Source organism: Myripristis murdjan, chromosome 14, assembly GCF_902150065.1.
Source record: "Myripristis murdjan chromosome 14, fMyrMur1.1, whole genome shotgun sequence".
Classification (NCBI taxonomy): Eukaryota; Metazoa; Chordata; class Actinopteri; order Holocentriformes; family Holocentridae; genus Myripristis; species Myripristis murdjan.
Window position 1 is genome coordinate 32884028 of NC_043993.1, and position 144179 is coordinate 33028206.

A 144179-nucleotide genomic window follows, 5' to 3' on the forward strand; every position below is an offset into this window, starting at 1 on the left:
GGGCACCGGTAGCGGCCGTTATCGCTTGGAAGTTCTTGCTGCGCGCGCGCGCGCGCGCGGCTAGAACAGAAGGGCGCAAGGCAGTAATTTCGCCCAGGGCGGCAACATGGGCAGAACCGCCACTGACTGACACACTGTATATTACTCCCTTGCTACCAGTCCTGTTTGTTGGGGGATATCCTTCTACTGCTTTACCTATTAATTTCTTTACTTTTAAAGCTTTTGCTTGCTGCTCTGATGATTTGCACACTATCATTAGTGCTCCATTATTTAATGTACTAGCATGAAGTCTACATTCCCCATTTCTTGTTTAAGTGCTTTTGATAACTTCAAAGGGCTAATTCCTCCAAAGCTACCACCCTCTTTTAGTTTGAAGACCACTTCGTTAATTTTATCTCCTTTCCTTTCCACTTTTCTGGTCTTCACTTGTTGGTTATCCATGTCACTATCCTGTGAAATATCCTTTCACCTTCTCCCTTTCCTTCCTTTTCATTGTAGCACTTACAGTCTGTCACTCTTCTTCCTCCCCAGCCTCCATGATCCTGTCAGTGCTTTCCTTAAACCTGATTATATAGTTTACAATTGTCTAAATAAGTCAGCAGACAGCAAGAAATGGTTCAAGAGTATCGTGATGTGATAGGCCGATGACCTATACATGTCATCGGCCGACACTCTCTCTTCCACTCCCCACTAATCCACTAGCTACTTTCTCTACTGTCCGCAATCCGAAATCCACAACCAGTTCTTTCGTTTTAAGTGATCGATTAATCCTACCAGCTCCTCTTTGCTCTTTGTCAATGTTGTTTATCGGCAGCTGGCGAACAAAGAAAAGTGATTTACCGCCCCCTACTGGAGTATCGACTAAGACAATACAGCAAAGAAATAAAATAAAATAAAATAAATATAAAAAGTAAACTTAATATAAAATTCTAAAAGAAAAAAAAAATATAACCATAAAATAAAATGAAATGAAATAAAATATTAAGATCAACTACTGTTTCCTGCAAGCTCTTCTTCAGCATTTCTCTTTCTGAGGCCTACTGTGGTCATTAAAATGAGAAACAGTTTCTTCTACTCCACATGAATCAGATCTACCAGATTCATGTTTAATAATGATGTGCAATGTGTAATTTAACCCTGCGTTCCTCTTTCCTGTTTCCCCCTGAGACTTTGTGCTGCTAAAAAGAAGATTATTTCCTCCTCCTTTCTTTCTCTCTTTTCACAGATACTTTGGTGACCTCTGTGTGCAAGTCAACCGTGTCAAAATGTAGGCTGCATATAAAATACAAACATATGTAAGTGGCATATGTTTGCTGTTTTTTGTTCTTTGTCTGTTTTGTTCTGTTTGATGTCTTTGTCTCTATGTTAGTCTTTATGTCACCTGCCTAGGCACTACAGATGAAAAGTAGTTGTTTTTACTAATTCTGGCATATTTACATGGGTGTATCTCTCACAATAATGTTCATGAATATGTCCCTATTAAATAAACCAATAAAATAAAAAAATCAAATAAATAAAACCATAAAAGCAATAAAATAGATTACGAACACATGTGGTGCCATGTCTACACCTGTGTTGCTGGCCTGATACTCTTTAAGGAGCTGGTATTTCAGTAGAAACAACATTTACAAACCTAACTAGGCAGTGATACCAGCTCACCTGTAAGACAGGTTTGAGGGCAAAACGCCCCAAGAGCAACAAGCCCCACCCACCGGAACCGGAAGTATATCAGAGGCTTGGCAAGAGTTTCCCCGGGAAAACAGTTTCTCGGCAGCAGCGAAGCATCGAAGGTGAGTCAAGTTGTAATAGTCTTGTTACTAAAAGAATAAGTGAATGAATAAATACTTAAAAAGCTAACTTAGATAAAGCATGAGTTGAACAAAAGGAAAACACTAGATATGCGATGTTTTAAGGGAGTGTTAGTTAAATTTGATCGTGGTAAACTACGCATAACCGGGTGCGTCCAACAGCATGGCTAACCTCAACATGCAGCCATGTCGCTGCTCTTTATGAGAAAAACCATCAACAAGAGGGAATTAATCCGGGATTTGGTGTTGTTTCCCGTAATGATAGCTAATATTGTGTATCTTTGGAGATTTATAAGTATGGCAGTGTCGTTTGGCCGCCGACTTTAGATGAGGAAGTCCAGTCGGAGTGTCTGTAGCTTCTGGTTTAAAGTTGCTCTGGCTGCACAGTTTCTTTATTTGCAGCCAGTTTAATTTGAGATTCTTGTGTTTGAGGGTGTTTTTTTTTCTTTCGACAGTGTTTGCAGAGAAATGCACAAAGTTTCCCTTTGTCCTCGCCAGACAATAGAAAAAACCAAAGCCTCTAAACATCATGTCTTTCCCAGTGTTAGTAGCAGCTGTTTGTTTTCAGAATAGAATAACGTACACCCTACTCAGTTACATCTATATTTTTTATTCAGATAGATAGATAGATAGATAGATACTTTATTCATCCCGCAGGAAATTCGCAGTTTTTCAGCAGTATCCACAGATTACAGATTAAATAAAATAAAAAAAAGATAAAATAAATAAATAAAATAAAATAAAGAATAAGATCTAAGTACAACAGAATAGGATCTGAGTACCCAACCCAGTGTGCAAAAAGCAATGTGCAAAAAAAAAAAAAAAAAACAACAACAGAAAAAAACGTGCATGGGTGTATAAAATGTGCATAGAGGTAGGTCACTGTGCAAATTTAGAAGAAATATACAGTATACACATGATAAATAGCAGTAAACAATATAAACACTATAGACAAGTATTATAAAAAAAATAGAGATATGAACAATTTAAACAGAAGTATTAACAATTTAAACAGCAGCAACAGATGTGATTATCAGTGTATTTGAAGCTTTTATTTTTATGCGACTAAGTGGTAAACATCATCTGAAAGCTGTTAGTGTGTAATGGCTAGAACATTACAATGCAAGCTTATGATTGCCATTTTCATGTTCTGTTATGTGTCATGAGTTGTTTCAGCTGTTTTTACACTGATACCATTTGTTACACAGATTCGCTGCAAAGTTAACCATTTTTACCACTCCAGAATGAATAAAAATGGTCAAAAATACAACATAAGGACACCAAGACCTTAAAGAACACCGTGGAAAAATTCATGCTTTGATTTGGTGTCACAAACTTTGGACATTTGGAGATTTCTGTGAGAATTTCATTGAATTTCATTTTTCAGTGAATGGATTGCAAGCACTCTGTTCTGGAAATTGCTCAGAAACTGGCCCTTATTGTCTTATTGCTACCTGGAAACCCAGACATCCTCTGAACGGCCTCTGTCTCTCTAGTTTGTGATTGTAAAGTTTCATGAAGCTGTTATTACCCTAGAGGTCACTATAGGTCATTTTATACAGGGGCGTCAAGTTGGATAGGAGCTAAATGCACAAACTCAATCAAATGTGTTGCAGTCTACAATTTAATGAACTGTGGCTACATTTGAGGGTTTGGATTAAAGTACAGCCTTATTTTTTTTTCCACTAATGTGTTTTTTCCCCTTTCCTATAGCAAAGCAATGGTGAAAATAACTGAAGAACTTCTTCTGGAGAAAGGCTCTCCAAAGACCAGCAAACTGGAGCAAATCACAACGCTGAAGTAAGTACATACTTCTCTTCCTCTGGGAAAATTATTGATCTTACAGTGACAAATAACATCTTTATCACCTTGAGCTCAGCAGCAGCAGTGGGCCACTTAAAGGTGCACTACACAGTTTTTGCACATTGCCGCCCCTAATAGAGGTGACTGTTTTGAAAGTTGAGGACTTAAAAACCAAGAAATCATGATATCAGTAAAGTTGACACATTACAGGTTTACTGATGTGCCTAGTCTGTGTTTTATAGTACCAAAGGATATCCAAAAGTCAAGACCAGCAAACCATTTTTTACATGAAAATCTTTGCGGCATTAACATTACTTTTCATTTTCTTGAAGCCGCTCACCCTCCACCGTTTCTGTGCATTGTGAACGTGTGGAAACATTTTTACCACAAGGTCTGTAAAACCCTCTGAAGCTCCATGAAACCTCTTGAGGAGAGTAAACCCTCTGCACTTAGTTTTTCCCATCTTTTCATTTGAAGAAACATGGTTTATCCACCCTTTTAGTTTGACAAATTATTGGACATACATAAACGAAATCCTGGAAGTCTTGCTTGATATTAATCTTAAGGTGATGTAGACAACCATGGAAAAAAACTGAAGGCACACCGTGACAAAGAAGCAAAATAATTTATTCTTTGGGCAAGGCATCTAAGCAGATTAATGCATATTGAATATTGAAGTCTGACAAACACATAATTAAAAACTTTTACCTGCCTCACTCAAGAGCACCTGCCATATGAGCCATGCAGCGCTTCATTCTCCCTTTGGAAAAAAAAAAATATTGGACATAATTTTTTAGTATACATAGTAAAAAAAAATCCAACTCTTTCAATAATAGAAATAAGGCAAAGTTGTTGCTTTTATGAAAATAGTTGTTTGTTTTATGTTGCTAGAGGAAAATGGCTGAAGAATCCCAGTGTTTACTTCAGTGTTAAATGCAACTGTTTTGAAACAGAAGACACATCTTTTTAACTTTTTCACGACTGATTCCAATTCATTCTTTGTGGGGGGAAAAGTGATCCTGAGTTCCCTCCCTTCTCTGCAGTTTGTCCAAGCTCGGGCTGAAGGCTCAGGACTTGCCGGTGCGGCTGCTTTCTCGCCTCCAGTCCCTGGAGCGATGGGATTTATCCGGGAACGGCCTGCAGGAGCTTCCCCGCGGCCTGGAGCTGCCCGAGCTTCGATTCCTCGACCTCTCAGACAACCAGATGGAGGATGTGACCACTCTGGACTCTCTGACCGGTCTGGAGGAGCTCAAGATGGAGGACAACATTTACATCACTGTGAGGAGCTGCTAACCATGGTTTATTGCCTATGTTAGGTTCCTCTAGTTAAGTTTAGGTCCCCCCCCCCCCATCCTCATCCCCAACCACATATCATATAATCCATGTTAATAGTGGTGATGTAACTTTATAGTCACATTTGCATCTCAATCCTAGTGGGTGCATTGGCAGCAGACTTTTTTTCACAGACATTAAATAACAGGTAAACACAGGTGTTACTCATGACATTAATTATGGTTCTGTTGCATGTAAGTGTGCCACAGCTTCTCCAGGCCGCCAGCTCTGCTAGACCTAACTGGAACAGAAGCTTAATTAATGTCATTAGTAACACCTGTGCTTACCTGCTATTTCATGTCAGAAATGGCTGCTGTGATAAAGCTGCTGTTGTTGCTGTTGCAATATTGCTCACAAGAAAATGTAGCCAGTGTTGGTAGCTTTATACTTGTGTCAGAGGTTAATGCACAGTGCACATATACTCTTTTAAAATCTAAATAACAGATGTGAACAGATTTTGAATCTCAATGAGTTTTTTACCTGGTTAAATAAAGGACATTATTATTATTATTATTATTATTATAGTTATTGGCAGCTGTTTAATACAGGCAATAGTAATCTTGTGGTTGTTGCATCTGGTACAGGACTGACACAGTAGCTGGATTTCCACTGTCGTGCCAAATGCAGGTGTGCTAGTGCGTGCCAAGGCCAGCTGCATTTCAAATGTCACTTCCGGTCTCTGATGGATCCTCGAGATTCAAGATTCAAGATGCTTTATTGTCAATTCTGCAGTTATGTGCCAGACATAGAGAGAATTGAAAAAAAAAAACAAACGTTTCACTCTGACCCTATCCATGGTGCAAAAAAAGTTAAGGAAAAAAACACAATTAAATAGTGCAAAAGAAAAAATGCTTTAAAAGCAATATAAAAACAATATTAAATAATAGTATGCAACAAAACACAAAAACAAAACAACAACTCATTCCACAGTGATTGTGTGGAATGCACAGTGCACATGGGGCTAGGGAGCCAGACAGGGCTAACCGAGGTCTGAGGTGGGGTTAAAGGGTGTTAAGTGGGGAGTCCAGGGCTGCGTTCCAAATTTCATACTTCTACTTTTTACTTTTAGTATGTTCTGCAGCTGCCCTTACAAAGTATGCAGTGTAGTATGCAGTATGCATGCGTATGCATACTATTGGGACACACTACATACATCATCCCTGAACTCCGACCCTCTTGCACACTTCCGCCTCCGTCCGTAGCGCCACATCTGAATGTTGTATATGTGGGTGTGGCTTGTAAACGCAGCTCAGTCAGTGCGACGTAACTGCCGCTGCGCAAAGCATTGTGGGTCAGAATGGCCAGAGCAGCATGCTGCCATGCATACTGCGAAATCTGACCGGGTGTAGTCGAACATCCTGCTACTCTTGGCATACTGCATCTGACGTACTATATATTGGGACATACTAATTCCTTTTCTTGCATACTAAATAGTATGGTAGCATGGGTGTTGGAACGCAGGGTAGATATCAGCGCAGCAGCTCGCTTTTGGAGCAGGAACATAACAGAGAAAAGAAAAATGGAGAACTGGCGGGAGTAAAGGGGAACGTTAGGGTGTCCAACGTCAAAACAATAGTGTTTGCTGAAATGAGGGCATTGTGCGATGTATAGTGAGAGAGCTGCCAGCGGTGGGGATCCAACACACAACGGGGCGGCTCTGCAAAAACACTGAGATCTCAATACAAGGCAGTTAACGCAAACAATGGTGTGCCAGCGGGTGTGCAGACTTTCACCACTCGCTTCCTACTTCTCACTCGCGTGCACGGATGGGACGAGACTGTAGGGCCGTTAACGCCGTCTGGCTCGATGATAGCCCCAGCTCGCTTTGGCACGACAGCGAGAAAGACGGCTATTGTTGCACAGTCGTTCACACGTGTTGGTCACTCCTCCCTAATCATTATCATAATGTGTTCTTCAGGTGAGTGACAACTACAAGCTGATGGTGCTGTTGCCCAAGCTGAGGATTTACAACGGCAAAGATATCAGCATCACTGCCAACAACATGCGCTTCACCTACAGCAGCAACTTACAGCACAGGGTAAGGAAAAGACCTGGTACCCACAGCGGGTATCAGGTCTTTGTTTTGACAGAAACTGGTTTTCCTCAGGGACGTTACTGCATAATGAGGTTTAAACATGGGATCAAAAACCCAAACACAGAGGAACACGGTGAACATCTGTCACAGTAAATACAGCTGTATGTTAAAAAAAATGCAAGCAGCACAAACTTCAGAATGATTATATCACCGTAGAGTCAGGAGATCCATATATAGTCCAGTCATTTTATGAAGAAAACCAGGACAAATTGCAAGAGAAGCAAACTCAACTGATCTTGTATCCTCAGTTTGTCCTGAGTGAGGGAAAAAAAGTCCCAAGGAATCCCATTGGTGGAAAGTTTTGAAAATCACCTCTATATGACCATATATTACCAAAAAATGCCCTTTTTAACACACAGGGGAAAGGGGTTCAAAATTTTACTTTCAGATATCACTATAAAAATTCACAAGTTGATTACACACACAAAGACAAGAAAAAAAGTCAGTTACAGGTTCTTTGAATTATTCTGTTTACACATGCATATCACACATTATCTGATTTGATATGCGCTAATAAGGAATAAATGCCAGAACAGATCGAAAAATGTCAGAGTCAAGTTAAAATGTATTTTTTTCTTGAGATTTCAGAGCCAAAACTTGATGTTAAGGCTCTGTGGGGCAAGGTGGTCCATGGGGATAGAGGATCTGTGGGGATAGGGGGTCCATGGGGCTCACCTGTGTGGAAAAGGGCGATTTTCGGTATGGTCATATATAGGTGATTTTCAAAACTTTCCACCAATGGGATTTCTTGGGACTTTTTTTTCCCTCACTCAGGACAAACTGAGGATAAAAAATCAGATGAGTTTGCTACTCTTGCAGTTTGTCCTAGGTTGACTCCAATATTGGCCTAAAATGACTGGACTAATAGAGCTCCCTAGAACATGACTATCACTTGTAAAAGGCTTTTGCATCAAATACAGCGATACTAGTAACACAACAGTATTTTGATTCCTGACCAATAAACATAGTGGTTAGTTTGAACACTACTCACCATACTGACATACGCGTGAATCTTCACATGAAGCAGAAAGTTAACAAACTAATGAGAAGTGTCAGGAACATCCGCCAGAACTCACCGCCTCATTAGCTGTGCGTTTGGCCCAATACAACTGGCTATACTGGTCCAAATATGGTACCCTAAAAAGTAACCCTGTGTTCCTCCTAATTCTTTAGATTGATTCGATCCTGTAATGTTTTCAGCGGGGAATCTGTGACGTGATAAACATCATTTCTGACGCTGTCAAGATGAATCATTTCACATGAAAGACAGAATAAGCCCCCTCGCCTAAACGTTTTTTTATCATTTGGTTTGTTGTCTGTGTACCTTCATTTGTGATATTCTGACTGTTTGCATTTTATAGTTGAGTATATTTTTTTAACTTTTTGTCTTGGCTTCATGTATACACAGCATTTAGTTTTCAGCCCAGCTGTTGTGCAGACCAGACTGTTCACTCTTTAGGAAAACAACAACAAACCTGCAATGACAGAAAATCTTTTCAGATCATGGAAGCTCTCTGATTTAATATCAAATTAAAAAAAACGTAGTGTCATATCCTAAACTAGTTTATAAAAAGTGTAACTTCATTTCTGATATTTAAACTGTTGCATAACGTTACGTGAAGAGGACAGTTTGACTGCTCATGTTGTGTTTTGTTGACAGATGATTGCGGTGTGGGAGAAGAGCTTCTGCCTCCCGGATCCCATCACGCCGGGGAAAATGTCCGCCTTGGAGAAAGAGTTTGTAAACACCGTCCGCGATCAGGTTAAATTTGGACCCAATTCAATCAGTGACTTCACCAAATGGAGGGTAAGTTTAAGACTTCTGAAAATGAGGGCCTTTTTTTCCCTTGTGCTCTCTTCTTAAATCTCTCTAACATTTTTCTAAAAGTCTAAAATTATCTAACTTTTAAGCCTCAAGCCTTTAAAACATTTTAAAATCTCTTAAATGCAACCGTGTAAGATTCCACCATCGTTACCTTAATTTTTAAAATTAAAATTGATGAAACAAACATATTTAGTCGAGACGTGGTGGGAAAGCAAGGCCAACAAAATGAGAAAGACACTGAACATTTATTTTCCTGGTATACTTTTCCCTGTGCTGCTTATTTATAGCTTCTGAACTTGATTTGGTTTGTTTTTTTTGTTTTTGTTTGTTTTTTTTTGCCCTGTGGTGTTTAGGTGGAGATGTTGGCTAAGGAGTATCTGCGTTCTCTGACAGAGCCCAAGGAGGAAAACGGAGAGAACCAAGAGCCCGCTGACACAAAGAGCTGTGTAAGATGTCGAGAGATGACATGTTTTAACCATCTCCAGTCCAAACAGATATATCCAAGAAAATCATGTTGTCATTGCAGAAAGTGCTTCTACATACTGTGGACTAGTAATTGGCTGATATCTCAGTTATCACAATTATCTCAATAATGCCAGATAAGTGCACTAAAACATTATTTTTCATTTTCTTTTTTTTTTTTTTTTAACAAAATTTAGGTTTTTGATTACCTGCCGACATTTATTTAGTTGATTAATTTTTATTATAAAATAAGTGTACTGCAGAGACTTGCAGTGCAGAAATACTTGAGCGGACACAGAACAGGCAATAACATTAGTGTTATGTAAATCTTCATTCAAGTTCAGCAGATTTTGTGCCTCATTTGTTGCTGTTATTAAATTGTTGTATTTTATAATTTACACATCACATCATCAACGTCACAATATCAGCATTATATATCAGCCAACAGACACCCTGCTGACTAAATATTGGCATTGGCCGAGCACTGACTCTTGGGGTCGAATACTTAAAATGTGCTATTTTGTTTTTAGTTGTCTTTCATAAATTTTCAAATGTTTTTATTCGGTCATTATGGGGTGTGTGCAGACTGTGAATGTCATCAGTTGGAGGTGCAACACTGCCAATAGCAGAAAAAAAACATGAAGAGGGTTTAATACTTTCTGAATGTGTTAGAAATTAAGGCTTGTAGGCAACTATGGCCGAGTTTATTTCCCATTCATGATGTGGTGGTATTTGCTCTGTTATTCAGAATGTCACCTCTCCAGTCAAGAGGAAGCAAAAAGCGTCCCTGGACCTTTCCAACATTCGCCTGACCCCCCTCAAAAAAAGCAGAGCTGACCTCCCAGCCTCCCCGGCTGAACTCACCCCTCGCAAATCCAGCCGCTTCCAGCTCACACCTCAGAAATCACAAATCACCACCAGCGCAAGCAGGAGTAGCCCACGCAAGACGGCCCAGCCCTCTTCTACCCCCGTTAAGGGACAGTCAGAGTTGGCAGAGAGACCCAGGAGGGGTTCGAGAGAGGACAGACAGGACAAACAGAGCATCGGCACCAGCAAAAAAGATGTGAAAGCCACCAAGCTGCAAAAAGAGATCGGCCTGGTGCCCAAAATAAAGAGCTACAAGACACAGGTGGGGTGTAAAGTCATACTTAACTGATTAATTTTTTATATTAAGTTCCTAAAAGACTCCCTAAAGACTGTGGAGTGTTACTTTTTTCCCACGGTAGGTTGTTTCAGAGCCTTTTAATTCACTGGCGAGAAAGGTCAGATTACAGTTTTTTTTTCTTCCTCGGTTAACGGTATCGGTCCGATCCCCTCTCACATTTCCTTTGTCCCTCGCTCCTCTCTCTGTCCCCCTCCGCCCTCCTCTTTGTCCTCCAGCAGCCGGTGTGTTTGAAGCCTCACCACGTCCTGCAGTGCCACAGCAAACAGGACAGTCCGGACGACTTCACCACGCAGCTCTGGGCCTGCGCGTTCCAGCCCCCGCTCGACCACCGCCACGGTACCGCCTCTCAATGAACACCTAACAGTCACGGTAACAACACATCTGGGCATCCACAGGCCCCTAAAAAGCCTAATCAGGCTCAAATAAATGGATAGTTCATCCATTTTTAAATATATAGCACCTTTGATATTCAAAGTGCTTTACATCTTGATTGACAAATAAGCATAAAATAAGAATTAAAAGGACTAGGAGACCGATGCACGCTCATAAAATATGGTTAATTAAAAAATAAAAGATCAAGAAATAAGAGTAATCAGACAAGAGAGTGAATAAAAAGATTTAAAACAATAACACAGCAATAATTAAAAAAAAACTCAAGATACTGAATAAAATATAAAAACAATATGAAAAGATTTAAAACAATAAAAACACAGCAGTAATAAAAAAATTCAAGAATAAGATACTGAATAAAATATAAAAATATGAAAAACAATAAAATAGAATGTAGAATATAATATATAGAAATATAATATATAGTTCATATTTCTATTTTTTTATATTCCTTGTTTATATTCCTTGTTTATAGTGTTTATATTGCTTACTGCTATTTATCATCTGTGTATACTGTATATTTCTTCTAAATTTGCACATTGACCTACATAACTGCACATTTTATACACCTATGCACACGTTTTTTTGCACATTGTTTTTTGCACACTGTTGCACTTAGATCTCTAGTGTGTTGTACTTAGATCTTATTCTTTATTTTTTATTTATTTAATCTTGTAATCTGTGGATACTGCTGAAAAACTGCGAATTTTCCTTCGGGATGAATAAAGCATCTATCTATTAGGGCTGTGACTTTCCTCCAAAATAAATTTCGAATTTCGATTGCCCTATAATGTCAAATATCGAATTATGTTCGAATTTTTAGGGTCAATTTTAGTCTATTGTTTAGCCTATTGATATGTACAATATGGGTGTCATTTACGGTCTGTCCGCCAGAGGGCGTTTCAACCATATTAACAAGCGCTTTCCTTCTGAAAGGCACAACATTAATAATGATAATCTGGATGTATTTACGATCGTATTTTAATAAGCACGCAAGATAACTAATGCACTTCAACTCTCACTCAATATGAAATTTCTTAGGAATGTCTAGAATATATAAAACAGACCACAAAAAGTACAGCAATGACGTTTAATAAAGCAGCCAAACGTATCCATTGCAACAGGTCAGGTCAGCGACAATACAACCATTTTTCAAAGCTGCCAGACAATGCTATTTTGTCACTGCCAAATACTAAAATAAATATCAAAATGAACATAAATATGCAGCAGTGGTGTCGCGCTGCACTGATGCATGCCCACACTTTTTTATCCCGCGCACGATCACGCGTAACGTTGATTTGCGTCATTACGCAACATAAACAAAGACACACACACACACACACACACACACACACACACACACACATTCGAACGTGAATTTCAGCAATCGAACGTTATATCCCTCCCTCCAGTTTGAATTAATATCGAATTTCGAAGTTCGTTGTCACAGCCCTACTATCTATCTATCTGTCTATCAGTAAAATAACAAAACACATACAGATAAAATAATAAATAGAGTACCTATTAAACTATAAAATTGTAATATTATTATGAGACACTACATAAAGGCCAGACCAAAGAGATGGGTTTTTAGTCTACATTTAAAAGTTTCAGTGTTTTTAGCTCCTCTCAGATCCTCCGGCAGGCCGTTTCCAGAGTTTTGGTGCATAGTGGTGTAGTGGTGGCGCTGTCCTCCTCTCATAGTTACTGAGTGCTGGATGCTCTAAATGCTAACTGTTAGCCTCCTGCCATTGAGGTGGACCCATTTTTTCACTACTTTCTCCTTGGTTGCCAAACGTCCTCGGTCGACGACAGTGGCAGCAGATTTAAACCACAAACACACACATTTGACACCTTCGGGAAACCTGGAGGGAATGCCACATATAAAAATGTGGTTTATCCAACTTTTTAATTGAACTTACCATAGCATAGGACAGCTATTTTAGGAGTTATGCATGACCTTTTTTTTTAATTCACATTTAAAAAAAAAAATCTCACACACCCCCTGCAGTACTCCAGAGCAACTCTGAGATTTTTTTAAAATGCCAACTCTGAGTCGACTCTTGCTGTTGTTGCCAGGTACAGAAACATACATACATATGTGCATACACAGAGGGTGAGAGAGAGAAATTACAGAATGCATCACACCGCACCTATATTCTGTGTTTTCCATATGTTCCTTTCTGAGTACAGCTGCTGAGATCCCTGACCCACAACTGACACATGCAATAAAAAAAGTTTATTATTAGGCTTATTTTTGACACCCCAACCTCCTGTTGACACTAGTAGTGAAAACCTCTCACCTGCTACTGATGCTGACTTCAACTGCCTATCATCGACTGCTGACACGAGCAGTAAATCGCTGACCTGGAGTTAACAGCCGCAGTAAAAGTCCCTCTCTCTCTCTCTCCTCCTGTATCAGACGGCGTGGGAGGAAGCCGGCTGGTCGCGACCTGCGGAGGAGACTCGCTCTGTCTGATCGACTGTGAGACAGGAATGGTGATGAAGAAGTACAAAGTCTCCGGCGAGGTCTGGTTCATCTTTATGTTTTTTACGTCTAGAATAACATCACCTTAGAGCGAAGACGTGTCTTTGTTTCGTAGGCTACACTCCCATCTTTCTGTAATCTTTTCGTTCATTTCACCACACATCGTCTGGCTGCTTGCCGGTGTGTTCTTTTTATTTTACATTGATGCTCCCTTTTTAGTGAGGCGTGCCACTGAAATGATGTAAATACTTTTTCATTTTATTCTTAAAGCATTGGCTGAGGTGGCTTTAAAACAGACTGACATAGGTGTGAGCTTACACTGCAAAAACTCAAAATCTTACCAAGATTATTTGTCTTATTTCAAGTCAAAATGTCTTATTTCTAGTCAAAATATCTCATTACACTTAAAATAAGACATGATCACCTCAGAAGTAACTTGTTTTTAGACAATTGTCTCTTGTTTCAAGTGAAAATTTGCTTGTTTCATTGGCAAAATTTGTTTCTTGTTTCTAGCTAATTTTCACTTATTTCAAGTGAATTTTCACTTTTTCCACTGGCAAATTTTGCCAATGAAACAAGCAAATTTTCACTTGTTTCAAGTGAATTTTCACTTGTTTCAAGTGAATTTTCACTTGAAACAAGTGAAAATTGTCTAAAAACAATTTACTTCTGAGGTGATCATGTCTTATTAAGTGTAATGAGATATTTTGACTAGAAATAAGACATTTTTGACTTGAAATAAGACAAATAATCTTGGTAAGATTTTGCATTTTTGCAGTGTAGATCGTTTTTATTTTCATCATTTTGTCTTGTCACATTTCAGAGTCAGTGTCAAGATGTTGAAGGGGGACATGACTGTGGTGTTTTGGAGTTGATTTGTTACTGTTTGCTGGCCGTATTACACCAAGTAAAACTTAAGAAGATTTATTTTGAAGGAGCTGGCCACATTTCAGAATCAAGCGGCATGAATGAAATGAAAATTAAAAGAAAGTATATCCAGGTTGCAAATGGCTAGAACTGCTTTAACCTAATGAGTCGTTCTAACGAGTCAGTGTTAGTACGGTTTCTGCTCAGCATAAACAGCCACAAGCAAGTCTGGTTGCTTGTAATTGTCCTTTTTATTTTTCCACACACACACACACACTTAGCAGACATAAATACACAATTTACTCCTCCTCCGCTCACGTGTCTGTTTTTCCCAGAGGGCTCACAGTTGTGTTTCTCCAACATTAACTGAGAAGCAGCATCAAACAGACGTCCTGCTCGGGCCTCCTCTGGCTGTTTGTCTAACGATGTGCTTGCGTCTGCTCCTCCCCACCAGGAGTTCTTCTCCCTGGCTTGGTCCACGGTGTTGATGTCGAGGGAAGGGGGCGCCTCGGCACGACTTTGCAGCATCCTCGCAGCCGGCGGGAAGAGGGGCCTGGTCAAACTGATCCACCCGAGAAATAACATCGCCTACGGGGAGTTCAGAGCCAGCCGCAAGGCGCTGTCCGTCCTCCACTTCAACCCACGCCAGGGAACCTTCCTGTTCAGTGAGTCATGGCTTCCCGTTTCAGACACATGGTTATAACAAGACTCTGGTGCATTCATGGTGACGCCTTAAGAGAGCTGAAGTAAGAAATGATGAGTTTGTTCATTGAGGATCAGTTTATTTGGGTATGATCTCAGTGTTTTGACTCTCTAATGGATCAGCTGCCTGGTGTGAATGTAACAGAGATTCAGTTTGATTCATAATTCACTAATTGGCAAGTTGATACTATGTCACCAGAATGTTACACATTTATTTATTTGAGAATTTTGAATGAAGGACTACAGAGAGAGGGGACCCTCCTCCTGGCCAGACAGGTGTGCAATAGGGTTAGGGCTCAAAGATTGCACTTTCTCCGCAGATTAAGATTGTTTGGTGTGAGTACTGAAATCTTGACCACTTTTTTATAATGTTGCACTGGTTAGTTTAATTAGATATGGGATGGCATCCTGGTTTGGCCTAGAGTTCTCATCGGGCCTGAAAATTAAGACCCGACCCGACCCGGGCGCAACTGGGCCAGCCCGAGGCCCGACCCGACCCGACTAATTAGCCGAACTTTAGGCCCGACAGCCCGATAAAGCCCGAAAAAAAAAAAAAAAAAAAAAAAAAAATCGCCAAATTCCCCATTATTTAGCAGAGCCGGTCGGCCGCGGCACCGGGGCACCATCAGTCGGTATCAGGCGGGCTATCAGGCGGGCCATCAGGCAGCTCACCTGTCAGATCCGGCAGACCTGACGGGTGGGCGCGGTATCGGACGGTGCCGCGGCCGGCCCGCCTGATACCGACTGATGGTGCCGCGGCATGTGCGGGTCAATACTGTAGTCTAGAAAACTGGAGATTTTTTTTTTCTCGTGCGCCCCCAAGTAGATTGCGCCTTGGGCAGTTGCACTGCCCATAGCAAAAACCGTCCCTGCTGCCGAGTCTGCTAGCACAGCGGGATACTGCTGCAACTCTCTCTCACTTGTTTGCGCTGCGCTCGCACAGCTGGTTGTCTGTCTGTCACTGAAAGTTTAGCCTCCAAATCCAATCCAGTCTCTCACTCTCTCCACCAGTCACATAAAAATGAAACGTCATAATCAATAACAGAACACATAATTCTATTTTTTTTTTTTTTTATTAAAAAAAAAAAAAAAAAAAAAAAAAAAATCCCCCACAGAACCCGAAGCCCGACCCGACCCGCCCAATTCACGTAAATTTTAGGCCCGACCCGACCCGAAAATGTCGGGTCGGGTCGGGTCGGGTTCGGGCAGAATATGAGAACTCTAGTTTGGCCCCCTCACTGTCCAGTGCAAAGCTACGCTTGAAAAGCAGGTGAAAGTTGCCCTGAAAGTGATTGGTAAAAAAAAGATTCAGCGTCCCTTAATCTGATCTTTGAGAACATTGTGGTAAATCAGGCAAAAAAAAAAAAACATCTGCAGGACCCTTCTCATATTCTGTATCCAGAATATGAAGTACTTCCTTCATGGAGATGTTATAGAGCAAGCAGATACAAATATAATCGATATAAGCTCTCCGTCCTCCCTACTTCCACAGCACTTTTGAACAAACAACCTGCTGTACGTTAGGTGTTCGCTCTTTCTTCTTTTTGTCCCTTTCTGGTGTGCAATTTCAATTGTTTTTATTACTTTTTATCTTATCTTTTACTCTGTTGTGTTTTACCATGTTTTACACTTGTTGGTGTTATTGCACTATTTTTATATGGTTTTATGGTTTTATCCTTTTCTGTCTTAGGAGAATGAGCTGCTCTCCTTTCTTGCATCATGTAATTTATTTCGTGCAATACTGTTTCAGCAAATGATATCAGTGTTATGGACTTATGCACTTTAGTGGGATGGTGCAGTATATGGTACATAGTGTTGAAGTCAGGCGCTGACTTGTGTTTATGTCTTGTGTTGCATTGAGAGTGATGTACTGTATTCGCAGCTTAGGCATTGGAGTCCACGACAAATTTCCCTCCCCTGATTCTGAGGTGCCATATTATCAGAGAAAACATATTGCCAAACAAAATAACTGCAGTGTCCAGGATTGCCTCCCGAACAGTCAAAAGACATTTCACTTTGCTCGAATTCACCTTAATAAATTTAGCTAATTTGTGCACAATTCAGTTCAGTGTGTGGTTCTCCTCCTCTATTCCTCTCCTGTAGCCGGATCATATGACAACAAGATCACCATGTGGGACATCGGAGGAGTGGACAGCCAGTACAACTTCAAAGTCAAGTGAGTATACTTGCTTGAACCTGCTTCCTCCAAACAGTGACTTTGTACCTACATCCAGCCTTCTTCCAATTCCAGTGGCTTCAGACACTCGGGCTGTGTGTATACAGTTTGTCATCGCTAATTGTTACACTCTCCAAGGCAAGCGACAGACAAAGCATCTGAAGACTTAAGAAGATTATAACCTCTTAGGAAGATGCTTTAGTTTGTAACGTTTTTCTGGAAAGCATCTTAACATAAAGTGCTTTTAAAAAAATGGCCTTGTACATCGCTGTGAAGGACAACACCAGGATGGTGATTGGAGAGAACTTGAGAATGGTGAAAATGAATTGGTGGTATAAGATTAATAAAAAAAGGGAAAAAAAGACAGTAGTCCAAAAATAGTAGTTTTTATTACAGAAACGTATTCACAAAGCTGAATTCAGAGAACATACCAATAGATTATTTACTTAGTCAGGGTTATTGAAACTTAATGAGATAAAAGAATTGCAGACATTATTAGTTATGTTTAAAAAAGAGTATTGCCAGAGAGCATGCAAAAAGTTTTTGTGTTTACCTCAAAGATGGAAATCACAGAAGGAGATTTGACTTTAAGCATCAAGTTGCTCAGACCACTTTAAAACAAATGTGTATTTCTGTTGCCGGTGTAAAACTTTGCTCTCAACAGAATGACTTAAAGGGTTGCACAGATATTGTGCAGTTTAAAAAACTATGCATCTGACATTTAACTGGATGCTTATATTTATTTGCTTTGAGATTGTACATTTTTACTTAATGGGTTATTTTTGCTTTAAGTTGTTGTAATCAAGGGTGCAGTCGATGGTAAAGGTAAATGATGAGCAAAGGGTGGGTCACTGGAGATGACGGACCATCCAGGATTCCTTGTGTTCAAGTCAGGGGCAGACAAAAAAATAAGAATTATATTCTTCTCTCTGCTCCTTTCTAATCATGAAAAGCATCAATTTGAAACATGTGTTGTGAATTTTTTTGTATTTTATATTACATTATTGTGCATTTCATGAAAGGAACAAATATAAATAAATACATAAATAAATAAATAAATAGTCTCCAAGTGCGAGACAGAAAAGTGATTCAAACACATGATTCAAAACGCAGAGTGGATGGCTTTGGCAGCTGATTTAACTGCGTTGGTAAACTTGTGCAAAATGTAGGTTATGACACAGCCTAGCAGTCAACAGGCAAGGGTTTATCCTAATCTGGCTTATCAGATTTAATAATAGTTATTATTATTATCAGTTTAGAGGGGAACTGCTCCTTTAGGCTCTCACGTTAAGTCCACTTTGCTTTGTGCTTGTTTGCTCCACCAGTCAGTTACTGGCTCTGGACGTCAGCTCCACCCCTCTGCACATCTGCCTCCCCCCCGCCTCCCCCAACACACACCTGCTGGCCGCCTGCGAGGACGGCCTGCACTGCTACAACACACAGCTCGGTACCAGCACCACCAAGAGGTAAGTGTGTCTGTGGTGTGTGTGTGTGTATATGTCCTTAAATCCCTCAAACCCACATATTGGACATTTTGACTGATCCTTACCTCTTCAGGGGACTAGATTAGATCTGGGAATGGAAACAGGACAAATTCAGGACAAATTCCTTTTGATACAGTCCTTGTCACTTATTTCTAGTAATGCAGCTGTCTCTTCTTCACATTACCTGAAGGGCTGCTGCTAATTTGAACTTTGGTAGAGTGTTTGGTTGTACAGTAACCTGGATGTGTTATGAGTCCACATGGTGGTAAAACATCCTCATTAGCTGCTCTGTGCTCCCTCAGGCTGCTAATCCGCAATACTGTATTTCTATCTTTCCATTCACTTCCACACTTCAGCAACACGGGTCCAAAAATCAATCAATTTCAGCGCACAAATGAATGTGACAAAAATGATTATGGCAATATAAAAAACAACACACTTCTTTTCATGGAATGACATTTTTTTGTCAAAGCACTATCAGGTCATTTTCTTCCTGGTCAGGGTATCCGCGGGGGGTTTTCAAGACGGGGTATCCCGTCTTGAAAAGTATTAAAAGGTGATAAATCAATTTTGGGAAAATTAAGACCCTTAAAAAGTATTAAAAAGTCTTATCACAACTTTATAAAGTCTTAAATTTTGAAAGTATTTTTTCTGAATTAGCTGTCCAAGAGTTTGAGTCCCCAAAACATCGTAAAAGTGTGTGAATTTATTCATTTTTTATTAAAAAAATGAATAAACAGGTACATGAAAAACTAGGCTATTGTGGGTGTATTCGTAAATTGTCTCTGAGAGCGCCAGAGCGAGCGGGCAGGTGGAAATTCAGAAACACAAAGTATGCTCTGGCGCTCCCAGTGCATATTACGAACGCACCGAAATGTTACATGAAGCCCCGCAAAAACGGAAGAGAAGGCTGGTGAACGCATGGATGGCTGAACGGCAACATAATGCGAAAGTGCAAATTTGCAGCATCCTGGCTGGAAATGCCAGACTTCAAAGACTAGCTGCAGCCAGTCGATGGGGAATGTCAGGGAGGCATATTGTACATTATGCAAGAAGAAGATAAGCATCAATGGGAATTGACTAACTGAATTTTGTTGTATCATAGTGGTCTATAGTCTTTATCACAAACTAAAACTGTTAAGTTAAAAATATCACTGATGTAAATGGTTACAGCTTGAAGTGGCTGTGGGGTATTAAAAAATATTGAGAAGGTCTTGAAAAAGTCTTAAAAAGGTCTTAAAATTAACTTCAAGATTCCTGCATATACCCTGCTGGTGCTACCTACTGGATCTACTTTCTGGTTCAAATGGGGAAAATAACAAGAAAAGCGCTGTTTAATTTCCCTTCTAACACATCGGGAGCTGTTTTGCTGTGGAAGTGAATGGAGAGGTAGAAATACAGCATCGTGGATTAGCAGCCCAGGGGGAGCACAGAGCGACTAATGAGGATATTTCATTATTATGTGGACTCACAACACTGAGGTAACTCTACAACCCAACACTCAGTTTTACTTTAATGAAGCTGTGAGTCAGTATCTTAGAGCATGCTTCTTTTCCCTCCAGGTCCAAGGAGATGGAGGTGACGTTCCCCATATATAAGGAGCAAGATAAGGACCATGACTACCGCACCATTGATGGCCTAAGATTTGTCACCGATGACATAGTGGGTGAGTGAGGCTCCTGATCATCTGCCTGGGAGGGATTACAGGCCGAGCCACATTCACAGAAACCCCTGATATACGGTGGTGGAAAAAAGTTTTTGGACACCCTTAAAATTTTACACAATCTCAAATGTTATCATGAAATATTTGTGGAAAAATCTTTTTTGTGTTTCAAAAGGTGTGGCTGCATTAGACAGATACAAACAAATACAAATAACATTTTTTTGTTTATTGTTTACAAGAAAAACTAACCAAACTAAATTCTTGACAGTTGAATCTTTATCTTCAGGCGTGTTTCCTGCGTTAGGTTCCTTGTTTTAGCCATTTTTGTGTCTGAAGAACTTTCAGATGTGCTGGCTTTATATAGACACCAAGCTTGGCAACAAAAATTGTGTCTTTTAATAAAAAGAACGACCTTCATCACTGGTACCAAAATGACCGAATGCTCAAAATTTCTGATGTATGTAAGTTTTTAATGGCTTTTTTAGGATTTGTTTAGTATTTTGGCTGTGACTGTACTAAAAGAAATTGCACTTGAAGACCTAAGAGTGATTTGTTAATGCAGTATTTCACAAATGCATGGGGTGTCCGAAAACTTTTTTCCACCACTGTAGAAATATGAAGTAGCTTTTATGGAAGAGGATTCTCCCTTTTCCTTCTTTCCTTTCTCTCACTCCCCTTGCCGTTTTATTTCTTCTTTGTGGTCAAAAAGCATTATCTCGCTTATTCCATCCCTTCTTTACGTTTCTGTCTCTTTCCAGCCTCCAAGAGCTGCTCGCAGGGATCCATCTACCTGTGGAGCTGGAGCAGGACCAAGGCCCAGCAGCCGGACAGGAAGACCAGGGAGGTTTGCGCTGTGCTTCTGGCTGAGCTGCAGTGGGCCACCACCGAGATTCCCTACCTGTCTCTCAACACCTGTCCCGGTGAGTCCGTCTCATGGGCACGAACTGGCCGAGAGGGCTACTACAACTATCTTTTGCTTTGGTTTTCGAATAATCTTACCTAAAAATTTAGATAAAATAGAATCGGGAACATTTTCAGCGTAGTGCCACTTTTGGCCATTTAGAGCAGTGGCTCTCAAATGGGGGTATGTGTGCCACTGCAGAGGGTACATGAGATACAGTGAAATTGGGCTCTAAATGAACTTGAACTTTTTTAAAAATTTTAATTTAAAAAATATCTGTCATGCATAATTCCTAAAATAATTACCCTCTGCCAAAATCAGTTCAGTAAGAAATGTAAATGTAAGTTGATAAACCACATTTTATATTCTGTTTTCCCTTTAAGGTTCCCGAAGGTGTCAGATATGTGTGTTTGTGGTTTAAATTTAAAGTTAAATATCTTCAGTATCAGGTTGATGTTTCAGACACTGATGGAGCTGGGCTGGACCTCATTATATAGGCTTTTTTTTTCTTCTTTTTTTTGTTCAATAGTTTGGAGGTTACATGACTGAAAAAATATCTTGTTACATTATTGGAAACATTTTTGAGAATCACTGCTTTAGACTAAGAGTGATTTTTATGGGGGTGCACTGGTGGCTCATAGGTAAAGAGCGCATATGTTACCAGGGCTTAGTCCCGATCGCAGAAGCAGAAATGCAGAAAAAATAATCTTTAAAAAAAAGAAAAGTGATTTTTATTAACGTGGGGAAAGGGAGAAAACACAATCATGTTGTTCTCTGGCTGGGGTATTTTAGTTCTCGGCGTTTTTATCTTCGTGGAGAGACAAAGAGAAATGGTTCCACCTGTGAACCGCTTCAACGTACAGATTTCTGACTTTCCTGGAAAGAGGAGCTCACAGCTTGTGACCCCCTGCCCTTCCTTTCCCTCTCTGTGTATTGGGTTACGTTTAAGGCCAGGACGGTGTCTGGTGGCTGAGTGGCTTCAGCGGGTCACCCCCAGGTCTGGAGCTGCTCCCAGGCGAGATAGCTGACATTAACTATGCCACCTAGTTGGATGCAGTTACTGAGGCAGTGCTGTCCTGGTCTCTGGCTGCCTCCATAGGCTTCTCACAGTGGAAGAATCCCAGTAGGCATATGCTAAAGGAATGCACATGAATTTAGGGATTTTTGCAGTCTAGGCTGCCCTTTCCATGAATTTCTTAGTACATCCTCGGAGGCAGCTCTTACTCCAGAGTTCAGGATGTATTGGGGGACTTGAGGCCGATTTATGGTTCTTGCTCCGCAGATGGTGTGTGTCTCTCATGCTTCTGCGTCCTGTCGGTCTAGTACGCTGAAGCAATTCCCCGCCGATATATTATTATCATATTGTTACCTACACTGACAAGCCCTTTCAAAAACCTTTATTTGTGGCATTGTAAATAAACAGTGATGTTTTTACAAAACGCACTTGTTTTATTTTCTCAAACAAATAGTGCAAAACAAGGTACAACATAATTGAAATGCGCACGTTAAGTACAAATGGTGCAAAAGAATTGAAATGCGCAAATCAATTCAAACAAAAGGTGCAAAGTAGTGAGGTGAGAACTATTGGAATGTGGTACTACAGCAGGCAGTGAAGCCGGAGGGGCGAAATGCCGGAAATGATGTAGTTTGGCGGACCAATCATAGCTCTTGTGGTCTGCGTAGGGTCTGCGTAGTTCCAATGCGTAGTTACAGTTTTTTGGAGGTGCGCGGCAAGTCTCTGCGGTGGTTGCAGACGGCTCAAAAGGGATGCATTTACTGCACAAACCCTCCGTAAGCCACGCGTACGCGGAACCATAAATCGGCCTTAACTGTGGCCAGTCACTGTATAGTTATGAAATGTTTGTGTCACTAGTGTTATAAATGTTCCTTTTGCTGTGGAGGGAATGGAAAGGGTGCAGTTCCTAAACTGTGCCAGCACTATTAATACAGCTTTCATGCAGGTCGGAAAACTTTGGAAAATAGAATTTGTTTGAAAAGTGCAAGTTGTTGAAAACTTTTCAAAGAGCCCTAATGAGGGTAGTACCGAACAGCATCGGTGTCCAGTCCCATATGAATACATATTTGTGTAGTCGTAGTGATGCACGTATTATGTTTGGTTTTCAGTGTTATGGCTTAGGTTACAGGTGTATTTCTCAGTACGAGTACACAAGCCACCTCTGTGAAGGACAGTCTTCCACACAGTTATGGGATGGGAGCTCAAAGACCTACTTGGACTTTCAAATCCGTGCAAACCACTTGAAATCACGGCTCTAACATTAAAGAACAAAAGGAATTTTGTGGGTCATGCATAAAAAAATAAACGTTTCAATAACTGTAATTGCACATATGTCGTGTACCGCCTCACTTGCTCATGTGACAAGAGCCATTTGAAAGACAGAGTGGCAGAACAAGCATTAAGGCAGATTTACGCTGTGGCATGTGGTTTGTGGTTGAGTCTGTCAGAGGTGATGATCCACATAATGAGAAGCTTAGTGGATGTTTGCTTTGGTGTATCCACATCATAATGAGGAAATAGCTCTCAGACCTTTTTTTGTGAACAGTCTTTGTCCTTTTTATTGACCTTGGTGTTAATGTGGTTGTTTGTTGTGGTTGTTATTATTACAATGACTATTAACTTCTTTCCCACATTGCCTACTTGTTGTGTACTTATTGTGTGATGTGCTGGTGCAATTTGGCTTCCTTGGTTTCCACTAATTGTCTATATAATGATCACGATTTTCCAATAAAAGATTAATATATTAATCTGCAATGTTGGCATATCAATGAATGTACGTTATATAACAGGCGTGCAATGTCAGAACACAAATCGTCAGTTTCCTGGCAAAAACAGCACAAGTGAGTCACATCTGTAAATCCTGAGTATTAAGTGTTGTTGACAAAAGTTTGTGTGTGAACAGCGGCCTTACTCTGTGTGTGTTTTTGTTCCTCCTCAGGGGAAGGTTACATCGCCTGTGGTGATGATAAAGGCAGGCTGTGGACCTACCATGTCACTAACCTCCAAGGCACTTTCCAGGCTGGGAAACCCATACCACCCACTGAGGTATTGATCCCCACTTAATACCCAGTCCTTTCCAGCTGACAGGCTGCTAAGCCGCTCTTGATCTGAATGACTTAGCTGCTGCTTGTGGATTACATTTCTGTTAAAACTGCATATTTTCACTTGGGTGTTTTTTTTCCCTTAGCCATACTTCCTTCAGTGGTCGAGCAATTTGTACACAAAATAAAATGCATCTTTCATGTGTTTTGTACTGCTGGATGAAGTGAAGAAAATTTACTTCCTATATGTGATTTAAAACAAACAAACAAACGACACATTTTTCTAAAGCCAAATTATCTAAGATATACCCACAAATTAGTCCTACATGTGGCAAATGCAAATCCAGAGAGGCTATTTTTGAAGCTTTTTCAATTGTTTTTAAAAGTTGAACTCAAACCAGATCCTCTTATGCCACTGTTTGGAGTTATTCCTGAAAGGTTTATATTACCTGTCGGTGGCCAAAAAGTTGTTGCTTTCACTGCTCTCTTGGCACGCCGCTTGATACTTGTACTTGTTTTCCTGCATTTTTGTGTGAGTCTCTTTTCTATGTGGATATTTTAGGCCTTGACATTCTGCTTCTGTATAATTTTCAGTTATGAGTTTAATTCTCTTTGTCTCATTTTGCTGTTACTTTTGGAATGTATTTTATTATACAGCCAAGTTTTTTTTGTTTGTTTTTTTATGTGTGTGTGTGTGCTTGATGTGCATGTAGATTGTGCTGATGCTCTTTGCAAGACTGAATTGGATCATATTGCTGGGTGGCGGCTGGGGAGGGTGGGGTGTTCTGTGTGTATCATTTATGTGTGCTTATATAGAAAAATCAATCAAAAGAACTTTGAAGAAGAAAACAAACAAACATAAAACCTCCTCGGAAAGTCTTGCAAAAGCGGATCAGTATTGGGGAAGTTGCTGTTCATGAGTTTCAGTTTCTTCAGTTGCATTTAGTGATTACTTTAACGCCCCACGTAATGGTCATCCAAGCATGGTGTTTTATGTGTTTGTTTTTATTTGACTGTCTTTCACATTATTATGAGACATTCTTTGACAGTTATATAAACCCAGTTATTGGAACAGCCTTGCTCAGACGTCCTCCTTGCCGTCTCCCTTTGTGCCATTTGATTGGCTGCTAATCCGTCCTTTGGGTTCCCAGGTGTTGGAGTGGCCGAACCCGGTGAGCCGTGGCCAGGTGGACGGACCCTCGATCAACAGCGTTGCCGTGGACCCGGAGCTCTGCTACCTGGTGGCCCTCAGCGACAAGAACATGGTGGTGGTGTGGAAGAGGGTGGATTCCTCCTGAGCAGTGGAGTCTGTGTCATTTGGCTCAGAACAGAGGTGAATCACATCCCAGGGTGTGATCCTGCAAACCTGCTGCTATTTTACCCATATTTTTTTTGGTATTTGCAGCGATCCTAAGATTTCCAAAGCTCTCAAGAGTTTCAAAATGTTGGAGGATCAAAAACTTTAGAGCAACATCTAATTTGAACTAACAGGGGTAAAGTCCCATATACCTGTCTTTGAGATGAGCTGCAGTGTTGCTGCTTGTTTGTTTGTTCATTCTTTGTTTGTGTAGGAAAAGTGACATTCATGGTGATATTGCAGCTGGAGCTGACAGAGGAAATACTCGGGAAGATAGTAACAACCGTCTTGATTTAAAATATCAAAATGCAAAGATTTGCGTACAATCAGTGATAAGTGGAATATAACATACATACACACAGTCAGACCATGTGTGCATGTGTGAGAGGCATAATGCAGCAAGAAATGCTGTGTGTGTGAATATATACACATACGTATGTATATATTTTTTTAAGATCTTACAAATCTTTTTTATTATTGTAATTTTTTTTTACTGATTTACATTGTTTCAAATGTAAAAGATTTTAATTAATGTGAACTGGATTGGCTTCTATAGTAGGTCAAGGTTCTGCAAACACACTCCTGTCAGTGAAGCAAGCAATGCAGACTGGCAAGTGGTCGCTGAGTTTATAATTTCTACGTTATAGTACCGTTCCTCATAATTATCTGTATGTTTTTGATCTAAATGCGATGTAGATCATTTGCAAGCTGCAGTTGTATTTTGTATTTTATGACTTGTCTTGATGTAATAAATCAGGAGTTTCAGTGGTAAACTTTGCCTTATTTCATTCAGCAGTGGGATCAAAAAGGACTGGACAATAGGACAAAGTTCAGTTTAAAAATACACCTACAACCGGAGAACAGGCCTGTTCCATTAATAGCCTCTTCTCTTTGTGTAGTATACTGCAATATGATACATTTCTTTAATGTAAATGATAAAGACAGACCAAAGTGGCACAGGGTTGTACCTCTAGCACAAAAAGCTAAATACATATTGTGAATCATGAAGGTTCAGTTTAAACTATTCTTAGTGGTGGAAATCATGTAAACATAAAATGACATGCAGTGCTTATTGGATACTCTTATTCTGCCTGTGACCTTATTTCATGACTCCTATCCAGCCAATGTATTCTTTTCCTGATGTGGTGAAGAGGAGGTCTTTACATCTTTCACAAGCAGTTTGAAATGTAGAGAAATGGGAACAATTAGGACTTGAGCTCAACACGGTTACTAACTTGAGAGCCGCCAACTGGCCTATCGAGTTATGAAGTGGGTGGGGTTTTATGAGTTAATTAGGGCTCCAGAAGTAAAACTGCCATTCATCTTGTGAATGCAGCTTTACGTGGCTGTCAGTTTGAGCATTTCCAGCCCTTGCATTGGAAACTGCTCGGTTTATTATGGCTTATTATTCTGCCATTCAGCCTTTCTTGCACCGATTCAAATCACTCTTATCAGGATAGAGCACTATCTTTTCCACAGTTCTCTAGCCAGCTTTCTAACCTAAACTTTCAGGTTTGTTGAAGACCCTCCCGGTTAAATCATCAGTACAAGCAAATAAACGTCGCACAAACAGTAAGGAAATTTGTGTTTGGTAGATTATTTCTTTGTTGTAACAATGCTTCTTGGCAATAAATCTTATACCTTTGGAAAGCCTGTTTATTTCCCTTTTAAATTGAGCCACATTTGTAAGGAACGTACATATGTGGGATGAGCAGCAGAGCTGAGTATGTGGGTTGCGCCCATGAAAAATTTGCCATATCTTCTGTAAAATAAACAGGCTTTCCAACGGTATAAGATTTATTGCCAAGAAGCATTGTTACAACAAAGAAATAACTACCAAACACAAATTTCCTTACTTTTTGTGCAATGTTCAGCAACTGTGTTGAAGTAATTAAAGTTTGTTTAAAAAAAAAAAAAAAAAAGGTCAACAGTAGAAGGCTGTGTACACATCTTTAGGGGACAAGTCCGCCATAGCATTTCGTCAAAAAAACATCTAGTCGCTGTGTAAATAAGAACTTTAAGTCATCAACAAGTCCCACAGATCCAACTGATTAAGTTCATTTTGTCTTCTATTGCGATATACAAATGAAGAGAATGAGCTGTTCATACCAGGTATGAACCAGGTAGAAGAAAACCCTTGTATAAGTCCCACAGAGCCTCAAGAAACAAATGAATCTGAGCTTAAAATCCTGAAGTGTGAACAGGTACAGCGTGATATAATATTGAATATATTTCACAACTTTAGCTTACATCTTCACTGTAGTAATGGTCAGTGGGGTCCATAGAAGGAAATTTCTCAGACAAAGTTGAATTATCTAGAAAAAGTGGCCGTATCACAGTCTTGCAGTATTCATCAATTTATGCAGGAGACTCTCGATTCTGCATTGAGTAATATTGTGGTTATCATTAAAGGAAGAATTTGGGGAATGGGGAAAAACAAAGTGGAAATACTTGCAGAACCTGCAGCTCTGCCCTTTTCACAACTCTGTAAAGATTGTTATCACAAACATTTCAGATACGGCTGCTCAGTAAGCAGCAAATGAAGACACTGATCTCTAAAGTACTGACATCTAACGGACTCAAAGTCAGTGTCATAAAGAAAAAATCCCTGCAGTCTGCGTAGATGGGGAGGCATTGCATGCAATTTGTGAAGAAAAAAAAATTGTCCCCATTGAGATAAGTTGCAAAGCGAGGCTCTGACTCACACAGCCAGTGAGGAGCTTACTAGCAGAGTACATATTTTTCAAACAAGGGAAGGTTTCCTTCAAAATTCAAGTTGGGTTTGTACATAAAAAAATCACTCTTGTTCTGCCTGCTCCTCTCACCGCCGAGCTGTGGTAATGTAACATGTCTCTTTAATGACATTGTGTAATTTAACAAAGACAGGCTGATACTCGACTGTGTTAAATGGTGGATGGATAATCTGTAAAAACAGAAACTTGGATCTCAAGAGTAAGCTCCCACTATTGTCATCGGTATAATGCTATGCTTATCAGCCAGCTTGCAAACTGATCACTGCACTATTATTTTTACTGTATTTTCTTCATCTTTGTAAATTGCTAGCCTTCTATCCTGTAAGCCAAAGTCTGAGAAGCTGTTTTTAAGTAAAACAAGAAGAGAAAACCCTGGCTGCATTAGAAATGACAGACGACGCTCTGTTCTTTCTGTCAGCCACCAACTTACCAGCACTTTTTTACTGACAAGTCCAAATTAATTAAAATTCAATATCAGTGTCTTGGCTGGATTCTTCTTTGTTAATGTATTCATTGATATCCATGTAAATACAGTATGCAGCAAAAGTATGCACACTGTGTCACAATATTTTAAAATCAGACTTCTCTCTCTTATTTTGAGAGTTTTAACCAGCAAATTCAAGGTGAAAACATACGGTGGCTTTTAAGTGGGACTGCATCAGAAACGGAATCAACGCTCTTTTCATCAGGAAGCAACTCAGGATCCAAACTGATCCACATTCTCTTTCCGGACACTCCCGTCCTGGTTTCCCTACATTTCCCACAACACCTTTCCACGTGTGTTGTTCCCTTTTCTTGTTGTGGACTAGTTGCATTGCATTCTGGTCCACTGATGCAACTCTTATAGGAGGAACTGTGAGGCCTATCTGCGCCTCATCTGTGATGGATATCTCTGAGTACGAATGATTGCTGGTGCACAACACGAATTCAAAAATACTCACTTCTCCTAATAATAATAATAAAAATCATCTTCATCATCATAAAACAATCTGTGGTTTGATTATAAGGGACTGACAACAGAATCTGACATTCACTGATTATGCTTTAGATTTAACTTGTAGCTGGCTGGTTATGGCATCAAGAAAAAAAAAAAAATTAAAATTAAACTAAATTAATTTTTTATTAAAATTAATAAAATTAAACAACACAACAGACCCACAAGTGCAGGTGGTAGTGCCGGTTTGTTGTTGACAGTGTTTTGGGATGTGTTTTTTTCTGTGCATCAGTGCCTCTCATTGTGCCTCCTCCTAGATATTACAGTAGTGAAGGGGGCGGGCTCTTATGGTAGCTCCGCCTCTTTGCTGGCTGCGGATTGGCTGAAGCGTCGTGTCTTCTCAGCGCCGACCAATAGCTGTGGAGCTCGTCCTGTACCCCTTGTCTCCACTGTATACGTGCCTTTGTGTACGGCTACGACTCGACCCTAATGGCCTCGCAGCAGCCGTGAAACCGGGAGCTCACACCGAACAGGGCGGCCCTGTTCACCCATAGCTCGTCTCCAAATGCGTCCTGGTGTGGCGGGCATCGCGCTGGAGATGCTGGGCGGTGCTACCTGCCGGGCCAGGCCGAGGCTCAGCCGCCTCTTGCTGGCCCCCGTCACCAAAACAGTCCCGCCGATGTCAAAGACGACAAGCCAGAGATTTCGCTCCACGTCGTCGATGCAGGGATACACGGAGCTGGCCAGGGAGAGGTCGAAAACTGTCACGTCGTTTTACAACCAGTCCGCTATTGACACTTCGGCAGAAAAGGTAAGAAATTGACGTTTGCCACGACGTGTCCCTCAAATAGTGCCAGTGCAGCAAGTGGGTAGCTAGCTGCAGCCTGCCAGGATGCAGTGCTAGCCGTTAGCCAGTGCCTATGGTGCCTTCACGGACCCTAAAGGATCAGTGTGTTCTTATATAAGGCTGGCATAGATACCGCTCATCAGTCATGGTGGGGTCACAGTTTTTAAATTTTTTTCTGTAAAACGTGAAGGGCGTTAAATGTTAATGGTGTCAGTGAGTTAATAGGAGAAAAGTTTTCCACATGAAAATGTAGTCTTAACTGGACTTGATGGTCTCAAACCAGTTTGTACTGGACATTTCCAGGACATTTCTTTGACCTGTTATCGAAGAGTTTCTTTTCCTTGCCGGACGCGAACGCAGCGTCACGCTGGATGGCTGCTGACTGCACCGCGGGCGTTATTTTTTATTCCTAGGATGGCGATGACATAACCCACTTGACATACATTCATTGTCCACAGCCTTCCCTTATTCTTAGCCATCAGTAACTAATGCCCAACCTTAGCCTTAACCCTGACTTTAACCTGTGAGCCAAAATGACCACACAAAATGTAATAAAATGACCTCGCCATCCTTGGAAAATAAAGGTAGTGTATTGTAATCTGCCCCAGTCATGCTGAAATAACTTGCAAAAAGGCGTCCCATTAAGTTAACGTTAGTTATCCCAGGCCGATAAACGCCATCTTTCACGCTGCAGTCCAGTGCATCACGATTTTGAGGAAATGAAAGCTTATTTGCGTGGGACATTAATTGCAAAAAGGCTACAAAGGTCACAGTTAGTAGTAACTTTTTTTTTTCATACTGGCTCCTCCGTCTCTCACCAACTCAATTTATTAAGAGGCATATAGCCTATGCTTACTTTGAAAAGCCACTGAGTGTGTTTATCCAGTCACAAGTCGCTTCTGTTTCTGAGAACAGCTAAGTTGATAGTATAATAATAAAATAATGATGATGATGATCTTTATTCATGGGGTACTTGTTAAAATCAATGTTACAAAGTGGTTCACAAAGGCAGAAAACATATCTGTCAGCATTCCTTTTATCCACCTTCAGGAACTTGCAAAGCAAACAAATAATATTTTGTGCGTAACTGATAGAGGCAGAACAAGTTACACGTAATAAACTCATTTATATGCCAGTAGTTCATGTTCCACATCACCTGGAAGTTTATCTGACCTTTATTAACCAGGTAGAGCAGCGTGGCCAAGAGGGCAACATAAAACATGAGTAAATCAAAGTTACAGGAAAGGGACAACAAAGAGAGGTCAGGACAGTCAGAACTGCAGAGATGTCTGCTTACAGCTCACAAACAACTGGCTCCATTTAAGGAGAATGAGGTTATTGCTGTTAAAATGTTTAATTGCATTTGGATAAGAATTTTAAATGTGATTTTTTTGATTCATGAAAGAGAACATGGACATTTTTAATAACTTGCTTGCCATAGGATAGATGGGATTCAAACCATGTTCGTTCTCATCCTTCCTTTCATGTATGGAAACTGGTTTAATAAAAATACTTTTCTACATTTTTAAAGAAATATTAGTTTTTTTCTCCTTTGTAATTACTAATATAAGAGTTTCATTTTTCAAGGTACAGTTCTTGCTGGAAAAAGAAACCACAGATGTAGGCCTATACGCCCTACTCCCTCTACATATTAAAACTGAAATGTTGTATCACGTGTGCTCCTAATACATTGTGACCTTTTTATAACTAAGATTTTCACAAATGAAGATGAGCCAAGCCTAAAGTAACCACACCATTTGAGGGCTTATATATATATATCAGTCAAACAGCTTTGAGCGATATCAGCATCTGTGTCTAATATATAGAAAGCCAGCTGAGCAAAAAGTGCACAGCTCCAGTTAGTGAAGCAACTGGAAAACTGTGGCCTTAGTTTCCAAACCACGTCCTAGACGAGAATACAGTTTTAAACATTTAGCTTGTGCCAAATATGATTTAAAAAGTCACAATTTAAGACTGCTGCTTGAACTTTCTGGTTGCAACCAGCCAGCTAATGAGAGCAGAGGGCTGCTGCAGAGGTTAACGCAGCCGTGCAGAAAACCCACAGCGAGACGTGGTGGAAATATTCAGGTGGGGGGATGTTTTGTCTGTTCTGGACTTGGTGACCTGCGCAAAATCAACTACACACTGACTACAGAGAAGTACGTCTCTGTTCTGCTGAGGCATGTCAGAAAGCTGTGTGGAAAAGGATTCACTCTCCAGCTGGACAGTGAGCTGTGCTGAAGCTGGGTCAGGAAAAGCAAAGTGTGCAGACTTGCACGGCTTTCCCTCTGCCGTCACCAGACCCCAACCCCACTGAACTTTAGGGCAGGGGAAAAATCGATTCACTTAAGTACTGGAATTCTTTTTTAAACAATTTTAAAACATTTTTTCATCACTGAATTGATTTAAAGTAGTGATATGAAACTAGATGACCTAAGGAATATGTCGGTACTAAGCATGTCATGTTAGGTTGTTGGCAAGGGGACTAAATGTTGCTGCAGAGTTTGGCAAAATTTTGACAAGGGAAAACAGGCATTTTGACATCCAGTTATCTGAATGATAATGGGTTCTCGGGGCAGCCACGGCTCTCCCCTCTGCAGACACGCCCACCTTCTGCTAATCCCATGCAGTTTGGGCCCCAAAGCCTGCAGTCCACATGTGTTCTTGTGGCCTGTTGTAAAATGGTATGTTTGTGCAGACTGGGGCCTAAACAGTCTTGGAGTTGCATCAATTGGTTTGACTGGAAAGCTGAGACTCTTGTGGATTCAATGAGCCACATTTTAATGTGTGATGATGTTAGCCCCTATAGTTGTCATTTCATTGTTGTGAGACCATTTTTTGGAACCTATTGTGACCTTTAGAGTGATCACAGCTTCATGAAACTTAACATCCACAAACTAGAGGATAATTCAAGAAGCAAAAATTACAGTTATTTGTAATATTGAACCACAGTATTTGAGAATCACAATCAGTAAGTATTGTGTCTAATCGGGAGGTAAGCATACTGTCCCATCCCTACTGAACATCATGGGAACATTTGAAATTGATTCATTATTTTGCACCTGTTCCTTTTCTTTCTCTGCCCATTTTTAGTTTGATCATTTTCAGGTGCCATTTTCAATCAGAGATGGGCTAGTTTGGCCATTTTTTTCCTTCATTTGCTTTTTAAATTGATCTCCAATTCAGTTCCTGAGCGCACCGAGAAAGCCTTTTAACATTTGGTTTAATCAAATCTACTGATGTCCTGCCTTTGTACATGTTAAATGTGTTATTTTGTGCTTAGGCCTCTGTGCGGCTGACCCCAGCCACCCTGCTGTATGCTGGGAAGTCTCCTGATGGACACCACATCTTGGTAAGTCCTCTACTCATTCAGTGGCTTGGCAGAAAAGAGCCAAGAAAATGCATGTCACACAAGGACAAGTTTACTCTGCTGCTGCAATAAAATTGTTCCATGGTTAATGATAACCTACTCAACAAACGGATTTGACCTAAGGGCTGAAAGTGGTTTCCTTTCACTCCTGTGCTCTTATCTTTGTGAGTTATCAAATGAGTTTTATTCTCTTACTCAGGGTTTTTTTGTCTTGGAATATCTGGAATATCATGGACTAGGGCTGAACAGTTAATGGAAATATTAGCAAAATCGCAAACATGGTCAATATCAAAATCATAGGATCTGCAGTTTTTTGATTAAGGCAAAATGTGTGACAAAACAGTTTTTGTAAATAATTTTCCTTAGCCCCTGTGAAAATGAGGATTTGTTGTCAATGCGTTTCCGAGGTTAAATTAAGGTTAATGACTGAATAAAGTATTATGATCCTGCAGAGATACCCTGGCCTACAAATTGTGTTTTCTAGATGTGAGAAAACATGTTTGTTTGGCACAGTCCCCAGCACAAATCACGTCATCATCATAGCTTTTTCAGTGAAAAATATGATGGAGAATTGATCATTCCTACTAAAATTGTGAATCATATCTTAATATCTGATAATAAAATTTATTGCAATTCGTTTTTTTTTTTAAATTATATTGTTCAGCCTTGTCGTGGATGTTGGAGAGGTGTGGTCCAGTTTTAAAAACGGGTCACATCACAGGAATATGGCGCAATGTATTTTCAAACTTGTTTCCACACCTTCATCTAATTAGATTTGGGTTTCGGCCCAATAAGTTTGGACACCAGACAGAAAACGATGGTAACGAACCAGGAGGGAGCGGCATTTTTAGGTCGGGAACGTGCTTGGATTTGCTTGTGAAAGCCACAGAATAGATCTGGAATTTCACATGAGGGCTGTGGAGGGAAAACCGGGGCAGTGATTTAATATTTGAGGGAAAACTTCTGTGAAACAGATTTTCTAAAAATGAAGCCCAGATTAACAAAAAATAAAAGTGAGATCTTAGATTTAAATCTGATGTAATGAAGGAGTGCATTTCAGACTTGACTTTGTGGTTTTTGTGTTTGTTTGTTTGTGTGTGTGTGTAATCTCAGAGCAGTGCCAAGTACCTCCACAAGGAGCTGCCTGTACGCATCGCCCATCGCATAAAGGGCTTTCGTAATTTGCCCTTCATCATAGGGTGCAACCCCACCATTCTGCAAGTGGTAAGTTTGCAAATCTCATGCCAAACCCTGTGCTGCCTCTGCTAATTCCACTAATTCAGCAGGATTAACTTCTTCATGTTGGGTGTCAATTAATGTCCCAGGAATGTGACTCAAACATAATGCTTTACTTATATTGTCAGGCTTTTAGTGCGTCCAGTCTGCCACAATGAACATGGATAAAATAAGATCACACAGAAACAAGGTTCGCAGAATTTGTCTTCTTAACAATACGCGTGTCAAAAACCTAAGATCTCTGGTGTTCACATGGCATCACCTTCTTTCCTGTCATTCTCTCTGGTCACCACAGCGTTGGCACAGTAAACAATGGAAATAAACAGGAATGAGGAAAAAAAATGTCTGCATGCCAAATTTGGAGGACTATTGTCGGAGAAAGACAGCATGAGCAATAACCAAGGCCAAACATCAAAGTCCAGTCAAAACAGTCAGCTAGACTGCATTGTCTGATGTTAACACTGTGTATGTAGCTTTCTCTTGGGAACATCATTCCAACGAGTACTTTCCAGATATTAATTTTACATTTCTTCTTTCTGATATCCTCATGAGCTGTCATTGGCTGTCGTTGCTCACTGTTCTTAAAACCTGTGACTGCTGCACGCAAAATCAAATACCTAATAATGTGCACATATGAGATTGATCAAAGTTTGGCCTCTCCGAATCGAGCAATTTAGACAGGCTTCAGTGACAGCCACGTTGGCTCCAACATGGGCATTGTGTCTCGGATTTAAAGCAAAACTGAGCTTTGGTAGAGTGTTGGGTTATAGAGTTACCTGGGTGTCATATGAGTCCACATGGCGGTGAAAAATCCTCATTAACTGCTTAAATTACAATTATTTGTGAGAGTACTATTAGGTCGTTTCTTCTTGGCTTAGGGTTACTGTGTGGAAGTTACTTGCAGATGCTTTCAGATGAATTTACCATCAATTCAAACAGGAAAGTAACAAGAAAAGAGACGTTTATTTTCCTAATGGAAAGATATAAAGATATAAATACAGTGTTGTGGATTAGCAGCCCAGTGGAACACAGAGCAGCTAATTAGGATATTTCACTAACATGTGAACTCAGTACGCAGGTAACTATGCAACCCAGTAAGGGAAGTGGCGATTATATTTTTGTATTCTGGGCATTGTCAGTCTAAATGATGGCGTTTGTCGACATAACCATCACTTCTGATAGTAATTAACAGGCATTATAGACATCTTCGCATCTACAACTAACTACTCTCAATTGTCCACTGTGCGAAACGGATGCGTCATCAAGTATTTTTTTGGAATGTACCATCGACTGATACCATCTCAGTGTCAGCCCCGTCCTGTACCAGTGGCTAGGCACTGGTCAAAGCAACACATGAACAGGTGCTTATCACCAGATCGATGAAGGCAGAAGTCTACCACACCAGGCAAGATCCAAGGTACAGACTGTGCAAGAAAACCCGCTCCGCCGGTCCAGCATTTAGTAGCAGGATGTAAGATGCTAATTGGGAAGGTGTACACTGGAAGGCATAATCAAGTGGCTGGGATGGTGCCGAAGGTGGTTGAGAATGGCAGGGCTAAGATCCCGAGGGACTTGAATTTCCAGACTGATAAGCAGGCGCTGGCTGACCAGTCAGACATTGTGGTGGTCGACAAGGAACAGAAGACAGCAGCAGTGATCAGTATAGCAATCGGGAAGTTAGAGCATGAGAAGCTTGAGACATACCAAGGGCGGAGGGAAGAACTAGATCAGATGTGAAGGGTGAAATCGACAGCTGTCCCAGTGGTATCAGGAGGAGCTGTGACCCCTATAGTGGAAGAGTGGCTCCGGCAGATTCCTAGAACAACATCTGAGGTCTCTATCCAGAAGAGTGAAGTCCTCAGAACAGTTAAGATACTGTGCAGAACTCTTAACTCATTGGCTGCCATTGACTTCGATCAACGTCAATTCAAATCGAAACGTTGACCGCCAATGACGGCGTCAGTTAGACTTGGGAGAGTCTATGCTTTCTTTTTGTGGTTTCAGTGTTTACGTAGTCATAGAACAAACTATCCTGTGGGTCTTGAAAGATCACTTAAAATGCTCTAAAACGCTGGCAGTATGGGGCTTTCTGTTCTGAAAACCAATGAGTTAAACACCCAGGCCTCTGGTAGAGGACCCGAACTTCAGGAGGACACTTCAAAAAGGCCAAAAAAGTGCCATAAAAGTACTCAAAACAGCGTAAACACCTGCACTCTGGATGTCCAGTATATGGGCAATGGACCAAACACATTCACCAGCCACTGCTTAGAGTGATCAATATTTGGTGAATGGTGGGTGGAAATGTCCCATCCTTGAGTGGAGACCTGGTTGAGTAACTAGCCTAAATGTCTCCTGAAGTGACAGATTTGCCTTATCAGTTCACAGTAATGATTTCTAGTTTTTGTTAGTATTATTTATTTATTTTTTTATCTAGAACAAAATGTACAATTTTGAATTCACTGTTGGTTTTAATTTGTTGTTTTCCATTTGTTGTGAGTGACTGTGAGGCTCTGACAGCAGAGTGTGTTCAGCTGGGCTCTGCGTGTTCACTTTAGGAATGAAGGGTGTTGGAAATAACAAACCAATAAACTGTGTTGCATAACCAGCCTGCTTCTATTTGTTCTTACTTGGGGCTGGTCATAAAATTAAAGTGAATTCAGATTTGGGAATGATAGCAGCATCAACAGTAATAATAAAAACAATTCCATGTCTTCACTCATGGATGGCTACAAGTACACTTGCCATTCCAACATTATCTTTATTTTTAAGATCACAGTAAGATCCATCCTTGGTATGTAAATGGAGGTGGTGTGTCTCATGTGGCTGGACTTATTTATATCTACAGTATATGTGCATTACCTCTTTCTATTCACCCTCCTCCTCTCTTTTCATTGCTCATATGCACCAAAGTTTCTGTCACAAGGCAAGCACAATCGCCTCCAGGTTCTGGCTTTGCAAAATCAGATAGAAATCTGAACAGAATCAGATTTATGTGTCTTGACCTGTTGCTGCATGCACACTGAATGTTATAGAAGCCCTGAAATGAGTGTAACTGTGGCCTGTGAATGGTGCTGGTGCTGCCATTATAGTCGTTTAAAGGGTTTTATAGAGTCTACACCAAAGCGTTAACATTTTTTCTGTTTTCATCTTGTTCAGTCAGCTCCTAAATCAAATCCACACACCAATCAGAATCTCTCATTTCTCAAGGTCCTCATGGGCGAAGTGTGAGAACATTGTTCTCTCTCTCGCTCTGTTCTTGTTTTTCCCTGTGGCCCCTCCTCCATAACCCATTTACCTCCTGCCAGCCTTGTCACTGGATGAACTTTTGCCTAGATTTCCTTCCTTCTGGTATTACATATCTACACCATGCTGCTTACATAAAGCCGAACTACTTTTTATTTGACCGGTTTTGAAACAAATTTGTGTGGTTTTCCTTAAATCAGAGAGGTCTGATTGAGAGTTCACACAGAAACAGATTCTGTGCAGAATATGAAAGTAAGATGCCTTGGGGATAGACACTAGTCGTTCGCTTTTGTATTTTAGTGTGTAGCAGAGCACATTTTCAGGGGGTCAGTTGTTTACCTATGTTGGTAACAAGAATTCATCACGTAGAGGCATCCTCCAGTTTCCTGGTATGCAGGCCACATGTGGACATAGTTGTGCTGGAATGCTCACAACACCCCTCCTCCTGTCTCTTCCCATTTCTTACAGCATGAACTCTACATCCGAGCCTACCATGTACTTAGTGACTTTCCCCCGGTGAGTGACTGTCACACACACACACACTGACACTGACACACACTGGTTTGGAGAATGTTTTGCCAAGTTCAAGTTCCCGGTCCCTCAGAGAGAACTGTCTATATTTATAACTGTCTGCAGCCGGCGTGTAATATTAGGACTTGACAGATTAGTCTGCATGTGCTGGCTCCATGTCTGACTGATCTGTTTTGGACTAAGTGGATTCACAGTAGTACTCTGATAAAGATTATTTTGACAGCATTTAAGCTCTCATGAACCTACACTGATTTGTCAATGTAGTGACAGAAAAAGATTTGTCACAGATGGTCAGGAGTGCCAGCAAACCTTTAGGCTGGCTGCACCGGTGCCAATAAGAAAATCCTGCCCATCTGTCAAATGATTCTTTAAGATGCAATAAGTAAGATGTTTACCTCGTTTTATAGTTGTGGTTGTTAATCAATCGCAGTGACTCAACAATTGGTCTGCTTTTTTTTTTCTGGAGCTGAAATTTCTGGCTTTCAAAACTATAATCTCCCACTCATTGGCTTGCATTATTAACTGGTCAGCAATGGAGGACTGAGCCACAAGTCAGAGACCAGTGTCACAGCTCAATTCATTTACAAAGACTAAAAACCCTTGTTTTAAAGCCAAAAAAAAGAACGGACAAAGTGGTAGAATTATTCCAGTATCTTTGTCTCTGAAGGGAAATTTTCCTCTGACTTCATGTGGAGATATTAGATTTTTGCTGTAATTGGATTGTTCACTTTTTTTCTATTGAGGAAATTAAATATATTAATTTACATCAATGACAGACCACTGATGGGAAGAGGGGGTGGGTGGTGGGTGCTGTGTCAGATCTGTCTGTGGTCCACTTCCTCCTGGTTGCTTGTAGAAGTCATTGATAATTCGATGGCCCTTTAATGTGATGTGGGTCCGTGCCTTTGATAGATCACGGACCAAGAGTTGGAGACTCGTTTCAGCAAGCTGGTGCAGCAGCTCCTGGATGACCACAAAGATGTGGTCACCATGCTCGCCGAAGGCTTCAGGGAATGTCGCAAACACATCCAGGTAAAGACTACATCTCTAATACCTGTCCTACATCCCGCTTCAGGTTTGAACTGTGGTATGGACCCCCTTTTGAAACAGTTATACCATTTTTTTTTTCATTTTCATCAGTCCTTAAAAATCTGAAAAAGTGCATTAGACCATCGTATTAAATCCAGCTTTTAGAGGTTTTTTGTTTTTAACCATATGACAGTTTTTTTAACGCTGCATGTTTATTTATTGATTATTGCTCCTTTATTAACACAGTTGGACTTTAGGAACTCCAGCACTTATTATCCCTTTTTTTTATATCTCCTAATTTTTTAGTAGCTATGTTAAATCAGAAATATTTGTAATCGCGTGTGGTACTTTTTATTAACTTTGTAACATTACAAAAGGTCTTGAAAAGTCTAAAGTTAGGCTAATGAAACCTGCAGATACCCTGTGTTAGTTGACTGTTTCTGTTTAATGCACTGACTACATGTGACAAGTGGCTTTGCATCGTTGCCGTCTGTTGACATTGATGTAAAACATGAATTTCAATTTACACAATTTGAATCTCAAAATGGAAAAAGTTAATTTTCAGCCATAATTCAGCAGTCTTGAAACATGTTGAAACTCAGCACATAATGTGTGGAGCCACTCAGTGTTTGTTTCCCTGGTGTTGCAGGATGAGACGATCATCCGCAACTTTCTTGACACCACACTGTGCTCTCGCCTGGGAATCCGCATGTTGGCTACACACCATCTTGCCCTCCATGAAGACAATGTACGTCTCTGCCTGTCTCTGTCAAACTCACTGTTGTTGCCCCTACATATTCAAAAAGATTGTTTTTGGTTTTTTGTGTGTGAATTTTGCACAAGCTCTCTGTTACTTCCACATAAGTTAGGAGAATGAGTCAAGGAATTGTGTAACAACTTTAGAAACACAAGTTCTCACATGATAAACTGGAAGTTTGTAAACTTCATTTAACCTTTGCATTTGGGTATATTGCCTTCCTCAGGGTCATTTCAGGAAGGCTGTGTGTCAAAACACTCAGGTTAGTTAAGTTAATATACTTCCATCCAGTCAGCTAGTCCTGTTGGATTATTTTCTACATCAGCCTCATCGTGATTCGAGCGCATGGCAGAAATCTTTGCCCCACCTTCCCTTGAAGCATGGCATATCCTAAATTTCTGCCTGATCTTCCATCGTTCAGGAATCAAACATATCACTGCACAAAGTCGTTCCATCTGTAGTAGTGAGGAGCAGGAATTTAAGTAGACACCCTGGCCCCCTTTCTCTAATCCACTTTGCCTATTGTGGAGAGAGCAACTGTCTATCTGAGGTGCAAAGTCTGAATTTTGGATATTCCGCATCCAGAGTATGAAATTGTACTACAGTGACAGTATTTCTAAATGAAGGTGCAGTGGTTTTTCACAGCATTATATCCTGCACTTCAGCCTGGGGATGAGTGCTTTCACAAGTCTCTGGATATCTGCCAGATGAAGGCATTTGAGCACACAGATCCTTGACAAAAATTGTTTTAATAGGCACAAGCGCCTTGCATGTATTAAATTCATGTGCTTCAGTGCATTTTTGGGGGTAGATATCCAGAGCTTTGCACTCAATTTTGCTCATTTTTGAGTTGCAAAATCTCTTGCTAATGTTTGGTAAATGCTCGTAAATGGTTGTTGAAATTGAGATTACCAGTGTTTCAAAGGGAAAAAAGTTGATTTAGATTAGGGCTGGACAATGAATCAAAATGATGTCATTCAGTCCTAATTTAAAACCTTGCAGTGTGGAAGCAGCAGGCAGCAAACATCTTTCAAAGACAACAGAGATATCAGTTAGTCTAATCAGACGGTAATAAAGTTCAAACCATGCAGGGAAAGAAAGCAATGAACAAGATGATGCCTCTCCACTATCAGGCTACAGTAATTTCCAATGAGGATTATTACGATGGAGAACAGGGTGACATTGAAATTAGGTGATACCTAAATTAGCAGGGTTGGTAGGAGAGGGCACATCCCTGCAGTGAAGGAGCAGAGCTGTGTACTAGCAAGCTCCATGTTATAAATCGCTTTTTGAATCTTGTAATTTTGTCTGCTTTTGTGTGTGTGATTTTTTTATTTATTTATTTTTTTTTAATGTATTTTTGTCTTCCTTTCAGCCTGATTTTGTGGGGATCATATGCAGGCGTCTCTCCCCAAAAAAGATTATTGAGAAGTGGGTGGATTTTGCAAGGTAAGTGTTGTGTTTGTTCACTTGGATTTGCTTATAGATGATCTTTAGATGACCTTCTACCACTGTATGAGTGCTCTGTTGACTCCCTGCTCTCATTTGCCTCTGGAAAGTCAGAGTTCAGCTGATAAGGCTTGAGGCAGACACAAGTTTCAGTGGCCGGTGCTGTGGACTGGATACGAGCTATCGTTCCTATTTATCTTCCGTTATCTTATCAAATGTCCTTTTTGGAGTCACTGACTTTTGATAGCTGAAAAGAAAGATCAGGGGCACCGTGTATGCACTTGCTTGTAAAAGCTGACATTTATCAGTTCGTATCCAGGGTGACGCAGTTTTGCCTTTTGTTCTTGGATTGATGACTGGATTTGTGATCATATCAAAAAGCAACCTGAGGTAGGGTGGCTTAACAAATCATGGAGAAAATGGCAAGGTGCGCACACGCAAGGACAAGAAGAGTGACAAGCCGAAACTCAGTTCAGCTTTTTATTGTCAGCAATGGTGTTTAGTTTGCTCTTTGTACAATCTGATTCTGTGGTTTTGAAGAAAATGGCTTGGTGTGAACTGAAGTCTGAAATCTGCTTTCTTAAGAGGTAAAATATCAGGATGTCCTCGTAGCCCAGTTGGCTAAAGCACTCACCATAGCTGTGTCCCAATTCAGGGGCCGCCTCCTTCCAAAGATGCGGTCCATGAAGATGTGGTCTTCAGACGACTGATGGCTACACCGTCTGGCTAGCTAACGGTTGCTAACTGGTCTAATTGGTGGTCTACTGAGGATTCCCCTTTGCGTCATCTTGGGCTCGCCTTAGTGTCGCCTCACCGCATGAAACAGCTGTTTTTCATTACTCCTTAAACATTGGTCCACAAGAAAGTTTGTTGACAAATTGGATGTGACCAAAACTGCAAAGGTTGTAATCCTCGTTGTGCTACTTTACTTTTAGTTTTGCCAGTTAACTTAGGTGGCTAATGACAAGATGTGATTACAGTTGAATTTTAAAATTTTGCATTCACTCTAAATTTTAAAAAGACAACATTATGAATAATAACTTGCACCTGCATTTGCATCAAATTTGAATGTAGTTTTCACTTGCCATTTCACTTGGTACTGTAGCTTTCCAAAAATGACCCTCCCAGTTTCCCCTTGGGGATCAATAAAGTATTTTTGATTGTGACAACTGTGCAAAATGGATTATGGGATGCAGAGGATGTGTCCTCCACGTTCTGCTGACAGATCGCTGCATATCTGGGCCTTATTTGTAGAAAGGAACAGCCTTGTTGTTCGAGCAGGACGTATGCGCTCTGGAAAAGCCAACACTACTCGCCCTCCAGAGCCCCTGTCCTGTAAGTTTTTTTTTGCTGCAGCTCCACTCTTGGACACCTGATCCATTTTTACGGACTCCATGCTGATTGGTTGAAACTGAACAATGTGTGCATGAAAGCGTTTGGCCCTTCACTGGATCAGGTGTGCATGAGTAGAGCTGGAACAAAAACTTGCAGGACAGGGTTTGCGGACCGCTGATGTACGGTGCTTGTCTCACACACTCTACTCTCCCTTTTTTTTTTTTTGGTCTTTCTTTATTGTCGACTATAACACATTGCAAAAAAAATATCAATATATATATACTGGCCTTGATCCTGTAAGCCCATTAGTGTGATTGTGGTAGGTAGAGCCAGACTTTTGGATATTTAAGGTTCTAGGTAGATGCACTCTTTCAGCTATTTGCAGTTTATCGAGGCCCTAACTACACTTGCACAGAACTGAGTGCAGGCTGGTTGAATTCTGTTTAAAAGACATAGTTGCTGTAAATACAGTGCGAGTGTCTGGGTCGAGTACTAAAAGCTCAACATATACATGTAATTGCAGTATTTTCATGTCTCAAGAGTTTTTCTTGGGACACAAATGCCATTAATCAGAAAGTAATATCCAAAAGTGTAAAAGTGTTTAAGGTCTTAATTAAGCTTTAGAGGTGTTGAAGTTGTTGTGAATTTGTGGTGTGCCGTTGTTTCAGTCAGCTGGTTCTGCTGTTTTTCATTTTCATACTTATTTCATTTGCCAGATTACTTGTATGTTTCATGAAACTGGTATTAAAAAGGTGTTTAAAAGGTGTCTGATGAAACGTGATCCTCCTAAGAGTGTTCTGCCATGAAGTGTGTTCATTTAAAAATGTGTGATGGGAAGTGTTACTAGTCCTCTCCCATATCTAAAGCCAGCTCTTTGCATACGTGCTGGTCCTGTATAGATCAATGGCTTATTTTGTGACATCCTTTGTATCGGTCCATGCCCTGAATGTAATCCCTCCTCTCCACCAGGCGTCTGTGTGAGCACCAGTATGGTAACTCTCCCAGGGTGAGGATCAACGGCCACGTTGCCGCTCGCTTTCCCTTCATCCCTCTGCCACTGGATTATATCCTGCCTGAACTCCTCAAGAACGCCATGAGGTAACACCGTCACTTAAACTTACAATCCACAATATATATTTCACCTTCTGTGTTTTTGGGTATCTGATCAAAGAAGGTGTAGATGTAAAATAAGGTTTTTGAACTTCATAATCAAATATATATACTCCACTATAGTGTTAAAACCTGTGTAACCCCGTGTACCCCTGGTAGAGAAATATGCTGATATGCTCTGGTTTTAATTAAAGGAACATTTTTGCCAATTTTCAACTCCTCCGGGGGTCACACCCGTAAAACAAACACGCAACTGAAAAATCCTGTTTGTGTGTCAAGAGCTCACCCCAGGAGCTATGATTACTTCTGCTGCCAGACACAAACGGTGTCATCCAGCCACAGGAGTCCTAACAGAACTGCAGCTGGCAAATTCAGAGAGGGGTGTGCTCCACAACAATCATTGTTTACTCGCAAGCAGTGGAGTAGCGAGTCTGAAAAACAGGAGAACACATTGTTACCACAGAGCAAATAGATGAAAAATACACAGCCTGGTCAAAAAAAAGTTACCACCTGGATTTAACAAAGCAAATAGGCAAGAGTCCTGGCAACAAGTTATTTAACCCTAACCGATGCGGCGAGCAGCTTCTCATTTCTTAAAACAACCATGAGGGAAGACATGTCCAGTGGTCGTGGAAAAGATGTTTCTCTGTTTCAGAAAGGTCAAATTATTGGTCTGAGAGGTTGATGAAACTACTAAAATTGGGTTAAGAAATGCCAGTGCACTATTAAAACCTGGAGGGATAACCGTGAGCCGTCATCTTCGAAGAGGAAATGTGATCAGACAAAAATTTTGAATGATCGTGATGGGAGATCACTTAAACGTTTGGTTGATCAAATCATAAAAAAGCAACAGTAGAAGTCACGGCTATGTTTTAAGAGTGAAATCTGTATGGCCCGACTTTTCCATCAGTGTGTTTTTCCCCCCGATGGCTTGGGCATACTCCAAAATGACAATGTCAGAATTCATCGGGCTCAAAATGAGAGAGATTGGTTCAGGGAGCATGAGACATCATTTTCACTCGTGGACTGGCCAGCACAGACTTTACACATCAGCCTGACTCTCCCCGTTAATACAAGATCTTGGTGAAAAGCTAATGTGACTCTGGATGGAAATAAATGTTGTGGCAGTGCAGAAGCTTATTGAAATGAAACTTGGTCACATTCTTGTGGGTTCATAATTGAGTTTGAATGGGTGGAGGAACTCTGTGTACAGAGGCAGAGACCACAGCAATAATAAAACCATCAAGACACTTCCTGTATTCCTCCCTTCAGATATCACAGCAGCAGCACAAAAACACCAAATTGAAAACTCACAAATGAAGAGCGTTCTGCTACCAAACAGATGATCTTTGGTGCTTAACCCACTAAACCAAACGACTTCTGTTCTGTGACCCTGTTTGTCAGCAAAGCTGTCCGCAGTTAATTGCACCCTTAAAGCTTGCAAAATAAACCGTGACTTGGACAGACTCAGCAAGAAGAAAAGACAGGAAAGGCAGAAAAAAAGAAACAGTGTTTGTGTTTTGCATTTAGTTTCATGTTATAGCAACATTACAGTGTTAAAGTCCCCATGAATTGAACTCGCAACACTTTAATTTCCTGGAAAACAAAGGTGACCTCATGCTGCAAATTACAACCAATAAAATGTTCACATTTTTTCACTAGTCCTGCCCTCCACCCAGGCGTTCAATTAAAGCTGTTAAACATGCGCCCCCTACTGGCTTGCCGCTCCTGCCCTCTCCCCTCTTCTCCTCGTGAAGAAGACTCCATAAACTGGTTGCATTTCTTCTGTTTTTATTTAGAAACATGATAAACCACATGCCTCAGGAGCTCATTTCTTTATTGTCCAACGGCAACATCTTATCTCACTTAAACATGTAACTTGTGTCTGCTGTCATTACAGGGCAGCTCGCTTATATTTCAGATAAGACGGTAAAGTTAAGATAAGAGGCCGAGGCGCCTTACATGTTCTGTAAAGGCAAAATTGGGTTCCTTCAATCTTTGAGTGTGGAGATAAAAAGGATGGGCGGCTTGGATTTATTTCTGCGTCGTGGCTGCAGCCTGAGCTCGCTCCCTGCCCGGTGCGGTGGACATCCTGAGCGGGCCTCGTTATCAGAACACTCTGTCGCTGGCAGGAGCCATTGTGCTAAATTTGGCTGCATTCCCTCCATTCATCTTGTTGAATGTTGTTCTGGAGGAGAGGAGCAGAACAGGGAGGAGAGGCCTCGGGGCTGTTTAGAAAACCGATCGCTCTCAACTATTGTCTGCCTACTCTTGTAATTACGACAGGCATTTTGATTGGTTTACATTACTGAGTGTACTCGCTATAGTTCTTGCTGACACATAGAAATGTAATTCCCTCTCAGACACTCCTTATGAGAGAGAAGCTATCCATTTGAGGCTATTCACACGGCCCTAAACAGTCTAAAAATGTCTTAAATATAGTTGTTAAGTGGTGTTTTTAAAATTTTTTAAAGCTTTCCTTAAGAAGCCAGCTCGCCTAGTGAGACACTGAACAATTGTGAACCGAAAACAGATTCAACCAGTGCCACTGTTTGTATAACTGGCACAAAAAAGAAGTGTGTACCAACCTTGAGCAGACCTTATCTAATTATTATACTGTGTAACGCCAGCTTAGTGTGGCACAGTGTCCAAAACAACTTTGCTTTAATGGTATTTACAGAAAGAATTTAATGTCAGCATACCTTAGTGATAGTTTGTCATTGCAAACCAGCTGTAGGTAATCATCAAAAATTTTCATGTTTCTATTATGACAGTTATAATCACAATTACAAATCTCAAAGAATGCACAGAAAAAAAAAAAAAGGAAAAACTTTAATATGAGAGGGAAACGATGGCAGATGGTCTTTCTAGGCCAGTAAAAGCATTTCTCAGCATGTCAGTACATTTTTGTTTTCATGCCTTTATCGAGGTGTGTGTGCACTACAAACATGTAATCCATTCAGTGCATCCAGAATTTAAGTTCATGACCCTCCACATGCATAAGCTGGTACTCAAAAGAAAGGCCTCTGCTTTACCACAGTGACAAACCAGTGCACCAGCCGCATGATATCTACCTGTTTGTATCATGCACTCATAACTCCTTACTTGTCATATTGTGTTGAGATTTGGGGCAACACCTATAAAAGTAACCTTCAGCGGATATGCACTTTGCAGAAAAGAGCCATCAGGTTACTACATAATGCGGGTTATCGGGACCATTCAAATAAATTATACTTAGCCTCTCAAATATTGAAGTTCCCGGACCTGGTTAAGTTCAAAACAGGCCAATTCATGTATAAAATTCTAAACAACAATGTACCAAGGAATATTCCAATCTTTTTCTCTCGCAGAGAGGGGGGTTATCAACTGAGGGGAATTCAAATCTTAAAACATCCTGTAGTACGTACTCCTCTCAAAAGAATGTGTATGTCCGTTTGTGGGGTAACTCTTTGGAATAACCTTGAGATGAAGATAAAACTGAGTGGTAACATGATCATATTTAAACGTAATTATAAACAATTCTTTATGGATCACTACAAGTATATGGAGCTGGTTAAGCATTAGTTGACTTGCTTGTCATATTGTACAGGTATGATGTGTGATATGATAACTGTCTTTCTTTTTTTATATTGACATATAGTACAGTCTTTTTGTGTCTTTCATACTAACTGTTGTGACACATATCAGAAAGTGTTTTTTCTTTCTTTCTTTTTATATATGCTATTTTGTACCTTTGTACTCACATTTTTGTGGAAACACGACATTGAGGAGCGTACTCTTGTATTTGGAAAAGGGGGGCAGGATACAGATAAGCTACGCTTCCTCCTGTCCCTCCTCGAGCCTTTTTTTTGTTGTTTCTCTTTTTTTTGTATCTTTTTTTTTTATTTTAATCACTTCTCTTTTTTTTGCTTTGTATAGACCTTGTGTCTTGTGATTGTTGTTTTTCCGGCATCGAGGTAAATAAAGAAACTGAAACTGAAACTGTTTCCTTCAGGGCGACTATGGAGAGCCATCTGGACACTCCATACAATGTGCCCGATGTGGTGGTCACCATTGCCAATAATGACACTGACTTTGTCATCAGGTGAGTGGGCTCATGTCCTGTCTGTCACCGTTGCTATAAGAGATAAGATAAGATATTCCTTTATTAGTCCCACAGTGGGGAAATTTCCAGCATTACCAGCAGCAAAGTGGAAAGCAAAATATGAAGCTATGGCAGAAGATTTTATTTTAACATCTGTGGCACTGACAAAACAAGTTTAGATTGGGGATTTGGAAATAGAAATGAATGCAAAATATTGATCATTTGTCATGAATGATACCAAAGTTGCATTCAGGAAGCCATAAAACTCTTGTACTGATACTAAATATACTGTAATATAAACTAAACTAAACAAAGTTACTTCTGGATTGAAGAGACACTGGAAAATTTGTTTAAATCATTTTTTTTTCTAATTTCTAATATTTAAAATACGGTGTAAGGATTCATTTATTGTCTTGATGAATTGATAACAAATTAACGCTGATTTGAATTAATTGATTGGCCAAAAGAAGTTGATGAAATGATTTGCTCCAGTTGAGCTAACATGCTTTGAATCGAACCTCAAATCCAAAGTCTGGGAAACTGTAAGAGAAACGGCAGCCTAGACAGAAGTTATGCGGCATGCAGGATTTGTAAAACCAGTGGTGGACAAAGTACACAATCCCTTCTGTTGAGTCAAAGTATACATCCTCCTGGTCAAATAGTGCTCCACTACAAGTGAAAGTTGCTCAGTCGAGTTTTTACTTGAAGTCGGGCTCACTTGTACAGTCTTGTTATACACAAAACCGCATTGATACCTCATCCTGTGTGTGCACGCTGTTTTGACGCACAAGGACAAGCCTAGATGTGTTGTGTTCACCGGTCACGATATCATTCATCATTTTTTTTTTTTTTTTCCCTCCAGGATTTCAGACCGTGGTGGCGGCATTCCTCACAATATAATCGACAAGGTGATGGACTACCACTTCAGCACAGCCGAGGAGAGTGCGCAGGACCCCCGCATGAGTAACCTCTTAAATAACATTACCAACAGCGGCCCCCAGTCTGGCCCCATGCATGGGTAAGAGATGTCACGGTGACCTGTCCCTGTTTAGTGTTTACCAAAGTGGAGGGATAATGCTTATGCCCTCTTGACTTCTGCCATACACTTGGGCTTCTGTTTTGCCTATAACATCACAACAGATCCTTTTCAACCAGGCATGAAACCACCAGCTCAGATTTAACTCCGTCCCTCCAGCCCGCCTAAAGCCCCGCTCCTTCTGTCTTTGTGGTGTGCAGGTTCGGCTTCGGGCTGCCCACATCCAGGGCCTACGCCGAGTACCTTGGCGGCTCCGTGTCCATTCAGTCAATGCAGGGCATCGGCACCGACGTCTACCTGCGCTTGCGTCACATTGACGGAAAGGGAGAGAGCTTCCGAGTCTGAAAGCCTCCCGCTGCTCATCCTTACAGACCCCGCCAAGGAATCAGGGCGCCGCAGGAGCACAGAGTTCCCCATCAGGAAAGCATGTCTGTTTCAAAGCTAGCGTTGGGCTACAATAAATACTTAAAGTGATAGCCTGTATGTGATCAGAAAGCTCCTCAATTCACCACCCCGCTACTTGTCCTTCTTTGCCTTAGATTCTTTATAAGCTGTGTTTGCTGTCGCGTTGGTCATTGCAGTTTTCTTTTGTGTTTTGTACCCTGTGGCATGTCCTCGTGAAGTTTAGAAGGGGTTTATGGACCTCTGAATGTTTAGCTCGTCAGGACAGAGAGTGCATGGCCGTGTCAATCCGATGTTTAATGAAGTAGAGCGGGGAGAGAAACGACTTCAGTTTTAAAGAAGTTAGTCACTGAGTAACCTCTCCAAAAACATGAAAACGACACTTTTCAAGGAAAAGACTTCAAGTGAAGCTGCCTAGAGGCAGATTTCCTTCTTACACTCCAGTGACCCTGTCTGTTCTTTTTTTTTTTTTTTTTTTTGACAAAGCTGCACAAATGTTGCTTCATATTTTAATAAAACCATAGTATTGCGGTACCAAATCCTTACGGTACACGTTGGCAGTTTTCTCTTATTGTATCAAAATCCAAGGTCTCTAAGGGAAAACGGCTTCTTCTGTCAGCAGCTCAACTTCAGTATCCACATTTTCAAGCTGATTGGCTTGCCAGTGCCATTAGCCTCACCCCTCGACAACCCTTGGCTGTATTCTCCAAAAACCTCTCACCTGTGGACGGTAACTCCAGAAGAAACTGCCAAGACACCGAATGCTCATTAATAGTTTTCTCTCTCGTTTTCTATTTTGAGAGCAAAGAGTCCAGGATGAATCCGGTCTGTTCCGCAGCGTTTTTATCGAGCTCTCAGGCAGGAAAGTGAGCAGAGATGTTCAGTTGCCTTACTGCGTGATACTAGACTTTCAACTTCATGCAGTCATTTACTTTATTCTCTTTTGTTGTTGCCTTTATCAGTTCACACACATATGTACACAGGGCTGATAGCATTCCAGATCTCCGGTGTACCGGCGTGACTGTGGAAAAAAAAAAAAAGGGTTCGTCCAGATTTATCTAACAGACATTTCTCTGGATCCAATAGAAGCGCAGCTTTTGTTCTCAGCCACACTAACAATAGGTCTACTAGCCAGTCAGAAGTAGAGCGCGGCGGGACTTGGGTGTTGACAATCAGGCGCTCCATGTGCCGTCGAAAGTGAGCCTCATTAGCCTTCAGTGACGCGCTGCAACCCACAGGATGAAGGTTCATGAGGCCCGAAGACAGCAAACATGTCGATAAAGGCGTCAAGAATAAATGGCGCTGGGCTTGGATAGAGGAGAATGGGAGCAATGTGGCAATAGATAGTTACAAGATAGTTAATAGGGTTATTTTCAAATAATGTTTCCGTTCCGGAAACGGGAAAATGTTCAGGCTCAGAATTTTTTTCCACTATCAGCCCTGCGTACATCATGTCAGTCTATCAGGTTTATTAGTTTGATGTCAAGTGTTTATTTGCACAATTACTCACAGTCATGTTAGTTTTTCTTTATAATATAACAGCTTTGAAAGAACAATATACCATTAAAGTATTACGCATCATCATTATGGATTATCCGCTTTAGCAAAGTCTTTTTTTCCATAAATTATATTTCAAATAGATTGCTCTTTCGGAAGGCATTTTTTTTTACAAGATCACATTCCAGAATGGGTCAAAAACAGTTTTCCTACACTGTTCTGGATAGTATGGATCAGACTATTTCCAGGAGTAATACAGTATATATATATATATATATATATATATATACATACACACAGAAAAAACTAAATCATTAGGGTTAGACATTCATAAAATTCTTTAATGCTGCAAATTGCGTCACCGCCAGCACTCCTCTCCATTTTGTCGAACATTCCCCATGCAAACGATCGACCTGAATGTTACTTTTACTCTTGTTTTATCTAAATGCCTCTCCCAGAGAGAATTTATCATGATAGCTCACATTATATTATTATTTCTTGAGTAAAAGAACTGAGATTTTAGCTGTTCTAATCAAGGTAGAAAGTCCAGCACCTCTTGAAAAATCATCTCAAGTTAGTACCAGTGGATTTTCAGCTTTGCCTCAGAGAGTCTGAACCTGTGACGTGTTGGTTTATATTGTCAGAGTCAAATTAGAAGTTGTACAACAGAGGCCGGTGACGTTATCAGAATCACATAAATTGCACCGACCTCGAAACAGAACATATGGAAAACGGACGATCCTTGCAACGAGTGACTGCAAATCAAGGCACTTGGACGTATCATGAGCATGTCATGTCAGCGGTTACTGTGTTCCTCGTGGCTTTGAAGGTTTTGGTCATCATGCCTTTGTAACATGTGCATTGAAGGCAGGCTGGGAAGGTAACACCACCTGGCAGCCGTGAGCGGGTGAATTTTGTCTCCCTAGTTGATGTTGTTGTTGTTTTTTTTTTTGGCAGGTCATCTGTTTTGAGGCGCTCTTCTAGTCCACAATTTGCCTGGTAAAATGGCTCATGAATTATGGATCTGTCAGCCACTGTCGCCAGGTGGAAAACGAATGGAATGAAAATCATGAAGCATTAGAAACGTGCTGTCTGACCTCTGCTGGCCCAAAATGAGAAAGGCAGACTGAAAAAAACAAACAAAAAACAAACAAAACTGTGGTTGTTAGTACTGTATTTGTAGTAATATTGAGTACATTATTCTAATTTTATATCTTCATTATTTTTTGAAAGCAAAAGAGGACTTAACCACATTTGAGTAGATTTACATTTTTTCAAGCTATATGATGAGTTTCTATACTGATGAACGTTTGCAGTCAGGAATGAGGACTAATACAAATGTGTTTTTCGATGTCACTTCCAGTATGAAGCCAAATACTGGAGCAAAGTTACTGAGAACAACGTGCTGCCATGGATTGTTTTGTCTGATTCACTGAAATTTGTTTCTCCCCAGGCATTTCATGTTGTGTTGAAGATTTCTTAGACATTAAACTCTACATGGTTGGAAGTGGAGGCTGATGATTCTCACTGATTTGTCCTTCATCTTTGTTGTTGTTTTTATTATTATTATTATTATTATTATTGTTATTGTTTATTTAAGGCTCAGCCGTGGAGCGTGCGCTGGCCGTCTCACCATCGAGGCTGGGACAGAATCTGCTGATGGACTCACCACAGATCAGATTTGTCCATCCAGAACGGCAGCTTGACTTACCAAATGTCAGCCAGGGCCTCGGTCACTAAAACGCCTGTCACTTAAAGGTATAGTTCACCCATTTAGAAAAAAAATTTATATTATTTCACTTCTTTCCTAGCTGTTCTGTAGGACAGTAGTGGTGTTGTCTTCCTCTCATTGTTACTGAGTGCTGGATGCTGGCTGGATGCTCCACATGCTAACTGTTAGCCTCCTGCCATTGAAGTGGATTTCCCCCCAGCTAACACTATTAAAAATAACCACCTTAATCCACTCAAACTATTAATGTTTGAGTTTGATGATGTGCAGCAGATTTTTTACCACCTAAATTAGTAGTAGTATATATATATATATTAATAGTAATTTGAGCAAAACTATCATCCATGTGCACTCGGTACTCACTTGTCGGTTTTATTTTTAGAAAGCAACACCTTTAAAGTGATGTTACACCTTTTTTGAGTGGATTGAGGAGGTTAGTTAACATTTTTTATGCCAGTTTGGGTGGTTTAAAAATATACTACACATCATCAACCTGGATTAAAGCGGTTATTTTTAATAGTATTAGCTGGGGAGAAGTCTGTCTCAATGGCAGGAGGCTAAAAGTTAGCATTTGGAGTATCCAGCACTCACTAACAATGAGAGGAAGACAGCACCTCTACTGTCCTACAGAACAGCTGTACCATTTTTCAAAATGAGTGAACTATCCCTTTTAAGTCTTATCTTCAACTCCACAATATGATCATCTGCAATTATGAGCAAGTTTAATGGACAAAATCCAACAACGCTGTGAGCGCTCCACAGATGCATGATACATGAGGCTGTGGTCATTTTGAGCCGCGGGGCAGCGAATCTGTTCCTGCCTCTTTAAGCTTTTAACGTTTCATTCATCAGTATTTCATTTCAGTCTGTCGCTCGAGTCCGTGTGCTCCGTGTGCGACAGTATAAATAATGTGTCCTCAGTCAACCCTCTCCAGCTAATTAAAGGTGAAACAAATACATTGACTTGGTTATGGCAGCCCGACAGTTCAGAAATTATAAATCCAGGATGTCGGCTGCAGTGAGGAGGTTTTGTCCTCCTGATGGCACCAGCAGTGAGACAGAGAGAAACAAAACAGAACAAAACAAAAAAAAGTAGAAATGCTGCAGGTGTGGCCGAGCCGTTTTGTTTGTGTATCGCTGCTACTTACATTCATTTTCTGTTTGTACAGAAAATCAAAACCTGCTTTTAAGTATTAATGAAGTGTTTGCAAAGGAAATGCAAATGACTTGCTTGTGTGACACTTTGAAACCTCAGCAAATATATTTCTATTTCTCTCAAAAACTTAAGTAATTTAAATTTAAAATAAAGAATAATTAAATTGCCACAAAATAGCAGCAACAAAAAACACAAAAATTTCTGCATAAGTATCGAAAGAAAATTTGATTTAAAAAAAAAAAGACCAAACATTAGCAGCATAAAATGGAGAATAGCCATAAGCCTATAGGCATACTTATTATAATTTTTTTAATTAAATTAGTTCCCACAAAATTACTAAAACAAACAAAAACTATAAAATAAGAAAAAAAAAATCCCCCAAAATTAAAAAAAAAAAAAAAAAAAAAAAAAAAAAAATCAGTTCAGAGGTTTAAAAACAAATATAAGGCCTCTGACTGGACATTTTATTTTAGTTAAGTTGAGGGGCTGCAAAAGCCTCTACAACTGATTAATATACTTGAAATAACTTTAATAAATTCTATAAAAAAAGATGCTGAATGTCCCTTAAAATGATCAGACACGGCTCTCAGCTGCGTGCCGGCGCCTCCTGCCTCCGTTCCTCTGTCCGGTTTCAGGCTGCAGCTTTTCAGAGGGAGCAGCCGAGTGGAGGGGCGCAGCTTCCTGTCCCGTCCCGCCCGCGCCGCAGTTCACTCCTCCAAACCCAGCAACCTGTGGGGGGGCTTTTATTTTTAAAAGCTGTGTCATCCTTTGAGAGAAAAAAATCACTTTGTCATTTACTGTGTGGTAATTTTCTTGTAATCTTTGACCTTTTTTTTTTTTTTTTTACAAATTTTGTGCTAATTTTATGATTATTGGTTAAAAATATAAAAAATAAAAATCTACAACTAAAATATTTAAAACTTATGATTCAATTTTAAATTTTTTGTTTTAGTCATTTTTTGCTTATTGGCAGTTTTCTTTTTTTCTTTTTCTGGGTTACTATTCTGATCATTTTATTGTAATTCTTGTAATTTTTTTTTTTTTTTTGCCAATTTTCTCACTTTATTGTAATTCTTGCATTTTTTTTTTTGCCAATTTTCCGTTTTTTTTTTTTCCAGTGTTAATTTTTTATTTTTTATTTTTTACTAATATTAAGATCCTTTCTTGCTAGTTCGCTCATTGTCTTATTTCCCATGCTTCTGAAAGAAAGCAAGTGATTTTGCAGGTTTGAAAGGGTTTAAGTATATTATCCACAACTTTAACCAATAAATTATGAATGTACTTTATTATTAACTAATAGCTTTACAATGGCATTGCCTCGTTGTGTTGCGAATAATATACCCTTTAGCTCTGCTCTTATTCTGAAAATACCTTCTTTTGCATAACGTCTGTGCTGCTGTGAAGAAGCGACAACACAGTGAGCCGATTCAACTTGTAGGCACAGTGAAGAAATTTATTCATTTATTTTTGCAGGTTGTTTGCAGGCTGTAATTTTCACGATACAACAGAACCGACCTGCGTACTAATTCAAAAAGCACAAATCCACAAACACATATGACAACACGAGACGTTTTGTGGTGACAGCCCCCGACGCTCATGACAGAACTAAACTACAAGTGCACTTTTGTCTCCTCGGGGAAGCGCGAGCAGACCGGCAGCACTTTGGTCAGCCGTCTTATTTGGAATGTTATGACAGGTTCTTACATTTTCCCTTTTCAACAGAACAAAAACATTCAGACCGAGTCCAAGGAACTGCCAACACCGTCTGAGCTGAGCATGTCAGCACTTAACCCCGCTAAACCAAACTCAAACGTTTCAGCTAGTCACTACATTTGGCTGTGCTCGCTCCGTTTCAACAAAATATTCATTAACTGTTCTCCTTTACAGCCTCTTACAAAAATGTTTACACTTTGTTTGTAAAGTCTGCAACCGATATTTGCTGTTGTAGCATCACCTTTAGGTTACAAGTGAGTTAAAAAAAAAAGTAACGTTCATTAAGGGAGCAGTGAGCTCCAAAAATATTTGGACAGGAACACACTGATGTTTCGGTTCCATACATTCAGAAGCAATCAGTGTGTTGAATATCTAATGACTGCTTCTACTGAGAGCTTTATTTTTTGAAAAGGTAACAGCACATCCAACCATCTTAAACCTCGTCTGTCTGCACTACCATCAACAAAACTGTATCATCTGAGATGCAGAGGTCTTCGTGTGAAAGATGTGAGAGGAGTCAAAGAGTCTTTCAAAGTAAACTGAAATGCAAACACCAGCTGTGGTCTCGACGAGAAAAACAAATCGCTAGCTGAAGGCAGAAGATGTTTAGTTTTAAGGCTTGTGTGGGGATCTCGGCCATAAAAATGCAATGTCATCCGGTGTTCCTCACTCAGGCTTGGAGCCACAAATGGGAGTTGATTACCTGCCAACGAGGCTTTTTGCCGATGGTTATTTCCCATGCTGCTCTGCATGGCCCCAAACACAGCGGCACATGGGTGTGTGTGTGTGTGTGTGTGTGTAAACTGTACTGCTTCTCACTGCAAGCAAAACCATCAACATGTCAGCGGATGAGCGCTCAAGAGCGGAGCAACCAGAGAAACTGGTCTGATGTGTGCAGGGCCACGTTTGTCTGCCGGTGGCTGAACTCATCAGCCGTCGACAGCCACTCACACGTCTGGGTTTCCTTTTGGCCCAACAGACGAGATTTCACTTTGTGACTGACACGATGTGGATGGCAGCCACTGAAAACGCGTCAGGCGAGCTTACGACGAGCTCCGTTTGCTGAGAAGTAGAACCCTGATGTGATTGTGAAGCAGGAAAGGTGAGGTTTGACATTCTCTGTCTGGGTTTCACCACATCCTCCATGATAATACAGAGATGGCAAAAAAAAAATGGCAGAAACAAAACAGAATAGCCCTTAAATCTGTAAACTCTTTTACATTAGCCACCTCCTTTAGATCAAGCAACCCACAGAAATCCTAGATCTAAGTCCCAGGCAAGAACGTCCGGTACATAAATCCTGTAAAGCATCCGTACTGTAACAATAAATAAGAAGTCTGACACTTGTTGACCTTGTTTCCTGTCGAGAGAGGAGTTTGGAGGCTCGCTGCCTCAGAGTCTGAGCAAGGCTTTGATGATAACCAGAACAAACGTCCCAGCAGAAAGAGAGCTTGATAAATAGAGGATACAAAGGCAAGTTCTTAAAGCTCCCGGTGGGCCGGTCATGTCACACAGACATCACACAGCCTGCAGGCCTCTTTCATGGCCGTCCAGCTGCACCTTGATCTTGTGCAGTTCCTCGATCTCCTGGTGGTGCCTCTCCGTCTTGTGGCGCACCAGAGAGCGATAGAAGTGGATGGTGAACACCACGAAGATCACGCCCACCGGCACCATGATGATGGTGGAGGCCAGCGCCGCCTGCCAGCCGCTGTGCTGCGGCACCGGCGACGGCCTCGGAGGCTTCGCCGAGCCGCTCGACGAGGTGGAGCTGCAGTTCATGGAGGCCAAGGCCAGCTCGGCGGCCGCCAGGGCCACCTGGTTGGCCCCTCCGGAGTCCACGGGCAGGAACTTGATCCAGCACAGGAGCACCACCTCGGCCAGGAACAGCAGGATGCCCAGGGCCGTGGAGAAGCCCCAGGCCAGCTCGATGTAGTGGTGCATTCTCTCGTGCGGCGACTCGCTGACAGAGTTGAGGTTGTGGATGTTGCTGACGGCCTCCACGTTGGGCAGGATGCAGGTGCTGATCAGCAGGGCGAACAGGTGCACGGCCACCAGCACCGTGGTGCAAACGCTGAAGGCTATGAGCAGCACGCGGGGGTAGTTATACTGCATCTCCAGCTGCACCTCCACCATAGCCACCTGAAACACACCAAAGACACAGTTAGACCATGTGCAGTTCACTTCACCCCAGCTAACGTTCTTAAAAATAAGCAACTTAATCAACTCCACTGGACCAGGACCAGCAGTAGAGTGCAGATCGAGCCGCATATTTTAGTCTGAAACCGACTCAAGATGGGAGCATAGCATATCTGACCAAGACCGACCTGACCCCAAACAGAATGTCAGAATTTTTGTTAAAAGCCGGCCCGACCAGAGAGTAAAATACTTCAAATACAGAGTAAAGTACTTGTATCAAACTCGATCTGGTGTGTCGAGAAAAGAGCAGCTTACAGACCGGACATCTGGACTAACCAGCTGCAGAGATTTACAAAAATACAAACTCACTTTGAGAGTTTTGCCAATTTGACTGTTTAATGGGCGACGTGTACCACAGATTACTACAGGCCCTAGAAAATTATTTTAATCTCACACACACACACACACACTCCTCCCCCATGCCTTTGTCATGTCAGCTATCTCTGCAGCGGAGAACCATGCGAGCCCATACTGTCAGCCATATCAGCTCTGTTCATCAGCCAGGATCACACGCTATTTATAGACGTCTGGCAGAAAGGGAGGGCCTTTTTCCTGCTTCCTCCTTGGAAAATGTCTACAGTTTCACCAGAGAAGCAAAACTTTTAAATCCTCAACACAACAGATCTAACAAAATCAAATAATTAAAAGAAGAAGAAAAAAAAAAAACCACCTGCTTCTCTCTGACAAAACAAAATCTAAGGATATTAAAGTAATACAGTGAATATTGTTCACAGGGTTTAATAAAGCTTACAAAATAAAAAAACAGACCCACAGGCTGCTGGGATTCAGAGGGTTAACCCTGGCCTGTCAACACCACCTCCCATCCCACTGACATCTTTCAGCTCAGCTACTGATGGTGTTTAGTTTCTTTCACCGGCTTACTCTACAGTCTGCCTATCGTTCAACGTAAACAACCAGCTCATACCTTTATCTTATTTTAGAGTTGCATTAAAGTGACATTTTAAAATAAATCTGCAAAAAAACATACAAACCAGGTTTCTAATTGCTACATGCAGCACATTAACAGCTGAGGAACAGAGGAGTCTTGTTCAGGCTGTGTGAGAGGACGTGCAGACAGCCTGCAGGGCGCTGAGGCTCGCCATGTGGCCGAGCGTGACTCACCATGGCGAAGCCGGAGAGGAGCGCCGACGTCCTGCTGGACGCCTTCAGCTTGGCCCGGCTCAGGTACAGCTTCCTCCAGGACAAGGCCTGCACCGAGTGGTGGTTGGAGCTCACCAGCTCCAGGTAACTGCGGCGTACCCAGTCCCTGTAGTCCATCCCCCCGCCATCAGGGACACGATCCGCCCCGCCCGGGGTCGGGGAGCCCATGGGCACATTCAGCTCACTGCTCATGGCACCTGGAGGCTGTGAGGGAGGGACAGGGGAGTCAGCGCTCAACTGCACAGTGGAAGCTGCAGACACTAGACTTCATTCTTCTGCTCTACTGCAAAGCACAGCTGTGAACTCTGCTAGAAAGACAGCGTGAGCTCAAAGGGTGCAACTCTGTCGTTCTGGATGCTGTGCAACACAAACTTTGACGAGTTGCGAGCTCTCTCGTTAGAGGACGGTGTTACTGAAAATCAAAACAGACCAGACAAACCGGTAACTGCACAGACAATCATTAGCTTTGTTCATTTAGGTTAACTCTGCAGTTATACAGAGTTGCTTAATAGACTCAAATCAATCAAAATGCAAACTTAGGCTGCTTTCACACCCGGCTCATTTGGAGCAGCTGTTCATTTGGGCATACACTACTCACAAAAAGTTAGGGATATTCGGCTTTCGGGTGAAATTTCAGGATGAACCTAAAATGCATTCTAACCTTTACAGGTGAACTTAATGTGACCTTCTGTAAACTTTTGAATGCACATGTCCAACTGTTCAGTGTTTCAGTACTTTTTGCACAAGTTGCTGTTCTCTAACAAGGAGTTTAACGGCAAAATTCACATCAGGTGTTTGATGCTCCAGCTCATCGAGGTCGTATCATTAGGGAACGGCTGCTGGAGACTGGGGTACCTCAAATGGAGTGGCCTGCACTTTCTCAGACCTGCATCCCATAGAAAACCTATGGGATCAGCTGAGTCGCCGTGTAGAGGCTCGGAGCTCTGTACCCCAGAACCTCAATGTCCTGAGGGCCGCCCTTCAAGAAGAGTGGGATGCCATGCCTCAGCAGACAATAAGTCGACTTGTGAACAGCATGAGACGTCGTTGTCAAGCTGTAATTGATGCTCAAGGGCACATGACAAGTTATTGACACTGACATTTTTTGTTGTGGTATATCCACCACTGTTGTTGGCTTTTGTTTCAAGAAATTGTTTGAGATGAGGAAATCCCCAGTGTATGCTTCTACTTAAATGCCCTACTTTCATGATATAATATCACTGTAGCGTGAACATTTTATATTTTCCATAAATTTCACCCAAAAGCCAAATATCCCTAACTTTTTGTGAGTAGTGTATGTGAACACAGCGATCTCACTCGGACGCGGGAAAAGACAAGCGGGCTGAGATCGCCGAGAAAGGGAAAGGAAAGGTCTTGGCTCACTTCCCATTGAACCCTGGAGACACAATCATCTCAGCCAATCAAAACATCTCACCGTTTCCCTCGTAATGTAACATGAGAACAGTTCAGTTGTGTGGAAATGTAATAGAAAGCTGTCAATCTCCAAAGCTCAGAACAGAGCTGAGGTATGCGGATGTTGTTTACCCATCTCTCCATAGGGAAAACAAAGAGGCCGGTCCTTCCGGTTAACATTTCTGACCAATGATGACGTGTGACCACAAACCAAAGGACAAATATAACCATTTAATAATTTTTAGCCCCTGATTTGGAACAAAGTGTGAAAGCAGCCTCATGTAAAGTGAAGAGACGCAGCTGCTGCCTGTAAAACACTGGAGTGACTTGACAAAGGCTTTCTCCTGGTGCCCATTCCTGTGGTTTTAAGTGAACATTCACAGAGGACTGTCCACATGCAGGTGCACTTCCTCCACATTCAGTTAACCCTCACCTAGCGATGAGACGATACAGGATTTTATCGTACTAAAAAACACTCATGAAAACCTGACCGTGGTGAATTTCCATTACCAAGATAATCATAAATTAGGCGAATTGTGAAGATCCTCACATAAGTGACTCGAGAAAGCTGGGTAGCCCACGAACCTGCAGTCGTGCATTTAAATGTTGGCCAGAGCCTGAATCTGTCCTTGTTTTTCACTAAAAAGGACGTTCACCAAAAAAAAAAGCATGTCTGATCCGTGATGCAAGTTAAAAAAAAAAAAAAAAGTTTTCAACAAAATGTAAGGTAAAGTGATTCCAGTGTGTATTGGTGCTGCCTATTTTGATGATTATTGGGATAATTACATGAATTGCAATTATTTCATCATCCCATACCTAACCCAACGTTCATCAGCAATTTGTATGTCCAAAGGAATTACTGCGATTACTGTAGACTGTGTTTATATCTGCCAAGCGTGATCTAATTATTTCCTCCTTTATTTACATTTTTATGGCTGAATTTATCTGATTATATGACTTTAGCCGACCCTGTTGTTTGAGTGTTTGAATCACTAAGCGAGCTGGCAGTTCAACATCACTGTTTAGACAGCGCCTCCTCTTTATGCCACTGCCGGGTGATAAACAACAGTAACTGCTGCTGCCACTCTAAACATCTTCCTGTAGCCCAGTGTGTGCTGATGAAACCTCCAAACACTCACAGTCTAAGCAGCCACACACACACACACACACACACACACACACACTGCGGCCAGCTCCTGGAAATCAATCAGTGCAGCAGCCACTTGACTGAGAGCAAAGCCCAGGCGTGTAGCTGCTGGTGCAGGGCTCTGTTCTGTCTGTTCATCACTAATGCACAAGCGGGTTCACACACTCATCTTTCATGGCCTCTAACCCTCATGCTGATTTAAGACGTTAAATTATTAGGAATAACAACTGATGATCAAATGTCTTGGAACGGTCAAATTGATAAAATCGTAGCCAACTGTCCATACAGAGCCAGGGTAAGGACAATGAATAATGAGTTGGCTTGGTTGAGTGTAAGGGGCAGACTGCATTATTCTCTGGTATGTTATGTGAAAAATGTTATCAAAACAAATAACCCCTAAATACTCTCTCAAAGGCTTTCATTGTTCTCACAAGAACATCGTTCCACACGACAGTCATCACGGTTTCTTTTACCCCATGGTAGAACAAACTCTATGAGGAAAACAGTAAATTATAGGGCTACGGTGGCATGGAACTCACTGCCAGGATTTTTGACTTCAGACAGCAACACAACATTGTTCAAAAAGAAATTAAAATTGTATTTGCTTACACAGGAATAATGTGGCCTTGACTTAAAACATTATGACGATATTATTGGGCCTATTATTATTATTATTATTATTATTATTATTATTATTACTATTATCTTCACTCATTTAGTACTCATTTAGATATCTGTTTTTTTTTTGTTTGTTTGTTTTTTTCAATATATGTTGAATCTGAGTTGCTGTTAGCTGTTGTTGGTTGTGTTGTTGTTATGTTTATTTTTTATTTTCAGTTGTTAGTTTGTGGTTTGTGTTGTATTGTATGGCTGTGTTGCATTTGTCACGCATGTTTCTCTGAAATTATTGTTAATAAAGATGGGACCCCAGGAAGACTAGCAACTGTCCTGAGACAGTTAGCTGATGGGGATCCTCCATAAAACTCAAAAAAAAAAAAAAAAAAAAAAAAAAAAAAACCTCTTCATCCTGCCAAGCATGGCCTTAAACATCAATTTTTGTATGGCAAAAAAATGTTAATTAATATACCATGTGTCATAAATTAATTTTAGCTGACTTTAAAAACAAAACATTTTCAGACTGCACATGGCATAAAATATACAGACGATGCAAACTAGAGGGCGATCAGTTAATTCGTTTGCACGATTAATCGGCATCGTTAGGACGCTTTACAAGCCCTCAGTATCGGTGGAACTTTGCTCCAATAACCTTACACAAAAAATACTTTGTCCTTAGGCAAAAAGGACATGAGTAAATAACCTCAGTGCTTCACATATGAATTAATATATGAATAAAATGAATTTAAGTGCTGTTAATGACAATAAAACAATCTTATACATGAATTAAATTAATTCTGCAAAAGTCCAAAATGATGTAGTGAAATTATTCCTACAATAAAGCTCAACACTGCAGACAGATTCGGATTCCTCCATTATAATATCAGGCTTCCTGACTTCTCAATTTTGAGGGGAGTTATTTTACATACTAGGTTTGTTTACAGTTTGTTTTTCAGTCCAGATTTATTTATTAATTACTAGTTAATTACTTATTAATTCATTAATTATTCTGCACTGGATTTTTATTGATCCAGAATTTGTTATATATTTATTTCGATATTTGTTATTTTGACTTAGACATTCAGCTCAATGGCTTTTCAGTTTCTAATAAAGGTGAATAAAGTTTATTTCACACAGTGTCAATTTTTGCACAGTGTGGTGTGTGTGAGAATGTGAGTGTGAGTTTGTGTGTGTGTCTGCAGGTCATTCACAGACACTGAACCAACTGTGAGCTGGAGTCATTCCCACTGAAATGACCGCAGCATCTAAACGAAAATGTTAACATCTGAAAAGAGACAAAAATCTTTCGTCTGCACTCAAAGTTTCAAAAACGATGGCTGGGCTGTAAATGAAACAGGAAGGTTACGGACAGATGGGCGCCTGTTGTGCATGACAGCACAGAGAGGTTAAAAAAAAAAAAGTCAAATTCAAGATTCACCACTTACTCACAATAAGATACATATTTCTTGTTTCCTAATCCACTCAAATCTCCCATCAATTAGATTAGATTGACTTTGTTGTCCACCTTAGTGGAAATTTGTCTTTGGCCTCTCCAAGGCATCAAATTACACACAAGCAAATCGACACACAAGCAAATCATTAAAACAACCACAACATCCAGCACAGTGACAAGACAAGTTACCTCTCACTTTGATTTGTAAGAGCCACTATTCCTTCATGTTGTGTCATTAAATGAGCAAACCTAATTAAATCTGTTCACTGTCTGTATACTTAACCCTCCTATTATCTTTGGAGTCAAGTTTTTTTTGGTTTTTTTTTTTTTGCTTCATATGTCATGACTGTATCTAATTAAATGGCAACAGTGGGAACAATATGCATCAGTGTTTCTTTTGGGTTTATTTGACCCCAGGCTTTTTTTTTTTTTAAGCTGTATAAAACATATAAGAAATATCAACATTTTACACACATTTGCGTTAGCTGTTTTGGGTGACAGTGAGAAACGAGAAACTTCCTTGTGCTTTAGGGCCCTAACCTCACACCACATAACCACACCTGTAGTAGTGTGACAGTTAATGGGACATTTGGGAGGAGAAAACATGATTCCCACTGATGAAACACAGCTGCTCAGAAAGTCAACAAGACACATACAGTATCTGACACATGAACCTGAGTAAAAACAGAATTTTCTGGAGGTTTAAATGACTCTTTTGAATCTGAGAGTGACAGGGGGGGGGTCAGTACACAGACGTTTGCTTTCCCTGGGCTTGTTAACTTTCAAAATGGCCACATCACTCAGCAGAAGAAAGCAGAGTTTGGGGTGCTGTTCTCCTTTTGCGTCCGGCTCTCGCTCCTCAGCCGGCGGGGCGCATCTTGTGCCGAGCCCCGGCGCGGCGCGGCGCGGCGGCGGTGCGCACGGCTCTCCGTCGGAGGATTTAGCTCACAAAGCTAGAGCACCACCGCCCTGTTTATTAAACGCCTTTCCTACAAAATGGGAGCTGAAACACCAAGCCGGAAGACGAGCCACCAAACAGTCACTTCAGACATTTACATGAATCAGTCAAGCCTGTCGCGGTTGTTAAAACATCTCGACGTGCGTCTTTTTTCCACAAAATTTAGACGCTGACTCTGGTGGCAGGGCTACACTGGTTAGCATGGTTTCTCGCTCATTATAATGCCGTGCACCTTACCTGCCTGCCGAAGCACCTTGCGAGTTGGCGCACACACACACTCACACACGCACACACACACTCCTCGGGGCTCCTCAATCCAAGCTGCACAAGATGAGCCCAAGCCTCGCCAACACACGGTGCGCGACAAGTTTTTCTCCGCAGACTTCCGCTCTCACGCCGTCGCTGTCAGCATCACCGTCTTCTTCTTCTTCTTTAGCCGTGGGCGCTCAGCACGGTCTGTAAAAAAAAGTCGGCTTCCATAGTAAGGGCTGGTTTGGGGACTGGGCGTTCCCTGAGGCGAGATAACGCGGCGACACCGCAGGAGGCGACTCGCCGGATTTAGCTGAGCAGACATCTACGGACCCTGGCGAGGGCTGCGTCTTCTTCTCGTTGTTTATTTTCGGCAGGACAGACTCTGCGGCGAGGCGTTTTGCTGCCACCTAGAGGTAAAACTACTAGGCGCAGATTATACACACCTGCACAATCTAATGCAGTTTAACGCAACAGCTTTATAATGTTCAGTTTTTATGGAGAATGTTTCAATTTAATTCTGTGTTTATTACTGAGGTTGTAATTTGCAGAGGTCTTGTACTGGACTACATTATACTAAGAGGTGTTTCTATTTTTTTGTCCTCCCTATTTATATACAATGAGTAGGACAGAATAGTGGAAACACCTCTCGATAAAATGCAGTCCAGTCCAACAGCAGCACTAACTATGAGCTCAATGCCAAACATAGAAGTGAATGAACACCTCTATTACTGTGACAACAAGAAAAGCTGAGCATTATAGGCAGCAGGAAAGGAAACTTTATGGCACAACAGTTGGATTGTATTGGATTAGATTGTGCAGGTGGACCTGATAAAGTGACTACTGAGGGTATATATATAATTAAATACAATAATAATAATTCTCTGGAGGGTCAGACTGCATAACTGTACGCTATTTAATTGTTTATTTAACCATTTAACTGTGCAATAATTGATACCTGTAGGACTTGACAACATGTAGGTATACTTTTCTACGTATGCTCAATTTCTTATTTTTAAATTTATTGTTAATATTTTGTGGGATTAATGCATATGCTTTTTTTCCACAACTACGTTTAGTGCACAAGTAGGATAAATGCATATATTTATACATAATGCACATACTTTTTTAAAACAAATTTCTAAGGCACATTATATTTCTTATTTCTTTTTTCTATTTGTATTTTTTCTCTTGATAATTTGAGCAGCTGCAACTGACCTGATTTCCCCTCGGGGACCAATAAAGTATTTCTGATTCTGACTCTGATTATACACTGAATGATTCCTGTCATTGATATTAAATGCACAACCTGTGCATTCTCACCTGGAGGTATTTCCAAAGGTTGCATGTGCTGTCTAAGTTATTTAAGTATTTCTTGGTCGTTTCAGTATTGCCTCTCCATTAAACAAATCACCAACTGAGTGTATTCTGCCAGTGTTCACAATCCCAGTAAAAAACAAACAAACAAACACATATTTAATACCTTTTAAAAAAAAAAAAAAACACATTTGAAATAGAATTTTTTATCTTATCCCAAATTTTGATATATTTCAGCTGCATAGATTGTTTAAATGTACTCATAAATATTCCTGTTCCTATTATGATTATTATTTTGAAACCACAATCGACACCACAGCTGAGTTTGACTGTTAAAGTGCTATCCTAAAGAAAACGTTGGAAACGGCACACAAGTAAAGACGGCACATGAAAACCGGCAGGTAGGAAGCAAGTTAAAAAGTTTATTGAGCATCATTACAGTCTACAAGTGAAAAAGCAGTGTGAAATGAGTGGCACATACATATAGAAACAGTGAAACACAGGCTTTATTTAGCAGCCAGAAATATCCATGGCTAAACCTTCATGGGGCTGGTCTGCAAAACCTGATCCGTTCATTCACTCATACCGTGCAGCGTCTGTGACACCGTATAAACACTGAAATCTCACTGTGCTGTTCCATTCATCACAATGATTTGCATGGTGCATGGCTTACACAACACCCTCCCACGACTGTTTTTATGCATCCTAGTTAATACACCTTGTAGATATGTTTCTGAGTTTTACCTACACGTAGAATCTCCCAGAGTCTGTTTTGGAAAAAAAATAAGGCACATTAAAAAGTAATATAAAATGACATATGTATATATATAAAAAAAATGTTATTAGACAGTGTCTGTTGCTGTCCTGCACAAACCTCATGTCTGTCAGCCCCGCGCAAGAGCCTCGACGTGCATTCACACTGTGAGCAACACAGTCAACTCCTAGAAACCCAGTCATTTCTCATAGAAACGAGCAACTGGGAAACTCAGCTGATGTGTGGATGGCCGACACACCTGTCAGCCAAGAAACGTTCACAGCTCAGCTTTGTGCGGTGAGACGCCAACCCAAGTTTCTTTGCCTCGCTGATTTCATCTCATCAATAAGGAGTGTTATGTGGTTCTAGAAACGTCCACAACAGGTGCTCCTTGTGACACTCGAGAAACCCATAAGATCTGCTATGTGTCATTTCTCTGCTTACCTGAAGTGTTTGACTAATAAATATCAGGAGAGTTCTGCATTCAAGAACATAGTTTAGTATTTCTGTTGTTGTCTGAGGGTTCGACCACTCAGGTGTGATATTCCTTCCTCAGCAGCGACGCCTTGGCTCACACTCAGGCCGCTATGCACTATGCAGCGTTCGCAGCAAACTAATAACTACTGAAAGTGTCTGAAAATGACAAGTGCGGCATCCACGCTGGCGCACAGCGTGCATGACCGTGCATGTGCTCGTGCATGAGCGTGGGGGGAAGTGTACTGTATTCAAGCACGGAACGGAGCGACTGGTCAAATAATCCGGATTTTGGAGTCAAACGTGCTTGGGCACAGTACAAACAGGGTCACGTGAGTAGCCTCTAATAGCAGCAAGAACAAAGGCCGGCATGAGGAATGCTGCTTTGTTAGCCTGGGACTCTGCTAGCAGTAGCATATCGGGTGTTTTAATACAATTTTAATATTTATATTGGGTTCATAGCAGCGGGTATCTTTATTTCACAGTCAATTTCACAGTTAAAACTGATGCGTCTCAATTTGAGCAAACCTTCAGCCCTTCAGATGAGACTTAATGAAGGCTCATTTGAGCTGAAATAAGCCAGACAGTTTTAACTATTGAATTTTCCAACGTGAAATATAAGTTTAGCTACCGGTTACTTGATTTCATCTACTGTCAAGGTTTTTTTTTTCTGTTTAATGTTGGTTGATGTTACCCAGTTATGTACTAGCTAGCTTTCTCAACCCATCAACACAAAGTAACGCCATGAAAGGCAAGGCCACGGCAGTGAGAGAGTCATGATATCCAGTTCTAAACTTTGTAGCTGCAGACCAGCGACCAGAGTGACCAGCACGTTGCTCAGAGTTTGAATGCACAGTGAGGAGACGTTGGTTTGGCCAGTGAGGAACCACGTCCCTCTGTTCAGGACTTTACTTAACAATGACGATGGAGGTGTTGTGGATGGACTCCATGACAGCGGCCAGGCGGCTGCACAGGTCGTGGGGGAAGCTGACGTGGACCTTGGGAGGGTCTTTAAGCACCACCATCTCAGCCGAACAGTCGAGGACCCGGGGCAGGAACTCGCCCAGCTTCACCTGCAGCGAGTCTGAGCACAGAGGAGGGAGAGGGCTCCATTATTATTATTTTACTGCATTTTACTGGTTTAAATCGTTTTCAGTTTAAGGTTAATTTGATACAGAGATTTGTTAAGCTTAGCATTTATTTTAATTTTTGGTTTGTTTTCAGTTCAGAATTTAGTCAGTGTATATGTCTATGGATAGCATGAACGGGAAATTTCCTTCTACAACTTGTGACCCTGAAAAAGGGCCAGAGATTATTTACACACAAATGAGGCTGACAGCGGACTGAAAGGCACATTTGATTTGTACAACACTGTAAAATTTCAACCATTAAAACCTTCACAAATCTTTAAGCATCCTCTCTCATCCACCTGTCCCTTCAAATTAAACTGTTTCTCTCCAAAACTGAGATCCTGTTGGTTTGTACTTGTGACCGATCCCTCTCTGCACCATGTCCCGTCCAAACTTCCTGTTTCAACAAAGTAAGAGTCCATTTCTAGGGGTCTTTAAACAAATCTTACCATCCATATCTTGACCCAAACAGGAGCACCAGTGACTGCGGATGTTTTCCATGATTTCCCGGTCGTCCTGGGCTAAAGCCGAGTCGCGGCTCATGAGGTGGAGGCAGGGGATGACCGCCTCGTTCATGATGGCCATGGCCTCCTCCACCTCACTTTCCTCACCGCTGCAGAAGAGCCGCGATGCGCTCTCGTTCAGCGCCTGGGGGGAGGAGGAGGAGGGACGAGGGGGAAGGTGGACAAGTAAATGTCATTACTGTGCTGTGTTGGTCTTTATACGTTCATGTGAGCAACACTTAAGGTGACGTGGTGTTCCTATGACATTATTAGGCGTTATATGTGTTTTGTAAGCACACTTTGAACGCATAAAAAAGAATTAAAATGAATATAGCTTTGTGATTATGGCAGGATTTACAATTAACCAGAAGCACTAGATGCAATGTTTTCTGCGTTTATAGAAGAAACACTAATTATAATGTCTGTCGACAGGAGGCTTTTAAAGCACAGAAAATAACCCACCTCATCATCTATCAAAAAAAGTAAAAGTAAAATGCATAGGTGTGTTAGACATGCTTTAAGATCCCTACTAAAGCCATTAAGTCATTAAGACCTGAGTGTTATTATATTTAAACTTTTATATTTTATATATAAACTATTATATTTAAACTTTAAACCTAATTTAAACTTGACAAGAAAGTTAAAATAAAATTACCCTCTAAAATTGGAAAATAAATAAATACAATAAATAAAAACAAGAAAATGTGCCTCAAAATAAAAGATTTTTTTAAATGCCAAAAGACCAAAAAATTCACAAAAAAAAAAAAAAAAATCTACATAAATTACCATAACATCAGCACACACGCCGTTTTTTTTTTATTATTACATATGTAAAAGTAAAATACAAAAGCAAAATACAACACAATTACCATAAAATTGCATAAGGTAACCTACCAATTAACCTTTGCAGATGATGCAAATCAGCAAATCAAAGACAATGACCTGTTGCGGTTGTTGGTCACAAATAAAAAAAATAAATTAAAAAAACCTTCAAATTACTGGCTCTTCATGTAAAGAAGGAGTCAGATTCTCTGGTTGTATATACACGTTATGTTGCAAAAAAAAAGCTTTTTTTGCCTTCAGAATGTGACTTCTGTTACTAACCTGGGCTAAATGATTTGAGCTTCCCCTGGGTCTACTGTGTCTTTACTCACCATGAGGCATTTCCTCCTGTAAAGTGCAATAAGAGACTGCTCCACTCCTCTCTTCTCTCCGTTTGTCAGCAGGTTGGCGTTGGTCTGGTACGCGTGAGCCAGGTAGTTCAATGCCTCCCGGACCCTGTGACACCAAGCACACGTCAAAATGTCACTGCCAACAAACCCTGCAGCCCCGGTACTGTGACAATCGATAACAAATATGTGTCTTTGTTGTGTTTCCCTGAGACCGATAACCGATAACCTGGAAAATGGTAGAACACGGCAGCGAGGAGGATCATCACCCCAAAACGCCATCAAAATCTTAAATCCAATCTCTGTTTCCAGGTGCTCTGACACCACACAGGTAGTGTCGTTCTTCTTGCCCTCTCCATTTCCACTTCCTTGTTGTTACTTTCATTACCTGTGTTTTCAGTGGGTGTGAGAGAGAATACGTACTTCCCGTGCTGGTACTGCTCCAGCCCGGTCAGCAGGTAGACAAACACCGTCCTGAACAGCCTGTAATCCTCGTGCCACGTCTGTGCGGAGACATGACCACAAAAAAACATTGGATTCTTGGTCTAAATGTTCAATTCAAATGTTTCCAGTGGCTAGTAAAGGACAGTAAAGAAGCCGTACCGATCAATCAGTCACTAATTATAATCAGCTGAGGCTAATTTTCAAATAACTGATCACAACAGGGCCGCATTGGTTATGTAGGTTCCTTTTATTTGGGAGCTGAGCCAGGCTTTTATCTTTTTAAAAGAAAGCAGACTTTTAAGTTTGATACTTGTTCATTTAATTTAACTCACTTGTAAACAATTTGATGACTGAGGTTGTTGCTGCTTTCAGTTGTTGGTAAATACTGATGGAACAAACATGGCTGCAACACCTAGGCCCAAGTGTTTTTAACCTGTTTGCCATGTGATTATTAAAGGCTTTTCGAGACGTCTTTCCAAACGGAGTGCCTTTGCAACATTTCTTTTTGAATATTAATTTCCGGTGTTGTGTAATGAATTTTATTGCCTGTATATAAGAGAGAAAAAACTGTATATTTCTGTATAGGCAAAAATGTTCTGCAGCCAGAAGAGCAATCTGTTAAACACAGTGTGATAAGCATTTTAGTGTTAACCCTTTGGAACTTGAGCAAAATGGCTTGATTTCATTCAGAAAAGTGAAAAAAAAAAAAGACAATGAACAACTATGTAAGAAATTACCCAAAAGGTTGAAAGAAATTAGTAAATGGTCACAAGAGAATGACCTCAAAATTAAATTGATTAATTAAATTAGAATATGAGAAAGAAAATGAGCTAAAAACTAGAGAAAAAAAATGGGGAAAATAGTAAATAAAAAACAGTGAAATCAGTCATTTCCACAAACGGTTCTTGAAACTTTCATTACAAATTTCTTTCAGGTCATTTTTTGTTAAGTTGCTCATTGACTTTTCCTTCCGAAACCAGAAAAATACGCCCGGGTTTCAAAGGGTTCATGTTTGATGTCACACACTTACAAAATCATTATCAAACTGCATCCCTAAAAAGGAGTCCACATAAAGTCAAAATGAGGATACCATGTATTCTTCCATGTCCATGTCCTCCGGCTTGATGAGGCGCAGCTTGGCTCGGGCCTCCCTCATGATGCTGATGGCCCTGCAGGTCGGCCACAGGAAGACAGTGGAAGCTTTAAAACTGCTTGTGGAGCTTCATGATGGTTCATTTTGGAAACACTTCCACCGAGCTGCATGCACGCCTTTGCTTTACTTCACAAAGTGACAAATGCACTGGATCCCTGAGCTTATACGAACTGTATTCCTGAGAGAATTCACCTTTGGATTACCAGCGCTATGTTTTTACAAACTTCTCTGATTGGATGTGAATAATTGGTTTGGGGTGATTCTGAAAATTGGGCTTTTCATGCTGATACATGAGAATGAGAAAAATGAAGCAAGTACAGTGTGATCTTAGATTGCCAAAAAATGGAGATTCTGATGCAGTTTTCAAAATGAGTCCAGAGATGCTTTTATTTTAGAGAATCAAAAGAGTTTTCAAGTGTCATCTCTCTGTACCTCTCATCGAAGCTGAGGTTACGGTCAGTAAACTGCTCCAGCAACGTCCTCTCGATGATGCGGTTCGGCGCCTTGTTCTGGAAGAAGTAAACGAGGACATGCTGTAGGCGGACGTCCTCCTGGGGTGTGACTTCCTCCAGCGAGAGCTCGTGGAGGCGAGAGTATTCTTCGTGGAAAGCCTGCAGTGAGACATCGTCGGGTAAATGCAATTAAAACCGGTCACTAAGCATGGAGACAAAACTGCTTTTTTAAGGACCAGTCCGTAGATACAATATGGTGTGACCTGTGGAATAACAGCTCTCCCCTGCTGCTGGTTTAACCTTAAGAGCCTGTAATGTTTTTATTTGGTCTTTGCCACGTCTGAAATGGCTGTGGTAGTAGCATATGTAGGCCAGCTGATGCCAGTGTTCACTAAATTGCTTTGGAAGATTGCTATTTCTACTTATCAATACCAACTCTCTAGCATTTCATTTATTGCTGCAGCTACATCTGGATGATGGTAGGGAGGGGTATATCAAACGGTAGCGATTATTGGAAATTAAAAGGCAAAACTGCAATTACCTGTTTGTTGTTGGCTTTACTGAAATACGTTTGGAACAGTTTGGGAAAATTCCTGTCTTGATCATTTTTAGAATGAAATTTTAGGTGAATTAGTTCTCAGTGCACAGAAAAGTAGAGATGGATCTGAAAACATCTTTCAGTTGAAAAACTGTAAATGATGCAACATGTACACAGCAGATTTGGCAAAATATTTGTATCTTCTGTATATGTCTCTGTGATTCAATAGAATATGTAGATGAGAATACATTATTCAAGAATTTGTAGAGAACTAGTTGCTGCAAAATGCAAAAGTTTAAAGGATGAGGACATTTCTGTGGCAACATGGGAACCACAGGCTTTACTTTATGGATCGGGCTATATTTTGCGTTTTGAGTTGAACAACCCTAAATATTTTACTGTTCTTGCAGAACTACATCAGAAAAAAATGCGTCTCGCTGACTGATTTTGCACTGCAGTGCAGCATTGAGATCCATCAACAAAGTATGTACCTTGATGAGGCCGGCCTCAGCGCCATCCTTGTCGAAGGTTTGTCTGGCCTTGGCTATGGCCATGATGATGCCCTGCATAGCTGGAGTCAGCATCATCTGGACGATTAAACAACATCAGATGAGAGAAAAAGAATTAAGTCAGAACAAATTAGAACAGCTGAACATGTTAATCTAGCTGTAGGAATTAGGAATTATTAGGGATGACAAACATCACGGGAATCATTTACTCACTGACCAGCGAGAGTTTATGGAAGTATTTATAATGCGCTATCATGCCAGAATCACATTCTCTTGAGTAAACAGAAATATATCTCTTCATACTATGTAATGTACCACATGCCTTCCATATCAACATGGCAACTACTGGACATACAAAAATCCACTGCTCTTATTAGAATGCAAATGAGAAGAGTATCCCCCTAACTGTTATCCCTTAGATTCTCCACAGTCCAAATGAAACTCTGGTATTGTGAGGGTCAAAGGAGGGAAATCTCCTCCTTGAAAATGATAATCTAAAAGTAAGGGCAAAGTCCAAATATCCCACAGGAAAAGAGGCGAGAGTAGTGAAATTCCCCAGCTGGGAATTTCACTACTCTCTTTGTAATTGGACTTTGTAATCTGGACATGATGGTGGTCCAGCTTTGAAATACCAGAGGAAAAACATGGACATTGCAAGGTTTTCTTTGCCCAACTTTTTGACTGATTTAAGATCATGCAGCACTGAAAAATGATCAGGATAACATCTTAGAAGTAAAGCTGTGGCAGGATTACAGTGCACGCCACCATGCTGATGTGTTGTCAGATATTCTATTTGAGAAACCTCAGAGCTATATTTAGATTTCTTAATTAAGAAATCTTGCCCTCTCGGGTCGCCAGTGTATGAAGTTGCCGAGTGCAGCTTTAATGTAATGATTATTCTATTTTATGAAAAATGCATGATGATATCTACTGACCTCTTCGTTGTAGCCATCAGCGTCGGCCCTCACCATGATCCTGCCCACATTCGGGATCTCTACTTCTGAAACCTCATTCTCGACCTGTCGCTGTCTAACTGGGGCCGCCTCCTGCTCCTGCTCCTCGTCCTCCTGGTCTTGTTCAAGCTCAGGAGGCTCCCTGCTTGCCCTTGGGCTGGCCTCAGCTCCGGTCCCAAGGACGACCACCTCTGGGTCACTGTTCTCCACATGGAGGTCCAAAGGCGCCTGGTCACTAAGCCCTGCTTCCAGGTTGGGAGACTGAGAGAGAAGGGTACAAAATAAGACATGCATAACTTTTACACGTGCTTTATGCCCTGTCATTTTTTCTGCACATAGTGTTACTTCATCTATAGATATACATACCCAAATCTACATTTGTGTACTGGTTAAATAGTAACTAAACCCAAACATTGAATCCTGACCTCTAATGGTGAAAAGTAGGGTGCCTGGGCAGGTGATGTCATCACCCATAGAGAACAACAGGTGGTGATATCACCTGCCACCGAAGACCAAGCACCCCCCTTTTCACCATTAGAGGTCAGGTCTCACATAGATGTGGGACGGGGTTTAGTCAGCTGTTTAGAAAGTGACTCAACAGGATCAGAAAATATCTGCTGCACTGCCATCTAGAGGTTGAAACTTTCCGGTATGTTGCACACGTAATCAGTGATGTAGCCTTGCCACTGACAGCTGCTAAAAATACCTGCTGCTACGTCACTGCTTACGTGTGGCCACAAGTGCAGCATACCAGAGAATTGCAGCAGGAGCTTTCTGGCGTTTCCGATTCAGCGCTGAGTCGCCCTTTAAGATCTGCAAAGTGCAGTGACTTTAAGTCCATATTTCTACCTGGCAAGTCACTTCTGTACATACAGTACGTGTGTCAGCTGTTACACTGATGTTCTATGTATGCTGTAATGTTTTATATGTTTTTTCTTGTGATCCTCTCATTGTTATACAATTCACATAAATTAACTTTCTTACAACATTGGATGGCTGTGTTTTACTCCGAGGCAACATATCTGGAAATCTGTTTGTCAGATTGACATGAAATTTGGTGAGGACTTTCATTGTCCTTTGAGGATGAACACACACAGTTTTGATCTTTTTCTCTAGTGAATCACTCTGGGCAAAAGATCAACTTTGCACACAAGATATCATGTAATGTCATAAGTGCTATGACATTTGGTGATTGCACTCCTGTTGATTTTAATGACCCTGTGACCTTTACGATAGCTCCACCTAACATGCCAAATGCCAGATTTATATTTTACGGTTGTTTGGGTGCATTGCCATGAGATTGTAAGAAGATTCATGCTATCCAGAGGATGGCATGCATGACCTTATGACCTTCCCTCTAGTGCCACCTTGAGGCCAAACATTTGACTTGCTCCATCATATCTTCAAATGTAGAGGATGCCATGCCATTTGCAGAGTGGATGTAAGCTTCCCAGAGAAAGAACACTATCAAATTTGGTGACCACATGTTCCAGTCCTCCAATGCATATAAATTAAAATATCTTAACAATACTCGCACTTCAACAACATTTTATTCAACCTGGCAATTTTGGTCACATTAAAGCATGCCACCACGACATGAGGCCCGCACTTGTTTAATTCATCTTTGTTTTTTGTTTTTTTCTCATTCTCAGATGCACCAATCTAACACTCTGCCTGTGTCTCAATAAATTCTGCTGCTACTCACAATGCTCCTTTTTATTTTACATTCTCTTACCGCTGGAATTCAGTTTTTTTTGGCACTTTTCATCCATGCATTTAAACGTAATATTTACAAATACAGAAATACTGGAACTGAATGTTTTGAAAGACACCGTTGAACTGTCCATTAAAAAGGACCAGCAGCAAGGGATTCATTTTAGTAATTATGTACTTACACTAATTTCACAATGATTATGGTGTGGACACATTTCAAGTCAAACAAAAAACACAATTCTAAGTGCCAGTTCAACATGGCTAATCTGATTTTTTTTTTTTTTTTTACTGTGGAAGGCAACAAACAAATCAGCCACTAGAGGTCATGTGAGGAGTGATCAAGAGTCGCCTTCTCAGGAGAGCAGCACGCCCCGTCATGTGCAGAATGCAGTGATTGATATGATAAATTATTCATTTTGTAGTGTGTTACAGTGCAGAAAAATGCCATGGACATGTTTGAGCCACTGCCTGCTTATTGGCTAATTTAACATGATGAAATGTCGTTGGACTGTTACCTCACAGCAGTACTTTTTACTGAAAACAAGCCACTGCTGGTTTTCATTCTATTAAACTACTTTATACCTGGGATGCAAGGTGTATGCAATAAACTGCAGTTACCTGGGAGGACAGCAGCAGAAGTAAAGTAAAGTAAGCATGCACACCTACAACATCTGCACAGTAGGCAATTCATTTATTATTTGATTTATAATTTGTCATTTAAGTGCATAATTTCAGGGGCTGGATGGCTGGGCTGTTTTTTCTGTGCAGACTTGGCCGGCTGCGTAGTTGAACTGGTCAAGTTGTTGCTCCCGGGGGTGTTTTGGTTACAAGAAGGCTGGCATGACTCTTCATGATGGCAGTGGATCGAGTGACAGCGTCGCTAATGAATTGATTCCATGAGATTATACAAACAAGAAGCTGGACAGACACCAGTCAAGTTGGACCAGTTGGTTGTTTTGCAAATGAACACAAGAGTCCATAGAGGATAGAATCTATAAAACAGGTGGCAGTATTATTCTTAAACTAACATACAGTGAAATGGAGTGGACCGTCCTAGGATCCTCTGCAGTGTTGGAAACAGCATCATAAATTGCTACTGCTAGAAATATTGTCACTTTGATATTTTACTGAAGCAGAAGTAGAAGTACTAGAGTAAAAATCAACTTAAGTAAAAGTAAAAAGTTAAAAAAATAAATAAATAAATAAATTTCACATATCTCAAACTGACTTCTGGCCCATGAAAAAAATACTGTGATGACAGTAATGACCTCAACCTCGCAGTAGGCATCACTTGACTGTTGTATTATTGCAATGCGCTAATTGTCACAGCCCTAATTAAAGCACAATACTTCACTAAAAATGGACTTAAGTAAAAGCTGAATAACTGACTTGAACACTACAGTAACATGAATAAATGTAATTAGTTACTTTCACCCCTGACCATCTGTGTAAACACACTGTCTGGCTCACAGATACAGTATGAGGGATGAAAACATGTTCTATTTTAAGTACATGTCTTATAAACACGACAACAACCGCCATATCAATTCAGTCCTCCCTAAAAAGGCGAGGAAAAGTTGCATTCATGACCAACAATATGGTAACTCGACAATTTACAGGCCATTCATCCCAGATCTTACACTTACCATAACTGAATAATAAATTTCAGTGTCATTATCCTAAATTAAACATAATTAACCTGTAGTTATAGCTCTTGTTTCCTTACAAATGGCAACCAAGGCAGTTATAGAGCACATTTCCACATATTTGACGAATGACATTAATCTCCAATATGAAGGCTGAACAACTTCCTCCCTCTGTTAACAACTGCTGCCAAGGTTCTCTTGAGCAAGGCACTGAACCCCCAATGCGAAGCAGTGTTGCTGGGAAACAGCGGAAGGTTTAGCCAAATTTGCTTACAATAAAATATTTATGGCCGAGTATAACATGTTCCACTAATATGAGTGAGATCATAGGTCACAATCATTAACCAAACTGGCTAAGAGTAGAAATTACAATTGACCTTTTTCATACCGAACATCACACGACTCCATATTCTTCCCAACAACACCCAACATCTGCTGGTGTTAATCTCCATCACTATGCTTAGTGGTGAAATGAGAGCCCTGACCCAGATATACGTACAATATTTCTGTGGCCTAGAATCCGTGACCCATATTCTATGGAGGGGTCATGAGCGGGTGGGGAGTTATTGGCTCACCTGACCACGCGGCCTCTCCTCGGATGAAGTGGTTTCTTGGCTGGACCCCGAGGTGTCAGTGACGACGGTGCTGCTGTCATCTGGCTGGAAGACAAGGGTCGACGGCGGCTCCGGGGTTTGCGCTAACTCCTCTGGGTTGAAAAGAAAGAAAGAGAGGGGGCAGAGAGGCTGTGAGCAAACAAGAGCTTGTACAGTCAGACACATTGCTGGGTGTGTCATGAATAAGAAAAAACACGTTTCACAGATTGAGGCACGTCTAGCTGTCTTAAAGAGTAAGTCAACCCCAAACCTGAATACCTGCTGCCTGACCTCTAACAGTGAAAAGTCGAGTGTCTGTTCTTTGGTGGCAGGTGATGGCACCGCCCATCGAACGTCAGGTGGTGACATCACCTGCCACCAAAGACTGGACGACCTACTTTTCACCAGTAGAGGTCAGGCTTCACGGAGACTTGGATTTGGTTTTTAGTTCCTCTTGAAGCTATAGCCAGGAAAAGCACAGAGGCGATATTACTCGTGTTTGGCTAATCTAATAAATTAATTAACCCTCTATCTTCGAATCAGCGCGTTTCATTAACCTAGATGATGACCCATCAGTGACCATACTTGCTACCAAAATTATAATAAGTAAGACTATAAGTTATTTAAGACTGCAAATTTTATTTCTAAGGCCTGGAATAGAAGGCAGCATATTTTGTTTAATTGATACATAACTTGATGGGTATATTTTGGAAGTGCCTGGATTTGGATTTGACTTTGTATTCCTGATTTATTCGAATGCGTATTTTGTTGTTGTTGTTGTTGTTGTATGTTTGAGCATGGTTTTGTAATGTGTACAACAGTGTCTTGTAAGTCCATATGGGCTGGGCTTCTGAGAAATGAAGCATGACACTTAAATAAAAGAAAATCCATCAATCAAAAATCAGTAAGCAAATAAGCAAATAACTTACAATTAAATTACAATTTTAGGAGGTCTGGTTACTCAAAGTCTCCCCCAGCAATGATCCAATCCATCATATCTAACTTTTCTTGTGATTTGTAGACCTAAATGCATGTAGTATTGAGGGTCTATATGAGTATAGCCCAACAACTCAAAAATACATCATAAAAGTAAAAAACAAAAAAACAAAAACAAAAACAAAAACATAGGCCTAGTCTACTCATAAATAAAAGTATCAAAATGAGTTTCCTTTAAAAATAGAAATAAAAAAGAAAATACTGCTCACTTCAGTCCTAATCTGAACAAGACCGCGTCTTTATCTGTTTGCTTCTCTCTCACTGAAAACAAGCACTATATATACAATACAATAGCTTTTCATGTCCAAGATGGTTGACTGGTTTAAATAACGGACAGGATTGGACTAGGCACAGAAACAGTAATGGTTTTGTGGTCCAGGCGGAACCATTACAGGGTCCAGACCTGGACCTGAGTCCGCTAACTGGTGACACCTGATCTACTGCATCTCAATTCGGGGTGCTGGGAGGCTCTTGTGAATTAGGCTGATAAGTATATTTTTACATTAAAAAATGTGCATAGAGCAGCGTTAAGGCCTAAACACCCTCACAGACCTTCTGGCTTCTCTCCAGGCTCCAGCAGCGGCTCCTCCCCCGGGTCTGGTTCTCCTTCTGGCTCTGGTTCTGGTTCTGGTTCCGGCTCTGGCTGGGGCTCCGCAGCAGCTCCCTGCTCTGGCTCCTCTGTGGAGGGTCCTGACTGGGGGGCTGGCTCAACTGGTGTTTGCTGGTCACTGGAAGGATTGGTATCTGGGGTTTCTGGGGTGCCTGTAGCTTCAGCTGGGACGGGCTCACCTTCTGGTGGCGCTGTCTGGCAAAACTGCTCCTCCCACTCACTGAGCTCCTGCTGAAACCAGCGGTTATCCTCGTGGACGTAGCGCCTGAGGATGGGCGGCAGGGTGTCCATGCCATGCAGTACCTGGCCTGTCTCGTCATCTGTGTCTTCTGGGAGGGGGGAGGTACTGTCAGCTTATACACTTACATAACAGAAGCTGATTTATTTGGACCTCAGATACACATGACAACGGATTAATACACCAAAAGTAACATCCTGTGGCTATCAAAGCATAAATTTGCAATCAAAATTCATTTGGGTATTTTTGAATGTTAATTATGGGTCTATACTGTACAGTGCTATATACAAACAAGTATTAGAGCCCATCATAAATCCACTGTTGGCACTGCAGTCCTTGTATCTCTTGGTCAGTCAGTTTGAGACAAAATTGGTTCAGTGCTTCAGGGCACCATTTTCTAATTTTGGAAAGGACCACAGAGCTGGTGTTGTGTCACTTAATTAGGAGACATATCAGGAATATTAATGACATTCATCAAAAGAACCATTTATGCATAAGGAGCTGCTGCATCTATTGAGCTACACCCCTGCATGGTGATCAAACAGAGTCCAGGCTGACACCTTAATTCATTAGGAACTGAAAACAGAGATACTGCTCTTTGAAAACATAAGTGAAGTAAAATCAAAAAGCACATTAGTTAGCTTTCTCCGAATTGTATGATATAAAACTTGAATTTTTGAATGAATCTAACCAATGACCCAAGATGCCAGACTGGAGGTCTCGTAGAGAAAAAACTCAAGTGGCTGCATCCAAATTTCCATTAAAAATGAGGTGAATATCCTATTCTTCTATACTGCATCCTATTAGGATTTCAATCAATCAATCAATCAATCTATACGTAGCACCTTTCCAAGAGGTGAGAAAATGCTTTACAAGACGTCAGAGTACATTACAAGAATGCATCTAATACAATCTAATCTGCTCCAATCTAATATAGTTGAATCTAACTGAATTTAGCCTAGTCTAATTTAGTCCAGTGTACTCTAATGTAATCTAATGTAATCTGATCTAAACTAATCCAATCAAATCTGATGTAATGCGATCCATGACATGGACGTGTACCTGCGATGAGGTGGGGCAGCCTGTCGTCGATGTACATGAGGCAGTAGGCGCTGGCGTTGGTCATGCCGCCAAACGAGTCCCGCTCAAGCTCCTCCCACGAGGACTCGGTGATGGTGATGTCGTTGTACTTCATCCAGCGCTGGTTGCTGTGGTCGTAGATGTAGGCCCAGTAATGTCCCGCCGACGCCTGGCCTTCGTGGACCAACACCGCATGGAGCCTGTAGGGCACCTGAACAACAGAATACACCTTTATACCTTTAGGCATTATAATCAGAATATATAATATAATCAGAATATAATATAATCAGAATCAGAATATATATATTGATATAAAATTGAGTAATATATTTTTATAAGAGTAGTAGTATAAGCATGGAAGTCAACATAATTATTTAATGTAGGCCATTATAAGAGGGGTGAGAGTAGTTTTACTTCTTCTCACTCCTTTTCGGATATGTTTACATTCCTTTGTTTTGTTTTGTTCTTGATTTTTTTTTGTTTTGTTTTCTTTTTCTTTTTTCCTATTTGAATCTGTTATTCATTTTGTATGTCTCTTTTTTGGCAGTTTTTTTTCTATGATTTAAATTGCAGAATTGTGTTTTACGGACATATTCGAAATAAACATGACTAAACTAAAAACTAAACTACACTAAACTAGAATCAGAATATTTTAAATGTTTTCACTCTTTTTTTTACAGTCTGTCACTTCTGATATTACCACTGCTACAGTACGTTACATTCTGTTAAAGCTGGGATCCAGACTTCTTTGCACACTCATGCATATTCATACTCATTACCACTTGCTGCTGCTGCAGTGACTCACTTTCTCCACAGACATAGCAAGTTTGGTCTAATCTCGCCTCGTGCATTTTCTACAGTTTGAGATGTAGAGATTAGAGCGATTTTCTGTTTGCAGAAGGGTGGGTTTTGGTGAGTGTAAGCCTTACCTGACAGAGGCTGTTATCCGTGTACATGCCCTCTAGCACCTGGCTGACTCTGTCGATGCTGGCCTTTAGTTCTGACATACACAGATACACACACACACACACACACACACACACACACACACACACACACACACACACACACACATCAATATGCTGCACTTGTAGCCTTTTTCTCTTTTACCCTTAAGGATTTTGTTGACTTTTGAGGTTCAGTTTTTTTTTTTTTTTCATGTTTTGGTTGCCACAGTGGTGAAAAAAAGTTTCTACACCAGTATTTCAGTCAGGAGAGTATCACATGGTCTAATTCTTCAGACAGTGCTGTCGCTACATTAACATTTCAAGCTCCATGCCAATACCATGTTAAATATCATAATTCAGTACTCCTATGTTACCATGGAAAATGACTACCACGCAATGTCACAGAACAATGCCGCTTTGGTAGGATAAAATTTAAAATATTCAGCAACTTAGTGAAGACAAAAACTCTTTTTCTTCGTTTTTAAGCACCTGAGGCACACTGATAGCCCTTGCAACACAAATTTGCTGGTTAATGAACCTTTAGAGTGACTGAAGACTGAGCGTATAAAGACTGAAACGACAGCATCATGTTGGTGTTGGCATACCGTTTATGTTGTTCTCCACCTCGGTCCTCCAGCGCTGCAGGCAGGTCTTGACAAAGTGCAGCTCTTCCTCTGTGATGCTGTGGGGCGCTGGCTGTGGAGGGCAGTCCATGGGAGGCCTGCACTGGGTAAAGGGCTTGTAGATGGGCGTCCTCTGCTGACTAGGCACCTGGCCTTCTGACGCACCTGCATCTGCAGGCATGGCCTCGCTGAGGGGCGACACAAGGAATAAAGACGGTGAACATGTTGACTTCCAATAATGTTTCCACAACTTATTTAATGTAAACAAAGTTATACTGAGATGTTGAGGTGCCTCCTCAACTTTGTACTTAAGTTTTTAAGTTTGAAAAATATTTACTCTGTGAAAATAAGAAGTATAGTCAGGCCATCTGTAATTTCCGAACTTCTAATAATAGACTTCCTAAAATAATAGGTAGATACAAGGGTCTGTAAAGGAATGAACGTTTTTGTAACCTGTGTAATGACGGCCACCTGGGAGATGAATATCATGTTTTGTTTGAATGTAAAAATTTAATTTTGTCCGAGACCAGAAATAAGTACTTGCCTAAATATTTTTTAAATCGCCCATCTATGTTTAAATGTATAGCTTTACTGAAGACTGATAATTTACAAACAATATGTAAATTGGGTGCTTTCTTGAATAAGGTTTTGCCACTCTTTAAATGATCGAGTGCAGGCTTGTTTTTTCTTTTTACTTCGACCTGTGATGACTCATTATGACTGTTCATCATTTATTTTGTATTGTTTGTAATCCATACCACAATTGTGGTGAAGAGTTAATAAATATGACTATGACTATGACTATGACTAAGAAATATTCTTTGCCACTATATTAACTAAATGCAGTAGCTACTACTATCAGCAAATTTAGCCATTCATTTCGCAGACAGTTCACACAACACATGGTGCATACTGACTCTTTGGATGGTCAGACAGCTCCTTTCAACCAAACACTACTTTCTATATTTTCATGTGGAACGGTTGCCAAGAAAGAGCTGACTGTTCAGGTGTGTTTATGTACACATCGGCAAATATATCAATATCAGAATTTTTCAAAAACCCAGTGTGAGTCGGGCCGTGCTGCGGTGTTTACCTGTTGTCAGAGACAGGTTCAGTGGCGGGGTGGCTGGTAGGAGTCATTGAGGTTGCAGATGGTCTCAGGTCCTCAGCTGGAGAAACAGTCACGGGCTTGGTGGTGGCAAACTCTAACACAAACTGCAGCATGTCAGCCAGAGGATACTTGTTGGGTCCAGATCCGTAATTTTTGTAGCTGTGAATAACGGCAATGCAGGATTAGTGCAGGGTTTGAGCTCATATGCTTATATTTATCATCCTTTATCCTACACTGATTTATTTTGATGTCAGATGTCATTTTTGTGAGGGAAACTTTGGGCTGTACCAATTGACAAGTCTCATGAACGTGCATTATTTACAGACAGGTGGGATTCATCGTATTTCTGAGGATCGTTTAGGAAAGATTGGACAGTTATGAGCATTTTCTCAGTCCTGAGTGGCAGATTTCGATGAGCACCTGACGAGAAAGGTGCGACAGAAAATTGTGGGCTAAAAGAATCTCCTAGCCTTGAAGCCACTTTAGCAGGAAAACTTACCACTCCAGTTTCTGTTGAAGGAGTGCCAGTTGCTCCTTCAGTCTTTTCACCTCTCCTCTCCTCTCATTGGTCTGCTCTATATTTTTGTGAAGGTATCTGTACACAAAAATAGGATATGCACAATGTACGCTCTTTGTATTTGACCTTTAAGGTACCAAAAACAGCAGCAGAGTCCTCTTTTCAACTTGCTGCACAGTAAAAACTTGATGGGCTTTCTTTTATTGCAGTTATCAAATGTCTGTGATGGCTTTGTCTGTGTAAAACTCACCGGTCCATATAAATGATTTGCGGGAACTCCAGTTTCTTGTGTATTTTCTCAGGACGTCCGAGCTGGGTGTTGAACTCAAATCTCGACAATTCAAAAGTCAACACCGGTGGCAACTTTGAGAACCATCTCTGCAACCCAATAAGAAAGAAGATTAAAAAAAGAAAATATACACTCTTTTTTTTTTTTTTTTTAAACTGTATTAACATATGAAAACATTAAAAAAAAAAACCTCGCGGCCAGATGTAATGGTTTGATCTGAATGCAGGGACTCGATTTCCTTCTCCACCATGGCACCTTCCAGGCATTCATCCAGGTTGTTGTAACCGTTGACTTGCAGAGGGTACTGTCCAAACTGCTCAATGTTGGACAAGGTCTTGCCTGAACACCGTGAAACAGATTTGAGTAATAAGAATAAGAAAGCAACACATATACACTGCGGCACCATTACAAAAAAAACCCCCAAATGCTTACCCTCACTTCTTCTCTCTGTCACAAAGGTACCATAGAAAAGCTGGACCATGGGGTTTTTCTGTTTGTCTTCTGCATTACTGAAAACAAAACATTACAATAATGCAGTTAATCGTTAATTTAGCTATGACAGACCCCATGAACAAGAATGGTTATAAATACTTTTACATAAAACTTACTTTCCATTCGCAGCCAGCTGAAAGGCATCCTCTAGCCAGTCGAGAAGTTTGTGGGTGAATTCACTGACATCCTAAAATGACGAGGCGAGATACAACGGTTTAGACAAATTTCTCGTGTTTGTGTCTATTCTTGATTTGCTGTTGTAGCCTATATGAATAGGAAATTATATAAAAAATGTGTAATATAAACTAAATTTAAATAAACAGTTGGACTAGTGATCTGAAGTGGGTTCGGCTCAGGGAAGAAATGAACAGTCTTGAATCACACAATATCGCAAATTGGAATAGGAATGTTACCATGTATTGATGAAAATAGAACAAAAATAACAATATGCAACAGAAACTATCACACGTGAAAAATGGCCATTTAGCGTCCTTCAGATACAAGAAGATTTCCAAATAAGATTCACAGTTTGTGAGAAAATTTTGTTAAGGCTTCAGGAGCAGGAAACTTTTTGCGAATGATCTCACTTTGGCCGGTTTTCACTTCTTCCGGATGCTAGTTAGGTGTCTGAATTTGGAATTTGACTTGAGGCTGAACTGGGTAACTTTGCATGTTGGCAGCCCCGAGCGACAAAAAGTACCTGAATTTGAGGACACCAATATCCAGAAATCAAATGCATACTCCTCTCACTTAAATTACTTTTTCTTAGAGTCTGGAGGGGATGAAGGTGGTGCAGGCCTGCGGTCTCCGGACAGAGTGCTCGCTTGTCGCAGCTGAGGGAACATTTTTAGATTTCACTCTTGCGATTCCTCATTTCCTGAATGGAAGTGATTACCTGCCTTTGCCCTATCCTGGAATTTAATTTTTGTGCATATGGGACCATCGCACACTCTTCTCTGTTGCAGTCTCACACTGTGATTTAGGCTGAATCTTCACTATCACAGCTTTAGAGTCAGAATTGGAATTAAATTTACATTAGGTTCAAGTTAGGTTAATAGTGAGGGTTAAGCTTAGGGTTTGGGGTGAAAGAATGAATAGATAGTATACAGAAACCAATAAGCTCAAATGAATGTGTTGTACCTGTTGGGCCTCGTTAGTCCTGAAGGCGTCTCGGAGCAGCTCCACCGCAGCAGAAGGATCCACAAACTTGCGGGTGGAGCCCACCATGAGGGCGAAGAGACACCGCAGCTCCTGCATAAAAGCTACATTCCTCTTCTCCTGTTAAAACAAACTGACATTTCAACTTTGACCCTTTTTACGCTGTCACACAGAGGCAATCTGTGCATGGACAATCCTTTACCTCCCCCCTGTTACCCAGGAAAGCTTTCTTCTAATGCATTTCCCTAAGGTGTGCTTTTAAATAACTGTGCCATTAGGAGGATGCAGTCAATCATTCCAAGCACTGACAACCCTGACAAGGACATTGTTGAAGCTTTTTGGATAAAACAAAATATAAAGAGCTTTTTTTTTTTTTTTTTTACAGCATCCAAATGTAAATGAGGCATTTTTGAAACAAGGAATATCAACAAACAAATTCCATTTCTGCCTCAAAGAAATGGACTTATGTTGAAATCTCATGCTGGAGTGTATTGAAAACAATTCTCTCTTGAGAAGGACCTGGATGTGGGATTTGATCATCGTTATCTCTTGTTTTAAAATGCTTACATTTTGTTTCATTACTATCTCGGTGATAGATTGTAATATCCCATCTGATTACAATTATATGGGCATCCCAGAATAAAATATAGAGGCGTCTCTATTAAATCTAGCCAACTTGAAAATATGATGGCTTTTGGACCAAACGCTTCTTCATCTTGTGTTTAAAGTTCATCTATATTATTTTCTGTAAATATATAAGTATGTATAAGGATTGCATATGATCACTAATGTGCTATATATTCACGTTTTACCATTTTTTTTTTTTTAGACAGTGATTTGTCATGTGACCTATGATGTGTATTTAAGATACACAAGCTTATTTCCTCGAGGGTTTTTTGGAGCAAGAGGAAGAACATTAACTTGAAACGTCATTCCACTGCAGGAGCTCACCATAAATTTGCAAACGAGAGCAAATATAGTGTATGGACTTCATTTTGTCTGCTGTTTCAAATCAGTAAGGATAGGGGAGTGGGGTAAAATACTGTAAACAACAATTAATACTCAACCATACCCAACAATTTCAACACTCAAAACATCAGATGGAAACGGCAGGATAATGCATTGAACGTTAATCCCATTGATAAGTGCGGCAGTCCTTGCATGTGCCGGTGACAGCGGTACTCACTGAGTGGCTCTTGCACTTCTCCAGCACTCGCTCAGAGAGACAGTAGCTGAGGACCAGTCTCCGGAAAACAGGCAAGTGGAACAGTGACTGCAACACAGACGACAAAATCAAAAAGCAGAAACCAAAAATCAAAGAAAGGAAAAAACAAAACCAAGGGGCATTAATTGAGGCTGTGGTACATCTAAAGTGGAATTTTCAAGTTAATAGGCTGCAATTACAGCCACTTCCAGATGTGGTCAGGGATGCATTGTGACCACACTGAACAGAAAAGTAAATAAATGCAGACACACCTTTAATCCACATCACACAAATACAGGGGCAGAAATATGCAGAAATAAAAACACTATTTTTTTTTGTTAATCTGCTCACTGGTGGACAAAAGATGCGGTCAAATTGCAACCAGACCTTTATGCAAACTCTAGAGATGTATATTAATACCAAGTGTACGTATATATAACCCAGTTAAATCATATCAAAATACAATCTGGACATGAGATGTGAATTAAGACCGGGTGCAAAGGGGGTCGATGTGATCCAGTGATCCAGACCAGAAAAAAAAAATAAAAAAATAAAAACATGAGAAAAACATGGATGCTCACAAGATTTTGTGTCTGAATGTCAAATACTGCTTTTTAGTTAATAGATAATGTTTCCCCACTGAGATTTTAAGCCAGTTAGTTTGCTCATTTACATAGAAATTAGCATAGAAACTTCACAGGTCAGATTTGTATACGTACTTAATAAAACACTGTAGAGGTGTTTATGCAGGTTTTTTGGTAGACAGAGACACTTTCACCTTCATGGTAAACATTAGCTGGTGAAACAAGTATGCCAAAGAAATGTCAACATTTAAATTTTCCTGTACTTATACTGTATATCACAGTCCTGTTCATTTTACTTAATGCAAAACCGGTGTATTTTATGTGATTACTGGAATGTCAGTAGGTGTACAAAAATATTGCAGTCAATGATACCATCACAGATTTTTTTTTTTTTTAACCCGTCATCCACCCTTCCCATCACATAATCACATATCCCAACACCTTTCTTAGTGGCACATGCAACATGGTAAAAAAAAAAAAAATGTTTCGTTTTCTTAAGACATTCAGAGTGATAAAAGTAATCACGTAGAGTTTTATAGCATATGCAATAACACTAAAAAGAAAAATGAGGAAGTCAGAATCTGATTTTCTCTGGGCATTTTGTGTCTCTGCGACTTTTTTTTTTTTTTTTTTTTTAAAAAGACATTTTAGCGTCAATTTTTTCTATTTAAACACTGAGTTATAGCCAAGCAAACACACCATAACATCATATCATATTCATATTGTGTCCCTCGTGACAAACTAAATCAATCGGTCCCAGCCAATTAGTCTTATGTGTCATGTACAGGACGGTGAGTCACAGCGGGGCCTCAGAGCACTTATGTATGCCTCGATATATCAACTTTCCTTTTGACTGGGAAATTCAATTACAGCTTATCTCAATTTTACTGTAATTTATACCACAAAAGATAACAGGAAATATGAGTGGAAAACCAAATCATGTGGTTGCTCAGTCTCAGTCTGATAGGATAATTGCTCATTAGGGGTTAAGTGCTTTATCGAGGGTCTGGCTCTACTGAAACTGAAATAAACCAAATTGAACCAAAACAAACAGCAACAACAAAACAAAAGGTATAATGTGACAACCATACGCGCTCAGCCTGCGCCAACTCATTTGCCCATTCCTACTGCCTGATAATAGCCCCGATCCTATGGGGTTTTCGCTTCTTTATCGATGCAGGGCCATATCTGAGTTAAACGAAAACAATCAAGCGCTCCCTCCTTCTTCTGTGTTTATTGACAGCGACGTAAGTTCATTTTCATGCTCGGACTGAGAAGTCTGTTGCTTTTTCCATCTTCACAACGCCACACTATTTAATTATCCGTGCAGCCTGTGCATTTCAATGATGGCTCCGGTTTCTGCCAAGCTACCTGATAGGCTCGGCTAAACTCGCTCTGGAATGGACTTTTAACAGAATTAGCAGCACAGAGACGTACCTTATATTTTCATTTGAAAAGAGAATGCCGACACCACCTTATCGCTTCCCTGCTCCCTCCTGATGTTATCAATAACTCGGTTAGCATGCCTGACGTAAAGGCATGATTCAAACTCGGTCTGCAGTAACAGTGTTTGTGCCGTCAATTCAACAAACATGCTGAAGCTCTCAACTCCTGATGATTTATTATTTTGAACCCGCTCATAGGGTAATCTCTGAACAGTTTCAGAAAATGGAGAGGGGCACTAAATATATTCACCGCCACCACTAATCTGACACTGGAGAAAATCAAGGCCAGGTTACAGCGAAAGCCAAAATGATATCTGCTGACTGAATACAAGAATAAGTCTTAGCCCAAGGTAAAGAAGGGAAACACTTCTAGAAGAGCCTTCATGTGCCTCTTCAAAGCCAAGTTAGGGAGCTATTTTAAGCGGCTGCAGAACAGTCGGACACTCAGAAGGAGCTTAGTGCACTCAATGGAGTCAGACTAATTCAGACTTAGTATTTTAAATTGCATGATTTAGTGCTTCCACATGTTTTTCATTGAATTATTCAAAGGTACTAAAGTAAACAACTAGGCGGCTCAAACCTAAAGAGGGAATCTTGAGTTTTTCGGGACTTTCTGAACTCAACTTATGAGCATCTTTTACTGGAGTTAAAAACTATTAGTATCCACCTTTTACAGCATCATAACTTCTGTGAGGTCATGTGGTGTTCTCTTGAGCCATTTGAAGGGATTATGGGTATTCGCCTTCGAGACCACCAAGGCTTACATGTTGCAGAACAAGAATATATTGCAAAACGACTGAATTTTGCAGTTTAATCATTTTTTCCAGGTGTGCATCACTTTGATTCATGCAGCCTTCCTGATCTTTACCTGGATGACGGCGCTGAACCAGCAGGTGTTGCCTACGTTGCGGATGCCCACAGGCCACTCGTCCTGGCGGATCCAGTCTGCGGGGCTGCACATCTCGCTCTGGGCTTCGCATCTCTTCCTTTTCACTCTTGCTGTGTTCTCCTCGGCACTGGCCTCAAGGGCTCTGGGATAAAAAAAAAAAAAAAAAAATCAAATTACCCATTAGTGAGCTGGAGACTGACCAGCTCGACTCAAATCTGTTTGGTTTTTGAATGAAGTGTTTTTGGTGCAGCCAAAACTAGTTCTCTTTGCTTCTTCTTCTTCTTTTATTTACTTTTTTTTTTTTTTTTTTTTTTTGGACTCAGATTGGGTTATGAGGGAAAGTGAAATGCTCTGTGCCAAGTTTGATCTCATGAAATTCACACATTAAATTCTCTCTGTTTAAATCATAAGCTTTCACTACATAAGCTATAATTAATTAGTCCACCTGTCATCATACCAAAGCGTCTAATAGACCCGTCAGTCCACCAGAGGAAAGCGTGTCAGTGTCACGTTTTGCATGCAAGCCGCAAGTTATCAGGTGAAGAGTAATGTTTGCTCATGCACGCACATCAACTTGTTAACCAATTATGAGCTAATCGTTGGTACACTAGCTAAATTAATGTTAGCTTCTTAGCTGGTTGGTTAATGTTAGGTAAAATCCTTGTTTAAGGTGAAGTTAAGGTTAGGGTAAGGTTAAGGTTGGGATTATTTTAAGGTCAAGGTTAGGGTTAAGGTTAGCTGGTGACATTAGAGAAAAAAAGTGCATTTTTCACAGCTAGCCAGCGCAAAAACGTGACACTGACACGTTTTCCTCCGATGGACCAGCGGGTCTTTTGCACGCCTCGCCTTGATACCGGGCTGAATTAATTACATGTTCACAGCCTGCATGCATGCACACTTTACTTATGTTTACTGTGTAATAATTATACATATATACCTCACATTTAATTCAATAAGAAACACATTCAGCTCTATTGTCGTCTGTTGTATTTGGACTACTGTTTGTTGTTGTTGTTATTTTGTATGCACGTGTACAATGGTAGGTGGAGTTAAATGTGTAGAATCATGCTTGACAAGTAAATCTTGATTGTGACAATAATAGTAAGCATTACTATTACTATTGTTATGATTATCATTATTATTATTATTATTCGTAGTAGTAGCTGTAGTATGAATGCTGTGTTGCTGTACCTGTGAAACTCTCTCTCCTCCTCCTGGGCATTGTGGGAGTCCTGCAGGCTGAGCTCTATGGCAGCCTGCAGTGCATCTTTGGGAAGACCTGAGGAAACACATCACAGTGTCACAGGCAAGATCCAAAAATGCCGTCTGCCAACAGGGACCGGAATCATATCAAATCACACTAAACGAAGAGATGCTAGATTTTGTACGAATTTTACAACATACCTGTAAATTCGTGTTTCTGACCAACTCTACCACTGGATAAAGCCTCGATCACTGTCCTGTGGAGGCCTGTTTTTCATCCACTAGCATCTGTCTACTATTTAGGCCTCACATAGCTGAAATATTTACTGCTATCAAATCCATTATAGCTGCGCTGGAAATAGCTCAACATAATGTCACGTCGTCTAGGTTTGGCTAGCTCCCCAGCGTACCTTTCTGGGATTCCCAGGCCTCTCCGTTGGCCTCTGAGTCCTGTGGCTCCCCAGGGTCCTGAACCTCCGGGGGCTGTGTTGTCAGCAGCCCAACAGCATGTCCAATGTCACCCTTGCTGGCCTTACAGTCGAGAATGAGCAGGGAAAACATTATGATGGATTTCGGTTAACCCTTCTCAATCCAAGTTGTTGACTTTGTGTATGACAGTGAGTTGGTTGTCTCTTGTGGCTTCAGACAGGTTAAAATATGACGACTAAATGACACCAGAGAAAGACATGATGAAACATCTATGATGATTACTGTGCAGAAACAGGTAAACTGCAGCAGGAACAGCAATAGAATACAGCACCAGATAGAATATAAATAAGAATATACCAAATGTTGTGTATCTAAACAGCTAAAGTAGAAATATATGAACAAGAGAGCTGCAGCATTTTGAGCGTGCAAAATGACAACTCTAGAGCACACCGAGCCAAAGAGAAATTACAAATTTACAAATGCAAACAACTAGATTGTCTACGTTTTGCAGGCAAAAGGTAGAAATTTGTTTTTCACCATGAAAAACACAGGATTAATATTGATTTTAGACACTAAGGGCAGAGGGTCAGTGCAGGACCTGTGCTGCACAGGGCACGTGTGGTAGAAAAGGCTTGGAATGGGCCTTTGGTACGTGGGACATTTAGGGCTTGGAGGGTCAGGTGGTCTACAGGGCAGCTGGTGCAAAAACACAGAGGGAAGAGTCTGTGATACTTCTCAGGCGGCTCGGACAATAATATTTTTTTCCATGGAAAGCTTGATGGACTTATTCATAACCTGAGCATCTTTTAGACTGCAGTGGCATACGGCTCTCGCTACACGTGAAGCACTAAAAATATAAGCCACAACATGTCAAGGTGCTAACATTAGACTAACTCACTCCATTAGTTAACACTTCATGAAGCGTCGCCAGCATCAGTTGGTCAGCAAGCGATTTTTGGAGAGACAAGTGGGCTTTTACTGGAGTTGAGCGAGAAGTTTTGTTGATGCACAAAATTAATCCAACAAAGTTTCAGAACATCAAACAGATTAGAGTAGCAGCAAATTTACAAATCCCACTACAAATAACATAATCCTGAAAAGAAAAAAAAAATCATATTTCACAATTCAGCACTGATGCATAGTTTTAGTCATTTATCCGGTAGAAATCCCAAACAGTTGCTGGTTATAGCTTCACTAAAATCTTTTAAGGTTGTCCTTCTTTTCTCTGTTCATATCATTATGAACTTAGTACCGGCTTCACTTTGTACTCTGCTAACTTCCCATGAGTATTTGCTGTTATTTTTGACTCTTCTCATAGACTTATTTAAATGATGCAATGTCAATTTCTTATTTTTTAAGTCAAGCCATCAAATTTGTGTGAGTAAAGTGAGATGAAACTTGAGAGTCAGAGGTCTCACCTTAAAAAAAAACAAACAAAAAAAAACAGATCTACCCAAATCACGTATGTGGCCTGTTTTGAATCTCAAACAGTGGTATTTGCCACTGATAAGGTAATGCATTTTTATAAGTGTTACTTTTAGTGATGCTGATGAGGTTTTAACCTTAATAACTCGTTGACTGCTGTAAAAAAAAAAAAAAAAAAAATGCAATTAACAGGATGTGCATCATGATATTATCTGTATTTTCAGAGCCAATATTGTTGTAAAAATCTTTACTGGTCCAAAATTTTCTTCAGGGGTGAACACCACTTCTTATTACCAAGTCTGCCAAACTATTTCTTACTCTACCTGTGAGTGTGGCAAGCGCAGAAAGACCCTTCTCAAAAATAAAACTAATTATAACATATCTGAGAAGCACCAAGGCGTGGGAGACACTGTCAGGTCTGGCCACCCTGAGCACTGAAAATAATCCCTAGACCTTTTGCTGCATGTCATCCCCTCTCTCTGCCCTGTCTTTTCTGTGTCTGTGACTGTCTAATAAAGCAGAAATGCCCCAAAAATAATCTAAAAAAAAAAAAAAAAAGAAACAGATACTATCATCCTATTGCTAAGGTGAGTAATCACAATTGATACATCAGCACCTTTACAGCTCTTGCAACACTTTTAGGGATGCACGACATTGGATTTTCTTTTGGCGATATCCGATATGCTGATATTTTCCATCTCTTTTGGCCGATGTCGATATGTACACATATTTTCTTCCACCTAGGCTAATTGCTGTATTGGAATTAACATTTCCTTATGCCTGCTCTTACTGTGAAGGCCCACTGGCAGATGCACAATGTTTTTCAAAATGTAAACATTCACTGGGCAAAATAAGGAAACTACCTCTCCTAAGGTGATGTAAAACATGTCATATTTATTTTTTATGTAACATTTTCTTTCAAACAAAACTGTAAGATTCATCCCACTGAAACAGGCCTGGATGATGCTCTTTGAGACAAACCACACAACAGACACAACCAGGGAAGATTTGATGTATTTCTCATATCGGCAGAAACCTTCTGGTGCCGATACTGATATTCCATTTTAAAGCCAATATCAGCCGATGCCAATGACGTTCTTACATTATCGTCTCTCCCTAGACACTTTATAGTTTGTAATAATCTATGTTTAAGTATCCTCACGATGAAGGATGTTGAAATCGCCGGCTTTATGCTGCAGGATAGGGGCCCTTTCAGGTTTGTGTTACGGTGCTGTTTCTGTTATCTCTGATCATTTTCAGGTAACACAAGATTCATATAAAGACATTTTTACTGTCCATACAGACTATACATTAAAAGGAATACATCGACTTTTAGCAAACATACTCTTTCATCAACTTATCATTGTGCAACAACAAGACTGGCTGTGGTTTTATTACTTTGTGTTCAGAATAGCAGAGCTGCATCGTTTTGCTATGGTAGACTGTACTAAATATTCACACTAAAACAGAGCGCTGAAACTCCAAGAAAAAACTGAAAACAGCGCTGAAACCATCTACTGTCTCATGGCACAACCATAAGTTGACTGAAGAGTGAATTTGTTTATATTTTTTCATAGTGATCAGAGCCACAAGATTGTAAATGTTATTGACTATTGTTGCTTACATTCAGAGCTCTGCAGAGGATGTGTGTGTCTTGGATGCCGGTGATCTCCCTCAGCTGGTTGATAAGCATTTGGCTCTATGGAGAGAAAAAATTGAACACGGTCACGTTTCACATCCTGGATATAATACAATTTTAAGACAATTTCTTAAAGGGATAGTTCACTCATTTTGAAAAAAAAAAAATCACTGTGATTTTTAAGGATTTTAGCCGGGGGAAGTCCACCTTAATGACAGAAGGCTAACAGTTAGCATTTGGAGCATCCAGCCAGTATCCAGCACTCAGTAACAATGAGAGGAAGAGAGCAGCACTACTGTGTTACAGAACAGCTAGGAGGGGAAGTAAAATAATTTAAAAAATAATAATAAAAATGGGTGACCTATCCCTTTAATATGGCAAAGAGAGACAGTATCATATGAAGAGGCAGTGTTACTGCGATTGGGTAACAACTGCAGATTCATTGCAGGCTATATAATTAATTTTGCTGCTGATTGGTCCAGAGAACAGATTGGTGTTGGCTGACATGTTAACTGTTGCTGTGAGAATAAAATAATATTATAAGGAGAACAGAAATGGAAAGTGAAGGATGCATTCAATTGCACACAAGGACAAGTACCACAATGTCACAAGGACAATCTCACAGCAAGTCCTGCAACTGCTTTGACCTCAAAGACACATCAAGTACAAAAAGAACATTGGCCTGCTGAGTGAAAGATGCTATATAAAGTCTGCAACCCCAACAGCAGGTGGACGGGTCAGGGTATGACACACACACACACACACACACACACACACACACACACACATAGAGGATGTGTCCAGGGAAATATACACAACAGTGTACAGAGAGACAGACTAGCACAGACACACACCCAGCCCATCCCCCCGACACACACACAGCCAAAAGCAATCTGAGCAGACTTATATGGAGACCGGGGGCTATCTGAGACCCTCTTGCCGAGCCTCTATTTTCGGCCGCTGACATGGATAGCACAGGCTGCTGTTTATCATTCCACTCAGCGTGTCACCAGACTTGACTGACAAAGGCAGTGGGTGTTTCGCTCACTCACTCACTCACTCACTCACTCACTCACAAACATTTCTTCCGTCAATATCAGAGGCCCACAAACTGGATGCATGCCGTCACAGATTTTTTCCACATGAGAAATGACACAATCTTATGTCCACCAAAGCTATTTTATTCAGTCCATCAACTTCTAGGCTTAGTTTGGCACTGGTATAATCAATTAGTTGAAGCTGATGAGCAAAATACTGATTCAAGTTAATTTTACACTCTGGAGAAAACCCTGGATTTGGGTAGGTTTGCTCAGGTGTGAATATAAGGTGTGTTTTATTAATTTGTTAATATCAGAGTGCCGGCAGGTTAGTTGATCCCAGACAAGTGACCTGCTGCCTTGCTTATCAAGAATAGTATAAGAAACATGGTCTGAATCATATCTTCTTTCATGCCTTTTATTAATTTCGCTCGCAACCATCAACCTGGGTGTTTTTAAGGGAGAAGACAGAGAGAACACCAATTCTTCAAGTTGGTATATTTTGTTGTAAAAGCTGTCTGGTGTCAATAGATATCCGCCGAACTGACAAGTGGCCCCTAATAAAACAGAAAATATCTACATTCAGGTTCAGTCCACTGCGTACATCTAACGATACTCAAAGAAACTTAAAAATGCCAAATGTTTTAGTGAAGGCTGGCGGACATGTCGCAGGGGTTGAGGTTAGTTTGGCTGTTCAGACGCAAACATGTCACTCTTTGGGTTAATAGCGGCTCCACTCCTTAGCGCTCACCGAAACCGTGGATTTATCCTCATTTTCTGTCTGTTCGACTCTCATGGCAGACGAAGCCGTGGCTTTTGGTGTAGTTGTTTCCCCCAGACGCCTGCAGCCCTGACTCAGAGTCACACCAACTCCATCTGTCAAACACCGCGAGCCACCAGCGTCCGGCGCGCGCACCTGTCAAGAGACGTCCGCGCCGCACCGCAACGTGCACGCTCCTGTGACGTGACTGACAACACAGTCTGAGCCTCCACTCTTATTTTAATAATTGCACATTAACATTATTAAGCATATAATTCTATGTATGTATGTATGTATGTATCTGTCTGTCTGTCTGTCTTGAACCTTATTTTGACATGTTTTATTTAGCCGTCTGATTAAAGTTCCCCTTTTTTTCTAACAAATATATATTTAAAAAAAAAAATCTACTTTGACCTATAAAGATGCATTTTTTTCCTTGGAAGGCGTCTAAAAAATATATTTTCAAAAATATTATCTAAATATTATTTACTTTACTAATAATATTATTTACTTAAAAAAAATAAATAAATACACACACTTTTCCTTGACTTTTTCTTGGTCTAGTCAAATGTTTCTAATTAATTTATTTTTTCTTATTTATTTCAGGAGGTTAGGATTTTTAAAAAAAAAAATACTACAGACTACACTTTCCAATAAAAAAATCCTCAGTGACCTAAGTTTTTAAAATATTCATTTTTTTTTTAATAATAAAGGGAATTTGTATATTTCTAGATTCTATAACTCAACAAAAATTCAAATCTATACAGATTAAATGCTGGTCCAACATGATGATAATAACTTATATCAAACTTTTATATCAAATTTTATTTTGAATTTACTTCGACAGGTATTTTACAACCTCCTGATATTTTTTAGTTTCATTTTATTTTTCCTTTTGAGTGGGACCTGCATGGATTTATGAACTTTTTTACACTGTTATCTTATTGTTACTTCATTTTTGCTCATGATGCATATTCTCAAGCCACAATCACTATAACTTTAACCAGCAAGTACCCGGAACATGCAGGAGTTCACAGAGATACAGAGTTTAATACTGGCAGAAGGCATGTGCTTCATTTTGTTCATTTTGATTTGAATACACCTTTACAATGAGAAGCGAGCAATAGCATGACTTACTGTTGCTGATCGTAATGAGACAATGAACCGGCAGAGCTCAAACCTCCAGGGATGCTTCTCTCCGGCTTTGTTCATTACGATGTGTATCACCTTTCCCCAGCGATGGAAAATCAATATCGGCATACCTAAACTTTCAAACAGTGCCGTGTTCATACTTCAGCCCCTACATAGTGCCTCTGTGTTTTACTCTTACTTTAAAATTGTGGATATTTTTTGTTAAATCAGAGCAGATTTTTAGATGTGAGAGCTGGAAAACACTAAAAACCTGGGAACTTAACCTTTAGACACCCAACAGTGATGTCTCTAATTTGGCTGATGCTACTGATGTCAGGTAAGATGCTCAAATTTTATTTATTTATCTGTTTATTTATTGGCTTTGGCTAAACAAACTATAAGACAACGGTAGCCTATTTTCTCGATGATATGAATTATAAATACTAAAAAACATTCAAACACTTTCCTCGACACTGTGCTCAAAGAAAAAAAAAAGTATCCTTCAATGAGATTTAATTACATTTCCAGTGTATTGTTTCAATTTTACGGAGCTTTGTGTGACATTTCCTTTTAATTTTCCAAATGTTTTACTTATGTGACAGTTTCTAACTCACCTTGCAGTTAATGTCATATTTACTGCTGTATTTATTATTCAGATCACTGTGCAATCTTATTTTTATTTATTTATTTATTTTATTTTTTTTTGAGTGTGTGTTATTAATTTTTTTTATTGATTTTTGCTAATAGTTTGATTTTTTGGCCTTTATGACTCTGCAATGGATGATATTGTTATGTTAGGATGTTTGAGCTACTTCAGACTTTGTATCATGTCTCACCGCCCAATGTTATGTTTCTTGAATTTCCCCCCGGGATTAATAAAGTACCTACCTACCTACCTTCCTATGAGAAAATTCAGATAACTCTATCGCAAGCAAATCACCGTGTAATGTTCAACTTCCATACTGTACTGTCAAATTTCATGGGACTCTCAGCCACATGTGCATATAACCAGCCATGTAGGAAAAGAAAATGATGTGGGTGAGGAAAAGCAGGGGCATAAAGCATCACATCCTACAAAATACAAACAATAAAATATTTTAGCAAAACCTTTCATTTCCCTAAAATCACTGTCTAAAAGAATTCACCCTCTAGTACATACCCGTGTGTATTTTCAGTGTGTATTGTATTGCAAAATAAAATAATAATTCATACATCCCTCTTCCTCTTAGTCTATTTAGTTGAAAGTTTGCCCGAGAAGCCCAAAAGGTCAGCTCTGAACCAGCTGACCAGAACCCTGCTGAGGAACTACGACCACGGGGTTCGACCCGTCCACAACTGGACCAGTCCCACCACGGTCTACATCGACCTCATACTGCAGTCCATCCTCGACGTGGTACGCAAACTCTTCTAGGCTCTCCAGGGCTTCGTGCACACTGCAGCTCCAAGTGTCCACTATTTTCCCTGTTTTATTCTGCATCACAGGGGGTGTGCGCAAAAACAAATCTTAGGCCTTGTTCAGACGGCCAGGCCAAAATCCATTTTTTTGTCATATCCAGATTTATTTTTTTTTAAAGTCTGGACACATTTTTGCAAATCCGATCCAAACTACATTTGGAGTTGGTTTGAAATGCGATTCCAGTCAGATTTGTACAGATGCGTTTCATCTGGACTCTCAAATAGGATCTCAAAGTGTCTGTAACATCACTCACAACGTGACACACACCTTATATAACAGACTTTTCCCATAGCAGCCATTTTGACATAGCAGGTAAACACAGGTGTTACTTATGACATTAATTAAGTTTCTGCTCTGTTTAGGTCAAGCAGAGCCCGGTTCCTGCTGCTGTTCATGCCGCCTCACGGGAACACAGTTAATGTCATTAGTAACACCTGTGTTTACCCTGCTATTTCAGTTCAAAATGGCCGCTGTGGAAAAGGTCTGTTGACATAATTCGGCGTGACAGTAGTTTGGCTGGGACGACGACACACAATGGGAAAAAAAATGCAACTGAAATATCAATCCCAGCATCTCCAACACCTTCAGGATGAAAACACCTGAGTCAACTTGGAATATGGGAAATGCAGTTTATTTGACTGGGACCTATACAATGTATAGACAAACTGAAAACAGCGATCTGATGCGAATATCGTAGTGTTTGTGCTCGATGCTAATTTGCAACACCTGTTCCTAGAAGGCCTTTTGTAAAAATAAGAGGTTAAAATTGAAATTAAAATAAAATAATAAAAATAAAAACAATAGAAGGAATATAAGTAGAGATTTGTTGTTGATTTAATGGAATTTGGACGCTCTCTTAAAAGTGATGAAGTTTGCAGCAAATTTCAAGTCATCAGGCTGCTAATCATCTCCACTATGGTCTCATTTGCTTGCAGAAATTATACTCATAAATCACACAGTTTAACAATTATATATTAATGCACCTTCAAGGCAAAGCACTTATGATGCTTCATTATAAATATATGCATTTCCTTTTTAAGTGACACTGAAATATTCACTTTTTCCCAGGATGGAAAGACCCAGAGCATTACCACAAGCATCTGGTACAGACAGGTAGGTCACATCTGACTTACAATATTTTAAATCTGCCTCTTCTCATTGTACAGCAAATGGAAACCAACAATCGTTCCCTTCCACAGAATCCATATTCTAATTAAATATCTCTAATTAGCCTCCTAATTTGTGAATTCCTCTGTGTGGCTGCCCTATACTGTTTACAGTGTGAACGGATAACGAGCTGTTGAATTCAATCAGGGTGAACACTGTCCAGTTAAAGTTCATTTATGTAGTGGCCAGTCTTCTCATCTAACTCTCATCTTCAGCACAAACACAGCTGCTAAAGTCTGCAGCAAGTGATTGAAAACTGACAGGCATAAATCAAAGAATCGATCGGTCTTTCAAAGAAACGGTTCAGTTTGGTTTTTGCTTGTATGTCCTCGTCTATAAAGGATGTCATTTTGTGCTTCCTCTCTTTGTTTGCAGATCTGGACGGATGAGTTCCTGGTTTGGGACCCAGAGGAGTTTGATGGAATCACTGAGATCTCATTGTCATCTGATGCCATCTGGATACCTGATGTTATCGTCAGTGAATTGTGAGAAATCATTTGAATTTCCCCCTTCCGAGAGCAGGAGTTTCATCTGGTGCTCCTTTCCAGTGCATGGGTTGGACATAGAACTAAAGTGTTATGGACAACATCTTCATGCACAAAGTGAAGTGAATATATTTGGACAGTGTTTGGTTTTCTAAGCATGTCTTTCTCGTTTTCTCATGCTCCTCTGATTGTTGCAAATTGCACAAATATTGAGTATTGTTTATTTATTACTTTTATTTTTTTAATGCTAAGATCTCACATTCCTCCTCTGTATAAGCATGGCTTGCTGCTTCTAATGAACACACTCTGATTGAATCCAGACTTTTTTAGCACATTTATTTATTTTATTTAACCTCAACATGTCAGCCTTTTTTTTTTTTTTTAACTCGGCACCAAAATTATGGAACTCCCTGCCCGAAGCTGTAAGAGATGCAGGCTGATGTGACAATTGAAAGTTATTCAACATTACTTTTGACTAACTGTCATACTTCCTTTGTTTTATTCTCTTATTCTATTCTTTTACATATTTATTGATTTTATATCCCTTGTTTTATATCCTCCACATGTTTGTCTTCCTCTGTTTCTGCATATTTTACTGTTTCTATATCTTAATATATTTTACCTACATCTTTTATATGTCTAATTGACGTTTGTTTCACTGCCTCTACTCTTTATGTTTCAATTGATTGCACGGTTTTATCACATAGTATTTGCACTTGTTTTAAATTGCCTGCTTGATATTCTAGTTTTCTCACTTTATTGTACAGCACTTTAAGTTACACCCCCTGTATGAAAGCTGCTATATAAATAAAGTCATGGTCAGACATTGCAGGGGAGATAAACATGAGAAAAACACAGTTTTGAGTGGAAGAGGACTTTAAATGTGCTGTGCCTGTGAGGTTACCAGGTGATAGGGTTACAATGCACTTTATTTAGGTTAGATCAAAGGCTTTAATGTCTTTGCACAGGTGAGTAGAAGTGGTTATAATTGGTTATCATTATAGGTGGGTTAATCTCCATCTCACCTGGGGTTTGTTAGCCTTTTCAAACGTCTTTTTCTCCACTAAAGTTCAGGAAAACTATAATATCTTAGAGCTTTTAAGAAGTTAGAGAAAGTAAAAGGTCTGTTTGATGGTGCTAGTTTGCAGATGTTGACTGGAGGAGCCACAGGAGAAGCCAAATCTTTGATAATGTTGTGTTAATCTTGTGACTAATGTCAGTCGATTGTCTCGCAGCTGTGAAACTGCTTGTGTATCACAGCAGGACACACGCATTCAAATGTTCACAGTACTTGTAGTAATTTCTGTACTGTGAGTTAAGTAGTTTAGTTTAAGTAGTTTAATTTCTGTACTGTGAGTTAAGTACTGTGAGTCTTAGTGATTTACATTGTTACTGTAACAACTAGAAATAATTGCCATTTAATTCTGTACAAGGCAAAATGACTATGACAAACAGTGCAATGACTGTTCTACTCCATTTTAGCTCTGTGTCTCATCCTGACTTCCACTGGGGTCACGTGACATTTGCAAACTCATGGAGCCACCGGGTGTTTTGGATCAAAGTGTCCCCCAAATGTTATGTAAACCTCCCATCTTTCAAAGGACGGGGCTACATTACGCAGCGCACCTTCACATTTCCCAATCCTCTCTCAAGTGCAGACATGTTGACTCCCCAGAGGTTAGCCGGTCTCATATTCTGCCCTGCTGTCCACATCTCATCTTACCTCTTCTCTTCTCTCGTGCATGTCCGTTTCCCAGCGTGGATGAGGGGAAATCCCCTCCAATCCCTTACGTCTATGTCAACTCCTCCGGCTCGGTGAAGAACTACAGGCCCATCCAGGCGGTGTTGGCCTGCAACCTGGAGATGTACGCCTTTCCGTTTGACAAGCAGAACTGCACCCTCACCTTCCGCAGCTGGCTTCACTCAGGTCCTCCTCCTGCCTTTAATGGGATTGTAGACAGATTGTTTAGATGGGTTGTAATCTTGTGGCGTGTAAACCAAGGTTACACAGCATTTTATTTACAGAGGAGATAAGAGTTTACCCACTTTTTTAAGGGAGGTAGGATATTTGCATTTCCATTGTCATTTCCAGTCTTTGATGGTACCTCGGTGGGGCTGCCAGGCCAGTTTCCAGATGGTAATGGCCAGACAGGGCTAGCTGCAGTCTGAGGCAGAGTTAAGGCTCATAAATGGGTAGACGGTGCCAGCTGATAAGTCCAGATGTCAGCACAGCAGCTCACTTTTGTAGCAGAAAAATAACAGAGGGGAGAAAAATGGAGAACAATCTGCAGTCCTCGTCAAAGGAGGACATTAGAGGACAATGTCCAACGTCAAATCAACAGTGTTTGCCGAAATGAGGATGTTATGTGTCATATAGCGAGAGAACTGGCAGCAGACAGGTCTCCAGAAACTGCAAAAACTGAGCTCTCAGTACAAGGCAGTTAAAGCACACAACATACAAGTGGCGTCCAAATTAAAAAAAAAAAAAAAAAAAAAAACCCATGGTACCAAGTCCTGCAGTAATTAGTGCCAGGTGTGCAGACTTTAACCACTCGCTTCCTACTTCCCACTGGCGTGGACGGACGGGACGAGACTGCAAGGCTGTTGGTGCAAGAGTGGAAACACCAATGTTTTTTGTTCTCTGGAGGGCGAGGGAGTTTTACACCATCTGGCTCGAAGATAGTAATATCATATTTTTAAAATGGGTGAACTAACCTTTTAAATAAAGCGGGTAAACTCCAATCTACTCTCCAAAACAACTACACAAAGTCAATATCTGAAAACAATGAGAAATTCAGACACAGTTAAAGCAGATATTTATTGTCTTTCATGTTATTTCCTGATCCTTTCCATGTTTCTTTGGACACTCCTCATTATCTCTTCCCTTTAGTGAAGGAAATAGACCTGGCTCTGTGGAGGAATGCTGACACCATCGCTAATGATAAACGGGAGTTCATGAACAACGGAGAATGGGAGCTTCTCTCCATCCCGTCCCACTACTGGCAGTACCACCAAGGCGATACCGACTACGCTCACATCCAGTTCAATGTATGTGCCTGCCGACCTCCCATCATGTGCATGGATGTACAGTGCAACAACTCAAAATCTTACCAAGAATATTTGTCTTACTTCAAGTCAAAAGTCTTATTTCTAGTCAAAATATCGCATTACACTTAAAATAAGACATGATCACCAAAGAAATAACCTGTTTTTAGACAATTTTCACTTGTTTCAAGCTAATTTCCACTTGTTTCAAGCTCATTTTCACTTGTTCCACTGGCAAATTTTGCCAATGAAACAAGCAAATTTTCACTTGTTTCAGGTGAAGTTTCACTTTTTCCACTGGCAAATTGTCTAAAAACAAGTTACTTCTGAGGTGATCATGTCTTATTTTAAGTGTAATGAGATATTTTTGACTAGAAATAAGACATTTTGACTTGAAATAAGACAAATATTCTTGCTAAGATTTTGAATTTTTGCAGTGTATAGTGGAGGGTTAACACACCTAAGCCTCCCTTTTCTATTGGTTTCTTAACTTGAATCATGTAACTTCATAGCAAACACCACAAGATGTGATGTAAACATGATGGAATTTGCATGAAAATATAAAACATGATGGGGTGGGGGCTTCAATTTACCTGAAAATATGACCACCTGAATGTTGTGCTGTAAGTTACCTGCCTTTAAATTACCACTATATTAACATTTATACAGCAAGTTTCACACTGATTTGAATGCAGCACAGGCATCTTTTTTAAAGCCAAAGATCTGGTATTGGCTCACACCTGGAAACACTTAAAACTTCTGTTAGGTTTGGGTAACATAAACAACGTGGTTAAGGTTAGAGTGAGGTTTGAGTCATTGATGATTAAAAAAACAATGTAAAAATGAGCCTACACACTTCACTCCCAGTAGAAAACTGATTTGTATGAGCTGAGATTCAAATTCAGATCGCCAGAATTGCTATTTGACTGTCAGACCACTACCTCTCTCTGCTCCCATCGCTGCTTCCACATCCTTTTGTTGTGGAAAATGTTTGCCTTGTACTTGTACACCACATCAAAATGTCACTAATGGCATTTGAATGCAACAACATTACTTTACAATATTCATCTTGGGTGACATCTTTGTTCCTGAACCCATCTACCATTTCATTGCCTTCCTCAGACCCATTCTTCACTTTTATTTTTTCCCTCACTGGAGGTGTAATGCTATCTATCGGCGTTTCCCAGCGAGTGTGTAACTGCACTGTGACGACTGTGATTGCTTATCGATGGCGAGGTTTAAGCTGTGGCCCTCTGCGGGTTACTGTCTCCCATGCTGCGCGGGGTAACTGTAAAGTGTGAAGCAATTGGCCGCGACCTTCATGGATCAGGCTTGCAAGCTAATGCCAAAAGATGAGGCTGAGGGTGCTTCTGGCATGTAAAGAGATGGAGAGAGAGGGAGAGGGAGAGAGAGAGAGACTAATAGACAGGAGAGAGAGACCATAATGAGACTGTCTCAGTGGCTGCCTGATCAATGGACTTCTTGTTAGCACCGAGGAAAATGGCTCCCCAGCCCATTGCAGGTGGAGAGCGGGGTGGGAGGTTGGACGGTGGTTGCTGCTGATTCTGCTCCAAGAGTCAAGGCTTTTAAGTAATGGGGCATTTCATGGCTCACTGGGCTACTGTTACACTGTGGCAGTTTTGTTGCTAAAGGTAAAAATGTCACATGGAGCGGGCTCCTGCACAGGTCTCCTAAGACTGGAAAATGCACTTGGTCATTTCCAAGTCTGAAAAAATGTGACATTGGACAACAAGTCTGGAAAAGTACATATAAAGCAAAGACGCTAGTGGACTGATACCATATGCCACACATTTCCTATGATTACAGGCCCACTGTCATCTCATTTGTATGGTACTGGCATGCAGGGGTGTAAAGAGTGCATAATATTATACTCAAATAGTAGTATGGTTATTTTGTTTGAAATTTAATCCGAGTAGAAACAAATTTTGTAGTGTAAATATTTACACCTGAAATTTAAAGAAAAAATACAAATAAATATTGCATTATTTAAGAATGCCATTATCACATATGATGGCATAAGGCAGGGTTGAACCTAGGTTAGTTTAATTAAATAATGAGAACAATAAAATACAGTGGATAAACACCTTTCATGGAACATTACTGAGTTGCATAGAAAATATAGCAAAGTTTAATGCTCAAGTCAAAATGTTATTTTTATGAATGTTAGCTGGGGGAAGTCCACTTCAATGGCAGGAGGCTAACAGTTAGCATTTGGAGCATCCAGCCAGTATCCAGCCCTCAGTAACAAAGAGAGGAAGACAGCACCACTACAGTCCTACAGAACAACTAGGAGGGGAAGTAAAACAACAGTAAAATTTTTCAAAATGAGTGAACTGTCCCTTTAATGTGAACATATTTTTCTACCAGTTACATCAGGTATTGTCTTGATTCTTATTGGCTCCATAAGATCTCAGCGCTCTCTCCTCACATTGGGTTCAGGTGCTGATCCGGCGGCGCCCCCTGCTGTACGTGGTGGGTCTGCTCATCCCCAGCATCTTCCTCATGCTGGTGGATGTTTGCAGCTTCTATCTGCCACTGAACAGCGGCACACGCATCACCTTTAAGATCAGCATCCTGCTGGGCTACACCGTCTTCAGAGTCAACCTGATGGACGAGCTGCCGGCCACCGCTGTCAAAACCCCACTCATCGGTACGACGGCTGACAGGTTTTTAGTTTTTGTTTGTCATCGGTACGACGGCTGACAGGTTTTTAGTTTTTGTTTGTTTGTTTGTTTCTTAGATATATTTTTCTTGTGCTGGCCTTGTGTTGATTTCTCCAGAATGAGCTGCTGTCCCCTTGATTTCTTGTGCAAACTCTCTGGACAGTCCCATTTGTTCTGTTATCTGATGTTTTAGACATACTTGTACCTCAGTTTTGATTCATGACTTCCTGTAGGTAGGGAACATTTCACACCAGTGATCAGATCTGAGACTGTGATCTGACGTGCACCAGAGGAGTGAATATATCGTGTCTCCGTCAGTGGAAATGAGATGCTGTCTTTTGTAGCTCCACTTTAGAATGGTTAAAAAAATAATAATCTTGTTTTTCATATCCAAGTGAAATGAAAAATCCAAATAAGAATTATGAGGCAGCATTATGTTGTCGTCCTGTCTCGTTCCAGGTGTGTTCTTTGTGGTGTGCATGGCCCTGCTGATGCTCAGCCTGGCCAAGTCCATCTTGGTGGTGAAGCTGTCGCACCACAGTGAGAAGGAGGTGAAGCAGATGTCGCTGTCGGCCTGCCTGCTGGACAAGTACGGCTCCGTCGGCCGCAGCTTCACGGAGAGTGCTTTCACCTCCGTCAAAACCCTGGACGATATCAACCCGTCTGGAGGTGAGCTGGAGGGGCCAGTTCACGCTGCCCGAACAAACATGAACACCCAAGAGTCTTTGTGTGCTGTTGGGTTGGTGTGCTACGCCTGCTGGCATTTGTTGGTGTTTGTTTTACACAACTGAATGAAATGTGTGGCCAGTCTGATAACTGAGCTTACCAACAGCAAACCCTGCCTCGTTATTGTGCACAAGCCAGTCCTCACATTGTGTTGCAAATAAATGCATTTAACATTATAGTAAAACTACTTAAACAAGGAAAATGTGGTTCTACTTTTAAACAACTTAAACAGCCTTTAAAGTAACAGATCATACTGGAGAGGAACATCCAAATTATTAGCTATTTAAAATGTCATGTAAAATGAATATAACGCCATGTATTTGCTTTTTAGGCCACAAAAAAAGCTCGCTAAAAATGTTTAAAGCATCCACAACAGGATGCAGCAACAATTATGTATCACAATGCTGATCGATATAACTAGACTATATTGGAACTATTTTGTTCACTGAATAACACCTGAATATTGGCCTACTATATGAATTTTCCCCCTTTCTTGGGTCTGGACTTTGAACAGGTACCACTCATAAGTCCACCTCTTATCCCATACCCTTAGATTGGTCCCATTTTTCAGTTCACAGCAGCCATTTTGACACGAAATAGCAGGTAAGCACAGGTGTTACTAATGACATGAATTAAGATTCTGTTCCATTAAGGACTGGAGTGTTTGTTTCCAGTGAGCCAGCATGAACAACAGTAGGACCCTGGCTCTGTTAGACCTCAATGGAACAAAACCATCATTTTTGTATGACGCACTCAACATGCACTCAGCAAATACGGGTGTTTGGGACTGATCATACAACTGGACGCAAGAGACTTGGATTACATAGCATGACGAGTGTGAACTTCATAAACTGAACTTTCGATAGGGTTTTGCTGTTATAAAACTGTTAAAATAGGGTCATTAAGTTCATCTGGGATGTGAGTTCTTGATTAAAAAATTATGTCTTATGGGTGCAGTATTCATTTAGTAACACCTGTGTTTACCCTGCTATTTCATGTCAAAATGGCTGCTGTGAAAAAGATGTACTAAATTTTGCATCGGCACTACAAGCTATACTCTTTACTTTTGAAGTCCACCTCTCAATTCAGCCTCTGGAGAGTCAGATAGTTAGACTGACACAACGCTGGTTTGGACTGACAGCATTAATTGCATGTGTTTAGATGCTGACTGTTCACCTGTCAAACCATCTTCTCTTGCTCCATCAGGTTATGAGCTGGATCCGCTGCAGGAGGATCTTGTGTCCCTGAACGAGGCGCAGTACGCTCCCTGCAGGCTGGAGTGGCTTCTCCGGGAGCTTGTGTCTCTTCGCCTAACCTTGTACCAGGATGAGAGTGAAGACTCGGCCCAGGCTGAATGGCTGGCCCTCTGCTCAAAGGTTGACCGCTTCCTCTTCCGGGTTTACCTGCTGGTTCTGGGGTTATATGCCTGTACCCTGCTGCTGCTCTGGACCAGCTGGAGCTTTGCCTGACCACAGATTTGGCCCGAAATGAATATACAAAAATAATGGTCTCGGTTTAAAACTGTGTTACACAACTTTGTACCAGTATAACTGAATTTTTGCAAGTTTAAAGGACTTTATTAAGTAATATAGACATATTTTTCGGTTGCATTCAGAGTAAGAACCTCTGAGTGCTCCAGTGGTACAAGTTCACAACTTTATTGCTCAATAGCTAAAGTTATGTCAATGATGTTCAGTATTGTTTGCCAGCTATACAGCATTGAACATTAGCAACAGCATGTTTACACTTCAAATTTACATGTTTCAAAATAAAAGAATCTTTGTGCACCTTTGATTCAAATGACTCAGTGCCAGCATTACAGGGGTTCAGTCAGCTCAGTCAGACACACAAGCTTTCCAGCCGTGATGTCTTGCATTCAAATCAAGCCTAGAGTCTTTGTCATGTGTCGTCTTTCCTGTTCATCTGGACTGTTAACTATCAAATAAAAATGTTCCCAAAAATTGTCAAATATGCTTTATTACTTTTTTTTTTTTTTTTTACTTTTTTTAAAAAAAAAAAAATGTATTCACTATCTTGAAGCACTAATTGCTTGTAGTGCTGAACACTGGATAGATTATTGCAGATAAGTATTAGAAAAGCGCTCATGCTGTGCAAATGCAAAGGGAAGACTGCAGACTGATTTATGCATGTTTCGAGTGCAAAGGTACAAAATGCTCGTCATGTCCTCTTCCCTTCATTCGCTTTGAAGAAAAATTTGGCACACAGAGCAGAATAGAACTGAATAGAATACACTCTTGTCAGAGCGAAGCAGAGAGTATCACCATGTTCCCTTCTTATATCGAGCCAAGCCTCAAAACATTCAGTCTGCATCACCACCAGATGTTGCATCACCACAACATCACGGTTTGACAGAGTTGTTTTTGCCAGAATCTTGTCATTTTTCCTCACAGAGAATATTTACCAAAATATACTGTTCAATGAGCAGATTCTCCAGAGAAAATCCACAAGATCAATGGGATGTTATGATTCTGCATTCATACTTTAATCTCCATCGCACTCCCCTTCTTCCACAAAATAGATCAATAAAGCCCATTCACAGCTCAGCCTCTGTAAACTATTCCCTGTTGGTTTCCTAATAGTCATGATAGGAATATCAGAAGTACTTCACAGGAACCCCGCCTGGAGAAAGATCTATATTAATGCAATTTTCACAGTCTCGGCTTTGCTTCCAGTGGATCGTGTTACAAGATGTTACGCAATAGGGCTGAAGATGAAGAAATACGTGAAACACTTTATGTTAGCGCCTTGCTTCTTGATGAATGAGGTAACGTGTTAGTGCAATGATGTGCCTGCAATAAATACAGTATTTTAGATGTAAAACAGTGGAGCCCAAAAGTGGAGTCCACTATTAAAAACTCTTGATTCATCATTTATGAATGAATAAACAAACAAACAAATACAGAAAACGGACAGATTTTTGGCAAATATTTCTCAAAGTTGTGTATTTTTCACTAATACAAGTAAAAAAGAAAAAACTTGCATTGTATTGAAAGTCAAAATTTATCAGACAGGCTCAGTTTCTTAATATATTTATATATATTGCATCAATATATTTTAATATATTGAATAATACATAAGTAACTACGTATTTCAGATATTGCAATATATTGGGAAATATAAAGACTAGTTGCCATATATGGAAATGTATTATCTAATAGATCACATGATATTTTCCAATATACTGCAACATATTTTTGTTTCGTAAGGGAACCTGTTATTTGTATTATAGCATTATGACTAAGTGAAGATGTGAATGGGTGAGCCACAGTCACCCATGGTCTGAGACAAAATACTAAAATATAAAACACCATTGGTCTGTATTGTTAATGGACCATAACGGTAGTTTTGAACGTTTGGCCCATTTACTAAAATTTCCCTACATTTCGCACTGCAGCAAACCATTTTACAAATCATGTGGGGGTACTGAAGATTATAAAATCAAAATCCCTACCTTGTAACATTTGAAAAGAAACATAACGCTCTGCCTCTGCTGCTAACAAAGTCGTCGCCATTCATAAACCATGGAGCCAATAATTGGCTGTGTAAAGCAAATGTTTCCCTGGGGACTATTTTCCAGTGAGGAGACCGTTTCACTCTGCGCAATTCAATACAATTACAATTCATGCATCAGAGGATTTGTGGCAAGTTTATTCTTTTTTTTTTTTTTAACAGGAAATTTTCAGGTAAATGGAAAAGGAACAACATACCCACATATTTACGGCACTGTTTATGGAACACAAGTGAACCAACAGCATGCCATGGGATCAAGCCGAATGAGGGGCTGTGAACTTGTAGTTACAGATGTAGGATTAATAAAAGATTTTATAAAGATAAAGCCAGTGTTTGGAGCAATATCTAACTGTTAGACTAGATTTTAATGAATGATTGATGAAGTGATCTGAGGGGCAATCTCATTCTTTTCATACAAGCCCACAGCAGCACTTCTCATTGGCTGACATCATTTTCCCATGATACAGTAATAATAATAATAATAATCAAACTTTATTTATATAGCACCTTTCATACAAGAATTGCAGCTCAAAGTGCTTCACAATAAAAAGAACATTTGAAACACATTAAATAAAACATTAAAAAGAATAAAACAGCACAGGGTGGAATTAAAAAAGGAAAAGGCTAAAGATGAGAACTTTGAAATAAAACAAAAGATGCAAATAAAACAATAAAAGACAACACAGTGTGGAATAAAATAAGAACTAGTTAAAGGCTAGACTGAAAAGGTAGGTTTTTAGTCTTCTTTTAAAGATATCTAGTGAGCTAGTGAGCAGTACAGCTGTGTTTCTCTCAGTCTGCCACAATAAAAGCATATTCCAACAAATGAAAGCACACATTTACATGTATGTTGGCGTAATGTAAAATAACATAAGCTGCAGACAGTACTACTTCTGATTTGCTGTTTGTTCCTCCTTCAAAGAGTGACTGACAGGCTGGTAGAACATGAAAATGAACATAAATATGCTTGGAGAGCACTGCAAATGAGATTTGAAATAACATTTGTATATTGTCCACAATAAAACGGGCTACGATCTTTGAAAATGCAATGTTAACTTTGGTTTTCATTTTCAGATTGTAAGAAAATGTGATTAAAACTCAGTGACTTAAATAATGCATGCATAAAGTTAGGTTACACAATTTGTATTGCATTTTGATCTTTAAATTGAAGATTTGAGTATTGTTAAGCAACCAGTAAGGCAAATCTTTGAAAATGCAACACCAAACAGCTTTTTCATTTTTTATTTTGTTATGGTCAGAGAATGCCTATACTAGAAAGCGAAAATGAAAATGCAAATTGGATTATTTAATTTGGATTAAAATTTAGGCCCTAAGTAATATGATAATTTGTGGGAAATTACAAAGTAACTGTACATTTTAATTTTCAAGTGTCTCCTACATGCTTCCGTATGCTGATGATCTAAGTCTTAGGATTTCTAATTATCATTGCAATACTTTTTCCTTTGAAATTCAGTGGATGTGCACGGATGATGTTTTGGTTGCATAATGGTATTACACACAAAGACTCTGCCATAGCTTTGGGTGTGGTGAGCTGACTCCCATCTCAACCGCCCTCTTAGCTGCTCTAAATCACTGTAATGCATAACGCTGTCACTGGCTTATTGCTAAATTAATTGATCACCCAGCCTCATGATACATGATCCGGTCAGAGCCCTACCTCCTGTGTGGCCTCCCGGCTCCACACTGATGTGATGGTTTGCTGTTAGAGGATGAGTGAGCTGTAAAACGGGCACACCCCTGTGATCCGAGTGGCATTAGCAAGGCATCCATGCTGAATGCAAGTGAACCGATGGATACTGTGGTTGGCTATGGGAAAATATGGTTTGAAGGCATCCTAATTTCCAGCTGAACAACACCCAGACTTGCTCAAAAGCAGAAGAGAGTTACAGGGACGTGGCAGGATGAGGCTTTCATCAGGCTGCGTGGCATTTGTTGTTCTGCTTCTGATTCAAGAGGCTGTAAGAGCTTGCACAGGTACAGCCGCTTGTGTTTTATTATGCCTTTTCATCTTGGTTGGAAATGTCTACTGAATGTTTTGAATGCTCAAGTACAACATTTCACTAAAAAATATCAAAACTTTGATTCTTGTATCACTTTGAATTTGAGAAACTACTATTTGGTCAGAATGATAAATTACTGGTCTTCGGGTCTGACATTAGATATGTATAATTTGGTCAGTATGACAAATTATTAGTCGTAGGAACTTATTAGAAGTATTTGGTCAGTGTGATCAATTACCAGCCTGAGGAAGGTTGGTTTGCTTGTTTGTTTGTGTGTGTGTGTTGTTGTTGTTTTTTTTTTGTTTGTTTTTTTTGTTCTTGTTTATTGGTAAAGCTTCCAAATAGATTCTGACATTTTTCTATTTGATCTTTACTCTCCAGCAAAATGATAAAACTTTACTGCAATATCACAGTGAATTTTATATAGATATAAAAAAAGTGTGGTGTTAAGTGTTGATTTTTCAGAGACAATAATTTGGACCAGCCAAGGGGTTGTAAAGTTTTTTTTTATTATTATTATTTTATTTTAGGGCTGAATTAATTTTGATGAACTGACTGAAAAACTGCAATAAAGTTGATTTTCAGTCAGAGTTTAACTGACACTCAACACTCAGCTGTCTATCAAAAATAGACACATTTATGTTAATTAAAAAAAAAACTTGCAGTGAGAAAATTGGGCAGCAGCTCAGGAAGATTCTCCAACGCCACCTTGGTGCGCCTCGCCGAGTTTTTAAGTGCTGGTTATAAGAAGGGTGTGAGGCCCGTGAAGGACTGGAGGAAATCCACCACAGTGGCTATCGACCTCATGGTTTACTCAATCCTCAATGTGGTGAGTTATGCCGTAGGGATGAAGACATTGCACACTTACATAATGTCATACACACACTCACAGCTTTTACATAATATCCATGGATGCAGTTGAAGGTAGACGCACTAAAATGCATTTCTCCAGCTTTTTAACTGCTCTTGAGGTTGACATAATCTGTCCAGTGTCAACTCATGTGTAATTCATGCATGATCTAACTCATATGAACATAGTACCTTTAGGAAATTAGCCATCAGTTATAATGCTTTATTCATGAAACCAAAGCCTTAATTGCTGTGTCTTATTCTGATCCTTCTTATTCACCACAACAGCATTAGTTATGTGTCTTATGTTATGTATTTATTGTACATTTCAGGATGAGAAGAACCAGGTTTTGACAACTTACGTGTGGTACAGACAGGTAAGATAACAGCAACAATAAAAACAAATTAATTTCCAAAAGTTAAAACTATATCAATGTCGGCCAGTATATCGTAGCATGAACATGGGTATGTTGTACATAGCATTATTATGCATTCACTGTTAAAAATACACAAATTTTAACAATCTTTCTCATAAAAAATCAGTTGGTTTGCTAACAAAATAAGTGTCTTTACAATCTATATAACTTTTAAAATGATAAAGAAAAAAATCCTGTTGAATTTGTTTTTTACTGGTCTTTGAAGCAGCTCTTAATCTGTAAGTATCTTATTACCTTTACATTGTTATTGTTTGAATTGTCTCTATAGCACTCTGAGAAACAATATAGTATACAAATATTTATTACCATATTCATTCATCTTGTAGCTTAAACAACAGGTGTTGTATTCTGTTTGTCTAGTGTTTATGAGTTGTGCTACAGTTCAGTGTTATAATTCTTTACATAACATTTTCTCTCTGATTTGCTGACATGTTAGGCGTGGACAGATGAATTCCTGGTCTGGGATCCGGAGGACTTTGATAAAGTCAAACAAGTTTCTATTCCCACAGCAAATGTGTGGGTGCCTGACATCCTCATCAATGAGTTGTAAGTACTGCATGTCATTAAATGAATTAGATGATGGTTGGCGAAACTGTGGAAAATACATCAAACATCCACCAATTCATGGATATGGAGGGAATCTCATCCTGTTTGTTTTGTTTTTTTTCTTACTTTTTTTAAAATCACACCCAAGGTCAAGAGTAAACCTTTAAACATAAATCTACCATCCTGGAGAGAACATAGAGCATTAGATGCAGGTCACTCACATATGTTTTGGAAATGCCACGAAATATTAATGTTTTGGAAAAGTGTATGCAAAATTTTCTAGGATATAATATAATTATGATACACTGTACACTGTTTGTGAATTTTTAATAAAGAAAATGTACAAATAAGGGATAGGCAGGGATCTTGTCAATAGCTTGTAAAAAAGCTATTACAAGGGAATGGGGATTCCCTTACCCAGGTATGTATTACTATAATGTATGTGCATCTGTACTGCTGTGATAATAGGCCAGTAACTGTTGTTTTGCATGTCCTTTTATCTTTTCTATTACTGCTGCTACCACTCCTACAACAACTACCACCCTCGCTGTTTCTGCTATTATAATTGCAATTATTATTGTTGTTGTTGTTTTTAATTTCCATTTTCTCTGTGACCCTGCAGTGTGGACGTAGGGAAGTCTCCGGACATTCCTTATGTCTACGTGACACATGATGGACTGGTGCGCAACTACAAGCCCATCCAGGTCGTCACGGCCTGCACTCTTAACATCTACAACTTCCCCTTTGACGTCCAGAACTGCAGCCTCACCTTCCAGAGCTGGCTCCATACCAGTAAGACATCCCTCACACACTCAGGATGCAGGATAATGTACGTTAAGCATTTTTGCTCACGTCTGTGCATATTTTCAGGCTTTTTTTCCCCTCCCATCACCAGTAATTTGAGGGGGAAATTATTTATGGAGAAATGTAGTCTAGTACACAAAACAAATCATATTACCCAATCTTTCTTTTTGCCTTTAAGACTGGTAGACGAAGAAAATGAGCCACAAAATAAGGCATCAGCGTATTCAGAATGATGATGATTAGATGGGGTGTAGGCATTAGGTTTCCAAAAACAATGTTAGGATTTTGATTGTTATCCTAACTGGATATAGAAATGTGGATTCTAAAAATGTTTAAAGGTGCACTATACAAAATTACCAAGGTTACAAAAATGTGAGTAAGCATGTAGTTTGGTGGTTGAGTCTGCATTGTTTTCAGTCACACTGATAGATCATGTGCTTGGTCCTAGTCTAAAGGGTCTCCAAGCCTTGGCTTAAATTCAAAGGGAAAGACAGTTCTTACCTTTTTGTTCCCAACATGGAAACTTCCAATAAGGTTCCTTGTTTGACTGTTTGTTGGTGGCAGAGTTTGGCCATGTTTGTGTCATATGGTAATAAGTCCGAAGTCTGAGTCTGAAGTGAGTGATTCAACATCCCTCACTTCAGCCCCTCCCACTCTGTTAAGACTTGAGTTGAGGAACCTTCAGTGCTTTCTAAAGGCCTCCTCAGCCTCTCCAGTGTGACTGTGGCTAAGGGGCAGATTGGCAGCTGGACGGTAATGAGTTCACATCACTCCTCTCACCCCGATGTTTTAAATTTGTAGTTGATGATATCAACATCACGCTGATGCGAAGTCCCGAGGAGCTCAGGGAAGACAAGAGCCTCTTCATGAACCAAGGGGAATGGGAGCTGCTCCATGTACTATCCAAGTACAAGAGCTTCAGCTTGGACGATGACGACTATTATGCTGAGATGAAGTTTCATGTGAGTGTCTGTCATGTGATACTTACCTAGTATAATTACCTTAAATACATATGGAACCATGGTTGAGACAACTGATTGCCTCAAGCTTGAGATGGAGGCAAGTTTTCTGAGTTCCAAAAACATCCAGCTGGTATCAAAACTATCTATAAACTTACCTTTCCCAGGTGGTGATACGGCGGCGGCCATTGTTCTACACAGTGAACCTCCTGCTGCCCAGCATATTCCTGATGGTGATGGACATTGTGGGTTTCTATCTGCCACCAGACAGCGGAGAGAGGGTTTCCTTCAAGGTCACTTTGCTGCTGGGCTACTCCGTCTTCCTCATCATTGTATCTGACACTCTGCCTGCCACCGCCATTGGAACACCGTTGATAGGTGGCTAGAAACATGACGTCTCTTGTGATTATTATCAGTTTCCATACAAAGTGAAAATCTCACAGCAACAACGTATTTTACAATGTTACTTTTCAGGATGAGGTATGCACAGTTGTATAGAGGTACATAAAAATGTAGGTAAAGTGGAACAGCCAGGACTGTGCTTGCAGGGCTTTTCAAATATTTTCATATTCTGGACCCTCATGGTGGCTTTCATTGAGCCCTGGACCCCCACTGGCAGTGATTCTGCCCTCAGAACCCTAATGAGAAAATGTTAGTGTTAAACTGTTTAGATGTCATATTTGAATATTGACAAATAGATTTAAAGCAGTGAAATTAAAGCATTATGTCGAAATTCTGCATGAAAAAAATTCTTGTGAATAGAATTATAGCAAGAATTATAACAAGAATAGAATTATAACAAACTATTCCTCATTTTACTGCGGACCCCCTGGAAGCCCTTCAGGGTCTCCTGGGGGTCCCTGGACCACACTTGGAAAACCACTGGGTTAGCTCTATATCATCCCTAACAATTTTTGGTTACATTTGAAATCAATGTGTGTATCAGATTTGATGAAGGATGTCCAGGATTACCCAGTAGTGTATTCAACTCCATTTTTCTTATTTCTTCTGTAGGTGTGTACTTTGTGGTTTGCATGGCGCTGCTGGTGATCAGCCTGACAGAAACAGTGCTGATTGTGCGTCTGGTCCACAAGCAAGACATGCAGCCTCCCGTGCCCCACTGGGTGAAGCACCTGGTGCTGGAGAGAGCTCCCGTCCTCTTCTGCATCCACAAAAAACACCGTTTGTGCTCAAGACTCTCCTCCCAGGCTTCTGATATGGAGCACTACAAAGACAACTATGGGACCGGTAAGATGCCCAAAGCAGTGGTTTTCATGTCATTGTAACCAAAGAGTGAAGGTTTTCATCCCAAGCAAACACTACAGCAGCTGCGTTCACTGCTTGAAGGTGCGCAGACTGATGGCACCTGGCTGAGACCCTCGGGTTAAAGGTTGGAGAAGCAGGCTGAGGCTTGGTTGAGAAAAATGAAAAAGTAATTCTTTTCTCTCCCTGAACATCTTGCGTTAAGGTGCCCTTGAGCAAGGCTTCAAGACACTGATTGCTCCTTGATCAATTTGACCAGCTGTTCTGGGCACCTCCGGGTGTCAAAAAAGAGCATGAGATCAGTAAACTGTCCAAAGTATGTAGCAGCAGAAGACTGGATTGAAACTCCCAGTGGACTTTGTCGTGTTAGAAAAGGAGCATTGTCTGAGTTGCTTGACTGGAATGGCTACTGGAAAGTCCACCAACATACTGGTTTTAGGGAGAATAAGACCAGTATGTGACTGCACGAGTCAGACTGATGTAGATTTCAGTTATGGCAGTATGATGGCAGCAAATGCAAAAAAAGACCCATCATGACCAAATTGCATTAGAAAGATACTAGATATGCCAACGCTATTGAAAAAAACACTAACTAAACAAAAACACTATAAATGCATGAAAAAATGATAACACCAAATGTATGAACACACTGGGTATACAGTGAACAACTGGTTGCTTAATAGCAGCAAAGCAGAATCTGACAGGAAATAACATTATACACAAGGTGAACTGTCTGCAAGCCTGCACTCCTAACTTGTGGTTCCTGACCCAGTCCTCAAGGACCCTGTCCTGCAGGTTTTTGTTCCAGCTCTATTCTGCATGTCCTGTTCTATGCATGTCCTGTTCTGGTAGATCTGTTTGAACCAATCAGCATGAAGCCTTTGAGTGGATCAGGTGTGAAAGAGTAGAGTGGAAACAGAAAAAAGGAACGGCTGGTCCTTGAGGACTAGGTTGGGTACCACTCTAGACTACACTGCAAATTTCGAATAATAAAATGAAATAATACAACAAATGCAAAACAAAAGACAGGAACAATTATTTTCAATGCCCTTTGTCCTTCGTTTCTGGAATAGTCTCAAAAGAAACATAAAAAAAAAAACAGTCTCTATTTGTGACAGTTATTTTGGACGAAGCTGAAATGAAGCTCACTCTACAGTGTGAACATGCAAACCTCAACAGAGTTTGAACTGACGTGAGGGTAAGTAGATAATGAAATAAAATTTTGGGTGACCTGTTCCTTTAAATTTATGCTTAAATTCTACAGCCCAGTGTACTCTCCACCACACCTGTGAGATCGGCCAAAGGGTCAGCCACCACAGCGACAGGGAAGGAGGGCTGCTGGGATTGGGCCTGCCCCCGTCCAGGGACCCCACCCCACCTGTAGTGGACAATATCCTGCAGGAAGTGACCTCAATACGCCACTTCCTGGAGAAAAAGGACAGGTGCCGCGACGTGGCCAAGGAGTGGCTGCAGGTTGGCTACGTGCTGGACGTGCTGCTGTTCAGGGTCTACCTGGTGGCCATGGTCGCCTACAGCATCACCCTGGGCACTCTGTGGTCGGTTTGGCAAATTGCCTGAGGGTTGCCGCTGTGGTCCTGTGCAGCTCAACATGTAGAGCGCAGCATTAGTAGTTCCAGGGTTGACGGATCTATTCCCTGTGTAGTGCAATGAGTAGAGCAAGGCACTAACACTGCCAGTGTAGAGGGCTACATTACCACTGGGGCTCTATATTAAAAATGTACACTTAGCAGGGGTTAGACGGATGTTGTGGCCTTTAATGAAAAATCAAATATCAGCAAGTCACGTTGTCCACCTTTGATACGACGGAAGTTCCTCCTTGACCACAACGACACAGAAACACACCAGAAAACCTGCAGTCAAATATAACCTTCTTTGCACATTTTCATCACACCTGAAGGAGGCTGATAGGGTTTCTGATCAACAGCGACTTCACCCGGATGATAACTTGGCCAAATTCAGACACGAACTCACTTTCTAGGGTGTAATCTGTTCAAAGACAATCTCTGGCTGGCTAGAAATCCTTGTTTTCAGGATAAAAAACACAAACGACAAAGCAACAGTGTTGTTCCGGTATTTAGCATGGCGATGTATTACCTAATGACTCAACATTACTATTGGAGCTCTGCTGTAATTAGCTGGCTTACTCTTTGCTGTTGTGAAAATGCAACTTTACAGGACACCGTAGATCAAAGGGCTGTGAGAGGTTGGACTTCTGTTGGTGGAGACAAGCTCTGCCTATTAAGGCTGTCCCAAAATAATCTCAGAATTTTGTGAATGAATATTTGAGTCTTTTCTCTAAATTAATTGCCCTATAAAAACAAACTGGTCTATAGCAGAGCACACTCCAAACAAACAAGGACATTTCCCAAAGGGTAGAGGTGGGCCAGAGTTTTAAATGGGCCCAAAAATCAAAGCACTACTTGACCAGAACTCATACATTTCCAGAATGATGTAGCATTTTCTTAAATCCTGAGACTGGGCCAATGCAAACTCAGTTTTCCCATAGAAAAAAGGCTGCTACTCTTTGATTCTGCCATCATCTGTGTTGCTGACCCCATTATACCTCTCTCTTGCTTTACTAACACTCCAAATTTTTTGCTAATTTTCTTTCACTATCGACAACTATAATGAGGTCACCTCTGACTTCCTTGACGCTCGCTTCACCAAAGCCTCATCAGCATCCAGCATCCATGCTCTGGAAGGCTGTGACCGTGAAACACACGCCTGTCTGCTGCTCAAACTAAGTCTCCTCTGGAGCAAAGAGCCTGACCCTGTCAAAATTAATGGAATAATTAATCTGAGCCTGAACCAACAGGGTTTGGATTGAATTGCAAACTCAAAGAGCTGCTGCGCCTCCTGTAAGTTCTCCAACAATGTAAGAAGCTTGCACTGAAACACATGGCATTAAGAGTGAAATTAATCCAGTACACTGAGTTTATTTTAATTTGAATCTATTTAGATTTGTGCCCTGAAGCAAAGCAGAGGGGAGTTCCTCTGCAGACGTCATTATTTTTTTCTTGGTGTGGATTATCCTTTGTATTACATGACTTGTAGAGCTACCTCCATACCAGTGTTGGCTGTAAAAGCAAAGAAATTACCAAAAAAAAATTGAAAATTGAAAACTGAAAATGGATAGTGTCATGTGGTTACACGTCAAGATTACTAAGCTCACCTGCTGCTGTCGCCTGATTGGAGGAAAGTAACTTGCTCCACTTTTTCCTGCCCGTTGTTGCCGAAGCCCAGTGGTATATTTAAACGTTATTCAGAAATGACCAACATCAGAATGCTTTAATTAAATCAAATAATCAACATACAACAACATAAACACATCCTTTCTTGAAGGACAAGACCCATGGGCATCTTTTTCAGCCTCAGCTTTCGTCTTACATTCATAACATCATGTAGCTGTTGCCGGGCAGAACCCAAGCCACCTGAGACTGTATTCAAAGTGAAGCCTAATAAAGGATTAACCACTCCTACCAGTAATTTTTCACAAGATCGATGCCCCTTTAAACTGTTCCATTAATATATTTTATGGATGTGAATACATGTGGCCACCCTGACCTCCAGAGCTGCTAAACCCTAAAATAATTGAGTTTGTCTGGGGTTCAGTGAAGAGCTTTGGTGTTCCACGATGATCTAAAAATATTTGTTTCCTTCAACTTTTCTGCCCTGACAAGAATAGAAAAAAAAAAAAAAAAAAATCTGGGGGAATCACTGCACATTTTTGAGACTAAAATTTGTCAGTGTTACAGCTATTGAATTTCAGCACAAAATCTCATCCACTTTAATGCAAAAATGTCAATACCAGCCTTTAAAATGTCTGTATAAACTAACCACTGGAAAGTAATAGAAGTGGCATGAAAAAGGCCAAATTGATCTTGAATATTGGCACAAACCTGGTGACTTCAGTCTGAAAATACATCTGTGAGCCATCATGAATCCATATGGGCTCAAAATTAGCAGCTTTGATGATTGAACTTTAGGTGACGGTGCCCGCTAAAATACCATGTGTTATAAATCTATCCAAACATTATTAATATGGATTTACATTTCCATGATAATGACTTCATATGTGACCTGTTTCCCACCACTTGTACATTACCCACAACAGCAAATGCTTTTTACACACAACATTTTTTTGGAATATAGAATTTGTTTGTAAAAATAAAATAAAATCTAATAAAAAGACATATTCACATTGATTGTTGAAAAGCTGCATGCTACAAATAAACCTTTTTAACCATCATAACCTCACTGTAAGGCAAAATCTGTTTGATAAAATCATACAAATTTACATCAAGCTTTCAGAAATACAAAGACATGCGGCTTCTCGTGTCACAGGCTCATTCAAGCCATTTCCAAGTCAAAAAAATAAAAAAATATGCTTAAATGTCTTTTATTATCTTTATTATTATTATTACTACAATACTATGTTTTATCTAGTTGCATTGTCAGAGATTACAGCTACAGTCAGAGGTGTAATTGTGCCTATATTATCTATATTTCAATAAATAATGGATGTTTCAACCTCATACTCATGCCTCTGTAGTGCCTTTCCATAACATAATACAAATAAATTAGTAATATTTCAGTTATTTTGATTAAAAATTTAACATTTGTGGAGAATGATATCATGACTGTAGGTTGCAACAGGATGTAACAACTGATATTTCAACGTTTCAGGTGAGAATGTAACCCTCTAATTTCATTAAAGTGATGCTGTTGGTGTGGCATTACATTATTCAAGATTTTTACTGCATGATGGCCATTTTATTACAGATAATATCAGACAGGTTTCTAAACACCTCCCTACTTTAGTGGTGCAAATGAGGGTGTTTTGCATCGGGGAAAACTATAAAAACTGTCCTTATTCACCTTATTTGATATTTTAGAAATTTTAAAATGCAGATCTTTAACATCCAAATATATAGACAGCATTTACAGTGCAGGGTGAATATAACTGGGAAATATCAAGATTCAATGTTTTTTTAGTTTTAAGATTTGATAGGTTTAGCTGCTGCATTTTTTTAAATTCAAATTTGGTGTTTATTACAAAAAATCTGGAGAACAGAGGGAGCAGACTGGGCAGAATAATCGTTGTAAACGTTCAACTATGTTTCAAATGGAGCAAATGCAAACAAAAGCTAAGAAAAGACACACCACACTCCTTACAGAGTGTTAACTTCAAGATTGAACACCTGAATCGAACTTAAAATGAAGTGGAAAACCTAGAAAATGCAACTCACAATTTCTTGATGTTCAAATCTCGTGAATTTTCCCAGCGGCTGTCCTCTTAAAACCTCCTGGATTTTAAAAAGTCAGATTAGGATTTTCAAGAACAAAGCACCTCAAATTTTCTTCATACAGTGGCCTCCTTCATTTTTTTTCAGGGTCCAATTAAACAAAGAAGCCTTCTTTCATAGTGCTAACTTGTATTATATACTTGTAGGCAAAATAAAAAGAGTATAATGATAATTATAATCACTGAATCTCCAGCAATGTCTTCTTTTAATTCCATTTTTTCCATAGTGGTGTCAGTATGAGAGACAACACACCGGTTATATTTTGAATTAAATGCTTAAAAATTAAATGCAAAATTCCCGACCTTATTACAGTGTTGGTGAGAGTGCCATAATGGTCGTAGTATGTTGTGCTGAAATGAAGGAAAAGCAATGAAACATATTTTTTTTCTGGTGGAGGACCCCCAGGCTCTCTGTCATGTTTGTGCTCCAAATTAAATAGATAGACTGAGCAGTGTTAGCCTACATGAGCAAATGATTTGATTTCACAGACTGTAACTGAACAGCTCCACCATATGAACAGCCAATCAGGTCCAATTAGGCATCATTATAAATTACATAAAATTACGTTTTGTCTTAGTAATCTCTGCTGAAATGCTTTTTTCTCTGTTCCAACATGCCTCTGGAAAAAAAAAAGTATAAGAAAAAGATGCATATTTTTTTGTTTTTGCAGTACTCTAAGATGATTAAAGAGTTTTCTGTAGTGACTGCACAATAATCTGCAGAGTGTAATTCCATTTTCCATCATATACACTCTGTGGTCCTTCACAATCTTGGTAAAGTTGAAATTCTGACTTTTTTTAAAATAATATTTTGGTTAAAAAAATGTCTGTGCATCTGAGTTTGTATTCTCTTCTGTGTAATAATCAATATAAAATGACTCAAATCTTCACATGGACACAAGGAGCATATTAAAATGTCTTCCTTGCTTGTCATCCTCAGCCCAGCACAGTGGCTGCAGTACACCGTGTTCACCAGTGGATGGCACTATCCACAACGACATCACTCTCCTGTGACAGCGGCTGACATCTGATGGCAGTTCTGTGAAAGGCCTTGGCCTGGGAGGAAGCTGCTGGAAAAACACTTGGGATGAGGTAAATAAGAGTGACAACTCAGTTAAATAATTAAACCTCAAAAAAATAAATGCTTTCAATAAATAAATGCAGGAAATACCAAACAAAAAGATAAACAACAAAAGAAACTGCTTTCCCCCTATTGACCAGATATCTTGGCAGTTATTCATTCCGTGCTCCATTTGTTCCTATATCTTTTTTTATTTAATGAAAAGTTTCAGAGTTGTTGTAGTAAATGTTATCAGATAACAATGACTTTCGCTGGAGCTTGGAGATTAGATCTGATGTCCTTGTCCTTCTCTGCCCTCTGCATCCTCTAAGTTGCATCAGATGTTGCTCACCTTGTTGAAGGCTTTTGAAGCTGTCATAAAAAAAACAGCCTTCACTGCTTGAATCACGTATTTCTTGCTCTTGGTTTGTTGTATCTGCGTGGTTCGGGCCCTCGGTCGCCTCTCTCCAGCTTGTGCTGTTTGTGTTGGAGGAATCTGAGCTTGCTCTGTTTCCGCTGTCACTCTGGAGAGGAGGAACGATAAAGGAATGTGAAGGAAGAGGAAAATGGAAACGAATGCAGCAGCCAAGACTGGGTTGGCACAGGGGCTGCAGCCAGAGCCGTGGGGCCCGCCAGGCAGATCAGGCGCAGCACCTGGGGCCCCACCTTCCTCAATATGTGGCCCCACAAAACCAATATGATTTTTTTCCCCTTATTTTTTTTCAGTTAAATTCACTTGTTTCCTTGGAAAAACACAGGGAAAGGCCAATGAATGAAAAAAAAAACAATGAAAAAAAAAAAAAAAAAAAAAAAACTGTATTTGTAATTATCAAAATAATATAGCCTATATATTTTAAGGTAAGATCACACATGTAACCCTTTGAAATCTGAGCAAATTCACTTGATTTCTTTCAAAAACACTGGAAAAATGGTGATTTGCAAAAAGCAGGAAATGACCCACAAACTAAGCCAGAACTTAAATGCCAGATCAGAGAATTGGAAGCAAAAATTGAAAAAAAAAAAAAAGAAAAAGAAAAAAAGAATAAGAACTTAAATGATCACAGAGAAAATAAATGAGGTTAATGTTATTCAGAAAAATTAATTCAATTTTCAATTTAAAAAAAGACCCCCTAACCTATTTCCCCCCCCACAAGAATACTGCAAAAACATTTGTCCAAGAAATAACAAATTCTAGTTTAATAAATTGAATCGGATGTTAACTGACGCTGACTTGTCTTCTCTTTCTAAACATATCATTAATGGGTCATTTTGCTAAAGTTTGATTTATGTTGTCCATAGTAACACAATTTAATTAATTTAATTTATGTAAAGGTCCTCACTCTTATGTGTGGATTATTCAAAATCTATCGTTTCCATATCCACTTATTCCAATTCATTTGGAAAGACAGACTCGGTTTGATAGCTCTCTTGGCCTTAGTCTTAAATAGGACTTGATTCGCTCCGGTCCTGGTCCTGGTCCTGGTCCCGGTCCTAGTCCTGGTCCTAGTCCTGGTCCTGGTACAGGTCACGGTCCTGGTACTGGTCCCGGTCCCGGTCCCGGTCCTGGTCCTGGTCCTGGTCCTGGTCCTGGTCCCGGTCCTAGTCCAGGTCCTAGTCCCGGTCCTGGTACTGGTCCGGGTCCTGGTCCTGGTCCTGGTCCTGGTCCTGGTCCTAGTCCCATCCAGGTCCTGGTCCTGGTCCTGGTCCTGGTCCTGGTCCCATCCAGGTCCTGGTCCTGGTCCTGGTCCTGGTCCTGACTTAGTCTCGCCTCCTTTGGACTTGGTCTTTACTTGAGCTTAACTGCACATGATTTGTAAATGGACTTGGATTGACTGATGCACAGGGTGGATCAAGAGAAATATTCATGGGGGGCTAAAAGGTTTATAGGGGTGGCAGTCAGAAGAAAGAAAGAAAGAAAGAAAGAAAGAAAAAAAGAAAGAAAGAAAGAAAGAAATCCTGACCTTTGATAATAAGAAAACACCATACACTCCACCAGCTTGACTCAGTTCTGATAATTCTAATTTCTTCAGAGCTGGAAAGTAAAAATGAGCTTATTCTGGTTGATCAGCGGTTATCTTTATATCACTGCAGTGAAAATGCGTTGAAATCGCTCTGAAAAATGAGAGAGATGTTACTGCCACTATACCATCGTATGTCACATCTACTTGCACTTGGAAAGCAGACTTTCAGTTTTGAAAATTTCCATTAGATTGCCCAAACTGGGGTGGCAGCTGGGGTGGCAAGGCCTTTTTTTTTTTTAGGGTGGCAGCTGCCAGCCCAGGCCACCATGGTAGATCCGTCCCTGCTAAGGCAGTCTTACCTTCTAGATAATAAGGGAATTTAAAAGTTGGACAACAGTGAGACAGTTATGGTGAATGAGCTTGGCACAACCAGACATTTTTCATTTCATGAAGCAAATTCTGGGCACTGTTGGGCTCAAACTGTTTGAGAAAAGGAGCAGCAGCAACCGGCATTCACAAAAATACACTGAATGTGATTGGATCAACCATTTGTCAGTCATCTAATCAGACAAAGGAACCACAGGAGAAAGTACGAGAGCGCTGAAGCTAAACAAACAGCAGCAAAAGGAAGAGTTTTTAAATTTACAGAGCTGTCTCAGAGAAATGCTTTTACAGCCCAGCAGCACTAGAGGGACCTCTCATCTTACCAGGGAGCGTGCAGGGGCCACAAGGAGCCACTCCAACACAGACGGTGCACTTCACAAAAAAAACAAAAAAACAAAAAAACACAGTCTTGAGGTTTAAAGTGTCTCTGTGATCCTTAGTTTGCATTATTTCTGTCTTCAGCAAATGTAGATATGAGCTCCCATGTGATACCTTGAGATTTTGATCGGACTGGACCTGTAATAAATACTTAAACTCAGCTTCTACTGGTGAAATAATGATAATAATCTAGAATCCGTTCACTTTACTGGTTAGCCTATTTACTTAACTGTTGGGCAGCTGGGTGGTAAAGTGAGTAGGCCATCGTCCTGCCAGGACCTGCTCGAGCTCCAGAGATAGCAAGCAACTGGCTTGCTGCCTCTTGAGCAAGGCACTGAGTCTCTGCTGCCTGCACTGACCGCTGACCTCCAAACTGCATCTTCACAGAGGGCTTCTGCATGATGTAACACGCCGTCCGCTGGTCATGATGCTGCATTCAGAGGAAATAGGCAATAAGGCAAAGAAACAGGAAACTGCATGACAGAACAACAGGACGGGAAAAAATACAGGATAACGAGTTGCCATGGTGATGTATTGTTTGCAAAATATATATATATATTGTGGAAAACTGTTCTGCGTTTTGTGTAGAATTAAATTTGATGATACTGGTAATTGTAGCTATAAATAACTATATTAATGATATTTTCATTTGCCTTTCATTGCAAATGTGAGCGCTTAACTCAATAGGACTTCAGACTCTGGTCATGTGATTCTGGATATTGCTGCACCTTCTCAATGTCCAAATCCACTGTGCTTCCTGTTTTGGTGATGTGCAAGGTAATGAAACCTGTTGCAGAGGAAAAGTTAAAATATGTAAATTTTGGAGATCAGTTACCATTGCTGGAGTAATCTGATGGCCTCCTTTGATTTTACCTTAATGACATCCTGCTTGGCTGTTGCTGTTCACCTGATTCCATCTCAGCGCAGCGTAACGGAGATCCTCAGCACAGCAGTGGTCGTGAACAGCTTCCTAAATGTGCGACTTGGCTGAGTTAACAGTTGAGTAAGAGGTCCACTGTGATTGCATCTGTATGAAAAACCCGACCTCGGTGGGAAAGTAGGTGATGTCACCACCTATAGAGAACAACAGGTGGTGACGTCACCTGCCACCAAAGAGCAGAGATCCTATTTTTCACCAGTAGAGGTCAGGCTTCACACATATTTGGATTTAGGCTGCATTTCCTCTTTAACTTGAAGTGTTTCCAGTTGGAACTGGTTGTTGGAGCGAGGCTCAACAAGAAGAGGCAGCTTTTAAAAGTGTACAACCAAGAGAGTCAGAAAGGCAATTTTACTCAATGAGAGGGGCATAAGTGTTCAAAAATGGGATTTTTGTTCGTTACCCATTAAACAATGACTGTTCAAAAATGTCTTTTTCTTCAGTGAATTCATTTTATTTGTGCTGAGCACCTTCAAACAAAATTGAAAATTATTATAGTGTTAGGTTATATAGTTACCTTACAGTTACATTTATGTCAGTCCATTAGCTGCTCTCTACTCCCCTGGGCTGCTGATCCACAATACTGTATTTATATCTCTCCATTCACTTATATAGTGCAGGAAAACAGCTCCTATAATAACACTTTTAATGCATTAACAAATGTGACCAAAGCAGATTATATCAATATAAACAGGAACAAGCCCTGGCACCCATTTTTAAAAAAAATGTAACTAAAATTATTTATGAAAGTACAACCAGGTCCTCTCTTCCTGGTGCAAGGTTACTAAATGTGGAAGCTTCTTGCCGGATCTACTTACCAATTCAAGAGGGAAAATAAAGAGTCATTTAATTTCCTCAAAAAATGGGTAATGGGACTTTTTATATTAATGTAATATCCTATGTTTTAAATTGCATACATCGCCGGCTTGTGTGGCTGTGCCATGATGAAACCAACAACAGAAAAAAACATGCAGCCACGTTCAAAAGCAAGTCGTTTACCTGCTAAATAAATCGTTTGTGCCTGAGAGAGTGCTTTTTATTTATACTTCCAGTGAAATTATTTTTATCATAGCTGCTTATTGAGAGGAATGAAATGGCCTCATGTCAATATTGAGGAGGTTCATCCTCGATCCGGAGTCCACTTCGTCCAAAGCTAAGATTTTTTTTTTTTTTTTTTCATGCCGGCTGTTTCAGTATGACATTATCATTGAAGCTACGCTGTTGTTCAGGTTGTAGAGGTGGTAAATTTATGTAAAAAACTAAATAAATACATTTAAAAACCAGTAAATTCACTGCATTACTGAGCTGCCCACCGCCACATTGTCTTTGTGTGTTTGTTTTTCTGGTGTCTGTCTTTCTTGCTCGCTTGTCACATAATTTGTTATTATTTGCACACAGCGAATTCTCTAATGGACCTCCATGATGCTGTCGGCCAGGGGCTTTCTGGGAGATTTGTGACACGACTGCAAGGCCTCTATAAACCCCAGTTTTACACCGACTCGCACATCCAAAACAACAGCCCCTCCTGGAAATAGCACGGAGCAGGACTGTAATGCCGGGGTCTGTCGCCACATCACATTTGTATTAGCGACTGGATCAAAATAGCACGAAATGAGTCTATGCCCGGTGTACGGCAGGAGACGAGGCGAACGGGGATGTTTTCCTCTGATTAAAGAGGCTTGAAAATGTTCTGTTTATCTCCACTTGTCCCTTTGTTGGGCTGATGCTGAGTAAAAAAAAAAAAAAAAAGGTAATTTTTCATCTAGATTTGAAAGTTGTTTTTTTTGCAAGCTCACATTGCATTTATTGTACATCGGCTGTTGGAAGCATCTGCAGCTCCATCAACACTTTGGAGTACATTGGATCCTGTGTGTCTTTGTACTGGCGTCACCTTTTGTAAACAAAGCACCATACACTAAATTGCCAAGATGCCATTTAGTGTTTAAGGGCAGTTAAAGGAATAATCTTCAGCATTTTCATTTAAATAAATGGAAATTCATGGATACGAGGTAGGGGAAAATGATATAAGAGTTCTAAAATACGAGTGCTTTCTTCGGGAAAAGATTAACATTTTGCACAGATATAATTTGTAGATATTACACCAAGCATGCAGAATCGCTGTTGTGGTCCTGTAAAGAAACTCCACAGCAATGGCAATGTAGATAGCAACCAAACAAAAACACACAAAGAACTCAAAGATGACCACTCCAACAGCCAGGGGAGTGGAGATGATTATACTTGTCACTGGAATGTCTCACTAACCGCGTGTGCAGGAAAAACAGCTGAGTCATTCACTCAACTGGATGCCTTTGGGACAAAATCTCTTCTGTTTCCCCAAATATCCATTTTCCAGTTTAATGTATTAACACTGACATATGATATAAAATAACTTATCTTATCATTCTGTCAGAAAGATGACATGATGATGCTCAGTGAGTGGACACCATATATGTTGTACATGCACACATCATGTACCTGTGTAACCTGAAGGTTTTACCGCCCAAACTATGCTGATGTCAGCAGAACGCCCCGAGGTTTTCCCAGCTGCTCATCACAACCAGGTGATGCTGACAGCCTGAGAGCAGAGTCAACACTCAACAGACCGGGTGCAAACTCACTGAGCAATGTCCTTTCAAGAGTTAATAGAATATCCGATTTCTTATTTCACAAGAACCAAAATATGCCCTATTTTAGAAAATGAATTGGCACAGAAGGAATCCTGGCTCGGACATGAGCCTGGTCTCAAAATGTGGCTAAAAATGAGACCTTTCATCTGCCAGAACTTGTTTTAACCGGCCACCTATCCCACAGGGTGCCATGACCCTTCATAGTTCACCGAAAATGCACTTTTTCAAGTTTTCTCTGAAGAATTATCACAAAACAAATGACAGCTCCAGGATACCAACGCTTGTTTCTATCACCCTGTGTCACAGACATTTTACTGGTGCAGTTTTTACTGTTGAAACTTTCATTTTTCACAAGATGTTGATGCTCAAAGTTGGTTGCAGAAAAATTGTGTTGAAAAAACAAAACAAAACAGATTTTGGCTCAGGACTGTGACATAACACTGACTGGGTTGCAGTTTTGAACAGGATTCAAGTGAGTTTTTCAGGCCTGAGAATTTCATGCGGCTGTCTCTGTTAGGAATGAAGCTATGAGGCTCAAAAATGCTACAAGAAACAACATGAATAAAAAAAGCATGACATTTCTACCTACCTGTATGAACTTTGACGAGCTGTAAGTCAGTCAGTTAGTATGATTTTGCACAGTTTTCGTTGAAAAAAAAAAAAATCAGCCAATTCTGAGGGGGTCAGGTGGAATTTCCATCAAATGACCCACAGGTCAAACAAATTGTGACTTCTTGAAGGAAATGTGACAACGTAGGAGCATTTGTATTTTACAGATCACACCAAACGATGTGAGAGGGACCGACTTCAGGGTTCAGCCACGAGATCTTACGCGGGTCAAAGAGAGGAAGTAAAGACGAAGCCACCATCCTGATGAACTATTCTCCTGCTGTTCCTGCCCCTTCCTTCCCAAAACCCCCAAAATAACATCAAACTCACACCAAAGTCGCAAACAAAACCATCCACAAAAAAAGTTCCCCATTTCCTATTTTGTCTCTGCCAAAATCACAAAAAGTCTGTAAAAATGAACAACACTCTGCTGGTATTTTTCCCCCCAATCAGTACATAGGAGTGGGTGCATAAGTGAACAGGCAAATGAAGAGCTGCTTCATTAATTTCCAATGCACTGAAGGCAAGATCTGATCCTGTATGCTGGAAAGAGGAAATGACTATAGAGGTAATAATGGGATGTTTGGGATAAGCTTTTTGGTTTGATGTTTATTTGTTCAACACACGAACAGGCTTGTCGAGCTTCATAGGGAAAGAAGAAACTGCAGCGACAATTGCAATAGTGAGAATTAAGATTTATCACTGAAAAGGATGCGTTTGCATTTGGTTGTTCTGGTGGATGTTTGTTTCTGACGCGCTCTCTGATTGGATGGGAGGCGTCCCCCGTGTGTGCTCTCAACTGCAACGTGCCAACTTGTTCTCTCAAATGCCAACAGTGTTTCTCCATCTTGAACTAAAAATGAAGGCTGTCTGTTGTTATCCACCAGAATAAAATTGTTAACCCTTAGAAACGTCACTTGATTTCTTTCAAAATCATTGCACATTTATAATTAAATAACAAAAATAAATTAATTAATTAATTTAAAAAATAACCTGCGGTGCACTGGGTTGTGATTAGGGTTTGGGGACACCAGTGACGCCACAAACTAAAAGCTCACCAGCTCCTGATTTTTGACTCAGAGGTCTAAAATTTTCCCCAGATGTAGCCGACATAATATCACAGGAAGGTGGTGATTTTTATTGTTGGAACACTGAGCATGGCCTAGATACTGCTGTTCAAATATGACTCACCACACCAGACCAAAACCAAAAAAAAAAAAACATTTTTCCTTCATGTTTGAGCTGATGTAGAGAAAGCTTTGTTTTATTGTGATACTAAATGATATTTTCAGAAACTAGAGGATGTTGCTTGTCATACGAGGCCTGATGTATGCATTTTGGCCTTTAAGTTCTTCTGTTGTAAGCTTTTTAATTTGGATAAAAACAAAATAGACAGGAAAAAAAGGTGGGCAAAAGGGGGATAAAATTACTACAAAATTGCCACAAAATTTGAAAATACTACTACTACTACTATTAGGCTACTATTACCTATAATATTAGTACTACTACTACTAATAATAATAATAATAACAATAATACTAATATTAATAATAATTGCTTAAAAATTACCATGGAAGTGCCATCCAAAGGTTACAAAAAAAACAACAACAACAACAACAGAAGAAACACAAAAATGACCATAAAAGTACCACAAAGTAGATGGAGTATACATGTTTCCTGTATTATGTACAGTAAGCCTGGTTCCTTTATCTGTAGCTACTTCAGTATGTTATCGCTTAAATTATTCTTTGCCCCTTGTACTGCAAGTGTTGCTGGGATTTTCCAATTTTACTCTGACAGCATATGAAGATCGGGTTTGACTTTGGATGATCACTTTTCTCAGAGACATTAAATACAGGACGTTGGATGAGATACGACATTGTTCAGTGATTTTGAAAACCCAGGATGGTGACGTTGTGGCTGGGACAAAACAAGACGGGCTGTTTCCAGCAGAGCTCTTAAAACATGAGAGTCATCCTGCTGCAGAGACGCTGCCGGCGTGCGAGGTCTTGGAGAGCTTTCTGTGCAACGCTCATCGTTGCTCGTTGAATCTAAACACAGTAAGGAGAGCTGGTGAGATGTTGAAATACAGTTAGGCCGGCAAAAATGACGAGCATGCAGCGATAAGCATGCGGGAGGAGCATCAACCCAGCAGTCACAACATTTTTCACAGTGTGATGTTACGGCATGGCAAGAGTCCACACCAGGAGCCTGTTTTGAACTGATACCTGAAATAAACTCCACTGTGTCCACTGTATCAGCTCCACCTGTGCAACATAAATTTTACCTTTTAACAAAGTTTATGATGTTCAGTTTGTGTTAACATTGTGCAGAATGTGTCACTTTAATTCTGTGTTTATTATTGAGGTTGTAGTTTGCAGAGGTCTTGTACTGGACTACATTATATCGAGAGGTGTTTCTAATTTTTTGTCCTCCCTATTTATATACATGAGGGGGGACAGAATAGTGGAAACAGCTGTCAGTAAAGTGCAGTCCAGTCCAGCAGCAGCACTAACTATGAGCTCAATGCCAAACATAGAAGTGAATGAACACCTCCATTACTGTGACAACAAGAAAAGCTGAGGATTATAGGCAGCAGGAAAGGAAACTTTATGGCACAACAATCGGATTGGATTGTATTAGACTGTGCAGGTGGACCTAATAAAGTGGCCAATGAGTCGGTATGTCGGTGATGTCGGTATCAGTTTCACAAAACAGCACAGTATTGCAGCTGCGATTAGGAACAGCATCTTCACTTTTTACTTTGCTGCACAGGTTTTCGACGTCGGTGCAAGCCAGGGTATTAACATCTCTCCAGCGGCTGGGCTGTCTGTCTGATGTGAGCTTGAATAAAGACACCAGAGAGAAAAGAGAGTCTGAATTTAAATGTTCCCTAATCAAATGTTGCATTAAAGTAATAAAAAAAAACAGAGACAGAGATGCATATGAGTAAGAAACCTGCCACAAAAGGAGCATCAGCCAAACCCTGTTCAGTCCAATCTATCTCCATGATAAAAGTGGAACATTTTGTGTCTCGGCTCGCTTCTTCTCTAATGACAATCACAGGCGGCAGCAATAGAGGCACACACCCTGCATATCTAATGATGGCATTTATGACCTCTATAGCACGGGAGGAATAAGAGACAAAAGGCAGTCGGGCTTGCAGTGCTACATCGCCAACCATTAGCACTTATGAGTGAGAAAAGGTGTCAAATTGCTTGGTATGAATGTGAAACCAGACACCTCAACTCGCTTTCAGCCATGAACATTTCTGGAAAAAAAAAAATAGATTAGGCAGTGTATGGGTGGCATTTGGTGCAGTGCGCAGCTTTTGATTTGTAAATGTTACATCTAATTAAACATGATTTAAAACAAGCGCTGGTCTATGTTGGAAAGGAAATGCACTATAAATAGAAAGTTAATTTATTCATGCATCTCAGGATGAAATGATCATTATGTTTGGATGTATTCTCTCAGTCTATGCCAGAGCCTCTCAGTCACTTTCGTGGATCCCCAAACAGACCCATTTGATCAGATTTAGTTCCAATGATCCATATGGGAAGATTTAACTGTTAATAATGAAGAACTGTCCACACTGACCCCTGAAACCTGCAGGAAACTCAATATAATCGACTTATACAGGTGATTATTAAACAGATAACAGAAGCATTAAGGCTATTATCAATTTATTAAAGAGTAACCACACCCCAAATAATAAATAATACCACATCTTATTTTCAAAGAGTAACTAAATCTCAAATGCTAATCTGTGTGAAATCTGACCGGATGCTCCAAATGCAAACTGTTCCTGTGCGTTTAGACCAAATGTGAAGTGTGTTTTCACATCGCGGACTCGTGCCAATACCGCCACAAAATTTTTTTCTCAAGTTGAAAAATTTGAACTCATGTGAATACACAAATGATGCAAATTTAACACATTCATATAATTCGTGATGTGGAAATTCGCATCATTCGCCTCACCCAATGCGAATAAACATCTTTTCGCTCCTTTGCATTGACTTTGTATGGAATCAGGTCTTGTTAAGAATTTGCTTCACGTTTGGTCTGAACACACAGTTAGCCTCCTGTCACTGAGGTACACTTTCCTCCCAGCAACATTTTTCCTCTCAAAGGTTGAACATCACTTTACAAATGTTGATTCTGACGAAAACTAAAATGCACACGCGACTACCGAGCGCACACGGGCCATATTTTTGCTGAAATTACTGCTTGCGACTGTATTTTTCCTGTTATTTGCAGTTGTTTGTTTACTCCTTCTCCTCACATGTATCATGTACCTTTGAGGCACCTGCAGGCCACCGTAGTACCTGAGAACCGGCACAGACCATGCAAGAAAATAGTTCTATCATTTTATGTTTTATTTGCATTTTTACTCCTCATTCTGCTTTTATTTGCATGTTTTAATCCCTATTGTATTTGAATTCTTTATGCAAAAAGCACCTTGAATTACACGGATTTGTATGATGTTGCGCTATGTAACTAAATTTGCCTCGCTTGGCAATTTCAGGTTGTAAAAATTCAGTGACACATCATCAAAATCTAACTTTGTTTAACAATTTAAGTGGGTTAAGGCAGTTATTTTCAATGGCAGGAGGCTAACAGTAAGCATCTGGAGCATCCAGCCAGTCTCCAGCACTCAGAAACAACGAGAGGAAGACAGCATCTCTACTGTCCTACATCACAGCCAGGAGGGAAGTGAAATATCAAATGTTTCTAAATGAGAGAACTGTCCCTTTAAAAGATTCCCAGCAGCTTGCACACGAGCCAAAAGGCTTCCAGCTCAGGAAAGGTTTTATTCATTTTTGCATGTAACAGCGATGAAACAACACAGGGAAGCTCCTGTTACCTCGACCCAGAACCAAACCAGAGGTGCTGTTTCTTTCTTCGGAGGAGCCAATCAAACGTCTGCCTGTGGCTCCACGAGCTCGCTGCATCATTTCTTGGCAAGAATTTCTCCAGACCTCAGCGAGCCTGACACAGAGGTCTGGCTTGGTGAGATTATTACTTTAACAACCCACTCATCCAATAGAGCCATACAGAAAACATCCACTTGGCACAGGCCACACTCCAACAGAGAGGCCAGTCACACAGCAAAAGAGCATTACTCAATATTGAACTTAACTTAATACCTACCTGGCTTGGCAAGGCTCTGCTAGAATTAGAGTGACTTAAGAGACTAAATACATTTAATACCGGTGCGCTGAGGACAATATGTTTTTCCTCCTCTGTTGCCAGTAATGTAGAGGCACAGTCGACCAGACAGTTGGCTCAAAACAAATTCGCCCGGTCCTTCTGAACGCAAAACAGTAAGAGGATTTTGTCATATAACACACACACACACACACACACACACTCTCACACACACATGCACACATATCTGCCTACCATCAAGATTATGGTAAAGCTAAAATGTTTCTAATGTTTGCTAAACAGCAAAACAGCTCCCAAAAATAACCCTTTTAGCACATGAACAAGCATGAACAAAGCAGATTATGCCAATATGAAAAATAACAAATCCCGGTACCCATTTTTTTCCCCGCTGTGTAATTAAAATGATTTATGAAAGTACTATCAGGTTGTTTTTTTCCTAGAGCTAGACTGCAATGTGGAAGGTACAAGTAGAAGCTGCCTGCCGGATCTACTTTCCAATTCAAATTGGAAAATAACAAGCAAAGAGATGTTTGATTTCCTCAAAAAATGGGTACCGGGACTTGTTGTTTTTTTATATTGGCATAATGCAATTTTTTGGTTGTTTATGTATGTTAAAAGTGTTATTTTGGGAGCTGTTTTGTTGTAAGTGAATGCAGAGATAGTAATGCAGTGTTGTGGATTCGCAGCCCAGGAGAGCACAGAGCAGCTAATGAGGATATTTCACCTCCTATAACATCCAGGGAACTATACAACCCAACATTTTACTAAAGTACAATTTAGCTTTAGGCACAATTTTAAACATTTTTTTGGTGGAGTTGTGGGACTTTTTTTTTTTTTAAAGACAAGCTTTTCACAATGTGCATTTTTGCTTGTTGCTTTCCCTCTGAGTTTGATTTTTCAGCTAAATAACACACACACATGCAACGCTGTTTGGCAGCCGACATTAGAGTCCAAAACGTCCACCAGCATGTGAACGCACCGGTTGAACTATTGGTTCAATTCGAGCATCAAACTGAAATGCAAAGTGAATTACCAAGAAAATGATAAAGAAACCGACAGAAATAACTCCTGGCCGGATGGTCCCTATGATGGATTACCTGCTTCTGCAAGTTGCAAGTGTCTCTAAGTTGATTTTTACCGAATTAAAACAAATAAAGAAGATAGGAAATGCTTTGTAACATCTAAAAATATGTGGTGTTTTTCTTGGAAAATTGTTGGTAGTGATGCACATGAACCGTAGAGAGGAAACTGGAAGAAATCTTTGCTCAGCTTGGGTTTAACCAGACATTAACCTGCCTTTAATTTGACTTTAACCTGCCTTTAGCCAGACTTTAATTAAGACTTCATCCAGACCTTAATTTGTCATTAACCAGACTTCACTCTGGTTAAGTTTCCATCTCAGACTCTAAACTTTATTTCTAATCTTTCTGATCATATCATTATTTTTTTTTACAGAAGCATTTTGCATCAAAGTGCTTACTCTTACCTCTTTTTGTTACTAATCTAGGAAGCTTTAATGCCTTAGTTCTCTACAGTGCTCTGCCTGCACTGATCATGAAGAAGTGTGCATTAGCTGGTATGGTTTTATAATTGTATGACTGTTGACCGATTTCCCCCAGTTCCAGATTGGAAATGGGCATCATCAGTCTCTTTAAATGCTTTTATTTTGTAGGAATGTGCTCTGCTGCAACAAATGAACAAACAGACAAACAAAACGCAGCGCCCAGCTCTTCAGGGCAGATGAATCTCGATGGTTTCCGGTACAGATGCCGTGTCAGACCAAGACAAACCATCGGCCTCACTTCCTAGTTTCTCCCAGATATTAAGAGCATTATCCGCAGGTTTCCATCCTCCAGTGGGTTTTAGCCCGTGCTAATGGTTTCCATTAGGCATGCCTGTATGTTATAAGTCACGAAAACAGCGCGAATCTCAGTAAAATCATTAAAAGCATTAGAAGTTTATCTAATGGTTCTTGTTTTGTCTTTTTCTCGGCTGTGATTTTTCAAGCGGGCTCTGCCTTCTGTCTCTGTAATGCTTCAAATAAATATCTCTGGGATTAACTAATTGGCTACTTTAGTTCAATGCATTCTTAATTGAAAACAGCATCAAATGGCACAAACTAGACTCCTGTTCTGACTGCACACATAAAAGAGCACTTTAAGAATGCTTACAAAAAAAAAGAAAAGAAAAAGTAAACATGATGCTTAATTAATACGTTTAAGTGTTCGTTTCCAAAATGTTAACTCAGTCGTTCTATAGTGATGGAAACTTTTAGGTTTTCATAACTAAAAAAAATAAATAAATCATGAAATAAAGGCTAAATATTCACTGCTGTAGTTGACATGGCATGGATTAGAGATGTGCATTTAAACAAAAAACAAACAAAGAAACAAACAAAAAATAATGTTTTCCCAAATGTTGTGCCTGCCGTCTTTTTATTTATTTACAATTATTTGATTGCTTGATTCAGAAGCATACTATTTTTGCCTAATTTAAATAACTATTTCTAAGAGATCTACATTCATGCACGCGCATACACACACACACACACACACACACACGCACAGAGGCAGGCAAAATGGTTACTACAAAAATACCTATTTTCTGTGTTGCAGTTCACCAATATTAATATCTACACTTGATTCTCATGAGTTTTTTTTTTTTTTTTTTTTTTTAATTATTGTTATTTGAACAATTTTGAAAGCAATTTGTGAGCCAGAAAGAGGGCTAAGACAGACAAACTGAAGTCCATTTTTTTTATTTTTTTTTCTAACTGCAGATTGAAGGTATACAACTGAACATCATGATTTTTTTTTATGAGACTCATAAATAAAAATACAAAAAAATTCCACTACAAAAAACAATCTACTGTTAGTAGGATGTAAAAAAAAATATTCTTTATATTTTTCCACTATCAAAGGCACAACATTGACTTTAGTGACAACATGGAGAAGAGAACCTGCAGCATTGAATCTTTTATTTTTCCTTTTTATTTTTTTTCACACTCCATCAGAGAACACTGAAATGTTACAAAGAGATGTGTCTGATTCTACGTTGAAAGAAAAAAAAAGAGAAAAAAAAAAGAACAACCTCTATATCAACAGACGGTGGCTATAGATTGGTGGCACAGCTCAACAAGAAACGTACTGCCACGGAAAAAATAGCACGTTGTCGCTGGAAAAGACAAAGGACCTTTGCAAAGCTCTAATGCAAATTAAAAAAGGTTTTTTTTTTTTTTATACAACCGATGACACAAAAAAAAAAAAAAAAAGAAAAAAATTTAAAGAAAATACAAAATAATAATTGGGCACCTTCTAAGATTAGGCTAAGATTAGGTGCTGAGGTAGACGAAAACTATAACAATTCAAATCATAATAAAAACACTATTTTCTTAATACAGAGCAACTTGACTGGCACTTGTGCTGTCACAACAATGGAGGAGAGAAGTAGCACAGACAAGCCAGGGAAAGACAGAGAAAGAGAAAAAGCTTTGTTACATAAAAAGCTTTGTTATGCTTGGTCCGACAGGGCAATTGGTCCTCAGTGCTAATATAAAAAATACAATGTCCTGGTGCTTTGTTACTCAAACAGTTTTTAGTCTAGACCTCAATGGCACATGCATCGCAACACTGCATGAAATGGCTACTTGTTCTAGAAACACCACACCAAAACACAGAGTGCCAGCTCCAGGGATGCCATGATTCCCCCTCTGATCACGTTCAAAAGGCCCGTTTGTAGAAATAATAATCATAATTAAAAAAAAAAAAAAAAGTACTTTCAAAAAAGGAGGCGGCGCAAAGCGGAAGGAAGGAACCCTCGTGCCGACCTGCCAGAAAAATTGGTCTTTTTTCTCTTTGTGGCTAAAGAGCAAGATCATGTTTTCATCAGCAAACCTGTTGCTGACAAAAAAACAAAAAGCAACCAAAAAAAAAAAAAAAATTTCCAGTATGTTGTCCCATGTTTGATTTTTTGTCTTTCAGATGCCAATTGGACAAGACTGGAAAAAAAAAAAAGCAGAATCCGCGTCACCATTTAATTTTTAGTACACCTAAACCCACGCTCCCACCAAAAAAATTATAAAAAAAAAAAAAAAAAAAAAAAAAATCAGGTAATTTTAGAGTGTCATGACATCCCTAGGGCGCTGGAGACACCGTTTTTATTTTCTTCTGAAAATACAGAAACTAAGCAGATATAGATGGACATTTTTGTTGAACAATTTCCATTTTTAGGCACAAAGATAGTACAGAAACATCGGAGGAACACTGAGGGAAGAACTATATCGATGCCAATGTATATATATCTATATATATAGTTTTTTTTTTTTCCAACATAGAGAAAAAAAGTGGCATAGAACATTGTTTTATTTTGTATCTGATCTGATTAGTGCATTTTTTCACTAATACACACTCACACACACGTACAGGTACACCCTCGTTTACACACCCACACCCACACAAAAAAGTAGAAAACATTCAGAGGACAATGATAGGAATAATGTGACTGATCAGCTCTTGGGTTATGGTGGGTTTCAGATGGAGCCGTGACTGGATATTATAGTGGGTGGATATTATATGAGGGTGAAAAAGCCCCTCAGCTCACAGTGTTTGAGAATAAAATGGCAAGACACCACGGGACATGCCATCCCTTCTTCTTTTTTCAAGTACAAAAACAAAAGAAATATATGCTGACAATCAAGTTAGATTGAAAATTGTGAATGACAAGTACTAATTGGTCGGCTGGCAGCGTCCCCCTGCCGTCCCGTTTGTTTGTTTTTTTTGTTGTTGTTTCTTTTTGTTTGTTTTTTTTTTTAGTTTTTTTTTTTTTAGTTTTTTTTTCTTCATCTTTTTCCACATACACGCACACTCACAAAATTTGTGGCAGATAGATTTAGTCCTTCACCTACAATGCAATTGACATCCAGAAAGCAACACTTACTACAATATGTTCACACACGTGTTTATGTCCAACAATATCAAAGAGGAGCAAGGCAAAAATGATTCACACCCAGAGAGAGAGAGAAAAAAAAACCTAAGTAGAAAAAAAACAGAAATACAAATATTTGTGCCCTGCTGTAACCCTCGACAAATGGAGAAAGGACCGACACTGAATACAAAAATATCACAATTTTTATATATCAAATTGCCTTTTTGTTGGCTCTTGTTCAGGAATACACTCATTTTTCAAGAGAACTCGTCAACCAAAGAGAAAGCTCTATTTTTTTTTTTTTTTTTTTTTAACCTTCTAGTTTTTCTTTTTGATTACCACTTGCAGTTCCAATTGTCCAACGCACGCTGCATCACTGCAAATATGACCTGTCCTGGGCGGTTCAGCAGTCGATGAACCCTCTTTTTGTTTTCACATTACAAAACTACGATTCTATTCACATATTTTCAAGTTTAAATTCTTGTTTTTAAACCCTCTTAAAAAGTACTAGCACTTCCTCTTATCCATGCATCCCTCTTGCTCCACGCTTAAGGCTTCAAAATTGCTTTTTTTTCTGCTCTTCTACAGTTGGGAGGAAGGGGGAGACTATAAGAGAAGAATAAACATCCATTTGAATGACTTTTCATCCTATCGACCTCTACGACTGTATCTCTTACCCTTTTATATAAACGTTGCTTAAAAGACAATCATAAATCAACATTTTTGAAAAAGCATGAGATGAAATAGCAATGATGAAATAATGCAAAACACAAACACAAAAAAATGTGCTTTAGCAACAAAAAAAGAAAAAAAAAAAGGAAAAACAAACAAACAAAACAAAACATTAACAACTTAGAGGTAGCTTTTATAACAAATGACCAAACCTTCCAGCTCTTCAACAAGCAGGGTTAATAATACCAAGTTTGGTAACAAGTAATGCACAAAGAAATACACGACATTAGAAAAAAAAAAAAATCTCTTCACCATGGCACTTAATTTTCTGCGTACACATTGCTTTATCATGTTGTGCAATGCATCTTTCTGACATACACTCACAAAACAGAACAAAACTAAACAAAAAAAAGTGTAAAAATGAAACAAAAGGGAAAATTAAAACACACAAGCACATGAGGTCACGAAAACGAGGTAATTCAAGTACAACGTGTTGAGATCAAACTCAAGGTAATAATAATAGGAAACGAGAGACGCAGGGACAAAACCATATAGAAGGAGTTGATTTATTCTGTCGTCTTACTGATCGCCCCCCCGAGATCCGTGGGCTGTTTTTTCGAATCCAAACTGTGACTTTCCCCATCCCGCCGGTCATCTGAATATGTGATTATCCCGGGAACGCTGCGACTTCGCCGCGAGTCTTGGAACGCCTTAGCGAAACTGCGACGACCCCGTGGCTGCGATATGTGTCCGAACAGGTCGGATGCTGTGCTCCGGAGACGCCGGGAGGCCGGAAATTCAGAGGTCTTGCGTGGAAAAACTCAACAGAAACAGGAGAGATTTCTGCGACAGTCGTTCCACATCGTGCCAACAAAGCGGCGCATGATGCAAACGCTACACGCGTAACACATTAAAAATCCTCAAAATCCTCTGAAGTTTGGACTGTAGCGTTGCATGACTGCAGATTGAGCAAAACACCTGCAGGGTAAGCGGTTAAATGCACAGATTTAGTTGTCAAAGATTGCTGGCGTAATGTTCTGCATGTGTTGCGGTTGGGAAAAAGAAAATCCCGAGGTTGGAATTACAATCCACCCGCTGAAAATCTGAGACCTCCGACTCTCGGTGGAGCACAGCGTTACCCGCTAAGTGTCGCTGCGATACAGCCGAGTCCAAACCCCGGCTTGCAGTCTTTCACATTCATGGTTCGACGCCATGTAACAGTCCGTGACCTGCTGTAACATCTGCCACGACGCCTCCGACGGCCCTTGAGGAGCTAAGGCGTCGCAAGCGTTCAAAACATTCACCACGAGTTCCCCCCCGAGTCGCAGCGGTCCCGCCAAAAGCAGCCTTCTGTCGTTTTGTTTTCCATCACTCTGGCAAATCGAGAATAAATGAGCGCTGTTGTGATCAAAGTGTTACTGTTGAGCGTGTCAGTTTGTGTAGTTCGTCCTTAGTGTGAAATCAATCAATAGTCATCTGGTTAAAATGTACATTGATAATACCAGTCCGGTTATGTATTGCTGAGAGAAAATGGATAAGCTCGAGTTAATGTGGCATAATAGAGAGTTATGGTCTAAGAGATTAACAGAGCAGACGTATTGTTTTCAGCGGGGCGACGCCACTGAAAAAAATATATCTTTCAGAAACATCAAACAGAGACTGTTGTCGTAATATGGTTTACCTGTGCAATCAAGCTGTGATAAACTAAGATGCGGAGCCAAAAAAAAACAAAAAAAAAACAAAAAAACAAAACAAAAAACAAAACCATAACAACATGAAAAAGTGACGTAAGTTAGACTTTGGCTCTCTGGGGAGAACCACGGGTGGCCAGCAGTGACTTGACCTCCTCCAGCCCTTATCTGACGGAGATGCGGAACCAGGGAAGACTGCTGGAAAGACTGGGGAGATTTTCCAACAAAAGCAGCACTAGCATCTTTTCCCCTTACAACATGATGAGTGCCTGGTTTGCTATATATTAGTGCCTCCATCCATCCAGTTCAACTGTATCGTCTACTGCATATGTC

The 144179-nt window shown here is 40.2% G+C and overlaps 7 protein-coding genes across 13 annotated transcripts in view; 4 read left to right on the forward strand and 3 right to left on the reverse strand.

Moving 5' to 3' along the window:
* The first annotated feature begins 1748 nt into the window (after positions 1-1748).
* Positions 1749-26472, forward strand: lrwd1 (leucine-rich repeats and WD repeat domain containing 1). 2 transcript variants are annotated; one of them, XM_030069823.1, is made up of 16 exons: positions 1749-1790; positions 3522-3608; positions 4655-4889; positions 6862-6981; positions 8699-8845; positions 9217-9309; positions 10074-10454; positions 10706-10826; positions 13303-13409; positions 14690-14900; positions 17041-17113; positions 18439-18579; positions 20160-20263; positions 21019-21180; positions 24116-24222; positions 25370-26472. In XM_030069823.1, exons 2-16 carry the CDS (start codon positions 3529-3531, stop codon positions 25514-25516), a joined length of 2229 nt encoding a protein of 742 aa, XP_029925683.1. In that variant the 5' UTR covers positions 1749-1790; positions 3522-3528; the 3' UTR covers positions 25517-26472. The 2 variants fall into 2 exon arrangements, with proteins under 2 accessions (XP_029925683.1, XP_029925685.1); XM_030069825.1 differs by having other exon boundaries at positions 10709-10826.
* Positions 26473-29703: 3231 nt separating this feature from the next.
* On the forward strand, positions 29704-52700 carry bckdk (branched chain ketoacid dehydrogenase kinase). The gene is made up of 11 exons (XM_030068886.1): positions 29704-30073; positions 33393-33461; positions 34593-34703; positions 38427-38474; positions 39402-39521; positions 40168-40266; positions 41651-41724; positions 44029-44157; positions 48164-48253; positions 49116-49271; positions 49490-52700. The coding sequence occupies exons 1-11, from the start codon at positions 29828-29830 to the stop codon at positions 49632-49634; spliced, it is 1287 nt and encodes a 428-aa protein (XP_029924746.1). The 5' UTR covers positions 29704-29827; the 3' UTR covers positions 49635-52700.
* A 2799-nt stretch (positions 52701-55499) lies between these two features.
* orai2 (ORAI calcium release-activated calcium modulator 2) lies at positions 55500-65332 on the reverse strand. Of its 2 annotated transcripts, none has more exons than XM_030068829.1 (3): positions 64966-65332; positions 59105-59350; positions 55500-57925 (listed from the first exon to the last, which is right to left on the reverse strand). In XM_030068829.1, exons 2-3 carry the CDS (start codon positions 59333-59335, stop codon positions 57305-57307), a joined length of 852 nt encoding a protein of 283 aa, XP_029924689.1. In that variant the 5' UTR covers positions 59336-59350; positions 64966-65332; the 3' UTR covers positions 55500-57304. The 2 variants fall into 2 exon arrangements, with proteins under 2 accessions (XP_029924689.1, XP_029924688.1); XM_030068828.1 differs by having other exon boundaries at positions 59105-59347; positions 64967-65331.
* Positions 65333-66701: 1369 nt separating this feature from the next.
* Positions 66702-97111, reverse strand: usp28 (ubiquitin specific peptidase 28). The gene is made up of 27 exons (XM_030069529.1): positions 96994-97111; positions 95191-95265; positions 92123-92243; positions 91701-91788; positions 90489-90651; positions 87574-87660; positions 86370-86507; positions 85346-85416; positions 85170-85246; positions 84928-85076; positions 84699-84826; positions 84431-84526; positions 83914-84090; positions 82803-83008; positions 82180-82250; positions 81233-81461; positions 79875-80261; positions 78309-78439; positions 74357-74635; positions 73404-73499; positions 72355-72533; positions 71860-71938; positions 70749-70828; positions 70311-70434; positions 69103-69301; positions 68440-68607; positions 66702-67062 (listed from the first exon to the last, which is right to left on the reverse strand). The coding sequence occupies exons 1-27, from the start codon at positions 97036-97038 to the stop codon at positions 67040-67042; spliced, it is 3666 nt and encodes a 1221-aa protein (XP_029925389.1). The 5' UTR covers positions 97039-97111; the 3' UTR covers positions 66702-67039.
* A 1352-nt stretch (positions 97112-98463) lies between these two features.
* htr3b (5-hydroxytryptamine (serotonin) receptor 3B) lies at positions 98464-109665 on the forward strand. The gene is made up of 9 exons (XM_030068130.1): positions 98464-98470; positions 99363-99526; positions 100658-100702; positions 101132-101241; positions 102999-103168; positions 104132-104289; positions 106747-106957; positions 107430-107639; positions 108903-109665. Exons 1-9 carry the CDS (start codon positions 98464-98466, stop codon positions 109163-109165), a joined length of 1338 nt encoding a protein of 445 aa, XP_029923990.1. The 3' UTR covers positions 109166-109665.
* A 3484-nt stretch (positions 109666-113149) lies between these two features.
* Positions 113150-119684, forward strand: htr3a (5-hydroxytryptamine (serotonin) receptor 3A). The gene is made up of 9 exons (XM_030068796.1): positions 113150-113222; positions 113914-114077; positions 114430-114474; positions 114971-115080; positions 115703-115872; positions 116686-116846; positions 117011-117221; positions 117858-118091; positions 119371-119684. Exons 1-9 carry the CDS (start codon positions 113150-113152, stop codon positions 119682-119684), a joined length of 1482 nt encoding a protein of 493 aa, XP_029924656.1.
* A 21051-nt stretch (positions 119685-140735) lies between these two features.
* The window catches only part of zbtb16a (zinc finger and BTB domain containing 16a), a 198524-nt gene continuing 195080 nt past the window's right edge, over positions 140736-144179 (reverse strand). For all 5 annotated transcript variants that reach the window (XM_030068303.1, XM_030068306.1, XM_030068302.1 and 2 more), the window contains exon 7: positions 140736-144179. This exon is cut by the window's right edge and continues 1610 nt beyond it. The gene's annotated coding sequence lies outside the window, so the exon portion shown is untranslated.

Bases quoted from the DNA above. Each gene is read 5' to 3' on its own strand.
- usp28 (XM_030069529.1), bottom strand. From the start codon at position 97,038: ATGAGAGTCGAACAGACAGAAAATGAGGATAAATCCACGGTTTCG. The intron at 81,462-82,179 runs GTAAGGCTTACA...TCTGTTGTTCAG, and splicing joins CGGATAACAGCCTCTGTCAG to GTGCCCTACAGGCTCCATGC. The intron at 70,435-70,748 runs GTACGTATTCTC...TTGGTGTCACAG, and splicing joins GAGCAGTACCAGCACGGGAA to GGTCCGGGAGGCATTGAACT.
- htr3a (XM_030068796.1), top strand. From the start codon at position 113,150: ATGAGGCTTTCATCAGGCTGCGTGGCATTTGTTGTTCTGCTTCTGATT. The intron at 115,873-116,685 runs GTAAGACATCCC...TTAAATTTGTAG, and splicing joins CCAGAGCTGGCTCCATACCA to TTGATGATATCAACATCACG. The intron at 117,222-117,857 runs GTGGCTAGAAAC...TTTCTTCTGTAG, and splicing joins CATTGGAACACCGTTGATAG to GTGTGTACTTTGTGGTTTGC.
- lrwd1 (XM_030069823.1), top strand. From the start codon at position 3,529: ATGGTGAAAATAACTGAAGAACTTCTTCTGGAGAAAGGCTCTCCAAAG. The intron at 6,982-8,698 runs GTAAGGAAAAGA...TTTTGTTGACAG, and splicing joins GCAGCAACTTACAGCACAGG to ATGATTGCGGTGTGGGAGAA. The intron at 10,455-10,705 runs GTGGGGTGTAAA...TTTGTCCTCCAG, and splicing joins TAAAGAGCTACAAGACACAG to CAGCCGGTGTGTTTGAAGCC.
- orai2 (XM_030068829.1), bottom strand. From the start codon at position 59,335: ATGAGCAGTGAGCTGAATGTGCCCATGGGCTCCCCGACCCCGGGCGGG. The intron at 57,926-59,104 runs GTGAGTCACGCT...GGTGTGTTTCAG, and splicing joins TCCTCTCCGGCTTCGCCATG to GTGGCTATGGTGGAGGTGCA.
- bckdk (XM_030068886.1), top strand. From the start codon at position 29,828: ATGCGTCCTGGTGTGGCGGGCATCGCGCTGGAGATGCTGGGCGGTGCT. The intron at 34,704-38,426 runs GTAAGTTTGCAA...CATTTCTTACAG, and splicing joins ACCCCACCATTCTGCAAGTG to CATGAACTCTACATCCGAGC. The intron at 48,254-49,115 runs GTGAGTGGGCTC...TTTTCCCTCCAG, and splicing joins GACACTGACTTTGTCATCAG to GATTTCAGACCGTGGTGGCG.
- htr3b (XM_030068130.1), top strand. The intron at 103,169-104,131 runs GTCCTCCTCCTG...TCTTCCCTTTAG, and splicing joins CCGCAGCTGGCTTCACTCAG to TGAAGGAAATAGACCTGGCT. The intron at 107,640-108,902 runs GTGAGCTGGAGG...TTGCTCCATCAG, and splicing joins CGATATCAACCCGTCTGGAG to GTTATGAGCTGGATCCGCTG.